This window comes from Melanerpes formicivorus, unplaced genomic scaffold, assembly GCF_026170545.1.
Source record: "Melanerpes formicivorus ecotype bairdi unplaced genomic scaffold, bMelFor1.0.p_v2 SCAF_25, whole genome shotgun sequence".
Lineage (NCBI taxonomy): Eukaryota > Metazoa > Chordata > Aves > Piciformes > Picidae > Melanerpes > Melanerpes formicivorus.
Window position 1 is genome coordinate 162,182 of NW_027142377.1, and position 138,037 is coordinate 300,218.

A 138,037-nucleotide genomic window follows, 5' to 3' on the forward strand; every position below is an offset into this window, starting at 1 on the left:
GCGGCTCAGTTCTGTGCGATGCAGGGGATGAGCCGAGTGGCTTTCCAGCTGTGGCAAGTGCATGGCTCTCCTGCTGGTGGGAGGCAGCAGCCTGGCACAGCAGCTGGCAGCCTCCTTCTCTCTGCTTGCCCAGCAGCTGGCAGCGCCGACTCGCCACAAGGCGGCAGTGTTGGTGAGGATTTTCCTTCAGTCTCTCCTGGAGAATGCTGGAGCTGTGAGGTTGAGGATAAGGGAAGAGTGATGACTCTCCTAAGCTCCTGGGAAACAGCCACCTGAAGGATGAGTCTTGTGGTAAGCCCAGTGCTTCAATCCGCCCTCCGGGGATCCACCTCTTTCCCTGGCTCCCACTCGGCTCCTCAGCACCACCCACAGCCCATCCCTCTGGCCCCTGTAAAGTGCCATTTTCCTGCTGTCGCCTTACGAAGGGGCTCTACCTGTGCCCTTCCCTTGGGCTGGCTTCGAGGAGCTGATTGCAGCCCAAGTCTTCAGTGCCTCCCCATCCTTTCCAGTATTTTTAGCTGATCCCAGGAGACTGCAAGCAAAACAAACACATGCAGCCATCCCCTCCGCTCGCCCGAACGCGCAGCTAAAAACTGCAGCCCGCTGTCGTGCGCCGTGGGAGAGGAGCTGGGACGACTCATCCCTTCCACACCCCTCGCGTTCTGCTGCGCCCCTGCCGTGTGGGAGGAGGAGAGAATCAGCCAGCGAGGGGAACGAGGACGGCCAGAAGCACACACAGCTCCCAGCAGCGCCCTCAGCTGCCGTGTTAGCATGGAGCAGCCTGGACACAGCCTGGCTCCTTCGTCGGGTTCCACCTCTGGGCTGTGCTGACAGCTGGCACAGTGGCTGAGTTCTTCAGAAGCCTTTGTAGGAGGAAGGTGCAGAAGAACTTTCTTGACTGAAAGGGTTCTCAGAGCTTGGCACAGGCTGCCCGGGGAGGTGGTTGAGTGCCCATCCCTGGAGGTGTTTGAAAGAGGCAGAGCTGTGGTGCTGAGGGCCAGGGCTTTGCCCCAGCCTTGACAGAGCTAGAGTATGGTTGGGCTGGGTGATCTGAAAGGGCTTTTCTAGCTGTCATGATGCTGTGACTGCACAAAGCATTCTGAGAGGCAGGGCAGGTGCTGTGAGGACTTCAGCTTCCACCATGGCTTGGGTGTGCCCAGGTTGCTTAGCAGGGCTGTCAGCTCCCTCTGGAGCAGCAGAAGCAGACAGCCCCTCTGTGCCTCCATCAGTCACTGTTTGTGGTCCTCCTTGGCAGCTCCTGCCAACTGCCAGTCAGGTACAGCCAGTTCCTGAGCTGGGGTGAGTGCCTTGGCCAAGGGTGGGGGGGCTTGAGCAGAGACCATGTCAGCCCCCCAGTGAGAACCACCCCAGAAGCCTGGAGAGGAGGGGGCTCAGAGGAGACCTTAGTGCTCTCTATAGCTATCTGAAGGGAGGCTGTAGACAGGCAGGGGCTGGTCTCTTTTTCCAGGCAACCAGCACCAGAACAAGAGGACACAGTCTCAAGCTGTACCAGGGGAGGTTTAGGCTGGGTGTTAGGAAGAAATTCTTCATAGAAAGAGTAATTGGCCATTGGAATGTGCTGCCTGGGGAGGTGGTGGAGTTGCCATCACTGGAGGTGTTCAGGAGGAGACTTGATAGGGTGCTTGGTTGCATGGGTTACTTGATTAGGTGGTGTTGTGTGATAGGTTGGACACGATGATCTTGAAGGTCTGGTCTATTCTATTCTATTCTACCTTTCAGTCAGTCTTGGCCAGTGCACCCCAGTCTTATGCTGGGGTGGCTTCCATGCTGTGGAAACCTGCCCTGGGTTTTGCTCTCCACAGCATGAATCCATTCACAGACCACACATGGCTGACCCAGGAGCTATTTTTCCCTTCAGGGGCTGCTGGTTAATAGAATAGAATAGAATAAACCAGGTTGGAAGAGACCTTCAAGATCATCACGTCCCAACAAATGTTTCAGGCCCTTCAGCATCTTCAGTCTCTGTTGGATACTTTCCAGTGTGTTTTGTGAGAAAAGTAGCAGGGTGAAAAGTAGAAACTGAAGGCAGATCCTGGCTTAGAAGTAAATCTGTGCTCTTTGGTGTTTGCCTCAGCAGCAATCTCCCAGAAGACATCTCAGCATGTTTCTCCTGCTGGTGAAGCAGAGCACTAGGAGTGGTGAACACCGGTCAGGCAGGTCTGAAAGCACATCATGGGCAATGGATCTGCCAGGTAGCAATAAGAAATGCTGCCACAGGATCCAGAGGGCACTCAAAGAGGTTGGTGTGCTGCAGTGGGCTCCAAAAGCCCTATCCCAGTAAGCATTCCTGCCCTGGCTCCAGCAGCAAGGGAGTTAAAGGGCACGGGACAGCAGGGCCCTGATCACTTCTCTCTGAGTGAATGCACAGAGCCTGTCTGAGGCTCTTTGGAACAGTCACCAGCAGGTGAAGTCATCTGAAGCCTCACCCAGCCACAGTTGACTCAGCCAGCTGCTGCAGGTGCACTTGGCAGGGCACAGGTACCTGCTGAAGCCAAGCACTGGTGGATGCTGCTTTGACATCGTGTCCACAGAGCTCAACAGGGCTTCTGTTACCTGCTGTTGTCAGGGGGCAGGAGTGAATTAGCAAGGACTGCTAATTATTTGGATCTTGAACTCTGATATGAATGGGAGGGGAAATGTCACCCTGGATGAGTAAAGAGGTGGTGCAGCAGCTGGTGAGGTGCCAAGGTCTGCAACTGCAAGGAGGTGATTTCAGTTTCTGTTCCTAGCTTCTTTGGTCTAGTAGCTGGTAGCAAGCAGGCACCAACAGGACTGGTGAACAGGCAGGAACTGACTCCTCATGCCTGGGAGGCTGTGGGGAGGCTGCCATCTGCTGTAACAGAGCAATGTGGAGAGGAACCTGACCTACAGCAGAGCACAGCAGCCACGATAAAGCTGTCAAGAGCTTAAAGCAGAAGCAAGTGAAGGCAGGTGGAGGTGGACTCTGCACCTAAAGGCCTTTGATTCTTTCCACACAAATCACTCTCAACTAGGTCAAGGGCTGGGTCCTCCACTTGGGCCACAACAACCCCAGGCTCGGGCAGAGTGGCTGGAAACTGCCCAGCAGAGAAAGACCTGAGGGTGTTGGTGGGCAGCTGGCTGGAGATGAGCCAGGGGGTGTCCAGGTGGGCAAGGAGGCCACCAGCAGCCTGGCCTGGATCAGCAATGGTGTGGGCAGCAGGAGCAGGGCAGGGATTGTCCTCCTGCACTCAGCACTGGGGAGGCCACACCTGCAGTGCTGGGCTCAGTTCTGGGCCCTCACTGCAAGAAGGATATTGAGGGGCTGGAGAGGGTCCAGAGAAGGTCAAGGAAGCTGGGGAAGGGTCTGGAGAACAGGGCTGGGGAGGAGGAGCTGGGGGTGTTCAGTGTGGAGAAGAGGAGGCTGAGCTCCCTGAGAGGAGGCTGTAGCCAGGACAAGAGCTCCTGCCCCCCTTCTGGTTTTGTGAGCAGTTGCCTGCATGGCTGTCAGGTGGCAGCCCTGCAAATGCCCCTTGCCTGCCCTCAGCCACCCTCAGATGCAAAGGCTGCACTGAGGAGTTTTCAGCACGTGGGGTGGGTGCTGTCTGCCTGTTTGTGTCCATCCCTGTACACCAAAACCCAGTGAAGTCAAGATAGAACCAGACTACTGCTGAGGTTGGAAGAGGCCTCTCAGATCTCCAGGACCAATCATTCACCCAGAGCTCACAGTCCCAGCACTGCTGCTCAGCCACTGCCACTGAACCACTTCCCTCAGCACCACATCCACACAGCTTTTAAACCCCTCCAGGGATGGGGACTCCACCACCTCCCTGGGCAGCCTGACAACTCTTGCTGGGAGGAGATTTTTCCTGACATCCAACCTGAACCTCCCCTGGCACAACCTGAGGCTGTTGCCTCTTGCCCTGTCATTTGTTGCATGTGAGAAGAGAGCAACCCCCACCTGGCTCCAGCCTTCTTTCAGGCAGCTGCAGAGGGTGATGAGGTCTCCCCTCAGCCTCCTCTTCTGAGGACTAAACACCACCAGTCCCCCCCCCCCAGCCATTCCTCATAGGACCTGTGTTCAAGGCCCTTCACCAGCTTAGCTGCTCTTCCCTGGACATGCTGCAGCACTTCAGTGCCCTCTGCTTCTGGGATACCAGGATGGATGCAAAGAGTGAGGTCTGGGAAAGAGCAGAATTGATTTTTAGCTGTGTTATGTTGCAGTGCTCAGGAGGTCTAACAACAAATATCTCTGGAGCAATGGTCAGATCAAGAGGATACCTACTCAAGGTGGAAGCAGACAGAAGCAGGCCAATATGAGAGGCAAATATTTGTCACCAGCACAAAGGTGTAGGTCATAATGGATAAAACATCCAGGATGTGATAGGCAGATAAAAAAGAAGTGAGAAAGAGAAGAACTTCTTCAGCAGCATCTCAAAGAGCAACAGGATTAGAATCATTGAGCCACAGAGTGGCTCAGGGTGGAAGGGACCTCAGAGCTCATCTACTCCAACCCCCTGCCATGGGCAGGGACACCTCTCAACCAGACTCAGCTGCTCAAGGCCTCATCCAACCTGACTTTGAACACCCTCAGGGAGGAAGCAGCCACAGCCTCCCTGGGCAGCCTGTGCCAGAGTCTCACCAGCCTCCTACTGAAGAACTTCTTCCTCAGCTCCAGTCTAACCCTGCTCTGCCTCAGCTCCAAACCATTCCCCCTTGGCCTGTCTCCAGACACCCTCAGCAAAAGTCCCTCTGCAGCCTTCCTGCAGGATCCCTTCAGCTATTGCAAGGCAGCTCTGAGGTCCCCCTGGAGCCTTCTCCTCTCCAGGCTGAACACCCCCAGCTCCCTCAGCCTGTGCTCACAGCAGAGCTGCTCCAGCCCTTGGATCATCTTTGTGGCCTCCTCTGGCCTCACTCCAGCAGCTCTGTGTCCTTCTTCTGCTGGGGACAGCAGAACTGGAGGCAGGATTGGAGGTGGGGGTCTCAGCAGAGTAAATTGTGGTACAAGCTGAGGAAAGGTTTTCTGTGAAGGGTTCTTCCAGCTGGCAGCACCAGGATCCTGCAGGCAAGCTTCTAAGACATTCTGTCACCCCTAAGAGAGGAAAGCAGATGTGACTGGAGTCAACCCAGCTCTGACACCAGCTGGCTGCTGGTTCTGCCCCTGAGCAGGGATCTCTGTTTCCTTACTTTTTATTGTCCCTTACACTCGTGTCTGGGCAAACATCAAGCTACTTTGTTCTTCTGTTTGTTTCCTACGTCACAAACCTCACTGCTTCCTGTTACTTTTCCAGGAAGGCTGCAGAGAAGCCTCCTGAAGCACAGTGAGTGCAGGGGAAAAAAAACCCAACAAACCCTGTCCTGTTTCTGTTCTTTTTCAGGAATGCAAATTGAACTCCATCAATCTGAGAAAGCAGCAGGAAAAAAGGTTTCCTGGCTGAAACCACCAGGGACTTCCTTGCCTCAGAGACTCCCTGCAGGAGTCTGTCCCACAGGGACAGGAATGAGGAGGTTTGGGGGTTTGGATGCCAGGGGCACTGTGGCACAGCCTGGCAGTGTGGAGTCACGCTGGCCTGCCAAGCCAACGTGGCCTGTGGCAATGGGTTGGAAGCAGAAGCTACAGCCAGCAGAGTTCCCCTGAAAGCCTACCAGGGGGGCAGGAGGTGTACTCAGAGCTGGAGAGACAACACAGCAAGGCAACTGCAGGGGGCTGAGGCACCACTGCCTGAGCTGACTCTGCTGGTAAAGCTGTGGCTGTTCTGATCTGCAGAGACCCAGCAGCACTGCTCAGGCTGCCCATATGCACCGCTGCGGGCCCTGGGAAAGCTTGCCACAGTCTGAACCAGCCTTTCTCCTCACAGGCACTAGAAATCACCCCCCCAGTAGCCTGCAATTCATGTTAGGGGGAGATCTCTGGGGCTGAGTGGTGGTGTTCCTGCTGCCCTGGGGTTTAGCCAAATGATGACACTCAAAAGCAAGCAGCAGGAGGTAACTGCGTGTCACAGATCCACAGAGCGGCTTGGCTTGGAAGGGACCTGCAAGATCATCCAGTTCCATCCCCCTGCCATGGACAGGGACACCTCCCACCAGCCCAGCTTGCTCAAGGCCTCATCCAACCTGGCCTGGAACACCCCCAGGGAGGAGGCAGCCACAGCCTCCCTGGGCAGCCTGTGCCAGTGTCTCCCCACCCTCACAGCCAAGAATTTCTTCCTTATCTTCAGTCTCACTCTGTCCTCTTCCAGCTCAAAGTCACTGCCTCTTGTCCTGTCACTGCAAGCTCTAGTAGTGTCACCCTTTCTTTCTGGCCCACAACTGTTCCACAGGGTTGGTTTACTCTTGCCAAGGGAACCAGAGGCCTTTTGTTGGTCACGCGGAATGCAGCAGAACAGCAGCAGCACTAAGAGAGAACCTCAGTGAAGCATAAGGTGGATGATCAAGCAACTAAGGTAGACCATCAAGCAAGGTGTTCACTTTCCCCATGGGAGCAGATGCCAGGACTCTCTTCAGGGCACCTGAAAAGCATTCAAGGTCATGGCTAAAAGGTCACTTTGAAGGTATGGCTTCCCTCCCCTGTGTCTGTGGCACAATGAGTGGTTGTGATCTGAATGTGCCTCTCTGGGGAAAGAGAAACCTGAGGTTTTCAGCCAGACCAGCTCCTCCTGGGCAAATGCCAGCCAGGAGCTCATTTCATGGTAAGCAAGCAATGGAAAACTGCTTTTTAAAGCTGCTCAGAGCAATCAACTGAGATTAACCTGGCAGGTGGACTCCCTGGTGAAGATGCTTCAAGATCTGCACCTTGCAGCTCCCTCAGCCTGTCCTCACGTCCCTCCTGTCTGTAGGGGGGGAGGCTTGCTTGCAGGCTGTCTTACACCAGGATGATCCCAGGTCCTCTTCTAGAAAGTCAGACTACTGAAAGCAAACCATGAAAGTGGTTTGGACAGACCCAACCTTTTTGTCTCACTTGCAAGTGCTTGCAGGAGTCATGGGGACACCCCCAGCCAGCTGGCAGCGAGGGCAAGGCAGCGAGGCAGAAGCGCCACCCTCACCCTATGGGACTGAGGGCGTTCATCTGAGGCAACAGTAAGGAACACAAAGCAGAACCATACCGGGGGCCAAGGCAGCCTCTGTCCTCCCACAGCCCCTCCACCTCCCTTGAACAAAGCCTGCAGACTCAGCCCCTCTGCCATCTGGGTCTGTGAGCAGCAACCAGCTTCACGTTCTGCTTGTGCTCTCTCGCTTTATTGTGTTGTAGGCATCACAAGACAGACAGCCTCCAGCTAATGTGAGCAAGGGGAGCATGTCTGCAGGCTGAGCATCTGAACACAGCTGAGGCTGCTGGGCACAGATTGCTGCCAGGTAGTGGCAAATGTGCTCTGAAAATATTGAGTAGCATTTAGAGGTTGCCAGAAAGGAAAATTCCCCTCGGAGCCCTAACAAGTATTTAACATGTTGTGTTTCATTTCTACCTGCTTTTTGCTGTGCCAGCTTCCAGCCAAAGCCAGTTTTGCTGTGCTGATACTGATTCCAGCACCTCAGAAAGCCAAGGGTGGTGTGCTGAAGCATGAGAAGATGCCTCTTCGTCTTCTAAAGCATGCCAAAACATAACTGGTGGCCGTGACTGTGGACACTGAGGCCAGCAGCTGTGAAGCAACAGCAATACCAAACCATTCTGCCCGTGGCTGCTGCCACGCTTCCTGCTGCTTGAACTGATCATATCCAGCTCTTGTAACAGCAGCACCAACACCCAGACCCCCATCTGGGCACGAGGCTGTTGCTTCCCAACGGGGCTGGAATCTCTGGCTCCTTGGAAAAGAGTCTTGCTCATAAAGGGGAGCGGAAGATGCTCACTGTGCCCTCAATCCATCGCACAAAGGCTGCAAGATGCGTGGGCTGAGCCTGGGGTTGTCATGAGGAAGGCTCCTAGAGTGACCTGCACCCTGGCCACACACTTCCATGGGGACTGTGGGTGAGTTTGGCTTTGCAGCATCAGGCCAGCCAGGGCCTTGCAGAGAGGGGAGGGAGAAGGAATTAGTTTCAAGATAGACATTTATGCTCAGGTCCTGCTTTGTTCTCCATGGCATTGCTCAGTATTTCACAGCCTGGAACCTGGGCACTGTCAGAACCATAGAACTGATTGGGTTGGAAAAGCCCTCCAAGAACATCCAGTCCAACCATCAGCTCAGCATCACCTGGGCACTAAACCACAGCCCCAGGTGCCACATCTACACCTTCCTCGAGCGCTTCCAGGGGTGGTGACTCTGGCACTAGCCCGGGCAGCCTGTGCCAATGCCATGGGTGCACCTAGATGCATGGTGGCCTCAGAAACTGCAAGGAAACAGTGACAACAGGGGAAATGCAGCCACAACTTTCCTTTGGCCTCTCAGGGTAAACACCAGTGGAGTCCTCCTCTCTGCAGTGACCTGAGGGCTGCTGAGCTAACGTCTGTGTGCTGGGTGTACTCCCCTGTGACCTGCTTTAGGTGGCCCTGCTCTAGCAGGGGTGTTGGACTACACTTGTGGGAGCATGAGCACTCCAGGATGGCTTTGCTCTGACTGTGGGGCACTTGGGACAGTCACAGCCCCAGCCAGTGGTGCTCTAGAGCTGTGGGTCACTTGTGGGGCCCTCTCAAACGATGGTGCCTCAGCCACCGGGCATTCATGGTGCCTCTCAAGTGCCAGCACCTTGGCCACGAGTAGCTCATGAGGCCTCCCACAGCCCGTGATGGCAGTGCTGACCCTGCGGGGCACAGGTGGTGCTTCAGCCGTGAGGCACAGCTGGGGTCTCTCACATAAAACAGAACAGAATAGAATGGAATAGAATAGAATAGACCAGGTTGGAAGAGACCTTCGAGATCATCGTGTCCAATCCATCATCCAGCACCACTTACTCAACTAAACCCTGGCACCAAGCACCCCATCCAGTCTCTTCCTAAACACCTCCAGGGATGGTGACTCCACCACCTCCCCGGGCAGCCCAGTACAATGGCCAATCTCTCTGAGAAGAACTTCTTCCTAACCTCCAGCCTAAACCTCCCCTGGTGCAGCTTGAGACTGCGTCCTCTTGTTCTGGTGCTGGTTGCCTGGGAGGAGAGACCAACCTCCGCCTGTCTACAGCCTCCATGGCAGCACCCTGGCTGTGGCTCATTCCTGGAGGCTCTCACAGCCCTGGCTGGCGGTGCTGTGGCCGGGAGGTCTCCCGCGGCCCCGGCTGGCGGTGCCGTGGCCGGGAGGGCACTCACAGAGCCTCTCAAGAGGCAGTTCCTCGCCGTGGCGCCCTGCGGATCTTCCCGCACCCCAGCCGCTCTGCCTGCCCGGCTGCGCCGCAGGCTCCTCACCCCTCCAGCCTGCCCGAGCCGGAAGAGCCAGGGCCGGAACCGCCCCGCTCAACGCAGGCAGGCAGGGCATCCCCTTCCGCCGGCCGCGGCACGGCGGGCTCCTCCTCCGGGCGGCTGGGAGAGGCGGTGCCGCCGTGCCCTGGCCCCTCCCGCCGCCGCCGCCGCCCGGGCCGCTTCCTGCGCTGCGCCGCGCCGCGCCGCGCCGCTCCCTGCGCGCCGCCCAGCACCGCCCTGCGCGGGGTCGGGCAGCGACGTGTCGCGGTGGAGGCGCCGCGCTAGGCCGCGCCGCCCGCCGCCGCCGCCGCCGCAGGTAGGCAGCGGGGAGCTCCGCGCCGCTTAGGCCGCCGGCGCAGCTGTCTGCCCGGGCTGGGAGGCTCTGGAGGAGAGCGGCCGGGAACGCTGCGTTTTCCCCGGGTGCCCTTTGTGTCCGCGGCCCGGTGCGGGGCCGGGGGGGTGAGGGCCCGCACTGTGTGGAAGAGAGGAGGGCGCGGGGGGGGGGGGGAAGGAGCAGCGGCTTCGAGGCGCAGGGGGCTGCCGCCCGGTTTTGCCCGTTTCCCCGCAAATTCACGGTTTGCATTTCCATGGTAACACGCCTCCCGCCCCCTCTCCGGGCGCTGTCTGGAATCGCCGTGCCTGCAAGCGGCGCCTGCGCCTGGCCGGAGGCGTTGGGCTGCCGCGGGAGGGTCCGTGTGAAGCCGGGCTCTCCCGGCCCGCCCCGGCCACGGCCATCGCTGCCCTCTCTCATGTGGGCGTCTCGCCTGCAGGTCACCGTCGCGCCGTCCCCAGGGCTCTCAAACCAGGCGGCTTTCCGTACGATGCGACAGGGAGAGATATGACGACGGCCTCCCGGAGATACCCTGGCGTGTTCTGTCTGAGGTAGGGCCGGCTCCTCGCCTGCTCTGCGGGCACAGCTTTCCTGTGCGGGGAAGGAACGTTTGGGAGAGGCTTTTTGGGAGGGTGGGGGGTGGCTCTCAGTACTGCTGGCACACGATGTGTGTGTTAGACTGGGGTGTGGGACCGTTAAGGATTTGTTTGTGGGGCTGTGAGGGCTGCTGGCTTGGTAGATGGTTCCCAAATCGTGTGCCCAGGCAAAGGTCATTTATTACCTTTCCTTGCCATAGTTTTTCCAACACGGTGTGTCCCGTGGAGAGGAACACCTGTGTGTGTCTGTACAAGATCAGCCTCCAGTGCCTTCAACGGCAACAAAAAGATTGCTTTCTCTCTCTGGCTGCCCAGCTCTGACCATCAGCATTTTACTGCTGTTGGTTTTCCTTCTCAGTTTGTCTTAGAGTACCTAAAACGCTCAGGGTTTGTGCTCCCCAATGTCTAAAGTACCTGTTTCAAACAATACTCTTGCCTGCCCTGTTGTGGGTTTGGGAGTCTTAAAGCACAGGTGGGGTATCGGCTTTGCTGTCTTACCTGTGCCCTGCATGAGAAGTCCCCGTGGGCTTTGTGCAGCTGTGGCCCTGTACAGCCACAGCTGCTGTGCAGCCCTGTGACAGAATGCTCCTGGTGACAAACCCATCTGCAGGATGTTGGTTAGTGCCGTTGCTGCAGTAGTTGCTACTCGAGCCCGAGAGGCAGCGTGACTCTTGCCCAAGCTGTGGGGCAGACAAAAGCTGTCGTTCCTCTGAGGCTCTTGGGACATCAGGTGGTGCTTCTGTCGGACTCTTGGGGAGGAGAACAATGCCTCAGGTGAACTAGTTGAAAGGAGACCTGTGGCTGTCCAAGCAAAAGCTGCTGTGCATCCTGTGGGCAGCTCCGTAACTGAGGTCCAAAGGCTGCCCACTGAGAAGCACCTCACTCTCTCCTATACCGTTCACCAGTAACAGAATCTGCCCTGGGTTTCCCTCTTGTCTTCCCTCCTTCCTCTGTAAGCAGGAGCCTGGTGTGTACCTTCCTGTTGACAGCACAAACTTCCTGGGAGAGGGAGATGTCCCTTCCCAAGGGTGAGCAGAAACCCTGTGTGCCTGAGAAGTGTCAGGAGCCACCAGAGGGGTTGGAGGAAGCAGACCACAGGCTAGGTCTGGCAGTTGGAGGGGGAAGCAGTTGGGAAATGGAATCCAGTGGGTATTGTTTCTGCTTTTGGGGCAGCAGCTTTGTGTGGAAGCTGCTTCTGCTTCCTGCCTCAGACTGCTGAGGGGATGAGGAGCTGCGAGCTTCTCAAGAAGAGGAGGGAAGGGCCATGAACATCTCAGCATCCTTCCAGCTGTGAGGCTCGGTTTTCTTCTGTTTCTTCTTCTTTTCTTTCTTTTTCCACTTTATTTTGTGTATGCCTCATCCTACTTTATGAATGCAGCCTCAACAGAGAAAGGAGAACTGTAAATGGGTGTTCTGCATCACTGTTTCTGGTGCCACAGATGCTTAAGTCCAAGGAGAGATTTACCAGCATGTCTGGGGTTTGTCTTCCCCATATTTATAACCTCTCTGCACCCATTTCACCTGAGTGCTAGGTTTTAGGTAAAGATCTGAGTGTTCCTTTCAAAAGGTTAAGGACTCCTAATGTCTTTCACTTTTGGTCAGAAATGGAGGATCTGTTTCCTGGTCAGAGGTGATGCTCATCTCAGCTGGACTATTTAAACTGTTCATCTGGGGTTGGAAGCAAGGAAGGATCCATGCTGGACATGGAGGTGCATGTGAGGTTGTTGGAGTCAGGGTAGCATCTCTGGTACCTTGCCATATGGCAGAGACTTCACATCAGTTTTACCCAGTACTGGAAGCCCTTCCTTGGAGTGTTTGGCATTGTGAATGTAGCAGCATCCCCCCTGGTTTTTGAGCACTTATGGAAGTATTTATTCTGCTTGTAAATGGGAGCTCTTTGAGGGATGAAAAGAAGGTGATGTCAGTGGAGCTGGTCTGTTTCATCTAGTCCTCTGCTGGGCAAGCGTTGGCCCCACAAGAACTCTCAGCAGGGGGTGGCCCCTGCGCTGCTCACCGAGGGGAAGCTCTGGCGGTGGTGTTTGCTGAGTGCTTGCCCTGCAGAGCGAGTCACCGAGTCACAGACTGCCTCCAAGGGCATCTTGTCCAATCCCCCTGCACTCAGTGGGGACAGCTCCAGCTAGAGCAGGCTGCACAGGGACACAGCCAGGCTGAGCTTGAATGTCTCCAGGGACAGGGCCTCAACCCCAGCCCTGGGCAGCCTGTGCCAGTGTCTCACCACTCTCACTGCAGAACTTCCTCCTGAGGTCCAGTCTAACTCTGTCCTTCTCCAGTTTCAAACCATTGCTCTTTGTCCTATCCCCACAGGCCCTTCTGAACAGTCCCTCCCCAGCCTTCCTGTTGGTCCCCTTCAGATACTGAAATGCAGCTCTGAGGTCTCCTTGGAGCCTTCTCCTTTCCAGGCTGAACAGCCTCTTTGAAGCCTCTATATTGACTGTTGGAGCCTCTATAGAGGTCTTTGAAGCCTCTATATTGACTGTTGGAGCCTCTATAGAGGTCTTTGAAGCCTCTATATTGACTGTTGGAGCCTCTATAGAGGTCTTTGAAGCCTCTATATTGACTGTTGGAGCCTCTGTAGAGGTCTTTGAAGCCTCTATATTGACTGTTGGAGCCTCTGTAGAGGTCTTTGAAGCCTCTATATTGACTGTTGGAGCCTCTGTAGAGGTCTTTGAAGCCTCTATATTGACTGTTGGAGCCTCTATAGAGGTCTTTGAAGCCTCTATATTGACTGTTGGAGCCTCTGTAGAGGTCTGTGGAGCCTCTATATTGACTGTTGGAGCCTCTGTAGAGCTCTATGGAGCCTCTATATTGACCATTGGAGCCTTTATATAGACCATGGTATCCTCTATAGAGGCCTATGCAGCCTCTATGGAGGCTGATGGAGCCTCTATATAGATTGGGGTTGCCTGTGTAGAGGCCTGTGGAGCCTCTGTAGAGCCCTTGGGCGTCTCTATGGAGGTCTAAGGCACCTCTTTATTGACCATTGGAGCCACTATAGAGGCCTATGCAGCCACTATATAGACAGTGGGAACCTCTGTAGAGGCCTATGGAGCCTCTACAGAAGCCTATGGCTCTGTAGAGCCTGTGGGAGCCTCTATAGAGCCTTATGGAGACTCTCTACACCCCTGGGAGCCTCTATACAGGCCAATGGAGCCTCTATATAGGCAGTGGGAGCCTCTCTAGAGGTCTCTTCCAGCCCAGAGCAGTCTGGGATTCAGTATTTGTCACTTCATCTGGAAGTGGTGACATGGAGTGTGACTTGTGGGTGGTTTCAGATGGTTTTCTCTTCCAGAGGATGTTGGCCAACCAGAACAGTACTTAAAAATGTTTTGATTTCACTCTGTTGTTGCCAGACAAACCATGAGGAGCAGCAGGGACTTTAGCATGCCACTTCTGTTCAGAGGGAAAGTTCTCCTTGTCTCACCTCTTGAGAAGTACCTGGTGGTGTCCAGCTGTGTCTCATTGCGGACCATGTGGATTTCTGAGAGGAGAACTTGCTCAGGGTTTGTGTACAGGCAGTGGAAGACCCTGGGCTCTGTCCCCTAGGCACTTAGTGACCCTTCTCAGCTGCTGCTATTTCAGAAGTCAAAATGGAGAGAAGCTTGTTTGAATGAGCTGGAGCCTGGAGCTGCTGGGCTCTGTGTGACCCTTGGAGTAGCACTGTCTTCTGAAGGTAATTGTGGGTGGGCTGTAGGTTTGTTTTCATTTGGGAGGGAGAGTGCAGAGAAAAGAGAAACTGGGCCTTTTGGAGTGCACAGATTGAGGCTCAGCTCAGGCACCTTGCAGGGGTTGTGCTGGCTTTGTGAAGTCCAGTTTGTGTTACTGATGACAGTCTGCAGACCTGGAACTTCCCTGTGCAAAATCATTAACTGATGGAAAGCTGTTACCTGAAGTAGGAAATAGAGAATGGGGTGGTGACAGTGAGAGGAAACTGCCCCAAAGTGAGGAAACAGGGTGGTTCTCACCTCTTCTGATAGCATGTTTGTAGAGAGACATGAATATGGAAACTGTTGGATGTGAAATATTAATCTCCCTGTGTCTTGGGCTGTAAGGACACAGCACATACAAACCCTCAAACTCCAGCCACCAAAGCTGTCCTCATGGCTGTGGGAGTTGACTTTTGAAAAAGGAAAGCTTTGTGTTTGACTTCAGTGCTGGAATCACAGAGTGGAGGGGTTGGAAAGGCTGGCCAGAAATCCTCCAGCCCAGCCTCCCTGCCAGAGCAGGATCAGCCAGGCAGTTCACACAGGAACACAGCCAGACTGGTCTTGGAGACTCCACAGCATCTCTGGGCAGCTTGCTCCAGCACCCTCTCACCCAAGAACTTTCTCCTCATGTTGAGGTGGAACCTCCTGGGTTCCACTTTGTGTCCACTGCCTCTTCTCCTATCACTGGGCACCTTCTTCTTGCCCCCCCACCGCTCAGATACTGACAGATGTTGATCAGATCCCCTCTCAGCCTTCTCCTCTCCAGACCAAACAGCCTCAGGGCTCTCAGCCTTTCCTCATGAGACAGATGTTCCAGGCCCTGTATCCTTGTAGCCTCTGTTGGACGCTCTCCAGTAACTGGGAAACCCAAGCTGGCCACAATCCAAAGGCCTTACAGTGAGAGAGTCGATTCCTGTTCATTTTGCATGCTGTGTCCCTGCAGCAGGTGGAACAGGTTGAAGGCACACTGCAAAGCCAGCTGTAATCCTCTCAGTATCTCTGTCCTCACTCTGGTACCTAAGCCTTAGAGGGTTTTTCATGGTCTGAGTTGAAGAGGCACTGCTAGGCAAAGTGGGAGCAACTCATGGTGGCTGGTGGAGAAAGCAGAGTCACTCTCCCCCAGTTACAGTTGTCTGTCATTTAAGCACTGATGCCCTGAAGTTCCCCAGTTGCATGCTCTCACTGCTGCACAGGTGCTCTTCAAAGCAGGGGGCTCAGGGGACTCCCCTTTGCCTCATTCATTTTGCAGAGCTCCTGCAGGGTAAGTTGAGTGCAAGTGAAATGCAGCTAAATGGAGTTAAAGTTGAGTGAGTTAAAGTAACCTGCACCACTTTGCTTCAGTGTCACTGTTCTGTGTGTGTTGAAATCAGCAAATGGTTCTCACAGAGTCACAGAACATTAGGGGTTGGAAGGCACCTCCAGAGATCACCCAGCCCAACCCCCCTGCCAGGGGCACCCAGGGCAGGGCACACAGGAACACAGCCAGGTGGGGTTGGAAAGGCTGCAGAGAAGGAGACTCCACAACCTCTCTGGGCAGTCTGCTCCAGGCCTCCAGCACCCTCACACTGACAAAGTTTTCCCTTCCCTTCCCTCCTGTGGCACCTGCCCTGCTCCAGCTTGCCCCCAGTGCCCCTTGTGCTGCCCTTGGATATCCCTGAGCAGAGCCTGGCTCCATCCTCCCCACACTGCCCTGCGCATCTTGATCACCAGCAGTGAGGGCAGCCCTCAGGCTCCTCTGCTCCAAGCCCCAGAGCTCCCTCAGCCTGGCCTCACAGGGAGGTGTTCCACTGCCTGCAGCAGCTCTGTGGCCCTGTGGTGGACTCTCTGCAGCAGTTTGCTGAGGTACTTGAACTGAAGGGCCCAGAACTGGACACAATATTCCAGATGTGGCCTCAGCAGGGCAGGAGGGGAGGGGGCAGGAGAGTAGAGGGATGGGAGAACCTCTCTCGGCCTACTCACTGTAGACCTTCTAATCCACCCCAGGATGCCTTTGGCCTTCTTGGCCACAAGGGCACTATGCTGGCTCATGGGCATCCTTCTATCCACCAGGATCCCTATGTCCTTTTCCCCAGAGCTGCTCTCCCAACAGATCAGCCTGAATGTTGTTGCCTACCTAAAAGTGCTGATTGGGAAGGCTGGTTCTAGTTTGGTTTGTCTGTGAAGTGCTTGGCTTCAATGTTGTTCTTGGAGTGAGGGCTTCAAGAAGAGGAGAGAGGCAAGTGAACATCAGGAGTGGTGCCCACTGGACAGATGTTTGGGTAGAATATGTGTTTGTTACTCCTTGTGGGCCCTGCCCTTAGCTTGGATGCATGCCCATGTCTGGACTCAGCTCTAAAGCTCTTCTGTAGGACACTTCCAGCCTCCTTTGGAGAGCTCTTGGCTTTTGCTGTAATTGATGTTCTGCTGTTAGAAGTTGACAGGGTGACTTACAGTCATCCTTCAGTGCCTGCTCCAGCCGCTGAAGTTCAAAGGCACTTCTCTCTTTGTGCTCCTTCTCGGGGTGGTCATTCAGGTGTCTCTTAGGGGCACCCTGCTGGGTGTGTTTCTTTCTCCTTGAAGGCCAAGAGGCCTTCCCTTAGGAGGGGCATTCTCTGAGCTGCCACCTTATGGAGATGTGTTAACGAGCTCAAACCTCTCATCACTCTGACTCAAGCAGGGCTTTGATGGAGGTGCAGCTTTGTGTAGAGCTGGATGTTGTGCAGCTCTGCTGTCACATTATCCAGGCTGTTCATTTGCAAGTGGGGAGCTTAAAATTCAGCTGAAGACTATGAGGACACTCCTCACTCTGGAGCTGTTTGAACTGGGGTTTAATTGTTTTCTCTCTGCCAATGACCTCTGGTTTCCTGGGCAGCCATGGAAGGTTGGGTTGTGGATCTTCCTGATGCAAAGGATGAAAGCTGAATGTGCCCTCCAGACCCTGATCTGTCTGCAGCCCCCTGGTTTCAATTCCTATACCCCATGTGTAGCTGTTGCTGGCTTGGGCTGCACTGTGAAGATAGGCTGTAGGCCTCCTTGGAAAGCAGAGTGCCCCTCATGGTGTGGGGTCCTGCTATTAAGGCAGCACCACAAAGCAAGGACATGGAATGCCCCACCTCATGTGTAGTGGGCTGGAGTTAAGCCTTCCTGGGCATGATCTCACAGGATCTTCTGTCCACCTTTTGAGTAGAGAGCAGTTGCAGGAAGCTTCTTGGAGGTGAGCATAGGCAGCTTTTTGTGAGCTCCCTCAGCTGTGGTTATGCCACAGTTTCCAGGCTTTCAGTCCTGCCCTAGAGCCATCATGCAGATGGGGTGGGTCTTCTGATGCTTGTCTCACTGCCACTAGCTGCTGGTCTGCAAAGCAGCTGTTTGAAGACTGAGGTCATGGCTGGACTTGATGATCTCAGAGGTCCTTTCTGGCCTGGATGATTCTATGATCATTTGTCTCCCTCTCTTTGCTCTGCCTGGGTTGTCATGGTTGCTGTGGAGTGCAGCCCCCAGGACAGCAGAAGCTGCCACAGGGGATCTGTTCCTGGCCATCGTGGAGGATAGTAGGTAGGAGGGCAGAGGGGGTGGAAGGCTCCACATTTGTCCACCCAATGTTCCTGACTCTGAGGAAGTTCTGGAGTGAAGGTGTGCACTGTGGCTGCAAGAGAGATGGCAACAGAAGGGAAGAAGTGCCTGGAAGGCTTTTTAAACACCCAGCTGTAATGGTGCTGGGTGCAGGAAGCTAGGCTCTGAGGTGACCTAATTGTGGCCTTCCAGTATCTGAAGGGGGCCTACAGGAAGGCTGGGGAAGGACTGCTCAGGATGTCAGGTAGTGATAGGACTAGGGGGAATGGAATGAAGCTTGAGGTAGGGAGATTCAGGCTGGATGTGAGGAGGAAGTTCTTCACCATGAGAGTGAAGCCCTGGAATGGGATGTCCAGGGAGGTGGTCGGGGCCCCATCCCTGGCGGTGTTTAAGCTCAGGCTGGATGAGGCTCTGTCCAGCCTGATCTAGTGTGGGGTGTCCCTGCCCATGGCAGGGGGGTTGGAACTAGATGATCCTTGTGGCCCCTTCCAGTCCTGTCTGATACTGATACTATCCCCTGATCCTGGAGCTGTGGGGGAAAGTGGGCTGGGAGGTTGTGCTCAGCCTCTGCTGTGGGGGTCTCAGATGAGCTGTGCCTTGCTGAGCTGTGCCAGGGAAGGGGCTGCAGTCGCAAACCCTGTTGTGTGGCTGCTGGGGTGGCAGTGCTGGGGTGGGATCTGTTAGCAGGCCCTGATTAAAGCCTGGCTGCTTGCTGTCTCTCGCAGGTTTTGCCCAGAGGTGTCTCTATGCAATGGCCTCACGCCACAGTTCCTCACCAGTGCCTCAGCCCAACGCCGGCGATGCTTTCTTCAAGAAGGAGCTGGAGGCCACCAAGTGCTTCCGCCCCACGCAGTCACTGCCCGACGTGTGCCCCAAGGAGCCCACAGGTGAGCCTGCTCTGCAGGAGGTGGGGCAGGGCAGCTGGCTGTGCTGACCTGGGCACAAGTGCTGGGCCAGGGGCTCTCCTGTGCTGGGGGTGGCGCGCTGAGCCCCTGCTGTCGCTGCTTCATAGCTGGCAGTGTCCCCTGGAGGCAGAGCAGGAATGCCAGTCTGCAGCCTGTGCTTTAGATGCTTGCAGTATAGGTGGGATCTTTCTTGTGTGATTCAACAGGGTAGTTGTGATGCAAGAAGAGGCCATGGTGTGTACTGTCAGAGCCTGTAACCGGCATGTCCAGCATGCTTGGACTCCTGTGCTACAGCCCAGTCCTCTTACAGTAGGTTGCAAGAGACCAAGACCTCTCTCCAGCACTGTCATGAGTCTCTAGGGCTATTGTAGTGAGTGAAATTGACTCCACTGGTGGCCACTCACCAGTGGTGTTCCCCAGGGCTCAGTGCTGGGGCCAGTTCTCTCTAATATCTTTATCCCTGATCTGGATGAGGGGATCCAGGCACCCTCAGTCTTTTTGCAGATGGCACTGAGCTGGGAGGCAGTGTGGAGCTGCTGCAGGGCAGGAAGGCTCTGCAGAGGGACCTGCACAGGCTGCATCCATGGGCTGAGGCCAGTGGGATGAGAAGGCCAAGGGTTGGATCCTGCATTTGGGGCACAACAACCCTGTGGGCGCTCCAGGCTTGGGGCAGAGTGGCTGCAAAGTGCCCAGCAGAGAAAGCCCTGGGGGTGTTGGTGGGCAGCTGGCTGGAGATGAGCCGGGGGGTGCCCAGGTGGGCAAGGAGGCCACCAGCGGCCTGGCCTGGATCAGCAATGGTGTGGCCAGCAGGACTCAGCACTGAGGAGGCCACATCTTGAGTGCTGGATTCAGTTTTGGGGCCCTCACTCCAAGAAGTACGTTGAGGGGCTGGAGCAGGTCCAGAGAAGGGCACAGAAGTTGGGGAAGGGCCTAGAGAGCAGGGCTGGTGGGGAGCAGCTGAGAGTACTGGGGTTGTTCAGCATGGGAAAGAGGAGGCTGAAGGGAGACCACCTCTGCAGGTTTTGATCCCACAATCAAGCTGTGGCACACAAAAGCTTAGTTTCTGAAAAGGAGTAGGTGGGGTGGGACCTTAAGAGTTGTGAAATCCAGTGCTGATGGATTTCAGCTGCCTTTGTGTTCAGGTTCAGATCAACACAAACCTGTTGGTGGTTGGGATTTTGCTCTCTGAAGTAGAAGCTAAATGCAGATGAGCTAAATACCCTCAATGCATGTGAGTACTCTGCTGTGCTCAATGCTTGCTTAGTCTGAGAGAAGCAATGGCAGTTACAAGTGTTGCAGGAGGGAGATATCCTTTCTGCAGAGGTAACTGATCTCATGTCCTGTGTCTTCTGCAGAGGTAACTGCTCTGCTGTGGGATTGTGAGATCATGGTTTGCTTAAGGGTGCTATTTCAGCAAGAATGCAACCCTCAGTGTCTCACCTCACCTCACCCATCTGTTTTGTCTTTTGTGCTGCAGGTGATCCCAGTAACCTATGCGACAGCCCATCTCTAGTTGTGGACCAGCACAGATGGACTATCTATCATTCCAAAGTCAATCTCCCAGCAGCACTAAATGACCCTAGGTTAGCAAAAAGGGAATCTGATTTCTTTACAAAAACATGGGGAGTGGACTTTGTGGACACTGAAGTCACGCCTTCATTCTACCTCCCACAGATCACCAAGGAACATTTTGCATTATACCAACAGGAGATCACTCCGGTAAGAGCCCAGGCTTGGAGCCACCCGCTGCTGGGGGCCAGGCAGAGACCTGAGCCCCTTCTCACTGCAGACTGGCCCTGCTAGGAGGTCATTAATTTGCTCTTCAGTGCTTGTTGCCTCTTCACAGGACTGCTGGCTAAGCTGTCAGCTCGTGGCTTGGACCACTACACTCTGTGCTGGGTTAGGAACTGGCTGGAGGGCTGAGCCCAGAGAGTGGTGGTGAATGGTGCCACATCCAGCTGGCAGCCAGGCACCAGTGGCATCCCCCAGGGATCAGTGCTGGGCCCTGTCCTCTTTAACATCTTCATTGATGATCTGGATGAGGGGGTTGAGTCAGTCATCAGCAAGTTTGCAGATGACCCCAAGTTAGGAGCAGATGTTGGTCAGTTAGAGGGCAGAAGGGCTCTGCAGAGGGACCTCGACTGACTGGACAGATGGGCAGAGTCCAATGGGATGGCATTCAACAAGTCCAAGTGCTGCACTTTGGCCACAACAACCCCATGCAGAGCTACAGGCTGGGGTCAGAGTGGCTGGAGAGCTCCCAAACAGAGAGGGACCTGGGGGTGCTGATTGACAGCTGCCTGAACATGAGCCAGCAGTGTGCCCAAGTGGCCAAGAGGGCCAATGGCATCCTGGCCTGCATTAGGAATGGTGTGGCCAGCAGGAGCAGGGAAGTCATTGTGCCCCTGTACTCTGCTTTGGTTAGGCTGCACCTTGAGTCCTGTGTCCAGGTCTGGGCCCCTCAGTTTAAGAAGGACATTGAGACACTTGAAGGTGTCCAGAGAAGGGCAACAAGGCTGGGGAGAGGCCTTGAACACAGCCCTGTGAGGAGAGGCTGAGGGAGCTGGGGTTGTTTAGCCTGGAGAAGAGAAGGCTCAGGGGAGACCTCATTGCGCTCTCCAACTACCTGAAAGGTGGTTGTAGCCAGGCAGGGGTTGGTCTCTTCTCCCAGGCAACCAGCACCAGAACAAGAGGACACAGTTTCAAGCTGCACCAGGGGAGGTTTAGACTCGAGGTGAGGAGAAAGTTCTTCACCGAGCGAGTCGTTCGTCATTGGAATGTGCTGCCCAGGGAGGTGGTGGAGTCACCATCCCTGGAGGTGTTCAAGAGGAGACTGGATGTGGCACTTGGTGCCATGGTCTAGTCATGACGTCTGTGTTGATAGGTTGGACTCGATGATCCTCGAGGTTTCTTCCAACCTTAGTTACACTGTGATACTGTGACTTTCCTGGTTTGTCACCTTTTGCAGCATGCAAAGTGCCAACTAAGTCCCCTTCAGGCAATTCCATACTGTTTTGTTTCCTTAATTGGTATTGTTGAATTTGGAACTCTGCACCAGGACTTAGAGTTCCTGTTGGTTCTCAGGATGAAGAGTCCCTTTTTTTTGTAAGGACTGTGTAATGGTTGGGCTTTACAGTTCAGACCATCAGATCCAGCCCAGAGCAGGATTATGTGCAGCAAGGACTGGAGAGATACTTTTGAAGACTCTCTGATTAAAATACTCTACATGAAGTTCCTAAACTCCAAACAGGCCTGGTGTCTTAATGGGGTCTTTTGTAACAGGAGTGTTTTAAGTGGCATCTAAGAACACCAGAGCCAGTAAGAGACTCTTAAAAATGCAGCTGCCAGGAAGTATGTGGTGGTCTGGGGAGATTCTGAGTGAAAGAACACAGAGAAGTCTGCCACTGTTTTCTCCTTCCTTGCTTTGCCACTTCCTCACGTGTTGTTGCTTGCACAAAAGGGGCTCCAGGAAGTGTTCCTTGTGTCCAACACAGAGCGTGTGGAAGGGGATTGGTCTGTAACTGAACTGCTGCCACTAGCTTAGGTGTTCAGCATTTCAAATGTTTGAGAGCCAATCTGTGCAAATCAGAGTGTAGGGCAATGACTGGAAGGGGCTGCTTTGCTGGGGTAGGAGCTGGCTGATGGCTGGGCCCAGAGAGTGCTGGGGAATGGAGTTAACTGCAGTTGGTGGCCACTCACCAGTGGTGTTCCCCAGAGCTCAGTGCTGGGGCCAGTTCTCTTTAGTGTCTCTATCCATGAGCTGTTTGAGGAGATCCAGGCACCCTCAGTCAGTTTGCAGGAGGCACTGAGCTGGGAGGGAGTGTGGAGCTGCTGGTGGGTAAGAAGGATCTGCAGAGAGACCTGCAGAGGCTGCATCCATGGGCTGAGGCCAGTGGGATGAGACTCAACAAGGCCAAGAGCTGGGTCCTGCATTTGGGGCACAACAAGCCCATGAAGAGTCCAGGCTTGGAGCAGAGAGAATTGTGTTGGATGTTAGGAAAAAGTTCTTTACTGTGGCAGTGGTTGAGCACTGGAACAGGTTGCCCAGAGAGGTGGTTGAGGTCGAGGTACTCAAGGTGAGGCTCAACAGGGCTCTGGGCAACCTGACTGCGGATGGGGTTGGGCTGGATGATCTTTGGAGGTCCCCTTCAACCCAGACCATTCTGTGATTCTATGAACCACAATCCATGGGCATGGTTTCAGCAAGGTCCTCAGGGACAGGGTGTGAAAGGGATTCCTGCTGTGGTCTGACTGAATTTAGCACTGAAAAGCCATTCACCCTGTGCTGATGCGATTCCTGGCTTTACAGCAAGTGGGGGTTTGCATTTGTGATTGCAGCTGCTCTGGGGTCATAGCTCAGTGTGCAGAGAAGTTATTACACCTCTGCAATAGATTTTGTTTTCTTTTTCTCTTGAGATGTAAAGAAACTGGGGGGTGGTGGTGGTGGGGGGAAGCCAGCACAGTGACTGCAGGGTGAACTTTCTGTCACCTTTCACCTGGACAAACAACATCTGAGCTCATAAGTGGAAACAGAAACCTATCACAAACTTGCCAGAAAACACTCTGAACATTCTGCTTCAAAAGGAAATAAAAAGATTAGTCCTTTTAATCCTTTTTCTTTCATCTGTTTTGTCTTTTCTAGAGAGAGAAGGTTCACGAGCGAGGCAAGGATGTTTGTGCTGCTAAAGACCCCTTGGACAGGACTCTGTTGCACACCCACGGTACAGTCATGAAGCAGGGATTTCTTTCTGTGTCAGGGACAGCACTCAGCAGGGAGTGCTGCCACCCACTGATGGGCTCCTTCCCTTGCTGGGGAGCTTCCTGTGCAGTAGGTGCTGCTGCTGGTGTCTCTCTAACAGCAGCTGAATCCCCCAGACCTAGCTGCCCAGGAGCATTTGTTGCCACGGCAGGCTAGAATGCTTGTGCTGCCTGCTCTTTCCTTGGCAGGTTTGTGGTTGTGGCAGCTCAGTTTGTCCTTGGCAGTGTTTTCTTCAGTTTCCTCTCAGTTAAGGAGCTGTTGCATCAAATTTCTGGCAGCTGCTGACTTTCCAGTGAGGAATGGCAGCACTGAGCCGTTCCTGTGTCTGTGTCGGGAAGGTCAAGGAAGGGTTGAGGTGGGAGGTGATGGGTCTAGTTCCCATTACCTGTGCAGGCAGGCTCATCTGTGAGAGGACAGTGTCCTGCTGAGTTGAGACTTCACCCAGGATGGAGATGGCACAACCTCTCTGAGCCAGCTGTGTCAGTGTTTGACCACCCTCACAGTCAATGTGCTTCCTTGTGTGTAGATGGACACCACCGAGAAGAGCTGCTCTGTCTTCTTTACACAGCAGAGACTTAAAAGCCATTGTTAAGCTCCCTCCTGAGCTTTTTCAGACTGAGCAGTCTCAGGTCTCCCAGCCTCTCCTCCTATGAAAGATGCCTTGGTCTCTTAATCATCTTTGTGGCCCTTCACTGGACATGCTCCAGGGTGTCTGGGTCTGTCTTGTACCGAGGCAGGACTGATTTCAAGTTCTTGTGTGAGCTGTTCAGCTAATGGGAAGCTGGACAAAGCAAGGCAAGAGGTAAAATGAAAAAGACCAGAAGCAGTCCTAACCTGGAGCACCCTTTTAACATTTAACTTCATTTATTTTCTGCAACATGTTTGCATAAAATATTTCCCAGTGGCTGGTTGCCATGAAGACACATCAGTGTCTGCAGGTAATGAAGCATTCAGTGCCTTGCTTACCTTGGTTGAGTTCTTCCTCCTTTTCCATGCCAGAGGAAATCCTTCTGCAGGGCTGCTCTGCTGTTGGTTTCATTCTGCAGCAGAGCTCTTCCTGAGGGAGTCTGTGGCACATGCTCAAAATCAAAGCTCATCTTGACTTGAGTTCTGCTAGGGGAAGTCCTTCTGCAGGGCTGCTCTGGTATTGGTTTCATTCTGCAGCAGCTCTTCCTGAGGGAGTCTGTGGCACATGCTCAAAATCAAAGCTCATCTTGACTGAGTTCTTCTTCCTTTTCCATGCCAGAGGAAGTCCTTCTGCAGGGCTGCTCTGCTGTTGGTTTCATTCTGCAGCAGCTCTTCCTGAGGGAGTCTGTGGCACATGCTCAAAATCAAAGCTCATCTTGACTGAGTTCTTCTTCCTTTTCCATGCCAGAGGAAGTCCTTCTGCAGGGCTGCTCTGCTGTTGGTTTCATTCTGCAGCAGAGCTCTTCCTGAGGGAGTCTGTGGCACATGCTCAAAGTCAAAGCTTCTCCAGGCTCAGCTTCAGCTGCTTGGAAAGGGTCTTTTAAAGCAAAGAGGAAATGACTTGTGTCACCCAAGGAACTGGGAGCTTGTGTGTTAGCTGGACAGTTTGTAGTGTAAGCACCCTTTGGGAAGCAGGAGCTCTTTGTCTTTTGTCATTTCTTTTGTTTGCCACCTGTCTTGCCCTCAGGGCTTGGCTTTTCATTCTGTAGAAGGCTGGAGGCTGAGGGGACAGCAGGGTGAGTCCTAGGCTGCTTTTTTAATTCCACTACAAATCAAGTAAGAAACAGATCAAGTGAGTGACTGACTCTGGATGACCCTGCTCTAGCAGCAGAGCTGGACTAGCTGATCTTCAGAGGCCCCTTCCAAGCCCTGCTGTTCTGGAGTTCTGTGAAGAACCCTCTTGGTGAGAGAAGTGGGGGAGCTGATGCTGCTGGAGCACTCCCATGCTTGCCAGGGATGAGCAGAACATCCCCTGAGCTCTGGCTTTGTTGCTTTTTAGTTCCTCACCTCTTCTGGCCTCCAGCCTGCCCCCACTCTCTGTAATGTATGCTAAGGCAATGAGCAGGGGAGGATGAGGAGGCTTTGTCTGAACCTCTGAAGTCTGAATTTGCCTTTTCTTCAAGTTCTGGTGCACTTGAACAACCATGCACCTCCTCTCCCAGCTCAGCTCCCTCACCATCTGTGGTGGTCAGGTCAGCTTGCTTCAGAGGAAGGGTTGCTTGGTCCTGTGTGCTCAGAGTGCTGGAGACTGTCCCGAGCATCTGTCCTTCAAGTGCTGTGCACCAGGTGCTGGTCTGGGCAGCTTCAGTCTGCACCAGTAAAGCTGGGGTGATGCTAGAGGGATCCTGTACTGGCCCTTGTCAATTGATGGCACAGCACATTTGGGGACAGGAAGTGCTGAGAGGGTTGCTAGGTATGACTGACATCTGCTCTGGCAAACAGCCAAGTGCAAGCATCTTGGATTACTCTTGGGCATGAGACCTAAAGGTCTCTTGGAGGCCTGTGACTGGTGGTGTTCCCCAGGGATCAATACTGGGTCCAGTCTGAGTGACATATTCATCAATGACCTGGATGAAGGAACAGTGTCTCTCAGCCACTTTCCTGGTGATACCAAACTGGAAGGGGTGGCTGACACCCCCTCAGACTGTGCTGTCATCCAGTGAGATCTGGACAGACTGGAGAGCTGGGCAGACTGCAAGGGAGGGCACCTATGAAGTGCACCAAGAGCAAATGGAGGATCCTGCACCTGGGAAGGAACAACCCCCTGCACCAGTACAAGAGAGGGGCTGACATCTGAGGAAAAGGACCTGGAAGTGCTGGTGTTGGACAGCAGGCTGACCATGAGCTAGCAGCGTGCCCTCATGGCCCAGAAGGCCAATAGCATCCTGGGGTACATTCAGAAGAGTGTTGCCAGCAGGTTGTTTGGGTCTCCCTCCCTCTCTACTCTGCCCTGCTGAGGGCTCATCTGGAATACTGCATCCAGTTCTGGGCTCCCCAGTTCAAGGAGTACAAGGAACTACTGGAGAGAGTCCAGCAGAGAGCCACTGAGCTGCTGAGGGAACTGAACATCACCTTGGGAGGAGAGGCTGAGAGCCCTGGGGCTGCTCAGCCTGGAGAGGAGCAGCCTGAGGGGGAGCTCAGCAATGCTGATCAATAGCTGAAGGGTGAGTGGCAGGAGGATGGAGCCAGACTCTTCTCAGTGGTGCCCAGGGACAGGACAAGGGGCAATGGACACAGACTGGAACCCAGGAGGTGCCACATGAGCAGAAGGAACAAATTCTTCCCTGTGAGGGTGGCAGAGCACTGGGACAGGCTGCCCAGAAGGGCTGTGGAGCCTCCATCTCTGGAGGCATTCCAGACCCACCTGGATGTGTTCCTGTGTGAGTTACTCTGGGTGACCCTGCTCTAGCAGGGGAGTTGGACTGGATGATCTCTAGAAGTCCCTTCTAACCCCTGCTGGTCTGTCCTTCTGATGCTAGAGTCCAAAGGACAGCACAGTGTGTCAGAGAGTCAGATCATCTCAAGTGGGAAGGGACTTCAGAAAGTCTGCAACTGCCATCTCAGAGCCAGTTCAGCTGTAAGGTCAGGCCAAGCTGTTCAGGGCTTCATCCTGTTGGGCCTTGAAAACCTCCAAGGCTGGAATGGTACCTCCTAGCCCTCCTGGGCAGCCTCTTCCACTGCTTGATTGTCCTTGTGGTCCAGTCAGAATGGTTCCATGGCTGAGCGCTGTTCCCTGCCCACCCCCTGTGAGGGACCTGGGCTCTGACAGTGTTCAAAGTGATTGCTGCCCCTTGTTTGCTCATCAGTGACTGCTTGTGTTCTGTTTTCATTGTAGATAAATCCAGGACAGATCTGGAACAAGTACCTAAGGTATGGCTCCTGGGCACTGTGAGCTTCTGTAAGGGTTTGCCATGGACAGGCTTAAATATTTCAGGCTGCTGTGTCCAAGCTGCTGAGGATCTTCAGTGCCCACAACCTAAAAAGACAAAGCACAATCTGTTGGTTTTTTACTTCCCTTTGTCTGTTTGTTTTGCTTTGTTACTGTTTGCCATGGTGCTGCAGAGCACAAATGGTATAATTTTCTTCATCCTGGACAGTTAAAACCTCAGAGCTGCCCAAAGCAGCCACTCTGTTTTAGGAGGAAGGGAAACAGGAGGAGGTTGATGGAAGCCTGAGTGTTGCATGGGGTACATTTTAGCACCGGGCTTAACTCCTTGGATCCTTGAGCAAACCCCTCCTGCTTGTAGGTCTGTGTTGTGGCAGGCTGCAAAAGGCACACCTTTAAATTCCATCTCAGCCTGAGGAGCTTTTTTTCTGGGTCCATGAGGAAGTCAGAGTATGGATATGGGTCAGCATCTCTGGGCCAGTCATGCAGCTGTCGCTGCAGTGTTCAACAGTCCAGGAAGCAGGAAGGTTTGGATGTGGTGCCTGCCATACACATTGAACATGTTAAAACTGCACTTCATAAGCACATGGCAAAGGCCCTGCTGCCTGCCTGGCCTGGGAGCTGAGGGCTGGCACTGGTTTTGCCAAGTGCAGATAAAGCCAGAGAGAGCTTTAGGTCTGTGCCTCTTGGAGAGGTGTAGTCATTGGAAGGTGTCACCGACTCCCTGTGACCAGCACCTTTGCTGCCTTCTGCTAAAGGAGATCAGCTCTGGGGCCAGGCAGCTCTTGCTGCACCTTGACAGCTGGATGAATCCTCAGTCTGGTCAAATCTCTGGCCCCAGAGCTGAGCAGGTCAGCAGCTGGGCACCCCTGCTGTCGAAGGGCGTTTGCTCTGGTCCTTTGGATGCCCCACCTGCAGTTCATTGCTCAGGCTGGTTTAGCTCCCTGGAGTGCTCTCTAACCTGGCCCTTTGTGCAGCTGTGTCTTTCCCCTTTTAGGAAGCTGAGGCTCTGTCAGATCATACAAGCCCTTCAGGTGTGAAGGGAGAGGGTTGTAAGGTCTGCAGCGAATTTGCTGGCCCGGCTAAAGGAGAACTGGGTTTTGCAAAGCCAGCCAACAAGGCCCCTGTTGGCTTCAGGAGATGGGAGGTGTGTTTAGGTGGGGAGGAAACTGCAGGGCTGAGAGAGGCACATTTATTCCTTTTGTTTTTCTGTTTCAGATTTTTATGAAACCAGATTTTGCCTTGGAAGATTCCTTAACATTTAATGCCGTTTTACCATGGTCTCATTTTAGTACTGCTGGTGGCAAAGGAAATCGTGATGCAGCTTCCTCCAGGTTACTCCAGGAAAAGGTAGAGCCTTGATCCCAGCTGGTGCTAGCCACTGCAGCTGGCAGCTGCTGCAAACCAACTCTTGCTGCTCTTCCCTGCTTGCTGTTGGCTTTGGTGTCTCTTGTGAGGCTGAAGGTGGTTGGTGAGCAGCGCAGGAAGCATCGTACTGCAAGAGAGCTTTCTCGTTTGCCCTGCTAAATGAATCCCTGCATCCAGTCAGGAGGGAAGAGCTTGGGAGTGGCATAATAGCAAATGCCAAAGCTTAGTGAAGCTAAGGGGAGGAGTGCAGAGATGTGGAACTGCTTCTTAGGGAAGAAGAGCAATTCATGAGAAAGGAAAGCCAGAGCTTCTTCACTGTTTGTTCGAGACTGTTGCTTTCTGACACCTCAGGGAAGCTCCAGATGCAAGGCAACCTGGTTTCTGTGCTAAAAGCAATACTAAGTCCTAGGTTTTTGCATGTAAGGAGCTTCCTCTTACCTCTGATTGTCTTGTCATCTGCAGTGATCCCTGTTTGCATGTCACCAGAGGGTTGGAGTGCGCTGGAGAGCACAAAACCAGGGCAAACAGAAGTCTTGCTCTTTGTGTTGCTCCTGTAGCAAACCCCATGCTGAAGCATTTGGATGGCCCCCATTTCCCACTAAGCACTTCCAGAAGATCTGCAGGGTTCTGGAGGCTGTTTCCTCTACTGTAATTTTCCCCTCCTGTTTAACCTCCTAAAGCTTCTGGGGGCAAGGGGAGAGTAGTGAGGTGTCTTAGGGAAATACTCAACGTGACATCCTCTGGGTAGTGCTTCCAGATGTCCAGGAGTCAGTCCTGCTGCTCTCCCACCAGCTCAGGAGGAGCTAACTTGGTCTTTCATTGGGTTGTCCTACACACTTAGAGTTGGAGTTTCTTGTGGCTGTCATTCTCTGACAATGACAAAGTGATGCCTGGCAGCTGCTTTAGACTCAACAGGCGTGCCTGGCAGCAGCAGGATGAACACTCACTATGGACAGGGAGTGAGTGAGACCTAGAGCCCTCCCTGATGCAGGGGAGGGAAAGGAAGGCTTTGACTAGCCAGGAGCCAAGACTTCTTTGGAGAGGTGGCACAAACACCAAGATGGCATAGAGCAGTTCAGGTCTCTCCAGAGCCACAGGCCTGGTAAATCACTGCACTGCTTCTTACTGCTGGTTTACTCTTTAAAGGCTCTGAGCCAGATGAGGTTTACACTTAGCACAAGTGAATAGGCACCCTTTGGCCACAGCTGCCCTAAGCTCCAGGCACCAGTTACCAGCAGGGTTTTGAAGCCCTGTCTTAAGCACACATCCTTAGGCTGTTGTTAGTGCTTTTGGACTGCTGCTGATCAGCTTGAACAATGTCCCCCTGACATCTTTCTCTTCCTTACTTCCTTCCATGTCTTGCCCTGCACTGGGACTGTAAGCTCTTTGAGGCAGGTACTATCATTTTTTTCTCTTTGTTCTACCTCACTTAGCATAGTGAAGGGACCTGGGGCACCTGGCTGGTGCAGTCACAGAAATAAATGGTGCTCATAACCCCTTCTCTGTTCCCTGTGTCTTTCTCAGCTTGTCCTGTGGGCTGGGTGTGTTTCAGCTGGTTGGTGGAGGATGGTTTTGCTGCAAGGTGTTAGAGAAAGAGAGGTTTGCACATGGTGGAAATCCCTGGTGTTAAAAACACACAGGATGGGAGTAACTGCAAGCAGGAAACATTCTCTAGCTGTGTTTCTTTCCACCTCTGGATGGGACTTGTGACATTCTGCATAAGGTTTGAGTGCTTGGCACCTCTTAGACACCAAGTCACCTGCATTCCAGTGAGCATCCTGAAGCCTCAGTCCCTGGAGTTGGCATGTTCAGCAGAAGGCAGAAGACAGCTTTTACAGCTCAAATCATCAGGCCTGGCCTGTGAGAGAAAGAATCTAGAATCCAGGTTCTGAATATGTGGGCATACTCTGGGAATGCCACAGCGCTGGCACATGTGAACTACACTTACCAGGAACTCCTGCTGGTTGGCAAAACCCAGCAACAGCAGCCAGAGCTATCCTGAGGAAGATGCTGCAGCCTTGGTGAACAGAGCCATTCCAAAGCCACCTTGCCTGCACACTGAGCAGCTTCCATGGCCTGGAGCACGTGTGTGTACTGGTCTTACTTGCAAGCCAGCCCCCAGAGCTGTCTCCTGGCTGCATTCTCACAGTGCCAGTGTGCCCCCATGTGATGCAGAAGCTTGGCTCTTTTAAAATGCCTTGCTTTGCTCCCTTGTAATCAGGAGCACCATCAAGGCAGTCTTCCCAAAGTGGTTTTGAGCTCCTTTAAGCAGTGGTCAGAGCACAGTGGGTAGTTGTTTGCTTGCTGAGCTGACAAAGGGGGTTCCTTTTTGTTGGCCAAATGTCCTTGTGGGACCATAGACAAATAAGGTGATGAACTTAGCAGCACTGCTGACTTTTGCCTCCTCCCTCCTCTCTCTAGCTGAGCCATTACCTGGACATAGTGGAAGTCAACATTGCCCAGCAGATCTCCCTGCGCTCAGAAGCATTCTTCCACGCAATGACCTCTCAGCATGAGCTGCAGGACTACCTCAGGAAAACCTCCCAGGCTGTAAAGCTACTGAGAGAGAAGATCTCCAAGATTGATCAAGTGATGTGCGAGGGTTCCCTGCGCGTGTTGAGGCTCTCGCTCACCAGGAATAACTGTGTCAAAGCCTACAACAAGCTGAAGCTGATGGCTACGGTGCACCAAACACAGCCCATGGTACAGCTGCTGCTCTCCACTTCTGAGTTTGTTGGAGCTTTGGACTTGATATCCACCACACAGGAGGTACTCCAGCAGGAGCTGCAAGGCATTCACAGCTTCCGGTGGGTAACCGCGGAGGAGGTGAAGGAAGTGCAGGCAGGGCTGCAGCGTGCTGAGCACAAGGGGTGGCAGAAGGGCTTGGGTTTGCCTTTGGGCATTCACAGGGTGTAGCACAGGAGGTACAAAATGCAAGCATGGCAGAAGCAGTGTGGCTGATGCATGTGCCAGAGAGAGCTGATGTTTGGTTAGGGCAGGAGGAACTTTGAGCAGATGCTTGGTGCTCCCGTCCTATTCACAGGTGTTTTAGGGGTGCAGAGGTCCACAGCTTGTGGTCCACAGCTGGGAGATCACAGAATTGTTTGGGCTGGAAAAGACCTCCAAGGTGATCCAGTCCAACTAACTAACACCACCATGGTCTCTAAACCAAGTGCCATGGGCACAGGTTTCTTGAACACCTCCAGGGATGGGGACTCCACCACCTCCCAGGGCAGCCTGTGCCAATCCCTGACCACTCCTGCAGCAAAGAAGTTTTTCCTCATATCCAGTCTAAACCTGTCTTGGGGTTGCTTGATGCCTTTTCCTCTCCTCTTCTCACTTGTTCCTATGGAGAAGAAACCAAACCCCACCTGGCTCCAGCCTTCTTTCAGGGAGTTGAAGAGAGCAATGAGGTCCCTCCTCAGCCTTCTCTTCTCCAGACAGAGTTTTTTTTGACTCGGATCCTTGAGCAATAATTTCAGAAACAAGCAGGCAATCCCTGGTCATCTTGAATTGTTTTAAAGGACAGAGTAATCTTCTTAGCTTGGATCCAGCCAGATTCATTCAGTTCAGCTCAGTGCTGCCCATGTGCCCTTCTGCAGGGGGTAGCTACCCTGTCCCTGTGCTTCCTCACACCCTGGTGCTGACTTGGCCCTACATGGGCTGTGAGGCCAGCTCCTGTGGACTTTGCACTGCATTTCCAAGGGGTCCAAAGACATTTTGACCCCTCTGTGCAAGCTAGACCAGCACTGAACTCAAGGCAGTGAGCTGTGCAGGCTCATCCTCCCCATTTAGGGGAGGGACCTTGAGAGGTTTGAGAAATGGGCCAGTGCCAACTGCATCAGGTTCAACGAGTCAAAGTGCAAGGTCCTACACTTTGGTTGGGCCAGCCCTAGGCACAAATATAAAGTGGGTACAGAGTGGGCTGAGAGTAGCCCTGAAGAGAAGGGCTTGAGGGTGTTGGGTGCTGAGCAGGACCCAGCAGTGCCCTCATACAGCCCAGCAGGCAGCTGTGTGCTGGGCTGCAGCCAGAGGAGTGTGGGCAGCAGGGCAAGAGAGGGGATTCTGCCCCTGGACTCTGCTCTGCACAGACCTCACCTCCAGTTCTGCCTCCAGGTCTGGTGTCCCCAGCAGAAGGACACAGCTGCTGGAGTGAGGCCAGAGGAGGCCACAAAGATGATCCAAGGGCTGGAGCAGCTCTGCTGTGAGCACAGGCTGAGGGAGCTGGGGGTGCTCATCCTGGAGAAGAGAAGGCTCTGGGAGGGCCTTAGAGCTGCTTTCCTGTCATGGTTTGAGCTGAAAACATCTCTGGCCTGAGGACAGAATTAATTTCCTCCACAGGAGTAGGTAAACAAACAGAAATTGGAGGTGAAATAGAAATACTGTTGACAAAAGTAAATCAAATAGGAAAGGTGCAAAGGCCAAAGGAGATCTGTTCATACTCAGAATCAGCCCTCACACTAGTCCTCAACCAGACAAACCTCCCCACCCCAGTGCTAGGGTCTCAGTAGGCCCAGAGGAGGCCAAACTGCTGCCCCCACCCCCAAGGCAGGCTTAGCAGGCCTCCCTGCCCCCCATGCCAGCTGGCACAGCAGGCACAGCTGGGCAGCAGCAAATAGCTGCAAGGCCACACTGCCCCCAGACCAGGAGCAGGGAGGAGGGAGAAAGACAAAATGGGCTGTGAAATCTGCTGATTTAGGGATGCAGGATTATGGGATGGAATAACAGATTCCAGTTTCCTGTGTCCACCCTCTGGGATGGATGGTTCTACGACTTTCCAGCCCCTTGGACTCTTTATCTTCTGGAGGACTTTTATCTGTATGGTAGGACTTTTGACAAGAGTGTCCATGGATAGGACAAGGGAAAATGGGTTTAAATTGAAGGAGGATGGGCTTAGGTTGGATCTTAGGAAGAAATTCTTCTCTATGAGGTTGGCAAGGCTCTGGAATGGATTGTCCAGAGAGGCTGTGGCTGCCTCCTCCCTGCAGGTGTTCAAGGCCAGGTTGGATGAGGCCTTGAGCAACCTGGGCTAGTGGGAGGTGTCCCTGCTCATGGCAGGGAGGTTGGATATTAGATGATCCCTGTGATCTCTTCCAGCCTGAGCCACTCTGTGATTCCATGATTTTGTGTCTGACAGCTCCTGTCAATCCTGACTGGCGCAGTGTCTGTTTCCAAGCAGCCCAGCCTGATGTTACAGGTATCTGCTGCTCCCAGCTGCCAGCAGAAGCTGGGAAGCCTGGAGTGTTTGACATCTCCAGAATTCCCACTTTCAATTTTCCTCTCCTGGAAGTTTCTCTGGCTGCACAACTTTTCAAGGCTGGTTGACATTTGTGATGTGAGGAACTCCCTGGTTGCTTGTGTGCGATGGGAGTCTGCCAAACGCGCTTCAGAATCCGCAGTAGGGGGGGAATAAAGCTTCCTCCTTAAGAGTGGCATAAGATTGGAGGGTTTTAAACCTCCTCTGTGTTCTCTGAAAGTCATCCTGCCATGAGAAGCTGCTAACTTGTGTCTCAGTCATGTGAGTTAAGTCATAGAATCAGCCAGGGTTGGGAGGGACCACAAGGATCATCTAGTTCCAGCCCCCCTGCCATGGGCAGGGACACCCCACACTAGATCAGGCTGGACAGAGCCTCGTCCAGCCTGGGCTTAAACACCTCCAGGGATGGGGCCTCAACCACCTCTGTGGCCACTTTAAAAGCTCCAGTGTTTGAAGTGCTGGGTTCTGCACATTGGCCACAACAACCCCATGCAGAGCTACAGGCTGGGGTCACAGTGGCTGGAGAGCAGCCAGATAGAGAGGGACCTGGGGGGACTGGTCGATGGTAGGCTGAACATGAGCCTGCAGTGTGCCCAGGCAGCCAAGAAGGCCAGTGGCATCCTGGCCTGGATCAGGAACAGTGTGGCCAGCAGGAGCAGGGAGGTCATTCTGCCCCTGTACACTGCACTGGTTAGGCCACACCTGGAGTCCTGTGTCCAGTTCTGGGCCCCTCAGTTTAGGAAGGAGGTTGACTTCCTGGAATGAGTCCAGAGAAGGGCAACAAAGGTGGTGAAGGGCTTGGAACACAGCCCTGTGAGGAGAGGCTGAGGGAGCTGGGGCTGCTTAGCCTGGAGAAGAGGAGACTCAGGGGAGACCTTCTTGCTCTCTACAACTACCTGAAGGGAGGTTGTAGACAGGCAGAGGTTGGTCTCTTCTCCCAGGCAGCCAGTACCAGAACAAGAGGACACAGTCTCAGGCTGTGCCAGGGGAGGTTTAGGCTGGAGGTTAGGAAGAAGTTCTACACAGAGAGAGTGATTGCCCATTGGAATGGGCTGCCTGGGGAGGTGGTGGAGTCACCATCACTGGAGGTGTTCAGGAGGAGACTTGATGGGGTGCTTGGTGCCATGGGTTAGTTGATTAGGTGGTGTTGGATTGGTTGATGGGTTGGACACGATGATCTTGAAGGTCTCTTCCAACCTGGTCTGGTCTATTCTATTCTATTCTGAAAGGCTGGTGGGCTGCTGAGCCAAGGAGCTGGACAGGTAAAAGCAGTGCTCCTCCTGTGTTCCTCCTTTTGATGCCTTTCCCCTGACAAGCACTGAGCCTTCTCAGTCACCTCATTGGGAAGAGAGGTGCTCAGCACCTTCCAAAACCAAAAGACAGAAAGCCCCCCTTGCAGTTTCACACACAGAACAGATTTTTTCACACACAGTATCAACCAGGTTGGAAGAGACCTCCAAGGTCATCAGGTCCAACTGATCACCCAACCCTATCAACTACACTATGGCACTAAGTGCCTCATCCAGGCTCTTCTTAAACACCTCCAGGGATGCTGACCCCACCACCTCCCTGGGCAGCACATTCCAATCTCTCTTGAGGTGAAGAACTTCTTACTAAGATCAAGCCTAAACCTCCCCTGGCACAGCTTGAGAGTGTGTCCTCTTGTTCTGGTGCTGCTTGCCTGGGGGAAGAGACCAATCCCCACATGGCTGCAACCTCCCTCCAGGTAGTTGTAGAGAGCAAGAAGGTCTCCCCTGAGCCTCCTCTTCTCCAGGCTAAGCAACCCCAGCTCCCTCAGCCTCTCCTCACTGGGCTGTGCTCAAGGCCCCTAATACCCAGCTTAAAGCTCACACCACTCACAGCCCATGGAGCTTCCAATCACAGGAATGTCCCATGAGGACCCCCAGAAGCTGCCCTGGGGGTGTCTGGGCTGGGAATTGGGAGCTGCCAGGGGAAAGCAAAGCATCTACCCCACATCAACATTCAGGTCTATCTCTTTGGTTGACGGGGGGGGGTGGTGGTGGTGCCTGGTTTGAGCTGCCGTGGGAAGGGTAAAATTGGAGCCCCATCTTGAGGCAGCCTTGATTGCCTGCTAATTACCTGCTGGGTGGTTATGCAGCTGTGCACTAATGACCGGTGCTCAGCTTGATTACCCGGCCCTCCTCTCTCCCTGGCTGTCTTCTCTCAGGCATCTTGGCTCCCAGCTTTGTGAACTGGAGAAGCTGATAGACAAAATGATGATTGCAGAGTTTGCCACTTACGCTCGCAACGATTTGAACAGACCCCTGGAAGAGGATTGCCACGTTCTGGAAGAGGTATGCCTGGTGCTGAAATCAACTGCTGCATGTGTTTGCATCTTTAACACACTTAATTAGCCCCCACTAATTCACTCAGCTTCCTAGCAGCAACAGTGTAATTTTATGCTGGTTCTCTTCTTGTCTGCCCTCTCCTCCTTTTTTTTCCCTTCCCTGTGTGCTGGATGAGATTAAATAATTGCACTGAAACTCGTGGAACTGCAATTACTTTGCCAAACCAATCAGTTTTCTTTTCTCTGATTAAATGCATTCCAAGTTCACTTGGTGGCCCTCCCCGTGCCAGTGGTAAAGAGCAGGGGCTCCCAGATCTGCTTGGCTGTAAAGCTTCAGTTGTGCAGTGGGAGCTGAGGGCTGCATGTTTCTCACTGGCTCCCTGTGTGTCTCTGTCAAGCATATGGCTGCCCTGAACACATGCTTCATTTGCTCTATGTATAGAGGTCTCTAGATGTGTATTCCTCTGAAGGTCACTAACATCTGAAGGTAGAACTGCTTTCTAGCCAGGTGAAGACTTCTCTGGATTTTACCTGTACTGTTCTTGCTAGACCCTCTTAACCATCTAGTCTTGTTTCATCCATGGCTGCGTGGAATGAGTAGCAAATACACAGCCACAAATCTAGGCTGGGTGCAGAGGGGGTTGACAGTAGCTCTGAAGAAAGAGTCTTGGGAGTGTTGGTTACTGAACAGCTCCCCAGGAGCCAGCAGTGCCCTCCTGCAGCCCAGCAGGCAGCTGTGTGCTGGGCTGCAGCCAGAGGAGTGTGGGCAGCAGGGCAAGAGAGGGGATTCTGCCCCTGGACTCTGCTCTGCTGAGACCTCACCTCCAATCCTGCCTTCAGTTCTGGTGTCCCCAGCAGAAGAAGGACACAGAGCTGCTGGAGTGAGGCCAGAAGAGGCCACAAAGATGATCCAAGGGCTGGAGCAGCTCTGCTGTGAGCACAGGCTGAGGGAGCTGGGGGTGTTCAGCCTGGAGAGGAGAAGGGGAACCTCAGAGCTGCCTTCCAGTAGCTGGAGGGATCCTGCAGGAAGGCTGCAGAGGGACTTTTGCTGAGGGTGTCTAGAGACAGGCCAAGGGGGAATGGTTTGAAGCTGAGGCAGAGCAGGGTCAGACTGGAGCTGAGGGAGAAGTTCTTCAGTATGATAGTGGTGAGACTCTGGAGCAGACTGCCCAGGGAAGCTGTGGCTGCCTCTTCCCTGGGGGTGTTGAAGGCCAGGTTGGATGAGGCCTTGAGCAGCTGAATCTAGTTGATAGGTGTCCCTGCCCTTGTCAGGAGGTTGGAGTAGATGATCTCTGAGGTCACTTCTGACCTGAGCCATTCTGTGGTTCTGTGATGACTCTCTGAGCAGCCCTTCTCAATAGCCTCATTTCTCCCCTGGAGTTTCTTCCACCTTTGTGTTGTAACCTCTCACTTGTGGCAGTGCAGTGGTGTTGAGTGTCATCCTGGCTCAGGGTAAGGAGCCTCAGTCACCTCCAGAAGTGACCCTGTTTTGAAGCACAAGAACAAATATGAAAGGGGCTGGGGAGAAGAGACTCAGCCAGTGCTGCCACAGGGGACTTTGTATAGCTAAGGCACAGGCTGAAGGCACTGGGCTGATGGATACATGAACGATTTGCTTGCCTTGCAATTCTTCAACAGCTTCATGTTCTCCCTTTGCTATTTGTCCTGTGGATTTTTATTCTCTTCTTTTTCCCCCTCTCTTGCCAGGAGAGACTGGTTTCACTGGTGTTTGGCCTTTTAAAGCAAAGAAAGCTAAATTTTTATGAAATCTATGGAGATGAAATGATTATTACTGCAAAGAACATCATTAAACAGGTAAGCCAAGTGCTTCCAGCTTATCTGACAGGCTTGTCTCAGCCTCCTTACAAATTGCTTTCTAAATAGCTAAGAACAGCTCTTTATGAGGGTGTTTTGGGGGTGCCTGATCTTTCATTGACAGCAGCTGAGCTTGCAGACACTGAGGAACAGACTAGAGTAGAATAGAATTAACCAGGTTGGAAAAGACCTTTGAGATCATCAAGTCCAACCTATCACCCAACACCATCTAATCAACTCACCCATGGCACCCAGTGCCTCATCCAGGCTCTTCTTAAACACCACCAGTGATGGTGACTCCACCACCTCTCCCTGGGCAGGTCTGTTTGCAGGAAAGACCTTCTGGAAAGAGTGTAGGTAGCATCAGTCCCAGCTTCCTCTGTTTGATCACCATTGTTCTGCTCCTCTGATTTTAGCTTTTAGTTTTCTGGGCTTTTTTTAATTAACACATGGCTTTCCCCACCAGTGTTACAGCTCAGCTATATTATGTTGAGAAAAAAACCCAAAAGACAAACCACCAAAAAACCCCAAACCACACCAAAAAGCAAGGGACAAACCTCCTCCTCACCCACGCTCATGTGGCTGTTTGCTGTGTAGGGTGCTGTGTCTGTCTTGACAGACCAGGCTGTTTGTAGATAGAGTCAGCTAAGGGCAACAAACCAGCACAGTTCAGCTGACTCCTCTAGGTCTAGCCTGGACAGTGCCACGGTGCCATTGTTTGCAAACACAGGCTGAGCTTTGAGCGTGGGCTTGGTGTGTTTAGTTTTACTGGGCTTGTTTGTGTGCTTGCATGTGTGAGGATATTGTGTGAAGAAGTGGTTTAATGCCCCCAAGGAGATGGGATAATTTCCAGAGCCACCTTCTGATTTGTATCTCAAAGGCTGGCAGATAGGCAGGAGGTGGTGCCATCAGATGGAGGCAGTCTCTCACAGAAAATGTCTGGTTGGAAGAGGCCTCCAAGCTCATCCAGTCCAGCTCTACACCCAGCACTGCAGGGTCACCACCAAACCATGTCCCTAAGCACAGCTCCACAGGCTGCTGGAGCACCCCCAGGGATGGTGACTGCAGCACTGCCCTGGGCAGACCATTCCAATGTCTGAGATCCCTTCCAGGGCAGAAATAGTTCCTGAGCTCCAGCCTGAGCCTGCCCTGGGGCAGCTTGGAACCATTGCCTCTGCTCCTGTCTCTTGCCACCAAGGAGCAGAGGCTGCCCCCTGCTCGCTCCAACCTCCCTTCAGGGAGCTGTAGAGAGCAATGAGGTCTCCCTCAGCCTCCTCTTCCCCAGCCTGAACACCCCCAGCTCCCTCAGCCCCTCCTCTAGCCCAGGGGCTTCAGGCCCTTCTCCAGCCTCACTGCCCCTGCTCTGGACAGGCTCCAGCCCCTCAGTGTCCTTCCTGCAGTGAGGGCCCAGAGCTGAACACAGCACTTGAGGTGTGGCCTCCCCAGTGCTGAGCACAGGGGGATGGTCACCTCCTGGCCCTGCTGCCCACCCTGGTTCTGATCCAAGCCAGGATGCCATTGGCTTTCTTGGCCCCCTGGGCACTGCTGGCTCATGCTCAGTGACTGCCAACCAACACCCCCAGGTCCCTCTCTGAGTTGCAGCTTTTCAACCACACATCCCCAAGCCTGTAGCTCCCCATGGAGTTGTGACCCAGGTGCAGGACCTGGCACTTGGCCTTGTTGAACTTCATCCAGTGAGCCTTGGCCCATGGCTCTGACTTGTCCAGGTCCTGCTGCAAAGCCTCCCCACCCTCTAGCAGATGGACACAGCCACCCAGCTTGGTGTCATCTGCAAATTTACTGAGGGTGCCTCAAGGCCCTAACCCAGACCACTGAGGAGGACAGGCCCCAGCACTGAGCCCTGGGGGACACCACTGGTGACTGGGTGCCAGCCAGACTTGACTCCATTCCTGCCAGCCAGACTTGACTCCATTCCTCACCACTCTCTGGGCCTGGCCATCAGCCAATTTTTTTATCTCCTCTCCTCACAGTCTGCTGCTGAGGGCTGTGCTGAGAACCCAGCTTGTAAACACTTGGATTTTGTTTTTTATTTATTAGAGTGAGGGTTTTTTGTTTGAAGCCAGAGTGGCTCTCTCAGCCCTCTTGCCGTTGCAGCCTCAGGGTTCTGTGGGTCTGGGTGTGCCAGGTGTGTGTTGATGTTGCTAGTGAAGATGATGGCAGCATTAGAAGGCAGGCATTGGTGTGTCTGGCTGTTCCACCACCACTCTTTGTAAGGGCCTGGTGTTGGTGCCAGGCCATTCTTACTTGGCCCCAGCACAATTAAGTGCAGTGAAGCTCCATCCCCTGAGCTGCAAGCGGTGGGATGCTGGGGTGGGTCATTGCCCTGCTTCCTGAAAGCTCAGCACAGGGAGTGACTGAACACAGCTTTGTGGTCAGGCTGTCCTGCTGTAAACCTGGAAGGACAAAGGCATGCAGGTGTGTGCAGCTGCTCTGCAGAAGGCTTAACCACAACCAGACAAAGCAGCAGTGGCTCCTAGCAGGGTGAAACTCCACTTGGAGGTGGACAGCCAGCCAGCAAGTACCACATATGCAAGGAGAGCAGCTGGAAGTGGGTCTGCCTTAAGAGTCAAAAGCACAGGGCTGTAAGTCTGTGCTTCCACACCTCCCTGCTGCTGCCCCTTCCAGGCTGGGTTAGCTCCCAAGTCCTGTGTCTGAACTGAGGAGGACATCAGCCAACGCTCCCAAATGCAGTCATTGTTCAAAGGGGACACCTGGCTTCTTTTCTTAAGTACCTGTCCTGAGAGGCAGGTTTTGGAGCATTGCTTCACATTCACCCTCAGAAAAGCAAGGCTGAGATGGAGCCAGTGAGCCCTCCAGAGCCTGGCACACAGCTGGGGATGCTTTCATCAGCTGTGTTTTGCAGAGAGATCTTCGGGAGGGTGAGTTGGAGGAGGGTTGCTGGGGTGGTTTTAGAGAAACAAGTTGTTACATGATACAAAGATGTCTCTTGCCTTTAATATTTTCCTTACTACCCTGGGGACTGTGGTGTATGTTATGGAGCTCAGCAGTGGTTAGAGAGAAGCTAAGATCCTGTGTTGTGTTGTTTTTCTTCCCCTCTGAACCTGACAGTGTGTGGTTGACACGGTGTCCCAGATAGAAGAAATCGACCCAGAGGTGGTTGTGAAGTAAGTACACAGCCAGGCTGGCTGTTGGCTGCTGCTTTTTGGTGGGGGGTGGGCAGAGAATGTGGATGGGGTTTAGCACCGGTAAGGTCACCATGCTAATTTGTGCTCCAGTTTCCCTATGCTTAAGAATTACTCTTCCACTTCACCTGAAGTCTCTGCTTCTGTCTGCCATGGGATGCATTCCCCTTCTCCTTCAGTCTCACCTTGCCCTAAGTGAAAATCACCTGTAAATACAGCCTCAAGTGTTGTGACTCTCACAGCCTAGTAGCTCTGAATGACTTGGAAGCATTCCCTGTTGTTGTCATCTGGGGTTTTGTGTCAGACGTGCCTCGGAGCAGCTGCGGGACATTTAAACCCGGTGACAGCGGCAGAGGCTCTCAGACTGCGAGCTGTGAGACAGCTGCATCAGCACCGGCTAGCTGCCGAGATCCTTGGAAGAGAAAAGAGGGCTCCCGGAGACAGACCGAGAGAGAGGGGGAGAGGCGACCCGACCCAACTGGGAGGGTCTTGCGAGGTTGCCTGAGGGCGTTCCCGGGGAAGCCGCGGGAGGTGTCAACCCAGAGCCACCGGCAGAGGCTCTCAGCCTGCGAGCTGCAGCCTCGGGAGGTGTCAACCCAGAGCCACCGGCAGAGGCTCTCAGCCTGCGAGCTGCAGCCTCGGGAGGTGTCAACCCAGAGCCACCGGCAGAGGCTCTCAGCCTGCGAGCTGCAGCCTCGGGAGGTGTCAACCCAGAGCCACCGGCAGAGGCTCTCAGCCTGCGAGCTGCAGCCTCGGGAGGTGTACACCCAGAGACACTGGCAGAGGCTCTCAGCCTGCGAGCTGCAGCCTCGGGAGGTGTCAACCCAGAGCCACCGGCAGAGGCTCTCAGCCTGCGAGCTGCAGCCTCGGGAGGTGTCAACCCAGAGCCACCGGCAGAGGCTCTCAGCCTGCGAGCTGCAGCCTCGGGAGGTGTACACCCAGAGACACTGGCAGAGGCTCTCAGCCTGCGAGCTGCAGCCTCAGGAGGTGTCAACCCAGAGCCACCGGCAGAGGCTCTCAGCCTGCGAGCTGCAGCCTTGGGAGGTGTCAACCCAGAGCCACCGGCAGAGGCTCTCAGCCTGCGAGCTGCAGGCAGCAGCCTCCTTGCTAGGTGCAGCCCAGGGAGTGGGGCGGGAGAGGGAGGGGCCTGGTCAGACAGCGGGGAGCGCCTGGCCCTTGGTGCAGGCAGGCTGGCAGGCACAGGGAGAGCGAATAGAGACTGAGTGTACCCCAGGGGCTCCTTTGACATTAGCTCAGTTGGAACCCAGCAGGTGGGGTGTGAGGTGTCCCAGGGGCTCCTTTTGAATCAGCTCAGTAGGTGGCAGGAGCAAGGGGTGTGGGCAGGACACAAGGTGCTTCAGTCTCACTGAAGGCATGATGCTGGCTACTCAGAGGAGGAAGACTCTGCTCTCTCCACCTACCAAAATGGATATTGGCATCCAGGCCACAGGCTGTGAGGAAGGCCACAGCCTTTCACAGGCAGCAGGGGGCGTCACTGGCTATGGGTGTGTGCGGTGTGAGCAGGTTTTTGACCTGCTCAGCTGGTTGGCACAGCTCCAGGATGAAGTGACAGAGCTCAGGGAAGAGGTGAGGAGGTTAAGAAGCATCAGGGGGAGTGAGAGGGGAAATTGATAACTTTTGCAAGCTGATCTTTACAAATACAGAACAGGGGTCAACTCTGAGTGGAGCAGAAGATTTGATACCCTCTCATCAGCAAGCCCCCAGCCCTCCTGCAGTAACTCACATGTGCAGGGTCAATGGGAACAGGTAGCTACCCGATGACACAAACACCACCCACAGTGCCCTTGCAGAACAGGTATGAGGCTCTGCAGGAGGAGCTGGTTGTGAGCAGGGTCGAGGGCTCACGAGGGTCAGAAGTGCCACCAAGGCCAACTTGCCTCAGGCCTGCCATAAAAACTGACCCTGAAAAGAAAAATGGAGAGGTTATGGTTGTAGGGCTGGAGCTGCTCTGCTATGGAGACAGACTGAGAGAGCTGGGATTGTTCAGTCTGGAGAGGAGAAGGCTCTGAGGAGACCTTATCTTCTGTTGTGCCTTCCAGTATCTCAAAGGGGCCTACAAGAAAGCTGGGGAGAGGCTTTTGAGGGTGTCAGGGAGTGATAGGACTGGGGGAAATGGAAAAAAAATAGAAATAGATTCAGATTGGATGTTAGGAAGAAGTTCTTACCCATGGGGGTGGTGAGACACTGGCACAGGTTGCCCAGGGAGGTGGTGGAAGCCTCATCCCTGGAGGTACTGAAGGCCAGGCTGGATGTGGCTGTGAGCAACCTGCTGTAGTGTGAGGTGTCCCTGCCCATGGCAGGGGGGTTGGAACTGGCTGATCCTTGAGGTCCCTTCCAACCCTGACAATTCTGTGGTTCTATGTCCACAGTTTCAGTGCCTCCCACATGAATGAACTGTCCAGAGAGGACAGCAGGCAACTTCAGCCCTAGAAATGGTCCAGCAGCAACCTCACAAAGCCTAGCAAGGCAAATGCCAAGTCCCTGTGTCTTGGAAAGGAGCAGCTCCTTACAAGAGGAGAGACAGGAGCTGGCTGGCTTCAGAGCAGCTTTGCAGATCAGGGTTCTGGGTGTCTGTGGTGGAGAATTGGTTGGTGGTGGCCCAGCAGTGTGACTTTATGCCTGCAGCCCAGACCACATTATAGCCCATAGGTCAGGTCAGTGAGTGGGTCAGGGGCTTAAGTGTGGCATGTAGGAAGAGCAGCTAAGGCAGCTGGGAGAGGGAAAAGCTCAGGGAAGAGCTCTTGGGAGGGTTACAGCAGAGCTGTAGACAGCCAGAGGTGTGTGGGGGAAGAACAAGAGGCAACAGGCACGAGACAGAAGGTGAGAAGTGCAGTTGGATCTTAGGGAAATGTGTTCCCTACAAGTATGGCTAAACACTAGAATAAAGGCCCAGAGAGGCTGTGGGATCCCAGTCTGGGAAGACAGTCAATCCTTGACTGGGCAGGGCCCAGAGCAACCCAGTCTAGGTGGATGTGCATTGAGCAGAGGTTGGCAAGGCACCTCCAGAGGTCTCAGCTTCAGAGGCCTCTGACGTCTGCTGGTTAGCTGTAGCTCTGTGATTCATTTGGCTCAGCAAAGGGTTACCCCAAGATGATAAACCCAGTCAGTGGCAGGATCTGTGTGGGATTCAGAGCCAGCTGAGAAGCAGCCTGGGCACGGGGTCATGTCTGAATGTGGGCATTTGGTCAGCACTCTCCAGCGCTGGCTCTCCTGCTCTTGAGGCCTGCCTGTGTCACTGGGCTTTACTCCTGTCCCAGCTCTGCCTCTCTGCCCTTTGCCACAACTGCATAGCAGAGGTGGACTCAAGTGAAGTGCAGGAAAATGGGCTTCATCACACAGATATTGTAACACCTGCAGAAGGTTTTCCTTTAGTTTCTTTGTTTGCCCACACGATCTGTGCATGACGTTACTGACTGACCCCTCTCTCCTGCTGAGAAAACCACTTCTGAGCACTGCTCTTTTTCAGGCTTGCAGACCAGATGAGGATGATGAATTTCCCTCAGTGGTTTGATTTGCTGAAGAACATTTTTTCCAAGTTTACCATTTTCCTCAAGAGAATAAAGGTAAGGCACTCACCCACCCAGGGCTGCACACGCTACAGGGTGAGAGAAAAGGCAGGGACTTGCCATCTGAAGCCTGAAGATGTTGGGTTTTGCTTGCAGAGCTCCAGCTTTGGATTGAAAGGAGGGTATGTTGAATGTGCAGGACAGAAATGATTAGTGCTAACAAAGAGAGGAGTGGGAAGGAGGTAACAACCCCTCTTGTTGCCTGCTGACATCCTTCCTGAGCCGCTAGGGATTAGGACAGAACTTCTGTGCGTGGTAGATTGCTGCAGATGAGGTTTCTTTCACCATTCTCTGGTGCTGGCTAGCAGGAGCCAGGTGGACCCATCTAATTGCACCACAGAAGATAAAGGCAGGATCCTCTAGTTCAATTGGGTGGGCATGAAGGAATCTCTTTGTGGCACAGGGCTGTGGTCTGCCCGTTGCAGTAACAGTTGTGTTTGATTCCAGGCAACCCTAAATACCATCCGTAGCGTGGTTTTCTTGGTTCTAGACAAGAACCAGAAAACCAGGGAGCTGGAGGACACCTTGCAGAAGAGCTCTGCTAAGGACAGCACAGTGGACTCAGAGGTGGCCTACCTGACCCACGAGGGGCTGTTCATCAGCGACGCCTTCGCTGCCGGGCCCCTGGCACCCGGCGAGGCTGCCGCGCAGAGAAACGGCTCCCCCAGCAGCGAGCCCTGCAGCAGCGACTCGGTCTCCGAGCCGGAGGGCACCACCGATTCCTCCTCCAGCAAGGAGCAGACCTCCTCCTCTGGCACCCCAGCGGGGGTGGAGATGATGTAAGTGCAGGCCCAGCCCGCCCCGGGCTGCAGCGTGCCAGGCACGGGGTGTGGGGTGCAGTACTGAGATTGCTGGGGAGGAGGTGAAGCAAGAGGTGCTCCACTCTCAGCCCTGGAGGTGACATCAGACTGCACTGTCCTGAGCTCACCTTTGTTGCATTTGTTTGCCTTGTTTTCACCTCTGTGTGTAGTGGTGGGGACTGAGTGTGGCACTTCTTAATAGGAAAGGGCTTCTTCTCCATCTGTGCTGCTGGGGAGCCAATTCTGTAGCGAGCAGGAGAGGTGCAGGCCTGGCCTACAGGGAAGACAGACTGCTTGTCATGCCTTTAGCAGGCAGAAGCATTTCTGCTCCCTGTCCATGCTCCTTGTCTCTATTGTTTTTTCTAGTTTCCAGGCTGGCTTCATGGAATACACCTTGATAATTGTAGAGCAAAGTCTGCTGTTCATGTTCAGCTGTTTGGCTTGCCTGGTTAAAGAAATCCATCTCAGTGCTTTGCTCTCATAGGCAGCGCTGCTCCGTGGTGCTCCAGGCTTGTCACCTTTGTGGCAACCTTTAATGCATCCCTCAGCTATAGCTAGAAATCAGAGGTACCTTTTGAAAGGACCCAGGCATAGCATGCATGGGACTTGGGCATGAGCCCCTTCCAAAGCCACCATGGCTGGATACAGAGTTCCAGGAGGCAAAACTGAAAAACCCTGCTGCAAGATAGAAGATAGCAAGTGCAGCAGGCTGCCCAGAGAAGTGGTGGAGTTTCCATCTCTGAAGGCATTCCACACCCACCTGACCCATTCCTAGATGACTGATTCTAGGTCACCCTGTTCTAGCAGGGGGCTTGGACTGGATGATCTACAGAGGTCCCTTCCAGCCCTCACCACTCTGTGATTCTGTGGCCTGCTTGCACCAGCTGCTTGGCACTCACAGGCATGGCCTGGAGGCCCTGGACTAGAGGAGGGGCTGAGGGAGCTGGGGGTGTTCAGGCTGGAGGAGGCTGAGGGAGACATCATTGCTCTCTACAGCTCCCTGAAGGGAGTTTGAAGCAAGGAGGGGGCAGCCTCTGCTCCTTGGTGGCAAGAGACAGGACTAGAGAAATGGTTCCAAGCTGCCCCAGGGCAGGCTCAGGCTGGAGCTCAGGAACTATTTCTGCTCTGGAAGGGATCTCAGCCGTTGGAATGGTCTGCCCAGGGCAGTGCTGCAGTCACCATCCCTGGGGGTGTTCCAGCAGCCTGTGGAGCTGTGCTTAGGGACATGGTTTGGTGGTGACCCTGCAGTGCTGGGTGTAGAGCTGGACTGGATGAGCTTGGAGGCCTCTTCCAACCAGATGTTTTCTGTGATTCTGTGAGTCCAAGGTTAGAGCAAGGAACAGGGCAAGAGAAGGGGGTTGGATCCATTCTGGTCTGCAGCACCTAGGCAGAAGTGCAGCAGCCAGCTGCAGCTCTCGAGCAGCACCCTTGCTTCCAAGGCTGGCTGCATCACTTCACTCTAAACCCAACTTGTTTCCTCACTCTTTTGGTGTTCTTTGCACATCTGCTCCGTGCCTGGAGCAGGCTGGTCAGATGGTATCATCACACTGTGTGACCCTAGGTGCTTTTTGGGGTGTCCTGGGTTTTCTCTCTCCTCTCAGTCGCTGCAGCAGCCACAGTGGAGAAGGAAGTTGTTCATCTCAGTAATGACACGAATGGCAGAGCACTGGCTTTGTAGCCTGAAGCCTAAAGAGCTGCTGGAATGGCAGCCTGCAGATTTAAGGTGGTGGGGAGCCCAGAGTATCTGCTTTAGGCCTTACACTTGCACTGGAAGAAAAATGCTGTGGTTGTTTTACCTGTTGTACACTCGGGATGCTCAAGTGGAGCAGGGGCTTAGCAGAAGTTAGTAATCTTTATTGTGTTAGTGATGGCTGTGTGGTAATAGCCACTAGAACATGGATTTAAAATGAAATAAAGATGTGCAGTTGTGCATGTCCTTGTTACAGGCACTGAATGACAGCAGCTTAGAGGATCCCATCTGTACCAAGTGACTTTGGTGATGAACTGTCTGCATTTGGTAGCTGCTGCGAGGTTCTTTCCTTCTTCAGCCCATGAGCAGAAATACTGGGGAGGGTTTAATAAACTGATGCTCAACCAACTGCTTCTGTCACTTGTAGGATCAGTGATGACATGAAGCTGACTGACCTGGAACTGGTCAGGCTGGCAAACAATATTCAAGAGCTACTTTATAATGCTTCTGATATCTGCCACGATCGTTCGGTCAAGTTCCTCATGGCAAGAGCAAAGGTAAGGAGCTTGGGTCACACTGCTGCCAATGCCTCCTCCTTAAGGAGGAATTTACCCCCAAGGCTGAAATCAAGTCACTGTGCCCGCTGCCACAGGTGCCAGAGGGGCACACAAGCCCTCATGCCATGGCAGTGTGGGCTTCTCCTGTGTTTCAGGGACTTTTCTTTGTCAATACTCTGACTTGCCGTCCCTGAAGCTCCCCGCAGAGAGTGCATCTGTGGCAACGTGGCTGCACACTCTGTGCTCTGCCTCCCCTGCTCTGTCTAGAATCACACAGTGTGCCCTTTAACATGCTGCTAGCCCTCAGCCCTGCCCCCTGGTTCCTGCTTTACACCTCTGAATGTTTGTGGTGGTTTTCTTTGCCTGCAGGACGGCTTCCTGGAGAAGCTGAATTCCAACGAGTTCGTTGCTCTGTCGCGGCTGATGGAAGGCTTCATCTTGGACACTGAGCAGGTCTGCGGCAGGAGGAGCATGTCCCTGAGAGGAGCACTCCAGAGCCAAGCCAACAGATTCGTGAACAGGTTCCATGAGGAGAGAAAGACAAAGCTAAGGTAGCTCTGAGCACAGGATTGCTGTTTTCTCACAGGACTCATCCTGCAAGTCACCTCTCAGGCACACACCACCTTTTGCTGCCCAGCACAGCAGTCAGCTGCTTGTGCTGAGGAGCAGAGGATGAACCAACTGCAGTGAAGCCAAATCAATGTTCAGTGGGTTCAGGCTTCTACAGTTTTCATCATTTCTTCACCCTGAGTTGTTCCAGAAGAGCTGTGATAGCAACAGAAAATGCCCAAGACTGAAGGGCAACAATTAAAACCCAAACCAATTAGAACAACGATTAAAACCCTTTAACCACTTGGGCAACAGCCTTCACAGGGACAGGCATCAGCTCCTTTGGCTCCCATCCATCCACAGCTCTTCATATCATGGAATTGCTTCAGTTGAGAAAGACCTCCAAGATCATCCAACCCAACCATGCTCTAACTCGGCCAAGGCTGGGGCTAAACCATGGCCCTCAGCACCACAGCTCTGCCTCTTCCAAACACCTCCAGGGATGGGCATTCAACCACCTCCCTGGGCAGCCTCTGCCAGCCTTTGAGAACCCTTTCAGGGAAGAAATTTCTTCTCATATCCAACCTAAACCTCCCCTGGGGCAACTTGAGGCCATTTCCTCTCCTCCTGTCTCTTGTTGCATGTGAGAAGAGCCCAACCCCCACCTGGCTCCAGCCTCCTCTCAGGGAGCTGTAGAGAGCAAGGAGGTCTCCCCTCAGCCTCCTCTTCTCCACACTAAACACCCCCAGCTCCCTCAGCTGCTCCTCCCCAGCCCTGTTCTCCAGACCCTTCCCCAGCTTCCTTGCCCTTCTCTGGACCCTCTTCAGCCCCTCAATGTCCTTCTTGCAGTGAGGGCCCCAAAACTGAACCCAGCACTCAAGGTGTGGTCTCCCCAGTGGTGAGTCCAAGGGCCAATCCCTGTTCTGGTCCTGCTGGCCACACCAGTGCTGGTTCAGACCAGCATTTGGGTCTTTCTTCAGTGGCAGTGATCTCATCAGGACCTGCGTTGCCTCTGCAGTCTTTTGTTCTCTGCCAGGCTGAATGAACAAACTGGGAGGTCACTAGGCCTGAGCTGCTCTTCTGTTTTGTGGCTGCCACTTGTTGGGCACCTCTTCCTCACGAAGATGAGCACAACAACGTTTTGGGGCACTGGCTGTCGTTGGATGAGCGTGGTTTTTATTGCAGGGGCGGCAGGCAGGAGCAGAGTCCGGAGAAGGCAGCTCATGTTCTGAGTCCTCCTCCCTTTTGTGTTTATCTCTAGCCTGCTCTTGGACAACGAGCGCTGGAAGCAAGCTGAAGTCCCTGCCGAGTTCCAGGACCTCGTGGATTCGGTGTCAGATGGCAGAATTTCTCTCCCTGACAAAAAGCCTGCAGGTGTGTGTCTTGTAACTCTACCATTGACTCCATTTCTCACCAGCCCATGCTGCTGCTGAGTGTTGCTGGATGCCCCTCCTGATCGCTGTCTGCTCCCTTTCTGGCAGCGTCAGGAAAAAGTTGAGGCCTCTTTTCTTTCTTCCTTCCTTTTATTTCCCCTCCCTGTTTCAGCATCAAAGCTTCTTGTGCTGACCTTTAAAGGTCATTGATTTACTTTTAAAGAAACCCATTTCAGTGCTAGCCCAGGCAGGGAGCTCCCTCTTTATCCCAGCATTCCCAGAGTGGAGTCTTTGCAGTCTTTGCACCAACGCAGCCCTTGCCCACAACACACCACTGAAGGGTGCACCTGTGCATGCTCAGCCCCACTCAGCTTGCCCCTTCCCACTGTTGTGTCTGCCAGATGCTCAAAGGAGAGGCAGCCTGCTCTGTGACACCTCGAGCATGTTCAGCTGTTTACCTTGCCACAGACACCTCACCTGACCCCAAACAAGTCACTGGCTTGCTCCTCGTGCCCCACTCCCCCCTGTTCACACTGGGCATGTGTAACATGTTCTTGTCTTGTGGAACTGCAGTGGTAAGTGTGTGTGAGCAGCTAGAGGAGGAGGAAAACATGCAGAAAGAGGAAGGAAAATGGCATCAGATGAGAAGGGAAAATGCAACAATTTCTTCATGGAGAACCCTGAGCCACTTCCCCCCTCCCCCAAGAAGACGCAGAGACCACATTAGGCAATAACCATGCCAGTTAGGGAGTGTGACACCAAAACAGGCATATTGAAACTCCCCCAGAAAACCTCTTGCAGCTTCCATCAAGAAGATAGCAAATTGGTGGCATCAATTGTAGCTGCATTAGGAAGAGCTTCTTCTGTGAAGCCTGAGGAAGAGGTGGTTTGAAGATGAAATAGTAATGTGCACAGCAAGTCACTTGAGAAGGTGTAGTGGAAAACCCAGTGACCCCTGGTGCTTTTCTTCTCTTCACAACCTGCTGTATTTGGAGTTTCTAAGTCTGTAATGACTGTGGGATGTTGGAGGATTTGTGAGCTAAGGTGCCAGCAGATAAGCAAGTAACTGTAGGGGCCATAAGAATTATGGTAGATGACCAGCTATGTAATCAACATTGTAAAAGAGAGCAGTGCTCCAAAGGTAAGTTTGGGGGGTGGGGGTGGGGTGTTGTTCAAGCCTTGGAAAGTGAGCACTAAATATGTAGAAACTGGCACTTTTTGATCCATGCTTTTAGTTCAACTCCTGCTTTCTCCTTCCTTGCTAAAATGCCTAGCTGCTGAAGAAAGAAAACCAGCTGAATTCCTCGTTGTTGAAGGACAGAAATACGCCACTGTTGGGTAAGATACGCTCTGCTTTTAGCAGGGGGCTTGCTTGGCAAGAACCTTTGGGCAGAACTCTGATGAATACTAACAGCTTCAGCAATCCTACTGGAGTGAAAAACTTCTAATACTGCGACAGGCCAGTTTCCCTTTGGTTCCCCGGAGCCGGGCAGCGCCGCCGGCCCTTCGGGTCCCGGGAGCTGGGCAGCGCTGCCGGCCCTTCGGGTCCCGGGAGCTGGGCAGCGCTGCCGGCCCTTTAGGTCCTGGGAGCTGGGCAGTGCCGGCGGCCCTTTGGGGTCCCGGGAGCTGGGCAGCGCTGCCGGCCCTTCAGTTTCCGGGGCTGCCGGCCCTTTAGGTCCTGGGAGCTGGGCAGTGCCGGCGGCCCTTTGGGGTCCCGGGAGCTGGGCAGCGCTGCCGGCCCTTTAGGTCCCGGGGCTGGGCAGTGCTGCCGGCCCTTTGGGGTCCCGGGACTGGGCAGTGCTGCCGGCCCTTTGGGGTCCCGGGGCTGGGCAGTGCTGCCGGCCCTTTGGGGTCCCGGGGCTGGGCAGCGTTGCCGGCCCTTTAGGTCCCGGGAGCCGGGCAGCGCTGCCGGCCCTTTAGGTCCCGGGAGCTGGGCGGCGCCGCTGGCCCTTCAGTTCCTGGGAGCTGGCCCTTGGCCCTCCCGGGGCTGGGGCAGCACTGCTGGCCCTTTGCCTTCCTGGGGCCGGGTCATGCCGGCCCTTTAGTTCCCATAGCTGTGCAGCACTGCAAGCCCTTCTGTAGCTGGATTTGCTTTATGCTCCTCTGAATGGCTGGGCTGAAGTTTGTGGTTTCATTTGCCTCTGAGGGGGTTTCCCAGTTGTTTCATGAAAACACAGCCTAAAGGCAGAGAGAGTGAACTCTTTGAAGGGTTAGAATATCTGTTCAGATCATTTGGTCGTGCCTTAGTTTTCCTGAACTGAAAGGATTGTGTCTGCTCTTTGTGGAGCCTTCTTCATTGCACCCAGCAGCATCCAAATCCTCCAGTGCCTGCTGAATTCAGCAGCCATTGCAAGTGTTGGGTGTCTTTGACTATGTGGTGCTGTTTCTTCACAGCTCCTTCTCTGGTGGTGACTCCATTCATTCCATCCTTTTCACTGGTGGTTGTAGCCTTCCTTCTGGGGATTTCAACACCTGCTCAAAGCCAACCCTAATTACACCCTAGCACAAAGAGCTCCAGAGCTCCATTTCCCCCCCTGCTAACCTCTCCATGGAGGCTTCCAGTTCCACAGCAGCTTTTTTGGAGATTGAGAAGTTGAACCAGTGAAGCTTAGGAAATTTTTCTCTCATAGATCCTTTTTCTAACAGCCATGCTGGTTTGTGGTGTTCCTCATAACCATCTCCATGTGCTGCTGCTTGGGTTTGACTTCAGATCTCCTGCTGGCTTCATTTAGGGCTGGCATCTCTAGCAGGAGGTAGCTTCCCCCCACCGTGGCCAGCCCAGGCTTGGGTTTTTTTTATGGTGGGTTTTTCAACATCTTGTGTGCACTGAGGTGACATCCTTGGCTGTTTGCTCTCTTGTAGGACAGTCCTGCTGTTGATAAGAATCATCCTGGAGTACTGCCAGTGTGTGGACAACATTCCTTCCATCACCACTGACATGCTCACCCGCCTGTCCGATCTGCTGAAGGTAGGGCTCCGAGTGTCAGCTCATCAGGGCTCTGGAGGACCTGGCTTCCCCTCTGTAGTGCTTCACATGCTTTCATAGGAGTTCTGGACATTGGCTAGAGGAGGCTGTCTTTATTACTGTGCCATTAGAGATGCCATCTGTAGTGTGAATGAGCTCTGGGAAGGCTGCTGTCCTTCCTCTTGTTCACCTGCAGTGCTGGAAATCCCATCGAGCTGTGTTTACCAGAGCTGCCTGTCCTTCAGGCTGGAGGTAGGGTTAATGCCACTGAAGAACAAGGCCCTTGGTCCCAGATGCTGCAGGGATGTAACTGCATTCAGGAGGGAAATGAGTGAAACCCTTGGATCTTACAAGTCAGTAGAAGCATGAAAAATTGCATGGGATGGAGCTTGTGCTGTGGAATGTGAAGGTGATGGAAGAGCAGGACCCTCCTCTCATTTGTTTCTCAGCAGAGAGGGGGAAGGCTGACAAAACACAGGTGTAGAGCAAGGTGATGGAAGGAAACAGAAACACAAGGAACACATTAATATGCCCTCCAGCTATCATGTACCTGATACACCAGATGTATAGATACAGGCTCCAGAGTCTTGACCCACAGGTGTCAGGGGTTGAGTTCTAAATGCAGAGCTGCCCTTGTGCACAGCTCTCAGAGGAAGGCTGGGCACAGTCTGACTTGCTGCTTTTATTTTCCATGCTGAGAGGAGCCTCACCCAAAGGTCTCACAGAGAAGCAGGAATCAGAGCCTGAACTGCAGTCACTGAGCAGCTGTTTTTAACAGCACTTCTTCTGCTTCCCTTTGCTGAAACACTGCCTTGAGTCAGAAAATCACAGAAGCACAGAATGGTAGGGGCTGGAAGGGACCTCCAGAGATCATCCAGTCCAACCCCCCTGCCAGGGCAGGGGCACCCAGGGCAGGGCACACAGGAACACAGCCAGGCTGGTCTTGAAAGCCTCCAGAGAAGGAGATTCCACAACTTCTCTGGGCAGCCTGCTCCAGGCCTCCAGCACCCTCACTGTAGAGAAGTTTCTCCTCATGTGGAGGTGGACAGGTTTTGAGGGTGGTGGTAAAAGTCCTTCTGTCTCACTGGTGAACAGTCTGTAGTAAGCACAGGAGACTCTGGAACTGGCCTTCATCACAGTATCATAGTATCAGTCAGGGTTGGAAGGGACCACAAGGATCATCTAGTTCCAACTCCCCTGCCATGGGCAGGGACACCCCACACTAGATCAGGCTGCCCAGAGCCTCATCCAGCCTGGGCTTAAACACCTCCAGGGACAGGGCCTCAACCACCTCCCTGGACAACACATTCCAGGGCTTCACCACTCTCATGGTGAACAACTTCCTCCTCACCTCCAGCCTCAATCTCCCCACCTCCAGCTTCATTCCATCCCCCCTAGTCCTATCACTACCTGACATCCTGAGAAGTCCTTCCCCAGCCTTCCTGTAGGCCCCCTTCAGATACTGGAAGGCCACAATTAGGTCACCTCAGAGCCTTCTCTTCTCCAGACTGAACAGCCCCAACTCCTTCAGTCTGTCCTCATAGGAGAGGTGCTCCAGCCCTCTGATCATCCTTGTGGCCCTTCTCTGGACACCTTCCAGCACCTCCAGATCCCTCTTGCAATAGGGGCTCCAGAACTGGAGGCAGTACTCCAGGTGGGGTCTCAGCAGAGCTGAGCAGAGGGGGAGGATCATCTCCCTTGCCCTGCTGGCCACACTTCTCCTGATGCAGCCCAGGATCTGATTGGCTTTCTGGGCTGCAAGTGCACACTGAGAGCTCCTGTTGAGCTTCTCCTCCCCCAGCACCCCCAAGTCTCTCTCCTCAGGGCTGCTTTCCAGCCAGTCCCTGCCCAGCCTGGATTTGTGCCTGGGATTGCCTCGACCCAGCTGCAGGACCCTGCCCTTGGTCTTGTTGAACTTCATGAGGTTGGCCTGTGCCCACCTCTCCAGCCTGTCCAGGTCCCTCTGGATGGCCTCCCTTCCCTCCAGCCTGTCTGCTGCACCACACAGCTTGGTGTCATCAGCAAACTTGCTGAGGGTGCACTCAATGCCACTGTCCATGGCACCCACAAGGATGTTGAACAAGCCTGGTCCCTGGACTGATCCCTGAGGGACTCTGCTTGTCCCTGGCCTCCACTGGGACATGGAGCCATTGACAGCCACTCTTTGGGTGCAGCCATCAAGCCAGTTCCTTATCCATCTAGTGGTCACCCATCAAACCCATGTGTCACCAGCCTGGAGACCAGGATGTGATGTGGGACAGTGTTGAAGGCTTTGCTCAGGCCCAGCCAAACGACATCAGCTGCTCTCCCCTCAGCTATTGATGTTGTCACCTGCTCAGAGAAGGCCACCAGGTTGGTCAGGCAGGATCTACCCTTGGTGAAGCCATGTTCCAAATCACCTCTTCACTATTCTTCTGAGCCAGTAGTGCCTGTCTAAGCCTCCCAAGCTCTCTTGCTGGTGCTTGGTGGGTAGGTGTGGGGGCTGGGGGTGCATCTTCACCACCTTTTTCCTTTCTCAACAGTATTTCAACTCCAGGAGCTGCCAGCTGGTGCTCGGAGCTGGTGCCCTGCAAGTTGTTGGTTTGAAAACAATCACTACAAAGAACCTAGGTATGGATTTCCCTCTGCAAAATGTCAGAGCTCCTGCTGCTGCCTGTTCAAAACCAACCCAAACACACCCAGACCTTCTGCACATTTGCAGTCAGCTCTCTGTGTGCTGCTGGGTGCCGTGGGTGAGCAGACCTTGCTGGCTGGCTGGGGGTTGTGAGATCTGTACAGATGCTGGTGAATCCTCTGGGCTAGAGAGGCACTGGAATCCATCCCATTCCTGTGCTGGCTCACTGTAATGGGAAGCTTCACTGTGTTAGGTGAAGGAACCATGCCATCAAACACATGGGCCAGCAGGTCTGCCATGAAGGTATTTTGAGGGCAGGAAAGGGCAGGGACTTTCTCAGTGGTGACTTTGATATGCTGGGAACTGCTCAGGGCAAAGCTCTTGCCACTGTAGGTAGGTGGGCAGAGAAATCCAGCCCAAGCCCTGGCTGCTGAGCTGTGCAGTCCTGCCTGTGCTGGGGTCCTGTGAGGCCACACAGACAGCTGCTGCTGGTCCAGACCACGTGTGGGTAGTGCATGGAGCCCTTCAGGGGGTGGTTCTGGATCCAGTTCAGTCTCCTGTGGCTGAGTGTCTTGGGGCAGTCAGGGGACATTGGACTCTCTGTGTGCTGAACCCAAACATTGGGTTGTGCTGCAGAGTTTCTCATTTGCTCCTCTGCTGCATTGCCAGCCCCAGGGTAACCTGCCTGGGGACAGCAAGGTGCCCAAGCTGCACAGCAGTCCTGCCTCCATCCCAGTGCCCCCTGAAACAAAGAGCCTTTGGCTGGTGAGTTGCTGCAGGTGTTGCAGCATGCAGTTCCCATGTTTCAAGCTGGCATTTCCCTGTGGATGGAGGATGGATTCCAGAGGCTTCCCCCTAAAGGACTGTGTGCTGGAACAGGCACAAGTGAGCAGAGAAAAGCTGGCTCAGGGTCTTTGCTCCAGAAGGTTTCCCCAGGCTGGTGACCACACTGGTACTGCTGTTGGCTCAGCTCCTGTTGGGCACAGGAGAAGCTCAGTCTTGGGAATCTTGCTGGCAGCACAGGCAGGAGCAGGCTCTGGGCCCCAGCAGGGCAGGGTGTTTACATACACCTCCTGCAGGAGAGATTCAGATGCCTTCAGAATGTGGCTGCTGAGGTGAGGCAGCTGCTCAGTCAGGTCTTTAGAGATCTTTCTGATGTCTGTGTGCATGCTCAGGGCAGACACTGGAAGCCTCTTGCAGAATCAGCCTCTTACCCTCCCCGTGCCCCAGCAGCTGGCTGGGGGCAGCCAGGTCCCAGCCTGGCACCTTGGCTGGCTGGGTGCCCCGGGGCACAGAGAGAGGCTTCCCTCCTCTGGGTTTAAAAGGCTATGTTAGAAGCAAGTAGCTCTTGCTGTGTAATAATGAAGCGATCTTTCTCTCCCCCTGGTGGCCTGGCCGCGCAGCCCTCTCCTCCCGTTGCCTGCAGCTAATCGTGCACTACATTCCTGTTATCAGGGCTCACTTTGAAGCTCGGCTGCAGCCCAAGCAGTTCAGCATGCTCAGGCATTTCGACCACATCACAAAGGTAACTCCTGGGCATCCCCTGGAAGAGCTTGCAGAGCTCTGCTTTGCAGCTGTGCTGTGAGGAGCAGGGGTGCCCTCAGCCAGTGAGTGAAACCTGCTTTCTTCTTCCCTTGCAGGATTATCATGACCACATAGCTGAGATCTCAGCAAAGCTGGTTGCCATCATGGACAGCTTGTTTGACAAACTATTGTCCAAGGTAATGGGTTATGGCAGGAAGGATGCACTCTGGAGGGCCCCTCCTCTACAGACCAGGGGTTTCATGTGGAGGCTGAAACTTGCCTCATCAGGACTTGTTGGGACTTCCCTGAACTGCATGAACACACAGCTATGTGCTGTGCTTGTGGATGTGTTTTGTCTTCACATAGTATCACAGTATCAGTCAGGGTTGGAAGGGACCACAAGGATCATCTAGTTCCAACCCCCCTGCCATGGGCAAGGACACCCCACACTAGATCAGGCTGGCCACAGCCTCATCCAGCCTGGGCTTAAACACCTCCAGGGACAGGGCCTCAACCACCTCCCTGGACAGCCCATTCCAGGGTTTCACCACTCTCATGGGGAAGAACTTCCTCCTCACCTCCAGCCTGAATCTCCCCACCTCCAGCTTCATTCCATTCTCCCTAGTCCTATCACTATCTGACATCTTGATCAGTCCCTCCCCAGCCTTTCTGTAGGCTCCCTTCAGATACTGGAAGGCCACAATTTGCCATGTGGCTATCATTTGCCTTCAGCCCCCAAGAGAAATGGCCTCAGTCCTGTGCACTCCTTCAGCAGTAAGACAAGTGCTTTGGCTGGTGCAGCTGCTCTGGTGCTCTCCCACCCCCAGCAGTGTTATCCACTCACACAGCTCTTGTCTGCAGTCAGGCTGAGCCAGGTCCTGTTCTCCTGCTCTTCCTAACAGCACCTCTTTCCAAGTGGGGTGCCTGCAATTTCCTGCAGCTGAGGAAACAGCAAAAGAACTGCTGAGGAGGAAGAGTTTGTGGAGGGGAAGGACCCAGTGGGCTGCAGGCCTGAGGTCCAGAGGTGTGTGCTGAGCAGCTGCTGTTAGCGTGCTGCCTGCTCCATGAAGTGCTCTTAGTGGGTTTAGGTTTTGGAACACTCATCAGTGCAGCAGGTTGCTCTTGGGCCAGCTCCACTTGCTCCTGACTCACCTCATGGTGGGATGCACTGACAGAGAGTGCCCCAAGATGGAGCCTGCTGGGCCCACAGACACAACAGACAAGTTACATCTTCAACCTAAACCTGCTCTGGTGAAACTTGAGGACATTTCTTCTCCTCTTACTTGTACCTAGGGAGAAGAGCCCAACCCCCACCTGGCTCCAGCCTCCCTTCAGGGAGTTGGAGAGAGCAATGAGGTCTCCCCTCAGCCTCCTCTTCTCCACACTAAACACCCCCAGCTCCCTCAGCTGCTCCTCCCCAGCCTTGTTCTCCAGACCCTTCCCCAGCTTCCTTGCCCTTCTCTGGACCCTCTCCAGCCCCTCAATGTTTTTCTTGCAGTGAGGGCCCCAGAACTGCAGCCAGCACTGCAGGTGTGGCCTCCCCAGTGCTGAGTGCAGGAGGACAATCCCTGTTCTGGTCCTGCTGGCCACAGCATTGCTGATCCAGGCCAAGTGTAGGACCCAACCCTTGGCCTTGTTGAATCTCTGAGGCCAACATCACACAGTCTAGAAACCTGCTGTGGAGGGGAGGAGCAGATGGCTCCTCCAGCAGGGTCAGTCACACAGGAACACATCCAGATGGGTCTGGAATGCCTCCAGAGATGGAGACTCCACAGCCTCTCTGGGCAGCCTGCCCCAGTGCTCTGCCACCCTCACAGGAGAGAGCTGCCTCTGCTGCTCCTGGGCAGCTGCTTTGATTTCAGAGTCCTTCTGAATTCACATTCCCAATCCAGAGTAGGGAGGTAAGACTTTTGCTCCCTGTGTAGTAAATCTCTTGCCACCTGTTGGTTGCCAGTGTCTGTCTTCTCAAGATCTCAGTCACTAGAAAGGGATGCCTTCTCCTTTGTTTCCCAAGGAACTCCTGCAGTGGATTTGTGGGGGCTGCAGCATGATAGGAGTCATGGAATCACAGAGTAGCAGGGGTGGGAAGGGCCCTCTGGAGATCTTCCAGTCCAACCCCCCTGCCAGAGCAGGGTCACTCAGAAGGGTATCCAGGTGGGTTTGGAATGTCTCCAGAGATGGAGGCTCCCCCACATCTCTGTGCAGCCTGCTCCAGTGCTCTGCCACCCTCACAGTAAAGAAGTTCCTCCTTGTGTTGAGATGGAACTTCCTGTGCTTGAGCTTGTGTCCATTACCTCTTGTCCTGTCACTGGGCATCACTGAACAAAGCCTGGCCCCATCCTCCTGACACCCACCCTGGGAGTGCTCACAGGCAGTGATGAGCTCCACCCTCACTCTTCTCTTCTCCAGGCTAAACAGCCCCAAGTCCCTCAGCCTCTCTTCATAAGGGGCTGCATCTGCCTGAGACCATGGCCAGCACCCCTGGGAGCTGGCAGTCATGCTGAGTGCCCCTTGGTTGATGATGTCGTTAGCAAGGCAGGCCTGCAGCTGGCTCCTGCAGACTCCCACACAGACTGGCTTAAAGGGGTGGAGGAAAGTAACTGCTTGTGGTTTTCCCTGCAGTATGAAGTGAAGGCTCCTGTTCCATCAGCCTGCTTCAGGAACATCTGCAAGCAAATGGCAAAGATGCACGAAGCCATCTACGATCTCCTGCCTGAAGAGCAAACCCAGGTGAAGGTTGTGTTTGAGATCCAAGTGACCCCTTCCTTGCAAAGGAACTGGGAACAGGAGACACTTCTGCTTGATCTGGGGGGGGGAAAGAGCTTTTGTAGAGCCTCTGTGAAACTCAGGCAGGGAAGGGGTCAGTAGCAGGCACCCAGCTCAGCCTGAGCTGCAGCAAGTGTTGGGGTGTGCAGGGACAGCACAGAGCTGAGTGATGCCAGCAGTTGGAGCTGTGTTTTGATGTCTGAAGAGGGGGATTATCAGAGTATCACAGTATCAGTCAGGGTTGGAAGGGACCACAAGGATCATCTAGTTCCAACCCCCCTGCCATGGGCAGGGACACCCCACACTAGATCAGCCTGGCCAGAGCCTCATCCAGCCTGGGCTTAAACACCTCCAGGGATGGGGCCCAACCACCTCCCTGGACAACCCATTCCAGGGCTTCACCACTCTCATGGGGAAGAACTTCCTCCTCACCTCCAGCCTGAATCTCCCCACCTCCAGCTTCATTCCATTCCCCCTAGTCCTATCACTACCTGAGATCCTGAGCAGTCCTTCCCCAGCCTTCCTGTAGGCCCCCTTCAGATACTGGAAGGCCACAATTAGGTCACCTCAGAGCCTTCTCTTCTCCAGACTGATTATGCACCTTCTGCACAAATGGCAGCACCTGGGGGCTTGAGTGCAGTTGTTGGAGGGAATGCTTCTGTAATGCTGCTCAAGCTTGGTGGCTTCTAGAGGTCCCTCAATGCATTATGCAGGCAGGTTGTGCCAGATGTGCCTGTGCAGTGAGTTGCTGCAGAGCTAAGGGCTCAGGCACAGAGCATCCTGATGCTGTGGTTTCTCCTTTGCACTCCACTGAATGAGCCCTTCAGGCTGCTCCTCAGGCTTTCTCTGGGGAGGATGGTGCTGAGTGGTGCCAGTACAGGGAGAAGATTTGTTATCTCCTGACCTTCATACTGGTTGCTGGATGCTTCAGACAACAGGGAGGAACAAGTCATGCTCCAAAGAACATGTCCTCCAAAGGCAAGGCAAAAGAGATAGCTGAGGCCTCCTGTCCTGGGGGCTAGAAAGTCTGCATGGCCAGAGAAATACAGAGGCAGAAGGCCTGGCAGGAGCCAGAGTTTCATCAGCTGGAAGGCCCAGCCTGAGAGTTCCTTATTCTGGTCCTGTGCTTCCTTCTAGATGTTGTTTTTACGAATCAACACAAGTTACAAACTTCACCTGAAGAGGCAGCTGGCCCACCTGAACGTGGTCAATGATGGAGGACCTCTGAATGGGTATGTCTGGGCACTCTTGGGGTTTTTACTGCTTCATTTTACAGCTTCACTGTTGGAGTGAGGCCAGAGGAGGCCACAAGGATGAGCCAAGGGCTGGAGCAGCTCTGATGTGAGCACAGGCTGAGGGAGCTGGGGGTGTTCAGCCTGGAGAGGAGAAGGCTCCAGGAGAAGGCTAAGGGCAGCTCCTTAGAGCTGCCTTGCAATAGCTGAAGGGATCCTGCAGGAAGGCTGCAGAGGGACTTTTGCTGAGGGTGTCTGGAGCCAGGCCAAGGGGGAATGGTTTGAGGCTGAGGTAGAGCAGGGTCAGACTGGAGCTGAGGGAGAAGTTCTTCAGTGTAAGGGCAGTGAGACTCTGGAAGAGCCTGCCTAGGGAGGCTGTGGCTGCCTCCTCCCTGGGGATGAAGAAGGCCAGGCTGGATGAGTCCTTGAGCAGCTGAGTCTGGCTGAGAGGTGTCCCTGCCCATGGCAGGGGGTTGGAGTGGATGATTTCTGAGGTCCCTGCCACCCTGAGCCGCTCTGATTCCATGGTTTCAGTAAGCAGGCTCTGCCTTCTGTGTTGCAGAATGCAGCCACCCTCTGTGCTTCCATGTGTGCCATTTGAAGCTTTCTGGCAGTAAAGGGCATGCCTTGAGCTTTCCACAGTGCCCAGGGGAGCAGCCTGTTGCAGCTTTCCCAGCTGGGGGGCTGACTGTGTCCTTCAGTGTGGCAGCAGGAGCCACAGTTCAGTTCCCAGGAACTGTGTGATTCATGGAGCAGGCTTGAAGCGTGGCTGGTGATTCATGCTGCTAGCAAAGCAAGAGGAGGGAGAAGACTCTGATTTCATCTGCACACTGGGCAGGCTGCTCTGGGGGTGGTTTGTACAGCAGAGCTAGATTTGCAGCAGAGATTGTGCTCACAGGGGTTTTCCTCTTTGCTGTCTTGGCCCAAGCCTCCAGCACCCAAACCCAGGCCAGGGGCAGCTTTCCTGAGAGGCTGGAGCTGGTTGTGCCTGGAGTCCCACACCTTGCAGGAACCTGTGCAGGCTCAGACCTGCTGTAAATTGTGGTGTCACCTGAAGGTGTGAGTTTGATAGTCATTCCTGATGGCCTGGAGGGGGGGTGTTTTGCAGTGGTGTGAGGGTGGCATTCAGCTGGCCTGCCCCTGTGCAAGAAAGCTGAAGAAGGGGGGCAGGAAGGTTGTAAATGTTCCAAGTGGCCCTGGAGTCAAGGAGAGTTTGGGTCCTGCCTGTTGGGCCTCGTGCAAGACTTCATCTGAAGTGGTTTTTCTGTGCTTGTGGTGGGCTCACAAGGTAACATCCAGCTGGCTGTGGCACTCACCAAGGTCCTCATTTTTAAGTCAGCAAACTTAAGGGGAGGAGTGGGGCTGCCATAGCCCCAGGTGCACCTGGAAGGGACCCCTGGAGAGCATCCAGTCCAACTGCTGGAGCAGGGTCACCCAGAGTAACAGAGTAACATGTCCAGGTGGGTCTGGAATGCCTCCAGAGATGGAGACTCCACAGCCTCTCTGAGCAGTCTGGCTCCAGCCTCCTGCCATTCATCCACACCTGTGTGTGTGCTCCCAGACACTCTGCTCTGCTCTATTCCTCCTGCTCTGCTCTATTCCTCCTGCTCTGCTCTATTCCTCCTGCTCTGCTCTATTCCTCCTGCTCTGCTCTATTCCTCCTGCTCTGCTCTATTCCTCCTGCTCTGCTCTATTCCTCCTGCTCTGCTCTATTCCTCCTGCTCTGCTCTATTCCTCCTGCTCTGCTCTATTCCTCCTGCTCTGCTCTATTCCTCCTGCTCTTTTGGGGCTTCTTAGTGCCTGTGGCCTTGGGTTCCCCAGCTAAGGAGAGACAGGGAACTACTGGAGAGAGCCCAAACAGTGGCTGCAGAGATGCTGGGGGAACTGGAAGATCCACCTTGTGAGGAGAGGCTGAGAGCCCTGGGGCTGCTTAGTCTGGAGATCTGAGGGGAATCTTATCACTGCTCATCAAGAGCTAAAGGGTGAGTGGCAGGAGGGCTGGAGGCAGACTCTTCTCAGTGGTGCCCAGGGACAGGACAAGGGGCAGTGGACACAAACAGGAATGCAGCAGCTTCATGTAAACAGAAGGCAAAAATTCTTCCCTGTGAGGGTGGCAGAGCACTGGGGCAGGCTGCCCAGAGAGGCTGTGGAGTCTCCATCTCTGGAGGCATTCCAGACCCACCTGGATGTGTTCCTGTGTGATCTGCTCTGGGTGACCCTGCTCTAGCAGGGGGTTGGACTCAATCTCCAGAGATCCCTTCCATATGCCTGCCAATTCTGGCAGCAGCACTGGAAATGCCAACTTGGCAGTGAAGCTCTGGAAGGGTCTGGCATTCTGTGAATGGTCTAAAAGGATCCCTTTCTGACAGGAGGATGGGGGCAGGTGCTCCTGGTGACATCCTGGTGGTGTGTCCCAGCACAATCACCCTCACTGCCAGAAGCACCTCCGGGCTGCTGCTGGCAGTGGCAGTGCCCTGAGTCCAATCCCTCCCAGTGACTTGAGGCCATGGCACTCTGGGAGAAGGGAAGCAGCCTTTGGCTGCTGTTGCAGCAGCCTCCACTGACCTAGTTTGTACCATGCACTCCAGAGCCTCGCTTCACCACGCTGTTTCTGTACTAACAGTGAAACCCCAGGCCTGTGAAACCTGCTAAGTGTTTTCCTATGAAAGCACAGCTCCCCTGCTTTGCCTCTTGCTGCTGGCCATGCTTCTGACATGTTCCACAGTCTAGGAGGGATTTGAACTGCAAACTCTCACAACGTTGGTGCTTTGCTGTGGAGCTGCTCTCACAGTCCCCTTCTGACATACAGGAGTTCATGGTGCAGTAGTTCATATTCTGAGCTGCAGCAGAGTCAGAGCTCTGGGAAAGCCTGAGGGTCCAGCAAGGAAGAGAAGTTCCTGCTGCCTCCTTCCTGCTGGCTCGTTTGAGCTGCTTGTTCCTGCTCCTCGCCCTGTACCTTGGCTTTACACCACTCAGTGGTGTGTGTGGGCACTGCTGCAGTAAATTCTGCACCAGGAGGCTGCTGGAACACTGCAGCAGGTTCCCCAGGGAGGTGGCTGGGGCTCCATCCCTGGAGATATTCAAGGTGAGGCTGGACAACCTGATCTAGTGGAGGATGTCCCTGCTGACTGCAGAGGGGGTTGGGCTGGATGAGCTTTGGAGGTCCCTTCCAGCCCAGCCCACTCTGTGCTTCTGTGAATCGCAGCCCTTAGAACAGGGCTGAGTTCTGAACTCGGCCTCCCCATACCAACCCCAGGCCTGGGGCTGGGTTACGCAGCCTGTGGCAGTGCAGCCGCTCCCGGTGGGAGCTGCTCATGGTGTCCTGTTTCACTGCAGGCTGGTGACCTCAGATGTTGCTTTTTACACTGGAAACCTTCAAGCTCTGAAAGGCCTTAACAACTTAGACCTAAACATGGCTGAAATCTGGGAGCAGAAGAGGTGATGATCCGCTGGGAGCGGCGGCTCGGCTCCGCCAACAGACACACTTTCTTCTGAGTGGCGCTGACGACTGTGAGGTGAATTCTGAAGTCCGAGACAGGCCTCTATTGATGGCTGGGGAAAGGAGGCTCAGAGGAAGCTGCTGGGGAGGGCTCCTCCTGCTGTCCTCGGGCAAGAAACAAGCGCTCAGCTGTCCGTGCAATGTTTGCTCCCTCCCTCCCTCTCCCTCTCTCCCCCTCTCTCTCTCTCTCTCTCTGGAAACAGACTCAGGTTTCTTTGGACCAAATCCAAAAGAACACATAGCTGTAACACAGCTGTAGTTGTCTAGGATGCTCTGTATATCTTTATATTAAAAAAAAAGATGCTTTGCATTTCTTCTAGTGCAATGAAACCTCCCCTGGTGTCCCACCTTATTTAATGCCGGTACGGGAGCCGAGAGCTTGTGGCTGGAACTCTGTAGCCAATGTGGTTTCCCCCCTCGCCCCTCCCCGAACTGATGCTGTTCTCAAAGTTTATTTTTTTACAGAACTTTATATAAATAAATGTCTTTTGATTGCTTGCATGTTAGGATTCAGCTTTGTTAGGGAGCAGGCCTCTCTTCCCCCTGGGGCTGCCTCGCAGCTGGGCTCGAAACTGCCGTCTGAAGACGGGATTAAAAAAGGCTGGCACGGGTTGCTGCGGCTCCTCAAGCCGTGGCCAAGGAGAGAGAGGGGGTAAGGAGAGGGAGTGGTGTAGGACTCCACTGAAGACAGAGAGCAGGACACCAAAAACCAGGGCAGGAAGAGTGTTGGAAGTTTTCAGGCTGCTTATCGAAAGGTTTGAACATAGATAGGTTCAATAAGGTTGGAAAAGACCTCAGAGATCATCAAGTCCAACCTATCACCCCACACCTCCTGACAACTCAACCATGGCTTCAAGTGCCACATCCAAGCCTTTTTTTGGACACCTCCAGGGACAGTGACTCCACCACCACCCTGGGCAGCACATTCCAATTAGTCTTTCTGTGAAGACCTTTCTCCTCCCCTCCAGCCTAAACTTCCCCTGGCACAGCTTGAGACTGTGTCCTCTTGTTCTGGTGCTGGCTGCCTGGGAGAAGAGACCAACCCCCACCTGGCTGCAACCTCCCTTCAGGAAGCTGTAGAGAGCAATAAGGTCTCCTCTGAGCCGCCTCTTCTCCAGGCTAAACCTTTCCCAGCTTGGAGCCCCGACAGGTTATGTGCTGTGGTTTTGTTTGCTTGAGGGAGTGCTTTATGTTTTCCCTTTCCCTCCCAGAAATGTTTGAGAAAATGTTTGAGAAGAAGACCTAGGTTGCAGCAAAGGAAGCTCTGAAATTAACTTAGTGAAGAGGGTTGGTTTTTTTTAATGCTGCCTTGCAAGACTGGCCCTTGGCAGGCTGCAGCACAAGTGCCTGTGTGGGTCACCTTCACCCACCCCCCCTCGCCCTGCTGCCTGCCTGTGGGGCCAGGCAGGTGTCGGTGTCAATAAAGCTCCCCCAGCACAGCTGTTCTTAAAGATCAACTTCTTTAATGATACAGACCAGTGGTATGGACTAAGCTTATAAAATAAAGTTGTCTGCATGTAAATACAATAGAACATTCAGAAATCAAAAGTGATGGGGGGGGGGGGGTAGGGGTGGGGGTGGGGTCAGGTCCTGTACAAGTTTAGAAATGACTGGGGGAGGAGATAAATTAACATAGACGGCTGTGACGGCGGGGACGTGGCGCCGGGCAACGTGGGGCAAAAGAAAGGGCAGCTGAAGGCTGAGGATCTGGAGAGGAGCTGCAGGCTGAGCTGGGGGGGTGTGAAAAAAGCAAACACCACACGTGGATAGGCAGGCGTTGGCCTCAAGTGCTCGGCTCTTTGGGTGAGGCTGGAACACTTCCCACTCCCACCACAGGGCCTGGCCCCGCTGCCCCGCCCCGAGCAGCAGGGCGGGAGGTGGGGCGGGGCCGGCTGTGAGCACACGGAGTACAGGGAGTAAGGGGGTGGCAGCCTGCTTAGCAGTAGTGAAACTTCTGTTTGTCAGCTGTGCCTGCACTCACAGGGCCTGCGAAGGGCCCGCGGGTCGCTCACCGTGTTGTGCCATGCGCGTCGCTTCACAGCTGCCTTCTGCAGTTACCAGCAACTCAAACACTACCTAGCGTCAGAGGCGAGCCTCTGCACTGCTCTTCACAGCAGCTCTGTCCAAGACAAACAGTATTGCACTTCAAGGGGACAGTAAGTAACTGAGTGACAGCATCTCTTCAAGGACCAAAGGCTTTACTTATGCACATCCACTGTGCCGTGTGTCTGCTTAAAGAGATCAGCAAGGAAATCAACTGGGAATTAATACTGCAGGGTACTGTGAAGGTGACAAAGCAGAGGCCCTCTCTGTACTCTCATTTCTAATGCTTAAAAGGTTCTGCTCTTGGGGGGGGGGCGCTGGTTCGGCACAGCAGCCAACGGACCCGGCCCTGCCCCTTGCCCTGACTCAGTGGTCCAGGATCCGAAGGTTGCCAGACACGATTTTGTTCTCCAGAACGGCTCCGGGGGGGATGTCGATCCTGTCGCCGTGATTGGCGATGATGATCACTGTTCCCTGAGGCACACAAAGGACAGGGCACGTTGGAAACGCCACACTGGCTGCTGCCTTGGCAGGAGCCAGAGCAGACACAGCCTCAGCCAGCACCAGCGCTACCTGCTGCAGTCCCACCAGGTGCAGCAGCAGCCAAACTACCCTGTTCCAGGGCCAAGGCGAGGTCCCGCTGGGCCAGGCCTGTTCCAGGGCCAAGGCGAGGTCCTGCTGGGCCTGGCCTGTTCCAGGGCCAAGGCGAGGTCCCGCTGGGCCTGGCCTGTTCCAGGGCCAAGGCAAGGTCCCGCTGGGCCTGGCCTGTTCCAGGGCCAAGGCGAGGTCCCGCTGGGCCTGGCCCGTTCCAGGGCCAAGGCGAGGTCCTGCCTCAGCTCCCCTGGGGACTCTACAGGGAAGCAGCTCTACTGCTACCATTTTGCACTCCTTCAGGAGTGGCTCTGCAATCCCTGGGCCCCTCAGCTTCTAGGAGAGCTTGCAGGTCTGGGTGGTGCCCTCAGGCAGTGCTGGGGCAGGCTGAGTTACCCCGGGGCAGGCAGGAGCAGCCTGCACACACTCACCTTTAGTGAGACGTTCTTCCCAAACGTGACATCCCCTGACACCGTGAGGTGATCCAGCTCCAGCATGTCTGGGATGCTTTCAAACCTCCGCAGGTAATCCTGAACCTTTTGGAGCAAGAGCAGAGACACTCTGAAAGCCACCTGTGGAGCTGCCTGAGGACTCCTCCTGGGGCCCTTTCTAGAACCCGCAGCTGGCAGACGCAGGAGCTGCTCCTTTGGAAGCAGGGCAGCATTGGCACTTCTGTCAGCAACAAGGGCAGCACCCCACTGCAGCTAGGTGGGCTCTGGAGAGCACACACACCCCCCAGGTCAGCCTCTGCTTCCTCAAGCAACTGGGCAAAGGAGCAGCCACCAGCAGCAGGAGGCTGTGCACACCTGAGGTGGGTTGCAGTTCTTCACAGAGAGCGAAAGGGCAGTGCCCAGCTGGGCAGGGGCAGCTAAAGGGAACCCTCACTTTGAACTCGTGCCTTGCTCTGCACCATGTTCACAGCCAAGAGACAACCCCAGGGTGTAAGTGGGGCCTTTACCTTGGTGAAAGAGCTTCCCAGCTTGACCAGAGGCACTGTGGGGAACTCGCGCTTCTCGCTCATGGTCAGGGACCCTGCGTTAAGGCTGTAGAGGTTGGACATCACCAGCAGGAGATCCGACGTGGTCTTGACGGGCAGGAAACGACTGCGGGGCACGTTGATCCCCAGGGAGTTCTCAAAGCTCTTGATAGCAGCACCCACTGCAGTCTCCAGCTGGATAACATTTAGGCCTCCATCCAGAGTCTGCAAGAGGAAGCTCGAGGTGAGCACAAGCAGCAGGGAACGGGAGCAAGCTGCTCAGGACTAGAGGCAAGCATCAGCCAGAGCTCTGCTGTTACAGGTTACTCTGCTAAGACAGAGTTAGCTCCCAGGAGCTCCTTTCTGAAGGCAGCAGTCACCCTCTGGTCACCTGGAAACAGCCAGATGGAGCCCACTTCCTCCCCCTGCCAGGTGGTTACCTTTGGGTTCACAATGATCTCCATGTCAATGGCATTCTTCTCCTGCAGCCTTTTAATTGCAGACAGGGCAATCCACAGGTTGTTGGTGTTGAAGATCTTGAACTTGGACACAGACTTGAACTCATCCACGTGTGCTTTGGGGACCTGAGCAATCTCCACCAGCCTCAGCTTGTTCTCGTACTGCGTCAGCGTCCCACCCTGCACGGGGCAAGGAAGGAGGTTCAAGCGCCGTGCAGAAGCTGCCAGGGGAAGTCTTCCCTCACCCCAAGTGCACTGTTGTGCTGGCATTCAACACTGAACCTCGGTGACAGCACCTTGTCTGTGTCAGCTGCCAGGTTACTAAGTATAGAGCATGGCCAAGTGCAGTCAGAGCTGCCACACAGATACGGCTCAGCATTCCAAGACACTTAATGCTCGCAGTGAAAGCTGCTGAGAACCTTTTGCAAGTGCTGCTGTTGTCACAGATCACCTTCAGCAGTGCTTCTGTGCTGCTGGACTACAGAGCAAACCTCAGCCAAAGGCACCACCTGCTCTGTACCTGTGCTGCTTCGTGGGGAAGCAGGTGGCACTTGAAGCAGCCTGGACTGCGTCCTGACAGCGCATGGCTGTGATCTGAGTGTGGCCAGCAGGACAAGGACAGGGATTGTCCTCCTGCACTCAGCACTGGGGAGGCCACACCTGGAGTGCTGGGCTGTTTTGGGACCCTCAGTGCAGGAAGGACACTGAGGGGCTGGAGGAGGCCCAGAGAAGGGCAAGGAAGCTGGGGAAGGGTCCGGAGAAGAGGGCTGGGGAGGAGCAGCTGAGGGAGCTGGGGGTGTTTAGTGTGGAGAAGAGGAGGCTGAGGGGAGACCTCATTGCTCTCTGCAGCTCCCTAAGAGGAGGCTGGAGCCAGGTGGGGCTTGGTCTCTTCTCCCTAGGAACAAGTGAGATGAGGGGAGGAAATGGCCTCAGAGGGCAGACTGAGAGCCACACCAAGCTGAGTGGTACAGTGCAGCTGGCTAAGTCATAGAGGCAGATTTCAGTCTGCAGAGGTACAACTGCTGTACCCCACCCCTCCCAGCTCTACTATAAACACCCCCAAACTTCTCCCCCCCCAAGAAATGACAGTTTGCAGAGGGTATGGGGGTTGTGACCTGCACCCTGCAGCAATCCCTTGTGCTTGCAGTAATCACTGCAGTCCAGGCTGCCCTTGCCTGCTGTTGCCCAGAACCCAGCTCAGATCTGTTCCGTGAACTTCACAAACTTGCTGATTTTGTGCATCCCAAATTAGCTCCCAGCTGATGTGTTAAAGGATGCCTAAAATAGCTACAGGAAGATGCATGTCTGAATCCATGCACACAGAAGAGGCAAGAGGCTGTGAGCAGCGTGCCAGGCACTCAGACAAGGCTCTGCCTTTACCTTCACATCTGCCCTGGTCTTGTTTGTGACTTCCATGACGAATTCGCAGCGCTTGCCGTTGGGTGGGTTCATCAGGTGGTTAAGGATGAAAAGGTCCACAGTGGCACCCAAGTTGTCTATGTTGGATACAAAAATATACTCCTTCCCCTCTGCAATGAGGTTGTCCAGCAGACCAGAGTTGTAGAAGCTGGCATAGATGTCTCCATGGCCTGGGGGATACCAGCACTCTGTGTTCTCTCCTGAGTAGGAAACATCCTTGGCTATGGGCAGCAGAGTTTCCTTGTTAATCCGAGGGTACCTGGGGAGACAAGGGGCTTTGCTGAGTCCTCACCAATGTCAGACTAGCACAAACAACAACAAAATGCAGTAGTCAAGCTGCAGCCAGGCAGACTTTAGCTGCCAGACAGAAAGGGACCTGGGGGTGCTGATTGACAGCCACCTAAACATGAGCCAGCAGTGTGCCCAGGTGGCCAAGAAGGCCAACAGCATCCTGGCCTGCATCAAGAGTAATGTGGCCAGCAGGAGCAGGGAAGTCATTGTGCCCTGTACTCTGCACTGGTTAGGCCACACCCTGAGTCCTGTGTCCAGTTCTGGGCCCCTCAGTTTAAGAAGGACACTGAGACACTTGAAGGTGTCCAGAGAAGGGCAACAAGGCTGGGGAGAGGCCTTGAGCACAGCCCTGTGAGGAGAGGCTGAGGGAGCTGGGGTTGTTTAGCCTGGAGAAGAGGAGGCTCAGGGGAGACCTCATTGCCCTCTACAACTACCTGAAGGGAGGTTGTGGCCAGGTTGTGGTCTCTTCTCCCAGGCAACCAGCACCAGAACAAGAGGACACAGTCTCAAGCTGTGCCAGGGGATGTTTAGGCTGGAGGTGAGGAGCAAGTTCTTCACCAACACAGTCATTCGTCATTGGAATGTGCTGCCCAGGGAGGTGGTGGAGTCACCGCCCCTGGAGGTGTTCAAGAGGGGATTGGATGTTGCACTTGGTGCCATGGTTTAGTCATGAGGTCTGTGGTGACAGGTTGGACTCGATGATCTTTGAGGTCTCTTCCAACCTTGGTGATTCTGTGACCTTTTTCCTTCAGCTCCTGAAGGAGAACTGTCCAGCTGGGACCTGGGAGGCCCAACTGTGTCCTGAGCTGCTGCTGAAGCTACAGAATGCAGCCACAGTGCTCAGCTCAAGTTGTGAACCAGCTCTCCTCTCAGGCAGGCTCAGAGCATGCCTCTGACCAGCAACCACTCAGAGCTTGCTCCTGACAAGGAAGCCAGCTTCTGTCCCCCTCCAGAGCCCATGTGCCCTGAAAACATACTGAGGACTGAGAGTGGCCAGCACCCAGCAGATCATGGTTCCTACATTCCTGAGGAGCCCACACACACAGTATCTGAAGGGGGCCTACAAGAAGGCTGGGGAGGGACTTCCCAGGATATTAGGTAGTGACAGGACTAGGGGGAAATGGAATGAAGCTGGAGGTGGGGAGATTCAGGCTGGATGTGAGGAGGAGGTTCTTCACCATGAGAGTGGTGAAGCCCTGGAATGGGTTGTCCAGGGAGGTGGTTGAGGCCCCATCCCTGGAGGTGTTTAAGCCCAGGCTGGATGAGGCTCTGGCCAGGCTGATCCAGTGTGAGGTGTCCCTGCCCATGGCAGGGGGGTTGGAACTAGATGATCCTTGTGGTCCCTTCCAACCCTGACTGATGCTATGGATCACCCTCAACTCTGCTGAACACCCTGACACTCCAGCCCTCCAAGGAGGCCTGAGAGACACTCAGCATCAAACCCTACACCATCTGGAGCATGCAGAGGTGCAAGCTGTTCACTCCTCCCCCCCTCCAGGAGGCAAGTTTTGCTGGTACCTGCTCTGATTGAAAGTGTAGATCTTGACGCGGCTGTGGCTGTACTTCTGCAGGATCTTCTTTGTGTCGTCGTCAGTGTTGAAAGAATTCATCAGAACCAGAGGAACATCGGTGTTGTAGGACTTGTTTAAATGCTGAGGAGGGAAAGAAAGTGTTCAAGTCAGCAGGTGTGCTTAGCTTCAGCTCCTGACACTGAGGTGTGGGGAGAAAGAAGTGAGATCAAACAGGCTGGAAGCATAAGAGACATGAGGCAGAGAGAGAGAAAGGGCAAGAAATCGGGTAGAGGAAAACAAACCCTTGGAAGTAGCAGGGATAAGGCCCACATTAATTAATGCAGCATTAATCTCTGCTGTCAGATCAGCACTGAGATGTACAAGTTGGAGAGCACAAGAAGCCTTTGAAATGTTAGGCCACAAAAGGCCAAGTCTGCCCCCAAACGATTGATGGCCGGCAGGGTGAGCGTTCAAAACCTCTGCACGCTAAGCGCTTTCTGGCACGCTGTGAGGTGCACAACAGCACCAAGAGTCCATCCTGAAATGTTCTTTGGGAGCCTCTAATCAACAGCAGCATTTGTGTGTGGACAGCACAGTAAAGGCAAAAGTAGAGCACACACTACTGCGCCACCAGAGAGTGCTCAGGAAGCAGAAACGCCTCTTCAGCGGGCCCACAGCCTTGTGTCTCAGGTTGCCCTGCTCTGCCACAGAGTGTCCGAGACCATTAACCTCTGGTGGCATCAGAGCCTGCCACCATGGACCCTTCTGAGGAGGCACAAAGGATTAGGGCTGCATTTTGTTGGGTATAAATGTAGCTCTGCTCCAGGAGGGTCTGTGGCATGGGAGAGGCACTCCAAACACACACCACCCCGAGGCAACAAAACCACCTGTGTGGAGCTCCAGCAACCACGGAGCAGGCAGATCCAATTCCCTGCTTTAACCACCATCCTAATGATCTGCTGCAAGAGGAAGATGCTGCATGAAAACCATCAGCTGAGATGTCCTCTCTCGAGGCTAACAGCTGCTGTTTTCTTTCACTGCTCTCTCCTCAGAGGGAAGTGCCAGCAATCACTTCCAGCAGGAGAGCTCTCATTTGGTGAGGAACTCAGAGCTGCTCTGAAGAGCTTTGTCCTAAGGCACATAAAGAAAAGGCTTTTAACAGCTGAACTTGGACTTGGCACCTGGTGGAGTCAGAAACAGAGCCAGGCCAGTTCTCCAGGGGGCTTGTTTGCATTTCTGGGCACAGGCAGCGCTGCCTGGGCCGGCGGCGCACACAGGCTCGCACTGTGCTGCGGGGCGGGCTGGGCAGCGCTCAGTCACTGGCTGCTCTGCCCCTTCCTGCCTGTTCCTTCCAAAGCAAGTCCCACTTCACTGCTAGCACCGTGGCCAGACCTTCTCTCCCTTCCTCTCCCTTCTGGCAAGGCTGCCCTGTGATGTCCCCTGGAAGGGCTGCCCAGGAGAGACCCCTCAGGAGTTACCTCGATCTGCTGCACGGTCAGGTCCAGGAAGGTGTTCTCGTTCCGCACCCCGATGAGGCTTTTGGGGCCCTTGCAGCCCATGCTTGTGCCCAGGCCACCATTGAGTTTGACAACCACCAGCTTGTTCAGGACAGAAGCAATGTTATCAGGCAGTCCTCTGGCCTTGATCTTCTCATAGGGCTGGATCTGGGAAAAGAAGCAGCCCAGCAGTCACACCCCTGGAACTGCCCTCCGCTCACAAGTGGCCCTTGGCCGGCGCTGCCCACACGTGTTATGGGACTGATGGCACAAGAGAGCCTTCACTGCTCTGACATCCCCACTGCTTACTGCAGCCACCCCTTTGCTTGGGAGCTTTCACAGCCTCTGTGGCACCAGGCACAGCCAGCTTCACACAGCTGAGAAGATCTCTGGCTGCTCTCCCAGCTCAGGGAACATGCCCTGAAGAAGAGGGTTAAGGACGAAGTCAAGCCAGGTGTGCTGCTTACCACAGCCCTCCCCTGGTCCTGCAGAAGGGGTCTCCTTGTGACCCCCAGCTCACTTCCCCAGTAAGATGGGGTCACAGTTTAGGGACCCAGGCACTCTCATGCAGGACAGAAAGTTTTCCTTCCCTGAGCAGCTTAAACTTGTAGCAGATTTTTCTGTTGTTCATACTTTGCTTTGAGGTTGCCAGGGGCAACTTCCTCGGCCAAAGGTGGCCTCTGACTCAGTCTAAGAACATTCCTACTCTAGCTCCCAGTCCAATACAACCATTCAGCACTCCCCCAAAGCCCAGAGTGGAAGGCAGTTCCTCATTCTTAGCCTGCTGTTCTCAGGCTGTGCCCACTCAGCTGAGACGCAGCCTTGCAAAGCCACCTCCTGCCTTGCTGACAGCTCTGTCCTGAGGTGCACAACCAGAGCTCAGGCTGCCTCTGGAGAGCAAACTCAGGCTTCTGGTGACAGCCTGCCTGGCACCAGGCACTGCCTGTCCCCTGACCCAAAGCACCCAAGTCAGAGAGACAAAGGTAACAGGGCAATGAGAAGCATGGTGCCAAGGCTGGTGAGGGGCAAAAATCAATCCCATGACCCTTCAGCTTGCCCTCCTGAAGGCAGGCCTTGTGTTCCAGTGCTGGGTGCATCTATTTTGGTGCTGCTAGGGGCTGAGTAGGACCCAGAGCTGACAGCCAACAACAAACACACACACAGAGAGCAGCTCTCAGAGCTCTGTTTGCTCTGGGCCAGGCAGGCTGGGGTTCAAAAGGAGCCATGGTTCCTGCTCGGCGCTGCGAGGACACGGAGCGGCCCTGACGCAAGCCCGGCATTCCAGGACACCACAGGCAGCTTGGAGCAGAACCTCACACCAGGGAAATCCTGCCCTGCACAGGATCTGGACAGCTCATGGCCTGTGTTTAGAGATTGCTGCCTGTGGAGTGCTGGTGCCTCAGGCAGCAAGCAGGAACAGGCACTGCCACTTCACAGAGCCTGCAGAGCCACAGAAGCCTGGAGGGTGGAAAAGCTCTTCAAGAGCATCCAGCTCAGCTGTTCTCAAACTGCCAAGGCTGGGGCTGAGCCATGGCCCTCAGCACCACAGCTCTGCCTCTCTCAAACACCTCCAGGGATGGGCATTCAACCACCTCCCTGGGCAGCCTCTGCCAGGCTTTAGGAACCCTTTCAGGGAGGATGTTTCTTCTCATCTCAAATCTCACCTACACACGTGGAAAGGTTGCTCCAGAGTTCCCAAAGCTGTTTGGGAGCAGAAGTGCACAAAGCCAAGAATCTTGCTGTGTTTGGGCAACAAACCAGCAGGGACCAACAGGACAAGACAGGTGATTCTGCTCCTCACCTGTGCTCTGCTGACACCCTACCTGCAGCACTGCCTACAGTTCTGGGACCCCCAGCAAAAGGAAGGCATGGAGCTGCTGAAGAGGGTCCAGAGGAGGCCACCAAGATGGCTGGAAAACCTCCCCCATGGGGACAGGCTGGGAGAGTTGGGGCTGTTCAGCCTGGAGAAGACGCCAAGGGAGACCTTAGAGCAGCCTTCCAATACCTGAAGGGGCTCTGGGAGAGCTGGGGAGGGACTTTGGACAAGGGCTGGGAGTGACAGGAGGAGGGACAATGGCTTTGAGCTGGGAGAGGGGAGACTGAGAGTGGAGAGGAGGAAGAAATTGAGAGAATTCTTGGGGAGACACTGGCACAGGTTGCCCAGGGAGGCTGTGGATGCCTCCTCCTCCCTGGGGGTGTTCAAAGCCTTGAGCAGCCTGGGCTGGTGGAAGGTGTCCCTGCCCATGGCACAGGTTGGATGTGGATGTTCCCTTCCAACCCAGCCCAGGCTGTGGTTCTGTGCAGGCAGCTCAGCCAACAGCTGCCCTGCTCCTGAGCAAGGGCACAGCGAACGCAGGCCCTCATGGACTGAAGGGGCTTCAGAATGCTCAGCCAGTGACTACCACCAGCAGGACCCACAGAGATTTACCACTTCCCACCCTCTCTGAGGTCACCTCCTGGGAGGCTGCAGATGGATTTCAAACACTGAGGTCTGAGGTTTGCATGGGTGGGATGCAGTCACACCCATGAGTGTTCCGACACCGTCTGAACAGCCAGAGGAAGGGTTCCAAGTCTCACCACGCTCCTCCTGCGTCACTCACAACACAGCTCTCCAAAAGGAGGAAAGTCTGCCATCCACTTCTGAGCCAGACTGCCTCCAGAAGCCAGAGCTGAAGTGCCAACTACCCTTCCACACCTTCGTCTTCGTGCCTGACACCAGCTTATGCCGAACGCTGAGAACAGGATCCCAACGAAGCAGAGGGTTCTGCTCAGGCCCTCCACTGAGGGCTCAGCTCAGCTGCAGCAGCTGCCACACAGAGCTGAACAGCCCCAAGAAATGGTTCAGTGTCTTCTGAAACTGTCCAGTGGCCGGGACCTGCTGGAGAGCTGGCAAGGAGAGACCTACTGAAATTCAACGAGGGCACAGGCAGAGCGCTGCGCCCGGGGCAGAACCACCCCGTGGGTCCCTAAGGCCTGGGGACACACCTGCTGGGGAGCAGCTCTGGGGAGAAGGAACTGGGAGTGCTGGCAGACAACTTGAGCCAGTCATGTGCCCTCAGGGCCAAGAAGGCCAATGGCAGCCTGGGGTGCAATGCTGTTCATAAGGAGAATGTGGGCAGCAGGTTGTGGGAGGTTCTCCTCCCCCTCTACACTGCCCTGCTGAGGTCTCACCTGGAGCACTGCCTCCAGTTCTGGGCTCCCCAGTTCAAGGACAAGGAACTGCTGGAGAGAGTCCAGCAGAGAGCCACTGAGCTGCTGAGGGCTCTGAACATCACCTTGTGAGGAGAGGCTGAGAGCCCTGGGGCTGCTTAGCCTGGAGAGGAGCAGCCTGAGGGGGAGCTCAGCAATGCTGATCAATAGCTGAGGGGTGAGGGTCAGGGGGCTGGAGCCAGACTCTTCTCAGTGGTGCCCAGGGACAGGGCAAGGGGCAGTGGACACAGACAGGAGAAGAGGAGGTTCCATGTGAACAGAAGGGAAAACTTCTTTCCTGTGAGGCAGAGCACTGGGGCAGGCTGCCCAGAGAGGCTGTGGAGTCTCCATCTCTGGAGGCATTCCAGACCCACCTGGATGTGTTCCTGTGAGTTACTCTGGGTGTCCCTGCTCTAGCAGGGGAGTTGGACTCAATCTCCAGAGATCCCTTCCATATCCCTGCCAATTCTGGCAGCAGCACTGGAAATGCCAACTTGGCAGTGGAGCTCTGGAAGGGTCTTTCATTCAGAGGATGCTTCGTGGCAAGAACTCAAATGCTGCAGAGGCCCTGCTGGATGCCAGTGCTAGCAGCTGCAGCCCAGTGTGGGCACTGCCATGCAGAAGCACCTCATCCCCTGGTGAGGTTACTAAGTGCTCCACAGGAATCAGAATCAGTTCTTGCTCCAGGGCTTGGGAACGTGGACCTTGTCACAAGGACATGCTGAGGGGAAAAAGCTTCAGCAGCAGAGCTGGGCAGGACTGGCATGGCCTGCAGGTTACTCACTTGAGACATGGCTCAGAAGTGTGCTTTGGGGTTCTTCTAGGATGACAGACCCAGCTGCTCTGGGGTCTGCAGGCAGTGCCACAGGAGTGGCTGCTGGGCACAGGCCATGGAGCAGTCTGACCAGCAGATCTCAGAAGGGTGCCCCTGCAGCAAGGGACCTGGCAAAAGCTGGTCAGAAATGAGCAGCAGGGCTGCCACTGTGGGCAGCCTGGAGCAGAGCACGGGCCCTGAGCCAGCATGGCCTTGAAGCACCAAGGAAATATTTACTCAGCACCAAGGGACAGCTGCAGGAACAGTGAACCCTTTAAAGCTGTGCTCAAAGCTAGGATCAGGCAGGCAGTTTGCTTCCTGAGCAGGACTGGGATGTTCTCTCTCTTGCTTCCCCACACAGCTCGTTGAGAGGACAACCGGCGCTGCAGGAAGCAGTCCCACCGCTGGGGGAAGGGACGGGCTCCTGCCCCCCTCACACCCTGCACCAGCCTTTGCACTGCTCTTCACAGCTTAACTTGAGCACTGCAGCTCTCAGAGGCAGGACCCTGCTGTGGTTTCCCATTCAGAGGAGCAGATGGCTGCACAGGCAGCACTGACACCCGAGGTCCAGCTTCTTCGCCTCCTCTCCTTGCTGCCCAGCACTCCCAGCCTGCTTTCTCCTCTGGAACTGGGCCAAAGAGGGCTCCAACTGCAGCACCTAGCAGCACTGCAAGCCTGGGACATGTGGAAGCAATGCTTCTGGAAGGGAACAGTAGTCCAAGGTTTACCAGGGGAGGGCAAAATGGGGTCAGTCCTCTGCTCTCTGCCTGGAGCTGAGGAGGTGTTGGCCCATGGGCATCAGCTGCTGCAGAGGAAGCAGGGGGCTCAGGGATGACATCTCCATGGCACAGAAAGACAGGGCAGTGTGGCAGAACTATCACTGCTGCTGCAGCTTCCTGCCTTGACTTGCCAGTGGGTGCTTCAGGAAAGGAAGGAGAACTACACTCAAAGAGCAAGTACAGGAGATGTTAGATGGACCATGGACAGCTGATGACAAATCCTGCTCCTCCATGGCACAGTGCCACAGTCACAGAACCCTTTTAGCTGGAGAATCCAGTCCAACCATCTCTACCTCTGCCTGGGCTGGGGCTGAGCCATGGCCCTCAGCACCACATCTCTGCCTCTCTCAAACACCTCCAGGGATGGGCATTCAACCACCTCCCTGGGCAGCCTCTGCCAGGCTTTGAGAATCCCTTCAGGCAAGAAGTTTCTTCTCATCTCCAACCTAAACCTTCCCTGGGGCAACTTGAGGCCATTTCCCCTCCTCCTGTCACTTCTACCTAGGGAGAAGAGGCCAACCCCCACCTGGCTCCAGCCTCCTTCCAGGGAGCTGTAGAGAGCAGTGAGGTCTCCCCTCAGCCTCCTCTTCTCCACACTAAACACCCCCAGGTCCCTCAGCTGCTCCTCTCCAGACCCTTCCCCAGCTTCCTTGCCCTTCTCTGGACCCTCTCCAGCCCCTCAATGTTTTTCTTGGAGTGAGGGCCCTAAAACTGAGCCCAGCACTGCAGGTGTGGCCTCCCCAGTGCTGAGTGCAGGAGGACAATCCCTGCCCTGCTCCTGCTGCCCACACCATTGCTGATCCAGGCCAGGCTGCTGGTGACCAGCCCAGGGCCCCAGCTGAATCAGGCAGGTTAGGTTTCACAGGAAGTATTTACTTTGACACCAGCAGGGCTGAAAAACCCAGGAGGGGCTTTGCCCACAGCAGCTGAAGCAGCAGGGCCAAAGTTAGCACATCAATGGCATGAGGAAAAAGCCCCAGAGCCAGCCACTTGTGTCACATTCCTGCCTTTGCCCGAGCTGCTGTAGCTCACAGGAGCTGCTAAACGAGCTCCACAACACAACCCACCTGTCACATGTCCCTCTCCAATCCCCCAGCAGAATGGATTGCTGGAAACAGTCCCCTCTGAGATGCACAACCTCCTCTGAGGGGCAGGAGGGAAATGGGAACATGGAGCCTACCTACTTCTCCTCTAACACAAGGTGGCACTGGCTCCAGAGAAGGTACCAAATGTTACCAGGCCATCTGTCCCACTTTGTTCCCCTGCTCCAACAACAGCTAACAGAGCATCACCAGAGAGCTTGACACATATGTGAAGCAGAACCTGATGTTCAGGAACGTGTACAACAGATGTCAGCAAAGAGTTACTTGTGCAGAGAATCACAGAACAGCTCAGGTTGGGAGGGACCTCAGAGCTCATCTACTCCAGCCCCCTGCCATGGGCAGGGACACCTCTCAGCTAGACTCAGCTGCTCAAGGACTCAACACCCCCTCCAACACCTCCAGGGAGAAGGCATCCAGGGCAGCCTATTCCAGGCTCTCACCACCCTCATACTGAAGAACTTCTTAGCTCCAGTCTAATCCTGCTCTCTCTCAGCTCCAAACCATTCCCCCTTGGCCTGTCTCTGGATATCCTCAGCAAAAGTCCCTCTGCAGCCTTCCTGCAGGATCCCTTCAGCTATTGCAAGGCAGCTCTGAGGTGCCCCTGGAGCCTTCTCCTCTCCAGGCTGAACACCCCCAGCTCCCCCAGCCTGTGCTCACAGCAGAGCTGCTCCAGCCCTTGGATCATCTTTGTGGCCTCCTCTGGCCTCACTCCAGCAGCTCTGTGTCCTTCTGCTGGGGACACCAGACCTGGAGGCAGGATTGGAGGTGGGGTCTCAGCAGAAGAATCCCCTCTCTTGCCCTGCTGGCCACACTCCTTGGGTTCAGTTAGAAGCCAAAGTGTTGTCCTGCATGGTTCCACAGAACATACCCATGCTCTGGGCAGCTACAAGCAGCAGTGATCACTTTTATGTTCCTTACAAGGCTGTCACTTCATGGCAACTTACAGAATCTTCTGGAGGTCTCTGGATCTTCCCCCAGTCCACAGATGGTCCCTTTTCTTGTAGGAATCTATGAAAGAGCTTCTTAAATCCTTCCAGGTCCTTTTTAGTATGCTGCAAAGAGGAAGAAATGCACTGGCAGTTAGTGCACACCCAGTCAGCCATGGAAGCACTCCTACAAACTTGATGCACAGGCTCCTCACCGAGGCAGTGTGGTCAGGCTGAAATGAAGGAAAGCTCACTTCCACTACAGCTCAAGGTACAGAACCCATTTGGCTACCCTAAAAGACAAGCCCCCAGTCAAAACCACAAGCATGAGAATGTGGCCCAGCCTGCAGGCTTCATCCTGCCCTTCTGACAGCTGTTAGAGGTCACACAGACCCTTGAACCGCTGCAGAGGGTGAAACACTTAACAGGAACTCCGCCACCCAGCTCACGCGGCGCTGACCGTCTCCTGCTGGCACTGTGGCCAGGCTACTGCTCCCTGCAGGACCACAGCACACCCTACAAACTCAGGATGGTTGCTGTTGTGGGGCTGGCCTCAGTTTGCTGCACCTGCCCTCCCGTGGCCTGCCCTGCACCCAGGGGCTGCTGCTCACCTCTAGCTCATTTGCGGCGGCGGTGGCCAGGATCTTATCGAGCTCTACTTTCATCGAATACTCCAGCTCCTGCCGAATGACTTCCTGGAACTGGGAGCTGCCAGCTTGAGACATTGCTTTGCTGAAATCTTCAAGGGAAAGAAAAACAAAACACCACATTGGTTAGAGGCAGAAGAAGTTAAAACCTGCTGCTTAGACAACAAACAGCCTTTGGTTTGCTGTTAGAAGTGAATCGGCTCTTAGCAGTCTAGCCTCGCGTGAGCACCCTGCTGGCACTCCAGGAGTGCAAAGCTTTTGTTCTTAAGCAACTTAAAAGAACAGACCCTAAATGGGGGCTGCAGAACAACAGCCCCTCTCTCAAAAACTCCTAGTCCCAAAAGAACACCTCAAAGCCACCTCAGGAAGCATCCAAAAACCCACAGCTCCATCGCTAAAGAGCCAAAGGGTCCAGATCCGCTGTAAGAGGGACACAGGTCTGCTGGAACCAGTCCAGAGGAGGCCACAAAGATGAGCCAAGGGCTGAAGCAGCTCTGCTGTGAGCACAGGCTGAGGGAGCTGGGGGTGTTCACAGTATCACAAAGGTTGGAAGAGACCTCGTTCAGCCTGGAGCAGAGAAGGCTCCAGGGGCACCTTAGAGCTGCCTTCCAGTAGCTGAAGGGATCCTGCAGGAAGGCTGCAGAGGGACTTCTGACAAGAGTGCCCACTGATAGGCCAAGGGGAAATGGATTGAAATTGGAGGAGAATAGGTTTAGATTGGATCTGAGGAAGAAGTTCTTCACTATGAGGGTGGCAAGCCTCTGGAATGGATTGTCCAGAGAGGTTATGGCTGCCTCCTCCCTGAAGATTTTCAAGGCCAGGCTGGATGAGGCCTTGAGCAACCTGGGCTGGTGTGAGGTGTCCCTGCCCATGGCAGGGGGGGGGTTGGATGAGATGATCTCTGAGGTCTCTTCCAGCCTGAGCCATTCTGTGATCAGGCACCAAGTGAGTGAAGGGTGCTGAAGGTGTGAAAACCCTTTTTCACTGACAGCTGCAAACCCTTTGCGGTAGGAGCCGGTGCAGTCCCCCTGTGCTCACACCGACACATGCTTTCATTATTGACACAGCACCACCCCGGGCTCCTCCCAGCAAACCTCCTCTAACTGTGTGTGAGTATTTTCAGCCTGCAGCATGCTCCTGGGTTGCTAAGGAACCTAGAAAGTTAGCCTGTCACCCTCGGCATTTGTTTTGCTTCTGAGAGCGATAACCTCCCGAGCCGTGCAGGAGTAAACACACAGACGCTCTGCGCGCTGAGGTGCCCTCCGCAGCCAGGCACAGGAGGCAGCAGAGAGCGCCTGCGGCCAGCCCGTTCTCAGCAGACAGCCCGAGTCCGCTCTCCGAAGACCTCAGCTGAGTCAATCCCTGCCAGCTCCCCTGGGTAATCACTTCTGTCGCACGCAGAGGGAGGCATCACCAAATATAGCCGGGTTTGTGAAACACCCCAAACGCTGGGGCAAAAAGAGAGAGGGGTGGGAGGAAACGTTGCAAGAGCACAGAGTGGGGCTGCCAGGGAAGGCTGCGAGGCAGGGACCTGTCCTTCAAGTTCACTTCTCTAGAGCGTGCACCAAAAGGCCGTTCCATGAGGACATCCAAGGCAGGCAGAAGTAGCTCATTTTGCCACAATGTTGCTTCTCTTCTGGGGTTTTTTTTTGAGGCAGAGTGCTCCCCAGCCTCAACAGCAGGATCTAATCCTTGCTTTGAAGCCCACAGAAGCCATTTTCCTGACTGCACTGTTTTGCAGGTAGGGGAAGAGAGAGAGGGGGGAAAAAAAGAAAGGCCAGAGAAGTGCTGCAGGGCTCAGTGCGTGGTGGTGAGACACGGGGGCAACAGCAGCCCAAGGTGAGCAGCTCAGTGAACAGCAGCCCCTTTTGTTCCTTCAATCCAAGGCTTCATTTAGTAGTGAAACCAGCTGAGAGCTGCAAGCCTGTCAGGCACAGCTGGCCAGGTCAAAGATGTAAACCCAGGGGGCAGCTCTGGGTTAGGAAGCACCTTCTCCTGCAGAGAAAACAAGGAGGTCTTTACCAGCTCCAACTGCTGTGAGCTCTCTCTGTTCACATGGTTGGGGCTGCTGCCTGCTGGAACAGGGTTTGGACTTCCAGAGAAAACAACTGCCAGGAGATAGTGTCACACTGGAAACCCTCCCTGCAAGATGTTGTAACGTGTGGCTTCTGTTGCAGCAACAACAGCAGCCATGGCTCACAGTTCATCAGCCTGGAAAACACTGACCCTCCCCAGATGAGGCAACACATCTGGGAAGTATCTGCAAACATCAGGAGTTCAACACAGACCATCCCCAGCGCTCTCAAACACGCTGAGGCTAAGGCAGGCAGAGCCTTCCCAGGCTGCCCTGTGAGCCAGGACTACCTTGTTTGCCCATGTTGGCCAAAACCTGCTGCCTACCCTGTAAAAGCATTTGAGGACTGAGCTACCTCACCAAAAGCCCAAATAAAAAAGGCATCACACAAGCAAGTGCCTAATAATGTCCTGCTTGGTTTTGGTGATCCTTTAGACCCTCCACAACTTCCTGAGCCCATACCAGACACGCTTGCTGACCAACGTGGTCACAGAGAAGCAAAGCAAACCTTGCTGCTTCAACCCACCACTGTGTCTGCTCTGCACCAAGCTAACAGACAGGAGGTCTTGGGAAGCTTTCAAAACCAAAGAAGGGACATTTCCTACCAAAACCCCAGCCACCAGCACATCAGCTGGAGAAGATCTGGATTCTCTCCTGGCCACTGAACCATGCCTGCAGGCACCGAAGCCAGTGTGCCAGGGCATGGCTGCTTGGTGAGAGTGCTATCATTATTAGGGCTATTAGCACCATGATTAGTAGTGGCACTTGGGGGCAAGAGAGGCAGGCCAAGGCTGGAGTCCATAAAAACACAGATTTGCCTGGCACAGGGGAAGTGTCTGTGCTGCATGGGGAGGAATTTGAATACTGTAACTAAGCAGCCAAAGGAATAACAGCTCCAAGCTTTCCTGCTTTTAAAGTGCCATTGCCAGGCAGAGGCTTTTAAGGATTTATCTTAAGAGATGTCCAGAAGGATTTGGCCTGGATGGGGACCCAGGGCACTCTCTAAAGGCTCATCAAAGCAAGAGCGCAGTGGCTGCCCCCGCTCCACACAAACACAGCACTCCTTGTTCCTCTACTGCTGTCCTGCTCTCCTGGGGAAGAAGCTGGTATTCAGCCACCTCAGCCTAGCAGCAGCAGAGAGACAACTGTAGTTAACTGGCTGCAGTTAATTTCAGCAGCCCAGGGTGAGGATTGATTCCCATTCTTACCCCTAGCAGCAATGAGGAAGTGGAGAGGCCAGTGGAGCTGTTTCCCACAGGCCAGCAATATTGCCTAAGGCTACCACAAAAAGCAGTTCTGGTGCCCTTGAAGATCAGCTGGGAGGTAGGGGTGAACCTGGATGACTGCAGGAAGAGATTTCCAAGGGTACATCATCAGGCCATCAGCTCACAAATCACTGTTAAAAAGGAATGCCTCTCCCAAGCTGTTTCACAACAGACTCCTCAGACTCCAGCCTGTGCCCACTCTTACGGGACCAGCCTTCTTGAACACTCATCTGAAGGAAGGAGAGGGCGGGACAAGGTAGCAGAAGCCTCTTGGGGGCCCAGCCCAGGCAACAAACGAGCACAGCACACCAGAGCTTCCAGACCCGGCAGGTGTCGCACAAAGGCTCACCCAGGCTATCTGATTCCAGTGCCCTCAGCAGCAAGAGCTTCCCAAGGAGCAGGGCAAGGACACTCCTGAAGCGAGCTCACCCTGCAGCCTGGCACATGGAGCTTCACTCAGACCCTCCTGCCCCCACTGTTATTTATAGCAGGCTTTTGTGCTCTGCTCTGGCTGCTACCTTGCCCCCTGCCCTCACAGCACCAACTACAGCATGCGGCAGGGTGCTGGCGCGTCTGCCAAACCTGGCTTGATGGCCAACAGATGAAATAAAGACCAGGTGGAGCTCACAAAAGGGAAGTCTTGGTAGACCATCAGAAATCAGGGATGGCTGTCCTCAGGAAAACTGAGCAGGAGCAGAGCAGTGGCCAGCCCTTACTTCGGGGCTCACACCCATTCCCTGCCTGCCCTCCCTCCTCTCACTCTGCATTAAACTGCACGGGGATGGATTAGTTTTAGTCATTCATTCACTCAGAAGAGAAACTCACTGCCTCGGTGCTTGGGCATTCAAGGACCCAGCAGCGGAGGGAGTGGTGGGACAAGTCAAGCAAGCAGTTGTGAAGAAGCCTGGGAAGCTTTGGTGCTGAAGGTTATGAATGCCATTAAGGTTTGCAACCTGAGGAAGCACAGCGAGAGTCCCGCAGCAGACATTCACTTAGTCTCCTTGGAGCTCCACTGCTGGGATTAATACAAAGCATGCTGGAGGTGGCCAGCCAAGTCCAAAGCAGCAGCTGAACTTTAAATTTAACGTGCTCTCTCCTTGAACTCCCAGCTGAGGGGACAGAGGGAATGCCTCCACTTCCACCAACTCCCCTGAAAGTTCAAGGTAATTTTTATCCCTGGCCAGGATAAAACAAAACCCTCTTTCACTACCCCAGCGATTAACATGCAGCTCCAATCAATATTACTGCCTTGGATTTTGAAGCTGAACACAGCCCCCCTGCCCTTGGGGATGTTGACCCTTCCCTGCTACCAGAGGCAAAATCCGTCAGCGGCACGTCGGACCGAAGCGCAAGGCGAAGCCAAAGCTCTGCAGCCTACCTCTCCGCTCAAGGATGGCCACAAGCCTGAGCTGCCTCACAAGCCTGCAGCCCAGGAAGCCCTTCTTGCCAGCTGCCTGCACCAAGAGGTGAGGTGCTAGGGTCAGACACAGCTGGGTTTCTCAGTCTAGCAGCTGACCCTCGGCGCTAAAAATACCACTGGCCACCGGCGGCGTTTGGCTGCCATTGGCCCAACACAGAGCTCTTCAATAGCAGAGACTCCGAGGAGGGCCAAAGCTTTGGTAACATTTAAGCACCTGGTTCTGATTTTTACACAGGCTTCTCCAAGCTTTCAGCTTCATCAGCAATACCACTTGGTGCAAAGATGGACACCTCCAGCCGCGGGCTGGGAGCGGCCAATACCCGCTTTAAAAGAACTCAGAAGGTGCTTCTGTATGTCAGAGCGAGAAGGGGCTGGTGGCAGCTCCAGGGCAAGGTGGCTGTCACCTTTAACCACTCCAGCTCTCCACGCTTGCCCCAGGAGGTCTGCAGCCAGCTGGTGCCTTCATGCAGCCGGTCCTGGGCACCGGCGAGCGACAGTCACTTGTCACAGCCCTCCAAGCCCCTCCGCTGCCTGCGACAGCCAAGTTCACACAGGGAGAGACCTCCTCATCCTCTTCCTTCAGGCAGCCTCACACTTGTTGACAGGCCTGCAGGGAATTGTGCTGAGGACATCTCCAGCCTGGATTTAATTAGCAAAAAAAAACCCACCCCAAAACCCCCCCAGACAACCAAAAACCCCCACTGCGAGGACCATCAGAAAAGGAGGGAAAGAGAACTGCCACAGCAATGCACCAAAATAATTCTTCTTCCCCCCAAACCCGACCTCCCCTGAGCCAGTTCCCCGTTTCGCAACAGAGGAATATGGAACTCTGACCACGTACACACAGCTCACACATGCGGGAGTCCGGGAGAGCCTGGGAGCCTGCTGGGATCCGCAAATCCCACCAAAACCGCCGCTGAAACCAATTCCAAGTGAGCAGCTTCGACCCGGGCGCTCTTCCTCCCCCAACTTTCAGAGCGCGCCTTAGCGGGGAGCGGAGATTTCCCTCGCCACGGTGCCCCCCGCAGCCCCCCGCCGCCAGCCGCGCAGCCTCCGGGGGCGCGGACCGAGCCGGGCACAGCCGGCGGAGGCCCCGCCGCCAGGTAACGGCCAAGGCTGTGGGGAAGCCCCAGTACAGCCCGGCTCCCGCTGCCACCGGCCGCTGCCCGAGCCCCGCCGGGCTGGGAACAACCCGGGGCGGGGAGGAGGACTGAAAACCCCCCAAGGGAGATGTGCCTGCGGAGCTGGAGAGTCCAAAGCCCCCCAGCGCAAGCACGGCAGCTTACCTGCGGCAAAGGACGACATTTCCGCTCTTTAATAAAACAAACACTTTGCTCTGACAAACGCAAAGGGAGCCGTCCGGGGGCTCTTCCCCGCGCCCCGAGGCGGAGCAGGGCAGGACAGGACGGGCTGCCTCTCCCCGCGCCCCTGCGGAGCCCGGCCGGCGGCTGCGGGCAAGCGGCGGAGAGAGACGGCCCCGGCCCCGGCCCCGCTGGCAGCAGCCCGCCCGCCCGCCGCGCTGGCCCCTCGAGCCGAGCGATGCCTCCCGGTCCGGCGGGCGGGAGGCAAAACCCCGAGGAATTTAAATTTCATCAATGAAAGAGGCGGACCCGCCGCTCCCCGGCTTTCACCACCCCCAACCCTCCCCTCCTCTCCCCTCCCTGGGGCTCCCCGCACGGCTCCTCCCCGCTCCCAGACGGGACAGGCCAAGGCCGGGCCGGGCCGGGCCAAACGCGGCCGCCTCCCCTGTTCCGTGTGCCCCACTCGGCTGTTAGGCCCGAGGGCGGGCCCGCCTCTCCCTCGGGCGGCGGGAGGGCAGCGAGGGGCCTCCCCGCCGCCCCGGGGAGGGGATGGCGGAGGCGGGAGGGAAGGACGGGGGCGGCGGTCCCGCCGTACCCACCTCGTCGCTGCCGGCACCGCGGGGGGCGGGGAGGGGCGGGGCGGTGGCGCCGACACCCGCGTGCAGCGCGCGCGCCCCCGCCCCCGCGCCCCCTCCCCCTCTCCCCCCCCCCCAGCGCCCCTCCGGCGGGGGCGGGGCTCCCGCCGCCTTCCCAGCGGGCCCCGCGCGCCGGCGGCGGAAGCGCGGAGCGGGCGCTTCCGGTTCAGTCCGCGGCCGGGATGGCGGCGCCGAGGGGGGGACCCAGGGAGGGGGCGGCGCAGCGCAGCGCGAGGCACCGGCGGGCGCTTCTTTCCCCAGGGGCTCGCTCGCTCCTCCGGGAAGCGGCAGCGCCCTGCTGGAGGGCTGCAGCCCCCTGGGCCTGGCCTGCGGGAGATAAACGGCGGTTGGTGTGTCGCGACATAGACTCGTGGAATGGAATGGAATGGGTTAGAAGGGACCTCTGAAGCTCGCCCAGGCCAGCCCCGCTGCAGTCAGCAGGGACATCTGCGGCTGGAGCAGGTTGCTCAGAGCCCCAGCCTAGCTGAGCGGGAGTGGTTGCAGGGCAGGGCTCCATGCACCCACAGCAGCGCCTGCAGATGCTGCCCCTGCAGACGCTGCCCCTGCAGACGCTGCCCCCCTGCAGACGCTGCCCCCCTGCAGACGCTGCCCCCCTGCAGACGCTGCCCCCCTGCAGACGCTGCCCCCCTGCAGACGCTGCCCCCCTGCAGACGCTGCCCCCCTGCAGACGCTGCCCCCCTGCAGACGCTGCCCCCCTGCAGACCAGTGTGTTGGCCCATGCCTGCTTCCAGCGGTGGTGTGGAACTGAGTGCTGCTGTGTTTCGGGGAGGCAGGGGTGCTGCTTCCCTCCCACCAGTTCTGTGTGTCTCAGGTATGTCTGCTTGCACACAAACACATCCACAGCAGCCCTTCTGCCTCCTGGCTGCAGGCACTGAGGCTCAGCTTGCTGAGTTCCCCCACAGAACCTGAGGGAAAACTGGCAACCCCCCAGGAGGTGGCTGAGGCCCCATCCCTGGAGACATTCAAGGTGAGGCTGGACAGGGCTCTGGGCAACCTGATCTAGTGGAGGATGTCCCTGCTGACTGCATGGGTTGGACTGGATGAGCTTTGGAAGTCCAACCCAGACCATTCTGTGCTTCTGAGATTCTATAAAGCCAGATTTTGAGGTGCCATTTGGATCTGCCTGTTATTGCAGCCTGGAGTACTGCATTAATTTTCCATCCTCATCCCCTTGAGCTGGGAGCATCCCAGAACTTTGCACTGCTGGACAGGTTCAGTGGCTCACTGCATGCTGTCTGCTCTGTACTTCAGAAGATGCTTTTCTTTAGCCCTGGATCACCAGCAGGGAAGTCCTGGAGTCACTCCTGGTGAATAAGGTCCTGATCCTTCTGATCTCCAGAAGGGAACTCCAGAGATCATCTAGTCTCTGGGGAGCCTGTTCCACTGCTCCAGCACCCTCACAGTAAAGAAGTTTTTCCTCATGTTCTAGTAAAACCTCCTTGTTCCAGTCTGTGTCCATTGCCCCTTGTCCTGTCACTGGGCACCACTGAAAGGAGCCCAGTCCCATCCCCCTGCCTTTAGCTACTGATCAGCATTGATAAAATCCCCTCTCAGGCTGTTCTTCTCCAGGTTAAATAGCCCCAGCTCCCTTAGGCTCTCATAAGAGAGATGTTCCAGTCCTCTAATCATCTTTGTAGCCTCCACTGAGCTCTCCCCAGCAGTTCCCTGTCTCTCTTGAACTGGGGAGCCCAGAACTGGATACAGTATCACAGTACAACTTAGGTTGGAAAAGACCTCGAGGATCATCGAGTCCAACCTATCAACACAGACCACAGCACTCCAGGGGTGGCCTCCCCAGTTACAAGAGCTTGCTGCTGCACTAAATGAAAGAGCAGCCCCACTCCTCTGTGTGTGCTGGTAGATTGATAGATTAATGGAATAGTTTGGGTCAGGAGGAACCTGGAAGATTATCCAGTCCCACCCCCCTGCCATGGGCAGGCACTCCTCCCACCAGCCCAGCTTGCTCAAGGCCTCATCCAACCTCCAGAGAGGAGGCATCCACAAACCCCCTGGGCAACCTGTTCCAGTGTCTCCCCACCCTCATTCTAAGGAATTTCTTCCTCATCTCCAGTCTCATTCTGCCTTCCTCAAAGCTTCAATCCATTTCCTCTTGTCCTGGCCTTGTTGAACCTCATGAGGCTGTCATGGGCTCACCTCTCCAGCCTGTCCAGGTCCCTCTGGATGGATCCCTTCCCTCCAGCCTGTCAGCAGCACCACACAGCTTGCTGTCATCTCAAACCTGCTGAGGGTGCACTCAATGCCACTGTCCATGTCACCAACAAAGATGTTCAACAGGACTGGTCCCAGTACTGATCCCTGAGGGACTCCACTTGTTCCTGGCCTCCACTTGGAGATGGACCCATGGACAGTCACCCTTTGGGTGCAGCCATCGATCCAGTTCTTTATCCACTGAATGAATCCATCCATGGAACCCATCCTGCACCAGCCTGGAGACCAGGCTGTGGTGTGGGACAGTGTCGAAGGCTTTGCTCAGGTCCAGGTAAATGACCTCAGTTGCTTGGCCTTCATCTATTAATGTTGTGACCTTGTCACAGAAGGCCACCAGCTCCTCCTGACTCCTTCAGCAGGCAGCATCTGGAGGATGGGCAGAGGAGGGGCTGTGCCACACAAGTCCCTGGCCTCATTTTAACCAAACTCAGTTCCTCAAGAGCTAGTTTAAAATGAGAGAGACAGGTTTTCCTCATAGGCTGCATGCAAGCTGAGGCACACAGCCTCCTGATGCTGCTGGTCTCCAAACCAGCAACCAGGCGTGTGCAGGAAGCACTGTGGCAGTAGCTGGCCATCTGCATCAACATTCTGCATTAAGTAGCCACAGAAATAGGAGGCCAAAATGGCCCAAATGAAAAAAGGCAGCTTTTGCTCACCCCATGCCTGCTGTCACTGTCCCACTTAGGTCAGTCAGTGTCTTCCAGCAGAAGAAGAACCATAAGAGGCTTAGTATGGAGGAGAAGGAGAAGGGGAAGGGGAAGGGGAAGGGGAAGGGGAAGGGGAAGGGGAAGGGGAAGGGGAAGGGGAAGGGGAAGGGGAAGGGGAAGGGGAAGGGGAAGGGGAAGGGGAAGGGGAAGGGGAAGGGGAAGGGGAAGGGGAAGGGGAAGGAGGAGGAGGAGAAGGAGGAGGAGGAGAAGGAGGAGAAGGAGGAGAAGGAGGAGGAGGAGAAGGAGGAGGAGGAGAAGGAGGAGGAGGAGAAGGAGGAGGAGGAGAAGGAGGAGGAGGAGAAGGAGGAGGAGGAGAAGGAGGAGGAGGAGAAGGAGGAGGAGGAGAAGGAGGAGAAGGAGGAGGAGAAGGAGGAGGAGGAGAAGGAGAAAGAGGAGAAGGAGAAGGAGAAGGGGAAGGAGAAGGAGAAGGGGAAGGAGAAGGAGAAGGAGAAGGAGGAAGAGAAGGAGGAAGAGAAGGAGGAAGAGAAGGAGGAGGAGAAGGAGGAGGAGAAGGAGGAGGAGAAGGAGGAGGAGAAGGAGGAGAAGGAGGAGAAGGAGAAGGAGGAGAAGGAGAAGGAGGAGAAGGAGAAGGAGGAGAAGGAGAAGGAGGAGAAGGAGGAGAAGGAGAAGAAGGAGAAGGAGGAGAAGGAGAAGAAGGAGAAGGAGAAGGAGGAGAAGGAGAAGGAGAAGGAGGAGAAGGAGGAGAAGGAGGAGAAGGAGAAGGAGAAGGAGGAGAAGGAGAAGGAGAAGGAGGAGAAGGAGAAGGAGGAGAAGGAGAAGAAGAAGGAGAAGGAGAAGGAGGAGAAGAAGAAGATGATGATGCAGATGCAGGCTGTACCGCATTGCAAACGCAAGAGTAAGTGGGAGAAGAGAGAAAAGGCACCAAAGCCAACCCCATGCCTGTTTTTTATGCCTCATAAATAAACTGCCTCAAAAATAAAATATGATTCCAGTAATTTCCTTTGGTTTCCTCTCCCCAGAGCCTGACATCAATGCAAGATGCTGCCAGAAGAGCCCTTCCCACCCTCCCTTTACTCCAGCCTTCCTCCCCATCCTGCATCCTCAGCCCTCAACACCAGAAGAATTTATGGTGTAGACATTTCATTCCAGGAGATGCTCCCAGGCATCCAGGAAAGCACACATGGGTCCCTAAGGACGTCTGTCTATCTCTTTTAAAGCAAACCTGTGTTGCTGTGACACTGGACATCAGCAGCTCTTCTCTGGGCTTTATGTTGCCCTAGGAGCCAGCTGCACTGGACATGTGCAGGTGGAGAAAATGACTGGCTGCCTAAATCTCTATTCCACATCAACTCATGGAATTGCATCCCCCAAGTTGTGCTTCTGATCATGGTTTTAAGAATCAGGGGTTTGGCAGGGGGAGACAGTGACTGGCTGGGAAGGTGGCAGAATGCCTCTCTCAGTCCTCTTTCACAGGCTCCCCCTAGGAAGAGCACTTAGTAAATCCTTTTAATTAAGCTTCTCTTCCTTGCTTGCGGAGGGACAAAAGGCTCTCAGCTGGAAGCCCTGCTGAAATGTTTGCTTCACAGCCATGGAGAAGCCACCCATCATTTATTCTGGCACCTGCATTGTTACATCTTGCCACCATCAACTCGTTTGGCTGGCAAAGGGGGAGTCCTGGGTATGTTTGGATGTGTCACAGCTGCTCAGGCGTTGCTGGTGGCAGCACAAATCATCTGGGAGCACCATCAACCACCAGCATTTCAAGCCTGGGTTGGAGGGGGTTAAAGTTTACCTGCAGCGCTGTTCTTCAAATGTGGGATGAGAAATCTTTTGGATGATCAGTTCATTGGATAGTCAACTATTGGATGAGCAATCTATCTGGTAATCAATCTCTGGGATGATCAATCCATGATAATTAGTCCATTGGATAATTGATCTATTGGATGATCAATCCATGGGATAATCAATCCATGGGATAATCAATCCATGGAATGATCCATCTATGGGATAATCAGGCCATTGGCTGATCCATCCATGGGGTAATCAATCCATGGGATGATCCATCCATTGGATAATCAGTCCATGGGATGATCAATCCATTAGATAATCAGTCTACTGGATGATCAATCCATGGGCTAATCAATCCATCCATTGGATAATCAGTCCATTGGATGATCCATCCATTGGATAATCAGTCCATGGGATGATCCATCTATGGGATAATCAGTCTACTGGATGATCAATCCATGGGCTAATCCATCCATCCATCCATTGGATAATCAGTCCATTGGATGATCCGTCCATTGGATGATCAGTCCATGGGATGATCCATCTATGGGATAATCAATCCATCGGATGATCAATCCATGGGATGATCAGTCCATTGGATAATCAGTCCATTGGATGATCTGTCCATGGGATGATCAATCCATTGGATAATCAATCCATGGGATGATCAATCCATTAGATAATCAGTCTATTGGATGATCAATCCATTGGATAATCAGTCCATTGGATGATCCATCCATGGGCTAATCAATCCATGGGATGATCCACCCATGGGCTAATCAGTCTGTTGATCAGTCTGTCGTTCACTGTGCCTTAGTCACCTTCAAGGAGCTGCTTACCAAGGCACCATCCATGGTCTTCCTGAGGGCAGGTGTGGTCTGGCTGGTGGGCTGAGCAATGGCTCTGGGACACTGCTGGAGAAGAGGACTGCAGAGGGGCCAGCAAGCAGCCTCATGCCACAGAGGGAGGCTCTTCTCCAGACCAAAGCCTTACAGCAGGTCTTCATCAAAAATGGCTGGGACTGAGCCATGGCTGGGACTGAGCCATGGCTGCACCTCCAAACATCTTGAGGAGGTACCTCTCCAGGGGAGGGGTTGGCCATTTCTTGATCAGAAGCAGTGGCTCCAAGGCTTGTGAGTCCTCCTTGTGGCTGTCTTGCCATGGGAGCCCTTGCCATGGGCTGCCTGCAGGCTGGGCAGGAAGGGAGACAATGAGGTCTGCAGCCTGTTTGCCAAGCAGCATCATGTCCTGGAAGGCTGGGGGAGGCTGGGAGGGCAGTGTGCAGTACTTGTGCCATGGCTCATTGGTGGCAGCAGCCGATGGTCCCGGGGCACTCGCGGTGGGGCTTTCCCACAGCACTGCTCGTGACCTGCTGCCCAAAGCAGCATCTGAGGGAGAGGCACCAAACCCCAGCCAGGCACACAGCAGGCTTCTGCTCCACTCTGCCTTCTCCTTGCTGGGGAAAGCCTGTCCCAGGCAGATCTTCCTCACCTGGCTTCACCTTCTACAAAGCATTGCAAGAGGCCTCACTATAGCCACCCCAGCTCCATCAGCTCCAATCAGCAGTGAGTGTCCATCAGCAAGTCCTTCTGAAGGTGTGTTGCAGGGGTACCTCTGCCCTGCTGAGGCCTCAGCTGCAGAGCCTTTCCCTTCCCTCCTGACCCCCAGCCCTCAGATATTGATAGACATTGATCAGATCCCCTCTCAGTCCTCTCTTCTCCAGACTAAACAGCCCCAGGGCTTTCAGCTTCCCCTCACCAGGCAGTGCTCCAGTCCTTTGTAGCCCTCCCTTGGGCTCTCTCCAGCAGATCCCTGTCCCTCCTGAACTGGGGAGCCCAGAACTGGATGCAATATTTCAGGTGGGGTCTCAGTAGGGCAGAGTAGAGGGGGAGGAAAACCTCCCTGGATCTGCTGGACACACTCCTCTGAATGTCCCCCAGGAGCCCCTTGGCCTTCTTGGCCCCCAGGGCACATTGCTGTCCCCTGCAGAATTTGCTGCCCACCAGCACTCCCAGGTCCTTCTCCACAGGGCTGCTCTCCAGCAGATCCCCTCCCAACCTGTCCTGCTGCAGTTTATTCTTCCTCCCCAGCTGCAGGACTCTGCACTGATCCTTGTTGAGCCTCAGTAGGTTCCTCTGTGCCCAGCTCTCAGTCTGCCCAAGTCTCTGCATGGCCTCACAGCCTTCAGGTGTCTCAGCCAAGCCTCCCAGTTTGGTATCACCAGCATACCTACTGAGTCTGTCTGTCCCCTCATCAATGCCATTGCTGAAGATGTTGAACAGGACAGGACCCAGCACTGATCCCTGGGGCACTCCACTGGTCCCAGCTCTCCAGCTGAACTTGGCAGCACTGAGCACCACTCTTTGGACTCTGTTGTGTAACAGTTCCTAACCCATGTCACTGCTTGCTCTCTGTCCTGAGCTTGCTCACAAGGATGTTATGGGAGACAGTGTCAAAAGCCTTACCAAGGTCAAGGTAGACTACAGTCCCTGGGCTGCCTGCATCTCCCCATTCAGTTATGACATTATAGGAGGCTCTCAGATTAGTCAAGCAGGATTTCCCCTTGCTAAATCCATGCTGACTGCTCCTGATCATCCTCTTCTCCTCCAAGTGCATAGAGATGACCTCCAGAATGAGCTGCTCCATCATTTTTTTTCCAGGGATGGAGGAGAGGCTCACTGGTCTGTAATTTCCTGCAACCTCTTTCTTGCCCTTTTGGAAGGCTGGAGTGACATTGGCTTCCCTCCAGCTTGTGTTGTCTTCTTTGTCAGCCACACAGGTTGGGCCCAGTGCTGGCCAGCCAGAGCTGAAATCCCTCTGTGTGGGCTACATGCAGAGTATGACCCAGATGGCCTGGCCTCTGGCATCTCTTGTTCATGCATCACCATGCTGGGCTTTAAGGTAGGGCTTGCCATCCTGCCTCTTCAGGAAGCTTGGGACTGAAAAAAAGGCAAACTAAAACCAAAGAGGCTTTTCTAGTTTAAAGGGAAACAGGCTGGAAAACATCAGGACCAGGGAGCAGAGTGGCCATGTAGGAGATTGAACTGGCAGGTGCTGCCCCTGCAGAAGCTGTGCCATCTGCTCAGGGCTGGTCCTGCCAAGCACGGAGCCAAGCATGGGCTCCACGGCTGGTGGCACCTCTGCCCAGCCCAGCCCAGCCCAGCCTAGGTACCAGCTTGTCCTCCTCACCCTCTGTCCCAGTGGCAATGCAAAAGTGGCTCTGCTCTGTTTGCACAGCATGGCCAAACCCTGCCTCTGGCCGCAGAGCCACTGGCGCCCTGCCTGGTTACCACCACTGGCTCCTTCCTTGCAGGTAGCTTGTCCCTTGCCAGCTCAGACCGTGTGGAACGCAGCAGGCTGCTGTGCTCTGCCAGCCTGTAAGGATCCACATGCCTAGGTCCTTCAGAGAGCTTGTCCCTGCGGCAGAGAGGTGCTAAGAGCCAGCACAGCAAAGCAAGAGCTCACTACAGCTGCCTGCAGGGCTGCTGGAGCACCCTCCCCCGTGCATCTGTTTGGCCAGTCCCTCTTCCAGGGGTGTCCCATGAGGACTGCAGTTCTTACAGCGGATCTGGGATGTATGGGAGGTGAGAGCATGCAGCCCCTGCAAGCCCCTGCAGCTCTGCATGCTCACAGTGTATCCCAGCATCACAGACACAGAGTGGCAGGGGTTGAAGGGACCCCTGGAGATCACCTTGTCCAACCGCCCTGCTGGAGCAGGGTCGCCCAGAGTCAGCCACACAGGCTGCTTTGCGTGGTGCTGCAGGACTGATGCTGTGATGTCTGCACTGCAGGGCTGAGCACAGCAACATCTTTGCTGCTGCAGACCTTTTCTCACCTGCTGTATGTAGAGCCCAGCAGCAGAGGAGCCTGCAGTGGGTGTTTAAAGACCCAAGGGACTAACACCTCAAGGCTTGTCCTGCCCCTTGTCAGCTTCTTGGGTGCTTCGCAGCATCCCCAGCCCCGGGTACTGGTTGTCACCCTGTGAGACAGGAGGCTTGGAGGTGTGGACACAAAGCCACAGAGCTGGGAACAGGACAGCTTGTCAGGGAATGAACCTTTTCTTCCCAGAGGCAGAAGCTGGCTGAGATCAGCTCACAGATTCAGCTGGAGACACAGAGTAACTTTTGCCTTTTTCAGAGGGCCAGAAGTTTGGAAGCTCCCATAAACTCTAATGATGCTTCTGCAAAACCATTAGCAGGAGCTGTTGAGAAGCAAATTATAGCCATTTATGGGGACTCAAGAAGTTCCAGCAGCTATTCACTCAACAAGAGCTGGCAAAGCAGCCCTTCAATCAAGTGCCAGAGCCCCCTTGGTCAACAACTTCCTTTCTCTTGCCAGGATTTCATTACATTTCATGTTTGCCTTCCCAAGCCACTTCTCCGTGGACCAGCCTGGAGCTGGATGAAGCCAGACAGGGAGCCAGGAGCCCCAGCTGGCACCAGGCACTACAGTTCCCTGGGGAAAACCATGACCCTGAGCAAAACCAGATCTCACCTGATGTGTCCCAAAAGCTGACGTTAACAGGAGGCCTCCAGAAAGCCTGAACCTTTAAGGCTGATTTGGAGCTGGTCTGAAGGGAGGTGGACATGGCTTCTGAACAGAGCAGATGGCTTTTGAATGCTGTTAATGAGACCCAGGGAGAGGGTAGGTTGCTGAGCTGCTTGGTTCTCCTCTTAACAAAGGAAGGCAAGATAGACAAGGTACATCTATCTCAGCCTTTCCCAGACAAGAGAGCAACCCCAGCGTGTCACCCTTCACCTTCAGGCTTTGTCTGCAGGGCTGAGTCATTACCACAGCTAATTAGAGCCTTCAAGCTGATTAGGAAGATTGCAATAAGTGGAGTTATAAAATCCCTGGGCCTGATACTCCTTAGCATAAAAGCCACTTTACCCTGACCCGGCCTTAAAACACCTGGGGATGTGTAAAGTGCTCTCAGAGCAATGGCAGCAGTCCATCAGCATTTGGAGGAGCCAGTGCTCATCACAGACCACCAGCATCTGAGGCTGATGGGACTGTCAAAGCCCCCTTCTGCCCCCAGGAGAGATGAAAGCATCTTTCTGGTCACAGAGAGGCAGGTCTCCCACAACAGCAGCAGCAGCAGCAGCAATCTATGCATCTGTACATTCAGACAGCTACCTGAAGATGCTGATATTGATCCGATAAAAGCAGAACAAGGTCTTGCCAAGTCCATTTGCAGGTGCCTCTGGGGGTACCTTAAGAGCTTACCAGGTCAGGAAAACTCCCTCCAGGTTGACTCTGCCAGCACTTCTGTGGCTGGACACCGCCTGAACTTCAGATACATTTTAAACTGGACACAAACCTGGAAAGAAGAGCTCGAGCTGGGGGTTGGACTGGATGACCTTTGGAGGTCCCTTTCAACCCAGACCGTTCTATGACTCTGTGACTTTTCCACAGAAGTGATGCAGAGAAAGGATAGGAAGCTTCCTCTGTTGGTCTCAGACCGCTCAGAGCCACAGAGGTGCCCAGACAACAGCTTTTGAACCACAAGCACCAGGGATGCACGATGGTCTGACAGCCTGGAGGTGGCCATTTGGGGACAAGGTGCCAGTGTTTGCCCCAAGCAGGCACCCTCCTTTAAAGAACTGCTCTGTCCCCACCCCCAGGGTCACAGAGCCACTGAAACATTTGGGTTGGAAAAGCCCTTTAAGCCCATCCAGCCCAACCATTCTCTAACTCTACCAAGGCTGGGGCTGAGCACCACAGCTCTGTGGCTTTGAAGCCCCTCCAGGGCTGTCCCAGATGCTGCCAGTGATGCATCCCAGGGCGGAAGGAGGCTGCAAAAGGAAGCCTTCTCTGCTGCAAAGGGAAGCCTTGCCTGTGGGCTGAGTGTCTAAAAATATGACAAGAGTCATCAGACCCATGGCCTGGGTCACCTGGTGTAAAATTACTGCCGTGGTGACATTTGGACCATGGCTTTGGACTCAGTGATCTTAAAGGTCTCCTCCAACCAAAACAATTCTGTGATTGCAAATAGATGCAGCTAAGGGTTTAGGTTTCCCTGTGAGTACAATAAGACAGGAGAAGGGTTTTGCTGGCTGGCATGCTCCATCCAACCTCAGCAGTTCCTTTTTTGCTGGCTGGCATGCTCCCTCTGACCCCAGCAGCTCCTTCAGCCTGTGGGGAGGCAGCTCCTGAGCTTGCACTCACAGGAGTGATGCCTCCACTCACCTTGGGCACCACCAGCAGTGGGGTGCATGTGGGAGATGATGCAGAGAAACCAAAATGCTACCCTCCCCCTCACTTCCAGGGCTGATCAGCCCTCTCCTGTGCAGAGGCTGCTCCAAGGTAACCTGTGATTCGTACAGGAACGTGAAAATCCAGCCAAACCAGTATGCCCAGCTGTGGTACTGGGGAGAACAGCTCAACCCCAGCTGGTGGAAACTGGGACTCCATCTCTTCCAGCCCAGGCACCCTGCCCTTCCCCAGCACAGGTGCTGTGGGCAAGGGGGAAACCACTGTGGTCACCTTTGCTTAGAGATCTTCAGAAGGCTTTTTCTCCTGCAAGGGGAGGTTTTGCTAAGGAACAGGGATGAGTAATGGGGGCCCCATACTCAAGTGGGAGAGTGGAGGGGTCTGGATCAGTGTGGATCTGGATTGCTGCCCTGGCTTGTTCAGGAGAAATGATGGGTTAAGGCATCCAGGTCTGGAGCCCTAAACACAGGGAGGACATGGACCTGATAGAGCAGGTCCAGGGGAGGGCCAGGAAAATGATCAGGAGGTGAAGCACCTCTGCTATGAGGACAGGCTGAGGGAGCTGGGGGTGTTCAGCCTGGAGATGAGAAGGCTCCAGAGGGACCTTAGAGCAGCCTGCCAGTACCTGACGGGGCTACAAGAAGGCTGCAGAGGGACTGTTTGCAAAAGCCTGCAGGGACAAGATGAGGGCAATGGCTTCAAACTAGAGGAGAGCAAATTTAGATTGGATGTGAGGAACAAGTTCTGCACCAGGAGGCTGCTGGAACACTGCAACAAGTTGCCCAGGGAGGTGGTTGAGGCTCTATCTCTGGAGCTATTCAAGGTGAGGCTGGCAGGGCTCGGAGCAACCTGATCTCTTGGAGGATGTCCCTGCTGAGTGCAGGGGAATTGGACTGGATGAGCTTTGGAGGTGCCTTCCAACCCAGACCATTCTGTGATTCTGTGAAGTAGGAAGAACTGAGAAGCAACCTGTTTCTGTCTGGGGAAGAGATGCTTGTGGGTAAATGGGGGTCTGCCTGTATGTACACAAACATTTCTGGTTTACAGAGAAATGGATGCAAGGCTCTGCAACTTCATGTCTAAACAAAGAGATGTTGAGACCCCTTCCTGTCCTGAAGCCTGGCTGTTGCCCTCACCTGTCCCAGGGTCTGATCCACAAGAGATGTTGTGCCAGGACACAGAAGGGCAGAATGGGGCAGAGGAATGGCCCAGCTGGAGCTCACAACACTTTGGGATCATGTCCTGATTGCAGAGGATATGAACAAAACCCCTCTGCAGACCTTCCTGCAGTCATGGCGGTGCTGTGCCACTTTCTACTCTCTCATTCTTCCCTCACTTGTCCCTCTAGGACCTCTCTGCAGACATTTCCCACTCTTAACCTGCATTTCCCCCAACCACTGTCTTCTGCTTTGATGTTTTTCCCCCCACTTTCCTCCTCCATTTTCCCCACACCCTTCTCAGCTGCAGCTCCTCTTCCCTCTATTTCCTCTGGACCAGCTTGGAGAAGGAGAGTCCTGAGCCCATCCTTTGTCACAGATGCCAGAGGAGCATTTTGGAGCATGAAGAGATCCAGAAGCACTTCCAGAGGTGCTATGAAGGCTGTTCCTAGCAAGCTGGGCCTCAGCTCAGGAGATCTGCTCGTCTGCTTTATGAGCAGTGGTGTGCTTGGCTCAGTGTGTGAGCTGTGGTCACCGTGTTTGCCACAGCTCCAGTCCTCTGGGAAGCACAATGGTTTTGGAAAGAGCAGAAGAGCCTCCCTCTTTCTCCTTGCATTGGCTGGATTACACCAGACAGTGGGCAGAAGCTACATCAGCCTCTGCAGCATGGCAGCTGCAAGGGCAGGAAAGCACCAGAGCTACAGAGCTGCCCTCTAAATTCAAATCCCCACACAGAGCCTGATTTGGGATCTCTTCTACAATAAAGACCCAGCTGCTTGTGCCTGATTCAGCTGCCCAGAAGCTCAGGAGGGTTTAGGTGGTTTGGGTCTATGCCCCCAACCAAAACTGGAGACATCTAACCACATGTGTGTGAGCAAGCAGAAAATGTGGGAAAACATTTAAAACACCAGGGCTGTGTCTGCCACTGTGGCAAATCCTGCACACCTGCTGAGCTGATGCCAGCTGCACAGGGTTTGGGTCACCTGGGACTTCATCCCAGCCTTTCAGAGCATCCCAGGTCACCATTTGGCAGGAGACCTTCCTCCCAGGCAATTTGGTCACAGCTGGGGGCAGTGAGAGCGTTTAAGAGTGTGGCTACAAGCTATGGCCATTTGCCACTTGGTCCCCAGTGCCAAGAAAATCTCTCAAATGCATGTTCCCAGCTTGGACAGGATGATCATGAAGCTGTGTCTAACAAAAGCCTGAAGAAAAAGGGCTACAGAAATATTGCAGCAGCTTCAAGTTCCCTAAGGGGAGGAGATGTGGCTTGCCAACTCCCTTGTCAAGATGATGTGTTTGCAGGAGGAACTGCTTCAACAGCCCAGTCTGGACCCAAAGTCCCAGAAGGCAAACGTCCAAGACCTTTACCCTGCATTCAGAGCCTGGGTTTACACCAGCAAATACCAACACACGCCTCAGAGGTGGCCAAGGATATTCCCAGGTGTGGGGTCTTGCTCACCTCTGTGGGTAAATCATTAGCACAGCCTCAACAGTTGTGGACAAGTCAGCCAGTCCTGCCCCAAACCGTTCCCCAGCTCCTCTTCTGGCTTTGTGATGAGCAAAGAGGCGGTGGAATGGGGCGGGCATCTTGCATGCAGAAAAGATCTGTGGTGCCTTTGGTGGGGGGCATGAAGTGCAGAGAGACCTGGCCAGGCCTGCCCACCAAGAGAGGAGTGTGCTTAAAAAGCACTCAGCTGCCAGTGCCAAGGTGGAGAAGCAGCAGAGTGAGGGGAAAAAAAGACATTGCTTTGTCTCTGGCTCACTTGGACATTAGTGTCTGATCCTGCAGCTACAGCAGCACCCGGAGAGAGCGACTGCGGAGGAGCCAGTGGGGAGCAAACCCTGCCCTAATAAACCCTGCATGTGGCAGGACTGCCCCTGGCAGCCAGGGGAAGGAGAGTAAAGCAGCACGTGAAAAATGCCCCTGGTTGCTAGGCAGGGGAAAGCTCCAGCAGAAACAGCACAGGGGAGGCAGCTCGGGGTGCACACGGGGAGCGCAGCCTCTGCGGGGCCATGGGGGACGGGAGAGCTAAACCTGGCTAAGGCACGGGGGGAACACAGGGCTGGGGAGGAGCAGCTGAGGGAACTGGGGGTGGTCAGTCTTTGGAAGAGGACCCTGAGGGCAGACCTCGTTGCCCTCTACAGACCTCGCTGGTCTCTTCTCACATGCAACGTGACAGGACAGGAGAAAAGAGCCTCAAGCTGCGCCAGAGGAGGTTCAGGCTGGACATTAGGAACAATCTCTTCCCAGCAAGGGCTCTCAGGCACTGGCCCAGGCTGCCCAGGGAGGTGGTGGAGTCCCCATCCCTGGAGGGGTTTAAAGGCTTCATGGGTGTGGTGCTGAGGGAGGTGGTTCAGAGGCAGTGGCTGAGCAGCAGTGGTGAGGCTGTGAGCTCTGGGTGAGGGCTTGGACTTCGTGATCTCAAAGGTCTTTTCCAACCTCAGCAGTTCTGTGGTTCTGTGATTCCAAGGGACATTAATGCCCTGTTATCAGCAAAAGCAGGCTGGTGAGGAGGGTGCTGGCTTGGGAGGAGTTTGGCAGCACTGTGAAGGTTTCCCATCTGTCCTGGGGGGGCTCTGGCTCACGGAAAGTCTCTGCCTGCTTTCGAGCCTGTAGGAAGGGGGTGGCTGGGGAGTCCTCCTGCACGGCCGTCCACGTCCTCCAGCTGCATCCAGCGCTCCCCTTTTGCTGTCCTGGAGCGGATCTTGGCTGTGTCCCCCGCGGCGTTTTGAGGCCAAGGTGGTGCCACGGTGATGGCTGAAAGGCACCGCGAAGAGCAGGGGCTGCTGAGAGGGCAGTTCTGTGCTGGGCAGGCTGCGGCCGGACCGCGGCGGGGAGGGGAAGCCGCAGGACAATCTCTGCACTGAGGGCGCCGCGCCCGGGGCGCTTCTGCTGGCTCTGCGGCGGGGGGGACAGGCAGGGCAGGGGGATGGAGCCCTCCTCACCCTGCTCACAACGGCTCCAGGGGCTCTGCTCTGCTTGTGCTCCGTTCAGGTGAGGAGAAGCAGCAAATCCTTTTTTTTTCCCCCTCAGAAGTACATCCTCGTGGGATTCAGCAACCTGCTGGGACTCGAGTGGAGCATTTTCAGTGGCTGCAAGTCATCCTCTGGTTAAATAATAAACACAGCAAGCAGACACTGGTGTGTTTTCCAGGCACAGGGGACGGGGTGCCTATTGCCATCAGTGCTGTTCTCCCTGTCCTCCTTTTTTAGCCAGTTGTCTGCTCCCCAAAAGCCTTACTGGGGGCAGACCCTAAATATGTGTCATTAATTCTGACCACATCTTGGTCTCTTGATATCCAGCAGTTGTTGGCAAGTGTTTGTGAAGTCTTGCTACAGAGAAATGAAAATTGTCTGGCCAATGCTATTCAGCTGAAGAGATTTGACTTCCTAACCCCCCCAAACAAGGGTGTAAGCAAGGAACTTGATTCATACGACCAACCATGGCTGAATCCCCGTCCATGGAGGTGTTTCAAAGAGGCAGAGATGTGGTGCTGAGGGACATTGTTTAACCCCAGCCTTGCTAGAGGTAGGCAGTGGTAGGATTTGATGATCTTAAAGGGCTTTTCCAACCAAATCAATGCTGTGATTCTGCTCTTGCAGGTTAGTTAGAGAGTGGTTGGACTCAATCTTGAAGGTCTTTTCCAACTGAAATGGTTCTATGACTCTACTCAGCCTGAATCAGAGGATGCATTGAGCTGGAAGGGACCCTTGAAGGTCATCTTGTCCAAGCCCCCTGCAGTAAGCAGGGAATCTTAGCCTCACAGAATTGCTTGGGTTGGAAAAGTCCTCTAAGATCATCCAGTCCAACCCTCAGCCCAGCACTACCAGGGCCACTAAACTATGTCCTCAAGTGTCATGGCCACAGGTTTCTGGAACACCTCCAGGGGTGGTGACTCCACCACCTCCTTGGACAGCCTGTTCCAATCCCTGAGCACTTTTTCAGCAAAGGCATTTTTCCTACTCTCCAGTGTAACCCTCCCCTGGCACAACTTCAGGCCATTTCCTCTCCTTCTGTCATCTAATACTAGGGAGAAGAGACCAACCCCCACCTGGCTCAAACCTCCTTTCAGAGAGCTGTAGAGAGATAATCTTCAAGTAGATCAGGTTGCTCAGGGCCCCATCAAGCATGACCTTGAATGTCTCCACCACACCTCTGGGCAACCTGTTCCAATATTTACTCCCCTTCCTCCTGCTCTCCAGTGAAGCTGTGTCCTCTTGTAGAAGTGAATCCTTTTGTGGTTAATTCTGTCTGTAGGCATTTCCCATCTGAGCATTGGATCACAGAACCACAGAATGGGTTGGGTTGGAAGGACCCTCCAAAGCTCATCCAGTCCAACCTCCTCTGCAGTCAGCAGGGACATCCTCCACTAGATCAGGTTGCCCAGAGCCCTGTCCAGCCTCACCTTGAACATCTCCAGGGATGGGGCCTTAAACATCTCCCTGGGCAACTTGTTGCAGTGTTCCAGCAGCCTTCTGGTGCAGAACTTGTTCCTCACATCCAATCTCAATCTGCTCTGCTCTTATTTAAAACCATTGCCCCTGGTCCTGTCCCTGCAGCCCTTTGCAAACAGTTCCTCTGCAGCCTTCTTGTAGCCCCCTTCAGGTACTGGCAGGCTGCTGTAAGCTCTCCCTGGAGCCTTCTCATCTCCAGGCTGAACATTCCCAGCTCCCTCAGCCTGTCCTCGTAGCACAGCTGCTCCAGCCCCCTGATCATTCTCATGGCCCTCTTCTGGACCTGCTCCATCTCATAGGGCAAGTTAGGACAAGTGTAGGAGTTGGGCTTATAGGACAAATGAAGAAATCATTCCAGCTGAGAACCTCAGGCTGGCAATCCTACCCACAGAAGAACAAATAATCATTCAGCTCTGTGAAAAGGTGTCTGAATTCAAGACAAATTCCGAGACAAAAGCCACCCAACAACACCCACAAAGAAAACACAAGGAGAAGAGCTCCAGGAGCTTGATGGGGGTCTCAAACATCTCCCTGGGCAACCTGTTGCAGTGTTCCAGCACCCTCCTGGTGCAGAACTTGTTCCTCACATCCAGTCTAAACCTGCTCTGCTCTGGTTGGAAGCCATTGTCCCAGGTCCTACATGACAGAAGGCATGGGGAAACGCTGGGCACCAAGCAGAGCTGATGTTTCCAGACGTAGTTTCCAGCCTCTGAATTGCACCCTTCCTACCAAAGGCTCTGCCAGGAAGCTTCCCTGTTCCATACAATATTATTTCCAAGACTGGCTTGCCAATTCTGGCTTTAATGAGAACCACTGAGAGATCCACCATTTCCATGGGAAATTAGGGGGCTGGGCAAGCCCAGCTTTGGAAGTAGGCACAGAAGACTGCAAAGGCCACGAATCAGAATCTGTTCTGCTAGGGAGCACCCCCAGCACCGTGCTGTGCTGCTGAGGAGCAGCAGCTCCTGCAGAGGCAGAGGCATCCTTCCTGCTGTCCTGGGGCTTGGTTCAGTGACAGCACTTGTGTTGGCTGTGCAGAGACAGGACTTGGCCTTTCTCTGCCATCACATGTGCAACACTGTTAACATGATGAATGTGGTGACAGAAAACCCAGCTGGAGCATGACTGGGCTTTAATTTTCCTGGTGGAGCTCAGCAAACCTCTCACCACGAGGCTCCACGGGACTTGGCCATTAATCTGTACAGAATGTACCAAGCCCCCAGGGTGACATTTCAAACCCCCAGTAGAGGAGGGACAGTCGTCAGGGCTGTGATTAAAATAGATGCTTGTGTGTTGGTGTGGCTTTTGCTCAGCTTCCAGGAGGTGCAGCGAGCAGCCCTGCCACCTCCCCCCAAATAAGATGTGCCCCCAGAGGGCTGCACACAGAACCATTTGGGTTGGAAAAGCCCTTTAGGATCATCCAGTCCAACCACTCTCCAACTCTGCCAAGGCTGGGGCTAAACCACAGCCCTTAGTATATCCCACTGGGTGCTGTCAGCCCCCAACCTGTCCTGGCCATTGCGTGGCCATCACTTCACAGGGTCCAGCAGCCCTGGCAGTGAAGCCAGCCCCAGCTATAAATAGGCAGGAGCCAGCAGGGCTGAGCCCATGTAAGCAGCTCTGCTGCAACACCTGCTAATCGCTGCCTCCTGGGTGAGGTGGGCACCAAAGCTGCCCTGCCAGGGTGGGCTTCCAGCACTGAAGCTGCAAGAGGAAACACTTGCTGACAGAGCAGAAGGGGTAAAGGGGAGCAGCTGTGGAATAGACCTTAGAAGATGTTCATCTGCTGGCAGAGGCAAGGCAGAAAAAGCAGAAGCCTTGTGGTGCAAAATGAGGCCATGAAACCATTTGGTGACTTTCACCATCTCCTTGAACAAGCCCTACAGGAAACTGCAGCACCTCAGGGGGAGCTGGCAACACAGCCTTACATCCCCTAAATGCAACCACCTGTGCCACACACCATGGAATGGCCTGCTCCTGGGTACTGGAGCTGATTGCCAGTTTTCTCTGGACATGCCTCTGCACTGAGCCTGACTTTGGTAGCCTCCCAACAGGGCTGTGATGCCCACCATGACCCAGACCTCCTGTGCCACACACCATGGAATGGCCTGCTCCTGGGTACTGGAGCTGATTGCCAGTTTTCTCTGGACATGCCTCTGCACTGAGCCTGACTTTGGTAGTCTCCCAACAGGGCTGTGATGCCCACCATGACCCAGACCTCCTGAACCTGTCGTTGTCCAAGGGTCTCAAATGATTTCTGTGTTTGGTTGGGGTGGGTTTTTTTTAGCATCATAGAGCCCAGCTGATTCAAGAGCTTCCTTGGAGAAGCAACAAGCTGTTAAAAATACTCTTCCCCCTTCTAACAAAATGTCTTCCACCTGTCATCCTCTCCTCAAAAGCCTCCGAAGTCAGGCCCAGTGTTCCTGGGCAGGCTGCTGGCAGAGGTGCCTCGGGGGCACTTCTCCTCTTGAAGGTGAGAGCTGATGGGAGCTGGGTGAATGCCAGTGCTGGAAAGCAAGCCCGGCTCAGCCCCACTTGATCCTCCTGTCCCAGATGGCCACGGGTGACCACATCTCCCTGGCAGCCCTGCAGAATGAAAGGCCAGATGAAATAGATACAGAGCAGCTTAAATCATGCTTTAGAAATACCAGGAGTGGGAAGGAGGAGTCGGGTTTCTGCTCTTTGTAACCTGAAAGAGCCCTGATTTTGCTTCGAGTCCAGCTGGATATCAACTGGGGCTTGGCTGAAAAAGCAAGACTTGCTTTTAAAATGCTTTTATTGCTGACAGCTCAGTTCACCTGCTCAAAAGGACTTTGACAAGTTTAAGGTTTTGACCTGGGTATCAGTGTGTACACACTGCAAGGAGAGGACCTGCGCCGGAGCTCTGGCTCCTGACGCCACATGCGCCCTGAGGCCTGGCAAACTCCAGGTGATTAAATATTAACATTTATTGCAGTCCATCCACGTTGTTCCACATCCAGGGCAAGCTACTTCTCCCAGGAATGCAGTGGCTATGGGGAGCTGAGCAATGTGGGAGCTCAGCCGTTCTGCTCGGGACTGATGGTGAATAAAGCCTTTGGTTTGGTTGGGGCTGTCCTGGGTAGGGTGAATAGCTCCATAAATCACAGAGCAGCACCCAGGCCATCCCTCCAGCCCAGATTTATCTCTTTGAGATTGATTTGGATGCTGGTTTTAACGACAGTTCTTCATCTCTGTCTGCTTGGGAAAAGCTGTTGCATGCCTTTGAATGAAACTCTCCAGGGAGACAGACCCAAACCATTCTTCTCCCCTTCCCTGGCAGCGTTTATTATCTGCTTCCCCAAAGCAGCACTCAGGGCTTTGTGCAGAGCAACAAACATCTCTGAGCACTTGTGAAATTCTCTTCTTAAATGAAGCAAATTTGGGGTCAAGTCTTGCAACACAGAGGCATCACAGAATCACAGACTGGTGGGGGGTTAGAAATGCCCTCCGGAGATCATCTAGTCCAATCCCCCACCCATGCTAGAGCCAGGTCACCTAGGCCAGTTTGCACAGGAACACTTTCAGGCAGGTTTTGAAAGTATCCAGAGAAAGGAGACTCCACAACCTCTCTGGGCAGCCTGCTCCAGGGCTCTGCCACCCTCCAAGTGAAGAATTTCCCCCCTTAAGTTCCCACTAAACCTCCTGTGCTCCAGTTTGTGTCCATTGGCCTTGATCCTGTCACTGGACACTGCTGAAAAGAGCCCAGCCCCATCCTCATGACCTCCACCCTATAGCTATTGATCAGCATTGAGAAGGTTCCCCCCTCAAGGTGGTCTTCTCCAGGCTAAACAGTCATAGGTCTCAGCCTCTCACTGCCAGAGAGACGTTCCAGTCCTCCCAGCATCCTCTTAGCCTTCTGTTGTCCCCAGGAGAGAGGGCTGCACTGGCACCACCCGGTGCTGATGACACCACGTGCAACCAGAGCTGAGAACTTTGCTCTGCTGAACACTGGTGATTGTTCCAAGAGCTCCAGTGCAGCGGTGCTCATACAGCCACACAGCGGGGATCATAAACCAGGGCAGCCTGCGGTGCATCAAGAGTGTGGCCAGCAGGTGGAAGGAGGTTCTGCTCCCTCTGCTCTGCCCTGCTGAGGTCTCATCTGGAGTATTGTGTCCAGTTCTGGGCTCCCAGGTTCAAGGAGGGCAGGACACTGCTTGAGAGGGGACAGCAGAGGGCTGTGAAGATGCTGAGAGGACTGGAACATCTCTCTCATGAAGAAAGGCTGAGGGACTTGGGGCTGTTTAGCCTGGAGAGGAGGAGAGTGAGGGTGGATCTCATCACTGCTTGTAAGCACTCCAAGGGTGACAGGAGAAGAATTAATGGGCACAAACCTGAGCACAGGAAGTTCCATCTAAACATGAGGAGGAACTTCTTTACTTTGAGGGTGGCAGAGCACTGGAGCAGGCTGCACAGAGAGGTTGTGGAGTCTCCTTCTCTGGAGTCATTCCAAACCCACTTGGATACCATTCTATGCAACCTGCTGTGGGTGACCCTGCTCTAGCAGGGGGGCTGAACTGGATGATCTCCTGAGGTGCCTTCCACCCTACACCTGCAGCTGGGATAGAACTGTTGAGGTTGGAAGAAACCTTTGAGGTCATCGAGCCTAACTACACTTATGGAGCTCACAGTCCCATGCCTACTGCTAAGCTGCCACCACTAGACCACCTCCCTCAGCACCACATCCATGGATCTCTTAAATCCCTCCAGGGCTGGTGACTCCACCACCTCCCTGAGCAGCCTGGGCCAGTGCCTGAGGACCCTTGATGGGAAGAGATTGTTCCTAATATCCAACTTAAACCTCCCCTGGCACAACCTGAGGCTCTTTCCTCTTGTCCTGTCACTTGTGTGTGAGAAGAGACCAACCCCTCACCTGGCTCCAACCTCATTTGAAGGAGTTGTAGAGGGTGATGAGATCTCCCCTTGGCCTTCTCTTCTGAAGACTAAGCCCAGTTCCCTCAGCTGCTCCTCATAAGTTACTTCAGATCTTCCACAAAAGAACATTAGCAGGAGAAATGGGGAGGCCTTTCCACACTGCTGAGAAAAGGCAGATCCAGCTGAGATCATAGAATCAATCAGGTTGGAAGAGACCTCAAAGATCATCAAGTCCAACCTGTCACCACAGACCTCATGACAACTAAACCATGGCACCAAGTGCGATGGCTGCAGCCTTTCTCTTTCACAGATTCACAGGTTGCAAGAGGCTGGAAGGGACCCTCAAAGGTCACCTGGTCCACCTCCCCTTGCTGTCTGAAACTGTTCAAACGATGGTGGCCTGGCAAATATCACAACCCTTAGAGCACCCAGCTGCCCAGCAGGATGTGAGTCAGGAGAAAAGGCGAGGCACGTCCTGGTGGCTCCGAGTCACTCAGGTGTTGGAGGAGAGTGGCAGAAATCCATGTGGGAGCAGCACAACCAGACCAATTTTCTGCAGCCTGGACTCTTGCCTCTCCTTGCATTGTTTTTACTGCAGGTGAAGGTCCTTGGAGAAGGAGCCAGCTGGCAGCTGCTTGCCTTCAGTGCCGCTGTACACCTGGATCACATGGAACTGTGGAGGCTGGAAGAGACCTCTGAGATCACCAAGTCCAACCACTCACCCAGAGTTCACAGTCCCAGCACTGCTGCTTAGCCACCCAACCACCTCCCTCAGCACCACATCCAGGTCTTTTGAACCCCTCCAGGGATGGGGACTCCACCCTTGGCAGCCTGGGCCAGTGCCTGAAAGTGGCCATTAGATACAGCTGGCTGACTACTGAAAGGGAAGAACTCTCTGTCCTCTGCCCCTCCACACCCTCACCTGCAGCTGGCCTGCATCCCTGCTAGCATCTGAAAGACATCCCACTGCAGGAATGTCTGGGAGGGGACAAGGATGGGAGCATTCTCCATCACAGAGGGGCCCTGCAGACACCACATGCTCCCAGATGAACCAAAAGAGTTGGCTCAAGTGGCGAATTGAAGGAAGGGTTGTCAGGAATTCCCTCCCAACACTGAGATCAGGAAGGGTTGCCAGGAATTGCCTCCCAACACTGAGACCAAGCAGAGTTGTCAGGAATTCCCTCCCAAAACTGAGATCAGGAAGGGTTGCCAGGAATTGCCTCCCAACACTGAGATCACAAAGGGTTGTCAGGAATTCCCTCCCAGCACTGAGATCAGGAAGGACTGGGACCTGTGCTGCTTAATATTTGTATCACTGCTAGAGGCAGCAGGGTGGAGGCACCTTCAGCAGTGTGCAGATGGCACCAAGCTGAGTGGTGCTGTTGGTATGCCAGAGGGACAGGAGGGCATCCAGAGGGTCCTGAGCAGGCTGGAGAGGTGGTGCCCAGGGGAACCTCATGAAGTTCAACAAGAGCAAGGGCAGGGTCCTGCACCTGGGCTGGATCAATCCTCACTGTCAGTCCAGGCTGGGGGAGGAGGGGATAGAAAACAGCCCTGGGGAAAAGGACTTGGTGGTGCTGGTGGGGGAGAAGCTGGACAGGAGCAGTGTGAGCCTGCAGCACAGAAGGCAAATCACATCCTGGGCTGTATCCAAAGCACTGTGGCCAGAGCTGGAGAGAAGGAATCTTGCCCCTCTGCTCTGCTCTGGGGAGACCTCACCTGTAGGGCTGTGTCCAGCTCTGGAGCCTTCAACACAGGAAGGACATGGACCTGATGGACAGGGTCCAAAGGAGGGCCAGGGAAATAATCAGGGGGTGGAGCAGCTCTGCTATGAGCACAGGCTGAGGGAGCTGAGGGTGTTCAGCCTGGAGAAGAGAAGGCTCCAGAGAGACCTTAGAGCAGCCTGCCAGTACCTGAAGGGGCTACAAGGGAGCTGCAGAGGGACTATTTGCAAAGGCCTGCAGGGACAGGATGAGGGAGAATGGCTTCAAACTAGAGCAGAGCAGGTTGAGATTCTGTACCAGGAGGCTGCTGGAACACTGCAACAGGTTGCCCAGGGAGGTGGTTGAGGCCTCATCCCTGGAGATATTCAAGGTGAGGCTGGACAGGGCTCTGGGCAACCTGACCTAGTGGAGAATGTCCCTGCTGAGTGCAGGGGTTGGGCTGGATGAGCTTTAGAGATCCTTCCAACCAAGACCATTCTGTGATTCTGTGGTTAGAGGAAAAGAAAACAGAATGAGGTTGAGTCAGTACCAGAGCAGGTTGCTCACTAAAGCTGTCCATTGTCTGTCCTTCATTTCAAGACCTGACAGCACAAAGCCCACTGGGCACCTGCATATAGCCTCAGATGCTCCCAGCTGACCTGGCTCCAGTGGTGCTGAGAGGAGCATCCTCTTTCATGGAATTTTTGGGCATCTTTCTAAGCTGTGCCCCAGCTCAGCCCCCAGGGTCATTCCCAGGCACAGGCTCTGCTGCTGCCACTGCCTTGGCTCTTGAATTCTGCCCTCTGTGATTTCCTCCTCAGCCTTTCCTCGGTTGCTGGCTTTTGCCCAAGCTTCCTCATGGCAGTGACAGCAGAGTTGCCTGAGCAACGTTCTCCCTCTGTCCCTGCTCCCACGCTGTGGCTCCAGCAGGGCAAGACAACCCCCACCCCCCCAGCCCCACCAGCTGCCATCTGTGCCCTGCCTTGCTCCCTGTGGGCCTCCTTTGCCTTGCCAACACCCAAGCAAACACGGCCGAGGTGCCACACAGCACAGAGGCTTCTCCTGCCACGTGCTGGCAGCTTCCTCCTCACAGCTTTGCTGCAGCCTGCTCTCATGCCAGCTCCCCTCAGAGCTGTGCTGGCGGTGGTGGTGCTCCTGCTCACCCCACAGCTGCCCCAGCACCAGGCCAGCTCATCAGGTGGGTACCATCCACCTGGCATCTTCCCAAGCTGACTCTGTCTCCATCCTACTTCCACCTCCCACTGGCACCTTCCGTCTCGTCTCCCCAGCTGCTTGCTGCTTACCACAGAGTTAATCATAGAACCACAGCACTGTGGAGCTTGGAAGAGACCTTGGAGATCACCAAGTCCAAGCCCTCACCCAGAGCTCACAACCTCACCACTGCTGCTCAGATACCACCACTGAACCACCTCCCTCAGCACCACATCCACCAGATCTTTTAAACCCCTTCCCCACCTCCCTGGGCAGCCCATGCCAGTGCCTTAGAACCCTTGCTGGGAAGAAATGTCTCCTAACATCCAACCTGGATCTCCCTTGGAAATCTATCCTTCCTTCTCTCTATTTCTGCTCCTTCTCCCAGGCTTTTGTGACTGTCCCTCAGACCAGCCTGGCTCTCCTCACATTCCACTCATTTCCACTTACCAGCTTCTCCTCAGCTGAGGTGACTTCCTTGTCCTCCTGGCTGTCTTCCTGCCAGTGTCACATGTTTCCTTTTTGTGTCATCTCCCTTTGGGGTTCAGTCACTGGTTCTGTGAGCTTCAGGCTACTGTTTCATTTGAATAACCTGCTCATTTTCAGATCCTAGAATGGCTTAAGTTGGAAGGGACCTCAGAGATCATCTACTCCAACCTCTCTGCCATGGGCAGGGACACCTCCCACCAGCCCAGCTTGCTCAAGGCTTCATCCAACCTGGCCGTGAACACCTCCATGGAGGAGGCAGCCACAGCCTCCCTGGGCAGCCTGTGCCAGTGTCTCCCCACCCTCACTCTAAAGAATTTCTTTCTAATCTCCCATCTAAATCTGCCCACTTCCAGCTTCAACCCATCCCCTCTCACCCTATCACTCCCAGCCCTTGTCAAAAGTCCCTCCCCAGCTCTCCTGTAGCTCACTTCAGGTACTGTAAGGCTGCTCTAAGGTCTCCCTGGAGCCTTCTCTTCTCCATCCTGTCCCCACAGGGGAGGTTCTCCATCCCTCTGAGCACCTCTGTGGCCTCCTCTGGACCCTCTCCAGCAGCTCCAGCTCCCTGTGGAGGCAGTGCTGCAGGTGGGGTCTCAGCAGAGCAGAGCAGACTGCTCTTGAGCCGCTCCTCACCCATCTGGCTTTGTGTTTGATCTTAGAGGGCTTTCCCAGTCTCTGCAGTTCTGTGACAAGCTTTCACACCTGGGGGACAGAAGAAGTTTGTTAGATCAGGGCCCCCACTCAAAGCTCCTGGCACTGGAAAAGGTCCAAGGCTGAGCAGCTCAGGGAGAACTCTTCCATCCTTTCCCTCTGGCAAACTCATCACAAGGGAAATCCTCGAAGGCTGAACTTCAGCAGGCCACAGCTTATGCTATGAAATCAAACCTGAGTCTTCCACCAACACCTGGCTTGATCAACCCCCTGCCCTGCTCTCCATTTATTCAAACTCATTTCTCCTGTCTGACTGGCTGAGAGCAGGAGAGCAGTTTCTGCTGCCTGGTGAGATTCACGCTGGTGATCATGGTTCCTGACCAGCTTCCTTCATGCTGCTTTCAAACACTGGGTTAACCTGTGCTGGACTCCAAACCACAGCTTCTGTAGAGGAAAAAATACAGGAGAACCCTTTTTGTTGTGCAGCACACACACTAAGGTTATCCTCAGCCCATTCTAGGGTGAAAAAAGAAGGATCAGAGCTTTAATCTGCAGTAAAGAGAAGATGATGGCACAGGACACAAAGAGAAAAGGATGCCAAGAGCACAAATGAGGGATCTCATTAGAGGTAAGTTATCTGGACAGGACAGTGTCTGCCTACTGGAGAAGCAAAATGTATCTTAAGATGAAGCTCCTGAAGCAAGCAGGGGCAGATGTACTGATGAGAACCAGTAGGTGCTATCAATAGCTTGTAATGGACTGACAATGAGGGCCAGAAGCAGCATTGATTTCATGCCTGGCCCTGCTTTTAGCTGAGTCCATAACCCAGGCCCAGCCAAAATCAATAGCAAAAGTGGTTAGGAAACCACAGGGCAGCTTTGATCAGGTTGCTTCTCCATGGCTTTGATTTTTCAGTTTGAGGTCACCCAAACTGTGTTTCTTGACCTCTCTTTTCAGTTCCACCTGCTGAACAAGAGTATCCAGGAGTCCCTTTGTGCTGGGACACCCCAAGGTTTACATTCCCAGAGTGCTGGGAAGTGCTGCCAAGGTAAGCTCTGAGTCATCCCTTCTGACCTGTCTTCCTGCTCTTCTGTGTGCCCCAGGATGTGTGTGGCTGGCTGGCTGGCTGCTGGGCAGTCACTGCGCTCTCTTTCCTTCCTGCTCCCGGGGGCCTTGCAATGGGTAGAGGAGCACCACATGGAAGCACCGTGAGTCAGGCACCCATTTGTTTGCCCAGGTATCACTCCCAGTGCCAAGACAAACATTACCCCCTGGCAGGTGTGGGCCTCATCACCTCCTTTGTGGATGTGTAGCAGGAACCAGGCTGCTTGTGACGTGAAGAAAGGCTGCGGTGTCTGCAGGGAGGGTCTGGAAGGGGACAGCCCTTCCCCTTCTTGATGAAGGATGCTCTCATGAAGAAAGGCTGAAGGACTTGGGGCTGGTTAGCCTTGCAGAGGAGTGAGGGGGAATCTTCTCAATGCTTTGGTGGGTGTCAGGAGGATGGCACCAGTCTTTTTCAGCAGTGCCCAGTGGCAGGACAAGAGGTGGCAAACACAAATTTGAGCACAGGAAGTTCCATCTAAACATGAGGAGAAAGTTCTTCACTTTGAGGGGGGCAGAGCATTAGAACAGGCTGCCCAGAGAGGTGGTGGAGCCTCCTTCTCTGGAGTCATTCCAAGCCCACCTGGGTGCTGCTCTGTGCACCCTGCTTGGGGTCACCCTGCCTTAGCAGTGCAGTAGGACTAGGTGATCTCCAGAGGTCCCTTCCAGCCCCCCACCAGTCTGTGTGGGTCTGTGATCTGAGGATTTGATGATTGGTGGTTTTGATGAAGACACACAGCATGGTCAGCTTTGCAGATAGTATTTCCTCACTTATTTTCACACACCACACCCCCACACCCTGCCCCTGAATTCAAGTAGATGGCTTCTTTGCCTCAGGAGGGGCAAATGTCAGCTCTCAGAGTTTAGCAGTGGCATTAGCGGCTTGAAACAAGGCAGCCTGGGATTTCAAGAGGAGCTGCAGTAACCTTCTGGCCACAGGGTACCTCTGTCCTCCCTCCAGCCAGCAGCTGCCCTGCATTCACCATCCATCTCCCTGAATCCACTGAACATGGTGTCCATGATTCCCACACTGAAAGCCAAGCCAAGAGGTGATTCCCCACTCATTCTATGGCCAAGGTCATTACCCTGCTTAAAGCACCAAGGGCTTTCAGTGCAGGTCACTTGGAGCCATGCCTCAAAGCAGCTACCCTGTAGGTTTGGAGAGACTCTACAGTAGAGATTTTACAGTCAGGTTCTTCCTTCTGCAGATGTAGCTAAGCTGGGAGGGAAATCAAGCAGGTACTGAAGAGCACCAACATCAGCCACAGCCTGTGCTACACTTTAGAGCAGCAGCCCCCTTCAGCTGTTAGCAGCAAGGGTGAGAAGCCTGACAGTGCAGTGTTAGAGGTGTAAATGTAAGGGCTCAAAGCCACCTTGATTTCCCTCTAGTCACCAAAAGGAAATGAATTCATTGGGGGTTTCTTCCATCATCAAATGTTTCTCTGTGACACAAAAGGTTTGGTTTGTTTCCATGCTCAGGTGAAAAGGAAAAGACAGGAAAGGTTCATTTCATGCCACAGTGGTGGTTTTGGTTGTGTTGAGAGAAGGGCAGTGAATCTGGGGAAGGGTCTGGAGAACAGGGCTGGAGAGGAGCAGCTGAGGGAGCTGGGGGTGTTCAGTGTGGAGAAAAGGAGGCTGAGGGAAGACCTCCTTGCTCTCTACAGCTTCCTGAGAAGAGGCTGGAGCTAGGTGGGGGTTGGGCTCTGCTCCCTAGTATCAGGTGATAGGAGGAGAGGAAATGGCCTCAAGTTGCACCAGAGGAGGTTTGGGTTGCAGATGAGGAACAATGTCTTTGCTGCAAGAGTGGTCAGGGATTGGCACAGGCTGCCCAGGGAGGTGGTGGAGTCCCCATCCCTGGAGGTGTTCCAGAAACCTGTGGCCATGGCGCCTGGGGCCACGGTTTAGTGCTCATGGTGATGTTGGGTCTGTGATTGAACTCAGTGTTCCTGGGGGGGCTTTTCCAGCTGAAACAATTCTGTGAGTCCATCAAGCAGCTCCCTGAATAGCTCTTCACAAAGAGCTATTGCTTCTCTTGGCCTCTGCTTGAGAGGATCGCAATATTTCGGGACACAAAGGGAACTTCTAACCTGCCCTTGCAGAAATAATGATGCAGCAGCAGGGGGCAATGCCCTCAAGATCCCTTTGCTGTGAGCTCCATGAGCAGTCCAACAGTCTTACACCAACCTTTTGTTCTGTGGATCAAAAGACCAGGAACGAGGATGGAAACCCCTGGCGCTCAGAGGATGCTCGGTTGTGAGGCTACTATGTGGTGGAGGAGCATCACATCTCTGAACCACCTCTGCCTCCAGCAGGGAGGCACTGTGAGACAGCTGGGCAAGGGGACTTCTGGTGCCATGGTTTAGTTGATTAGATGGTGTTGGATGATGGGTTGGACACAATGATCTTGAAGGTCTCTTCCTCTCCTCTCCTCTCCTCTCCTCTCCTCTCCTCTCCTCTCCTCTCCTCTCCTCTCCTCTCCTCTCCTCTCCTCTCCTCTCCTCTCCTCTCCTCTCCTCTCCTCTCCTCTCCTCTCCTCTCCTCTCCTCTCCTCTCCTCTCCTCTCCTCTCCTCTCCTCTCCTCTCCTCTCCTCTCCTCTCCTCTCCTCTCCTCTCCTCTCCTCTCCTCTCCTCTCCTCTCCTCTCCTCTCCTCTCCTCTCCTCTCCTCTCCTCTCCTCTCCTCTCCTCTCCTCTCCTCTCCTCTCCTCTCCTCTCCTCTCCTCTCCTCTCCTCTCCTCTCCTCTCCTCTCCTCTCCTCTCCTCTCCTCTCCTCTCCTCTCCTCTCCTCTCCTCTCCTCTCCTCTCCTCTCCTCTCCCTCCATCACCTGAGGGAGACTAGGGAAGACTGGGACTTCCCTCCTGGTCAAAGAGGAGCACTGTTTCTGCCCTAAGGGTTAAAAAAGACCGTTCACCATTTGACAAGAGAACAAGAAGCAGAAAGAAGGGTGAGATACCCAGAGGCAGCTCTTCCTGTGCAGCACTGCAGCCTTGTGCTTTCCCCTGTGGTTGCCCAGGGCCCTGCAGCTGCCCTGTGGGGACACCTCGTGGTTCAAGTTTGGCTGCTGGTGGCTGGCACCTTTTCAATGCACTCCAGCCTGTGCTTCATCTGGACCTGTAGGTCCCTGGCTCATCCCTCTTTCCCTTCTGGACAACGGGAGTTATGTTTCCCCTTTCCCAGTCAGTGGGGACCTCCCTGGACTGCCAGGACTTTTGGAGTATGATGGAGAGTGGTTTAGCAACCTCCTCCCCAGCTCCCTCAGCACCCCTGGGTGTATCCCATCGGGTCCCATGGACTTGAACACTATCAGGTTCTTCAGGTGGTCCTGAACCTGATCTTCACTCACCATGGGCAGTTCCTTCTTCCAGTCCCTACCATTATCTTCCATTGTTCTGGGAGTGTGGTTGGAGCCCTTGCCAGTGAAGCCTGAGGTAAAGAAGTCATTGGGAACCTCAGCCTTCTCCATGTCACTTGTCACCAGCTCACCTGTTCCCTTTCGGAGGGGGCCCACACCTTCCCTAGGCTTCTTCTTACCTATATTAATATACCCACAGACATTTATAGACATGTTCCCCTTGCTCTGCCTGGCTAGATTGAATTCTAGCTGAGCTTTAGCTTTTCTAACCAAGTCTCTTGCTGCTCAGGCAGCTTCCTTATAAGCCCCCATTCCAGCTGCCCTTTCTTCCACTCCTTGTAGAGTTTCTTTATGTGTGCCAGCATGCCCAGGAGCTCCTTGCTCATCCAGGCAGGTCTCCTAGCATTCTTTCCTGCTATCCTTCTTGTGAGTAGACTTTGCTTCTGGGCACAGAGAAGGTGATCCTTGAACACTGACCAGCTGCCCTGGGCCCCTCTTCCTTCTAGGGCTTTGTCCCATGATACTTTGGCCAGCAGGTCCCTGAAGTGATCAAAGTCTGCATGCCTAAAATCCAGGGTTGCAAGCTTGGGATATGTCCTCCTAGTTGCTCTGAGGATCTTAAATTCATGGTCACTGGAGCCAAGGTTATCCCTGAGCCTCACACTGGTGACCAGCCCTTCCCTATTGGTGAGAGCAAGGTCCAGCATAGCTCTCTACAGCTCCCTGAAGGGAGGTTGGAGCAAGGAGGGGGCAGCCTCTGCTCCTTGGTGGCAAGAGACAGGAGCAGAGGCAATGGTTCCAAGCTGCCCCAGGGCAGGCTCAGGCTGGAGCTCAGGAACTATTTCTGCACTGGAAGGGTTCTCAGACATTGGAATGGTCTGCCCAGGGCAGTGCTGCAGTCACCATCCCTGGGGGTGTTCCAGCAGCCTGTGGAGCTGTGCTTAGGGACATGGTTTGGAGGTGACCCTGCAGGGCTGGGTGGAGGGTTGGATGGGGTGAGCTTGGAGGGCTCTGCCTTGTTTCCCTCAGCTGCTCCTCATCATGTCCATCCAACAGCAGGGGACAACTAAACCAGGTCCCTCAGCACCACATCTACACAGCTTTCAAACTCCTACAGGGATGGGAACTCCACAACTTTCCTGGGCAGCTGGTTCCAGTTTTGGACAACCCTTCCCTGTGAAGAAAGGGGAGAATGGACAACCCTTCCCTGTGAAGAATGGACAACCCTTCCCTGTGAAGAAGGGGGAGAATGGACAACCCTTCTCTGTGAAGAAGGGGGAGAATGGACAACCCTCCCCTGTGAAGAAGGGGGAGAATGGACAACCCTTCCCTGTGAAGAAAGGGGAGAATGGACAACCCTTCCCTGTGAAGAAGGGGGATAAGATCCTGAAGGTGCAAAGCTTAGTCCATCAGTCTGTCTTAGACACTGTGGGAGTGCACCCACTACCCCTTCTTGCCCTGCAAAGACAGGGTGGGGGAAACAATGAAGCTGGGATGAGGGGAGCCAGAGGAGAGAGACCTCCCAGGCCTGTGGGGTGGTGGATTTCACATGGGCCCTTCCCCCAAGCCAGGCAGAGACCCTGTGCAGGGGTACATCTGGGCATGTTTTGGGCACATTTGGGCATGCTTAAGCAGAGCACTGATGGTTGTCAGTTCTAGCCTTGGGTGAGAATTCCAACAAACATTAGGCTGGCTGTATTAGAAGAGGTGAGCTGCAGAGCACAAGGCTCTTTGCCCTTGGGGTTTTGCCTCCCCCCACCCCAGCCCCAAACGTGTGGGTTATAAGCAGCAGCAGCAGTGTCAGGAGGATTTTCTGATAAGAAGAGACACCAGAGGAATTCCCACAATCAGCCAGCAGCACTGTGAGTACCCTGAAACATTCCTAAAGTCTCTGGGGAATTCCTCCCTTCTAGAAGTTAGTGGGGGGAGGGCAACTTACTGCTCTGGGATCTCTCTTTCCCAAGCACTGTTCTCAGACCATTTGTAACCACTGCTATGCTCTGCAGGTATTCTCAACAGAATACAGAACCTCTGTGACCCTCAGTGGGTTTTGTGGGAGGCAGAGCCACGTTAATAAGTCATTTATACGGCTACCAGTTCCCTGCCTTACTCCTCTTTACTGGTAACAGGCACTCCCTGTGGTGGGAGAGCCCAGCAATGACAACACCCAGGGGCTGAGCATCAGACACCTGGCCCACCTCAGGCACCTTGCCATACACATGAGGCAGCCTGGGGCATGCAGGGTGTGTGTCTGTGTGACTATTTTAGTACCAACTTCTTTTATATCTTTAATAAAACCTATGAGATATCAATTTTCTGTTTGATTAGGGTGTGCTCAGAACCAGAGCACACCTCCCACACTGGCTACAGTTTTGGGTCACTTGCCACAAGACGGACACCAAGGCTCTGGAGCAGGTCTGAAGAAGAGTCAGAAAGCTGGTGGAAGGGCCTTGAACACAGGTCCTGTGAGGAGCAGCTGAGGGAACTGGGGTGGCTTGGTCTTCAGAAGGGTAGGCTGAGGGCAGACCTCATTGCCTGAAAGGAGGTTGGAGCCAGGTGGGGGTTGGCCATTTCTCACGTGCTGGAGCCTGCTGCCAGGCAGAAACTGGAGCAGCTCAGTGAGAGGCAGCTGTGCTTGGGAGACCACACAGCAGGTTCCCTTGCTTTGCCCCTCCATGGGAAAAGGGGAGCTAGGGATGGCAGCTTGGAGAAGTCTTCTTGGATGTGGCAAGACAGCAGAGGTGGGGACTGGTTCTGATCTGCAGAGGGACAGGGCCCTCCTCATGGCACAGCACACAGCAGTGCTGGGGATGTGTCCATGTGCACTGTGCTGCACAGAGAGGGGGAAACACAACTAGAAACAAGCACACCATGGCTCCTGGCTGCCAGCAGGCAAGGTGACAAGTCCGGGCCCTCACAGCCAAGGGCAGCCTGGGACGCACTAAGAGTGTGGCCAGCAGGTTGAGGGAGGTTCTCCTGCCCCTCTACTCTGCCCTGCTGTATTAAAAGAGGTGAGCTGCAGAGCACAAGGCTGCAGATCTACAGATCATTGTGTCCAGTTCTGGGCTCTCCAGGCAAGGGGGACAAGGAGCTACTGTAGAGAGTCCAGCAGAGAGCCACTGAGCTGCTGAGGACACTGAACATCACCTTGTGAGGAGAGGCTGAGAGCCCTGGGGCTGCTTAGCCTGGAGAAGAGCAGCCTGGGGGGGAGCTCAGCAATGCTGATCAACAGCTAAAGGGTGAGGGTCAGGAGAATGGAGCCAGACTCTTCTCAGTGGTGCCCAGGGACAGGAGAAGGAGCAGTGGACACAAACTGGAATGCAGGAGCTTTATAAGGCAAAAATTCTTCCCTGTGAGGGTGGCAGAGCACTGGGACAGGCTGCCCAGAGAGGTTGTGGAGTCTCCATCTCTGGAGGCATTCCAGACCCACCTGGACATGTTCCTGTGTGACTGACTCTGGGTGACCCTGCTCTAGCAGGAGCTTGGGCTCAACCTTCAGGGGTCCCTTCCAGCCCCCTCAGAGCAGAGCTGCTCCAGCCCCCTTGTGGCCTCCTCTGCACTCTCTCCAACAGCTCTGTGTCCTTCTTCCTGGGGACACCAGACCTGGAGGCAGGATTGGAGGTGGGGTCTCAGCAGAGCAGAGCACAGGGCTTCTCGATGTGATTTTCTCAAGTTTCCTCCCATTGTTGTGGTGCTTCTGGAGGTGTGACACTGCCACCAGCAGGACTGAGCCAAGCCCAGGTGTGGTTTTCAGGCAGGGCTGTGTGCTCTGCACTCAGCCTGAGCTGCAGCCAGCTCCTGGGAGCTCCCTGGCACAGACAGCGTTTCCCAGTCAGCTGCCGCAGGGCAGTCACTGCAGTTGATTCCTTCGGTCCCTGGGCCGATGCTGAAATGAGATTTCACAGACTTTGGGTGGGACACCAGAAGGAAGGCAGCACCCTGGCAGCTTCCCTTCCATCCCTGATTGTGGCAGCTCCCAAATTGCCACGAAAGACAGACAGAGGGAATGCCCTTATCCTGTCACCAGGGGGTTTACAGGAATGAGAACAAGAGTGGAAAGACTGTGGGGGGTGGGGGGTGTGTGCTTCTTGTCTATTGCTGAGGCTGCACTGCTGCCACTGCACTTCACAGCTGCAGCTTAGCCTTAAGAACAAACCTACTGACCTTTGCTGGCTTAGATTCCAGTTGAAAAGCCCTCAGAGAAACCATGCAGTTACCCCTGCAATTCAGTCTTCCTCAAGACAGTTCCCCTTCTTCCATCTTCATTTTAAAGATAACCACACAAAACAGAGAAAGGAGCTGGCTCTAGGTAAGACAGACCCAAAGTTCACTTTACTACCAGGCTTACTACCAACATTTATGTTGGAAGAGGGCAGACAGCACCTGAGCACTGACTGTGTACCAGAAAAACTTCCCATAACTGGCAGAGGGAACATAGCTGCACAGGGAAGTACTGAAGGTGCTGAGGAAACAGATGGCACTGAGCTGGGAGGCAGTGTGGAGCTGCTGGAGGGCAGGAAGGCTCTGCAGAGGGACCTGCACAGGCTGCATCCATGGGCTGAGGCCAATGGGATGAGATCCAACAAGGCCAAGGGCTTGGTCCTGCACTTGGGCCACAGCAACCCCAGGAAGGCTGCAGGCTTGGGGCAGAGTGGCTGGAAAGTGCCCAGCAGAGAAAGTCCTGGGGGTGTTGGTGGGCAGCTGGCTGGAGATGAGCCAGGGGGTGCCCAGGTGGGCAAGGAGGCCACCAGCAGCCTGGACTGGATCAGCACTGGTGTGGGCAGCAGGAGCAGGGCAGGGATTGTCCTCCTGCACTCAGTACTGGGGAGGCCACACCTGCAGTGCTGGGCTCAGATCTGGGCCCTCACTGCAAGAAGGACACTGAAGGGCTGGAGAGGGTCCAGAAAAGGGCAAGGAAGCTGGGGAAGGGAATGGAGAAGAGGGCTGGGGAGGAGTAGCTAAGGGAGCTGGGGGTGTTTAGCCTGGAGAAGAGGAGGCTGGAGCCAGGTAGGGGCTGGTCTCTTCTAGCTTGCAATGAGTGACAGAAGGAGAAGAAATGGCCTGAAATTGTGCCCCAGGGGAGGTTTAGGTTGGAGATTAGAAGAAACTTGTTGACTGAAAGGGTTCTCAAAGTGTGGCAGAGGCTGCCCAGGGAGGTGGTTGAATGCCCATCCCTGGAGGTGTTTGAGAGAGGCAGAGCTGTGGTGCTGAGGGCCATGGTTCAGCCCCAGCCTTGGCAGAGATAGAGAATGGCTGGGCTGGAGGATCTTACAGGGCTTTTCTAACCTAAACCATTCTGTCATTCTGTATTTGATCCTTCCAGAAGCTGTGTTTGCAGCCTGTACTAGGAAAATTGCAAAGCAAACACATTACCCTTGGGTGGTCTTAGCCAAGTGAGTCTTTCTCCCCTGGGCAAAGAAAGATTTTGGAGCTACACTGAAAAGAGTCTTGAGCTTCTGCACTGCAGCAGTAGTAGTGGAGGACAAACCTGCCTGTAGGCTTTTGCATCTGGTGTTGACATCAAGCAGTTTTGCCTGGGAGAGACAGGTGGAAATGCCAGCAATGAAACCTCTTAAAGCTGCCTTCCCCCCTCAGCTTCTTAAAACAGGCCCTTGGGGTTTAGACCCTGCTAGCTCTGCAGACAACACATGCAAATGAAGCACCACACACTGCTCTTAGCCACCAAGTGATTAAGCCTCTTTTAATGTTTCTATTGACAAACAATGTAAGCATAACCAGAGTGAACAGTATGGACCTGAGTCACTGAGCTCCTGGCTGGAGAAGACCTATTGGCATTCTGATTGCATCCACAGTTGAGCCAGAGAATGCTGAAGTGATCACAGACTAGAAGGGGTTTCAGCAGTGCCTCAGATTGTGCGTTAGGAGCCAAGGCAAACAATTATCCTGTACCATACAACAGAAAGCAGCTAGCATTGGACAAAGTTTGGTCAACAAACTAGTTTTACTTCTAGCATAACCCTTGTGCTAAGAACTCAACAGGCACAACAGTACCAGTAAGCAATGAACTTGAAAATGCAGGATGGCCACAGACAGCTGACTTGGGGCAGCAGCAGCAGACTCAGAGGCGGCTTTTGGACTCTGGCGCTCCCAAGTGATTGGCTATCTCCTCCTCATCTAGTCATGCACTGGAGAGGAACTCCACAGCAGTCTCCTTCTCTTCAGTCAGCTCCTTTGCAGTCAGATCCATCTTCTCACGAGAAAAATCATTAATGGGCAGACCCTCCACAAACTTCCAGCTCTTGTCCTGTGGAAGCCAAACCAGAAGCCCTTCACGTGAGCACAGTCTGCGTTCCCCGGGCGTGAAGCAAACTGCGCGGCGTGAGGAACATAGTTCATGGCCTCAAAGAACCCACCAGGGCTAAGTTAATCATACAACCATAGAGCTGATTAGGGTGGAAGAGACCTCTGAGATCAAGTCCAACCACTCACCCAGAGCTCACAGTCCTACCACTGCTGCCGAGCCAGTGCCACTGAACCATGTCCTTCAGCGCCACATCCAGGCAGCTTTTAAGTCCCTCCAGGGATGGTGACCTCCCTGGGCAAGAGGATCCATGCTGGATCAGGGAAAAGCAAACCAGCTGTCCCTGAGCACATGGCTGGAACAGAGAGGGGCAGGCACAGCCATGCCCAGCTGCAGGAGGAAGAGAACCACTGCAGGACTCTGCCTGGAGGCTGTGGGATCCCAGCTTTAGCACAGCCTGGGGTGCTCCACACAGCAGCTGCCACGGGGAAAGCTAACTCTGGGTCCAGATCAAGCATGCAACCAACAGGAATGGCCCTGACTGAAAGGCTGCTCACAGCCCCTGCAGCCCCACCTGGAGAGCTCAGGTGCTAAGGGGCTGCTGGGCCAGCTCAGCTGGGACTGCTTACCTTGATCACCACAGGGAAGGAGTAGAGCAGGTCCTCAGGAACACCGTAGGAATTGCCGTCCGAAATGACTCCCATGGAAACAAACTCCCCCTGGCAGACAGGTGAGGAAAGGATCAGGACCTCTGCTCCTGCCAGGAGCAGGCCAAACTTCCATTTTCATCTCCAGTGACACACTTGACTGCAGAAAAACATTCCTGCCCCTCCCCACAGCCCTGGCCCCAGGCCAAGGCCGCTGGCATCGAGCAGACAGTGAGTGAAGAGCAAGAGCTTACCGCGGGAGTGCCAAACCAGATGTCCCTGACGTGATCACAGATAGCTTTGGCAGCTGACATGGCACTGGACAGCTTCCGAGCCTTGATCACAGCTGCTCCACGCTGCTGAACAGTCTGCAATACACAACACCACCCCAGACTGTCAAGCAGCAGCACCTTGGCTTGCCTTGCATGCTGCTAGCCCTGGCTGAGGACAGTCCACCTCGCAAAGCCTGCAGCTCAGCACTCCAGACACAGCTGCCACAGCAGGCCACCCACCAACACCAGCTGCAAGGTTTGCCCAGGCAAGAGACAATGCAGCACTTCTGAGCCTGCCTTGTGTCTTAGGACCTGCTCTACAGACAGCAGCCCCTGACTTCCTCCACAGCAATCAGGTGGCTCAAGCTTTTACTGCCAGGAGAATTCAGGTCTGTCACTAGGAATGGGTGTCCCAGACAGCACTGGGAACCAGTGGGGTTTGTTGGTGAACTCCTTGCTGGTATGCATCTCTGCAGGCATTCCAAACCTGCCTGCACATGCTTCTGGGTGACTGACTGGGTGACCGACTGGGTGACCCTGCTCTAGTGGGGAGGTTGGACTAGATGACTACCTGAAGGGAGGTTGTAGCCAGGTGGGGGTTGGTCTCTTCTCCCGGGCAGCCAGCACCAGAACAAGAGGACACAGCCTCAAGCTGTGCCAGGGGAGGTTTAGGTTGGATGTTAAGAAGTTCTTCACAGAAAGAGAGATTGGCCATTGTGCTGCCCAGGGAGGTGATGGAGTCACCATCACTGGAAGTGTTTAGGAAGAGACAGGATGGGGCACTTGGTGCCATGGTTTAGTTGATCAGATGGTGTTGGATGATAGGTTGGACTTGATGATCTCAAAGGTCTTTTCCAACCTGGTTAATTCTACTCTACTCTACTCTATTCTAATGATCTTCAGAGGTCCCTTCCAACCCCTACCATGCTGTGGTTGTGTGTGTGATTCTGGTGCCAGTCCTACAATATTTAACACAGAAACTGAATTCCTGAAGATTTACATGAAGTTTAAATGGAGTCTCCATCTCTAGAGGCATTCCAAACCCACCTGGGAATGTCCTCTGTGATTTACCCTGGGTGATCCTGCACTAGCAGGACTTGATGATCCCCAGAGGTTCCTTTCCACCCCTCATCAGTGTGTGCTTCTGTGACTCTCTCAAGATACCTCCCTAGCAGCAAGTTTATGTGCAGAACTTTTCTACTTCAGAACTGCACTTTTTGGCAGTAGAGCAGTTTCTCAAACCTTGCACTTTTTGTTCTGAGTTTTGGGAAGGCTGCATGTCAACCAGCTCTAGGCTAGAGAGATGAATTATGAAATCTCCCCTTAGGCAAAGCATTTTAGTACAGACCAGCACTGCAATGTACCTACAAGGTTTTCAAGCACAACAACTGACACAGACAAGCTATCTGCAGGTGACTTCCCAGCACTGCTGCACTTCTCAGCTTTAGGTAGGCCACACCTGGAGTGCTGGCTGCAGTTTTGGGGCCCTCACTCAAAGAAGGACATTGAGGGGCTGGAGCAGGTCCAGAGAAGGGCAAGGAAGCTGGGGAAGGGTCTGGAGAACAGGGCTGGGGAGGAGCAGCTGAGGGAGCTGGGGGTGTTTAGTCTGGAGGAGGCTGAGAGGAGACCTCATTGTTCTCTACAGCTCCCTGGAGGCTGGAGCCAGGTGGAAGTTGGTTTCTTCTCCCTTGGAATAAGTGACAGGAGGAGAGGAAATGGACTCAAGTTGGTGCAGAGGAGGTTCAGGTTGGACATCAGAAGAAACTTCTTGACTGAAAGGGCTCTCAAAGCCTGGCACAGGCTGCCCAGGGAGGTGGTTGAATGCCCACCCCTGGAGGTGTTTGAAAGAGGCAGAGCTGCGGTGCTGAGGGTCATGGCTTAGCCCCAGCCTTGGCAGAGATAGAGAATGGTTGGACTAGATGATCCTGAAGGGCTTTTCCTACCAAAATGATTCCCTGATTCTGTGTCTCACTCCAGGCAAGGCAGAGCTGCCTCACTAAGGCAGTCAACCACAGTTCATGATTTCATAGGAGATTAGGAAAAGCAGAAGCACAGAATGACCACTTCAAAGAAACAAACAAGCTCTTACCAGGATAAAGTCTCCCTTCAGCCAGCTGTCATCTTTTATAGCTTCATAAACTCCAACTTCCTTTCCTTTCAGGTTTACCTTTGCATGGTTAACATCTGGGTACTGAGTGGAGGAGTGGTTGCCCCAAATGATGACGTTCTTCACATCATTAGCAGTCACACCAAGCTTCATAGCAATCTAATTGGAAATTAAGGATGCCCACTCTATTAACTTCAGCTTCTCAATTCACAGCATTGCTGTGCTCATGCTCAGTGGAAGGGAACCTGCTTGGAATGGTGCCTGTTTTACCTGAGATTTGGCTCTGTTGTGATCCAAACGAGTTAAGCAGCTGAAGTTCTCCTTTGGTATCGAGGGGGCTGACTTTGATGCAATCAGGCAGTTGGTATTTGCTGGATTCCCCACTACCACAACCTGGAAACAAGAAAGAGGATGTGGAAAGGTGAAGAAGATGAAAGATGAAGAAGCTCTTTCTGCAGGACAACTCCCTCCAGTGAAATACAGGCCTTTGCTTGCAAAGAAGCTAGCAAAGAGTTCAACTTCCTACACCTCCTGGGTGTCTTCACAAGACTCTTTTGTCTGCACTGAGTCTTCTGAAAACTGCACAGAAGAATCTTTTCTAGCCAGGTATTTTCTTGACTCTGACATTCACACCTGGCAGGGAACAAGACTCCTGGGCACATCTGCACACTGGCCCACAGTCTGGCTTCAACTCTCATGATAACAGATACAGGGAAAGCAAGATCCATACACAAGAGTGAGCCCACACTGAATCCACCATCACCTTTAAACACTCTCTAGACTGGCTGCCACTGCAGAATAGAATAGAATAGAATAGAATAGAATAGAATAGAATAGAATAGAATAGAATAGAATAGAATAGAATAGAATAGAATAGAATAGAATAGACAAGGTTGGAAGAGACCTTCAAGATCATCGTGTCCAACCCATCAACCAATCCAACCCACCTGAACAACTAACCCATGGCACCAAGCACCCTACCAAGTCTCCTCCTAAACACCTCCAGTGATGGTGACTCCACCACCTCCCCAGGCAGCCCATTCCAATGGGCAATCACTCTCTCTGTATAGAACTTCTTCCTAACACTCAGCCTAAACCTCCCCTGGTGCAGCCTGAGACTGTGTCCTCTTGTTCTGGTGCTGGCTGCCTGGGAGAAGAGACCAACCTCTGCCTGTCTACAACCTCCCTTCAGGTAGTTGTAGAGAGCAATAAGGTCTCCCCTGAGTCTCCTCTTCTCCAGGCTAAGCAACCCCAGCTCCCTCACCCTCTCCTCACAGGGCTGTGTTCCAAACCCCTCACCAACTTTGTTGCCCTTCTCTGGACTCGTTCCAGCAAGTCAACCTCCTTCCTAAACTGAGGGGCCCAGAACTGGACACAGTACTCCAGGTGTGCCCTAACCAGTGCAGTGTACAGTGGCAGAATGACCTCCCTGCTCCTGCTGGCCACACTCTTCCTGATGCAGGCCAGGATGCCATTGGCCCTCCTGGCTGCCTGGGCACACTGCAGGCTCATGTTCAGCCTACCATCAACCAGCACCCCCAGGTCCCTTTTTGCCTGGCTGCTCTCAGCCACTCTGACCCCAGCCTGTAGCACTGCATGGGGTTGCAAGAGCAGTTCACTTCTCTCACTGCTCAAAGGCAGGCAGAAGTGAAATGCTGCCTGAAACTTAGAACAATTTATTACTACTGAAAGCTGATTTTTATTCATCCTTCATCTGTTAATGTGCCTCCAATGATTAATGTCTCAAACACAGGAGCTAATCTGCCACCCTCCCTCTGAAAGGGAGCCGAGCCCCTTTTCCATCCCTCTGCAACAGTTACATTGATGGTTTGCATTCCAGCTGTCCAGAGACACAAACAAGGCTTTAGAAGCAGTAGGAAATTCATCAGCAGAGGAAGCAGGCATTAAAAACTCTGTTACAAAGCACAGCTGGGAGTCTGGGGCTGAGATTAGGAGCAGTAGGAGAGCAGCCACATGATCCCATTAACTGCTGAAGGAACCTGAGAGGCAACAATTAAAAGCTTCCAAGGACCGAGAGGCAAACAACCCAAGCGGAGCCCATTCTGTCCTGCGGCTGCAACTCAAGGTCAGTGCCAAAGCAAAGGGCCATCCTGATCAAGCCTCAGATGGGTGTGAAGCAGGCAGCTGCATGCAGAGCATTTAATTTTCCCAAAGAAGAGAGAGAATAGGCAGCAGACTGCTTTTCTAGTTCTTTTAAATACTTTCCCCCCCCCCCCTTTCTTTTTTGTGCTCTCAGAATCAGTGGTAACCAGCTCGGAGCATGTGTGGACCAGGGATCAGTGCTGGGCCCCATCCTCTTTAACATCTTCATTGATGATCTGGATGAGGGGGTCGAGTCAGTCATCAGCAAGTTTGCAGATGACCCCAAGTTAGGAGCAGATGTTGGTCAGTTAGAGGGCAGAAGGGCTCTGCAGAGGGACCTCGACTGACTGGACAGATGGGCAGAGTCCAATGGGATGGCATTTAACAAGTCCAAGTGCTGTACTTTGGCCACAACAACCCCATGCAGCTACAGGCTGGGGTCAGAGTGGCTGGAGAGCTCCCAAACAGAGAAGGACCTGGGGGTGCTGATTGACAGCCACCTAAACATGAGCCAGCAGTGCGCCCAGGTGGCCAAGAAGGCCAATGGCATCCTGGCCTGCATTAGGAATAGTGTGGCCAGCAGTAGCAGGGAAGTCATTGTGCCCCTGTACTCTGCATTGGTTAGGCCACACCTTGAGTACTGTGTCCAGCTCTGGGCCCCTCAGTTTAAGAAGGACATTGAGAGACTTGAATGTGTCCAGAGAAGGGCAACAAGGCTGGGGAGAGGCCTTGAGCACAGCCCTGTGAGGAGAGGCTGAGGGAGCTGGGATTGTTTAGCCTGGAGAAGAGGAGGCTCAGGGGAGACCTCATTGCCCTCTACAACTACCTGAAAGGTGGTTGTAGCCAGGAAGGGGTTGGTCTCTTCTCCCAGGCAACCAGCACCAGGACAAGGGGACACAGTCTCAGGCTGTGCCAGGGGAGGCTTAGACTTGAGGTGAGGAGAAAGTTCTTCACCAAGCGAGTCATTCATCATGTGCTGCCCAGGGAGGTGGTATAGTCACCGTGCCTGGAGGGGTTCAAGAGGGGACTGGATGTGGCACTTGGTGCCATGGTCTAGTCATTAGGTCTGTGTTGATAGGTTGGACTTGATGGTCCTCGAGGTCTCTTCCAACCTTAGTGATACTGTGACCAGAGGCACAGATCAGCAGACTTACCTTTCTCACCAGACAAGCTCAGGACTAAACCATCACCCTGGCTAAGACCCTACCTCACCTACCCTTGACTGGGCTGTATTTTCCAGGGCTTAGGGACAGCAATGCCTGCCCTCAAGAGGCTCCTGCTTGCCCAACAGCACTCTGCAGCCTATTTCCACCTCTACACAGCTCAGAGAGTCAAGGTCTATACTCACCTTGACAGTCTTCTTGGCATACTTGTCCAAGGCTGCACCCTGAGACTTGAAAATTTTCACATTGGCTTTGAGCAAATCCTTCCTCTCCATGCCCTCCCTCCTGGGCATGGAGCCAACCAGAATTGCTACGTCAAGGTCTTTGAATGCCACTTCCTCCTTGTCTGTTGGAATGACCTCTAAAAGAAACCCAAAGGAAATGAAGGAGAAAGAAAATTATCTCCAGAAGAGACATACTGGTGGCAAAGTGGTAAAGGGAACATTTTCTGTGGTCCATAAATAGGATAGATCCTGATCTGATCCCAACACCACCACCATCACTTTTGCCCTGCACAAACACAAATATGGCCATTTGGCCTCAACTCCACAGACCAGAAACAGGCTGTTGAGAAAGGGTTTATCCACAAACAAAGGAGAGATCTGTGTCACAGGGTACTTTTTGTGTGTCTCTTGCCAGCTACCTGAGCAGGTTACTCACCCAGGCAGACTGTGCTTCCCTTTCAGACACTGATTCGTAGTGGCAAGGATCAATGCTACAGAAACTTCTACTTGGAAGTTTTCAAGTTGCCCCAGGGCAGGATTAGGTTGCACATGAGAAGAACCTTCTTACCTGAAAGGGTTCTCAAAGCCTGGCAGAGGCTGCCCAGGGAGGTGGTTGAATGCCCATCCCTCGAGGTGTTTGAGAGAGGTGGAGCTGTGGTGCTGAGGGCCATGGCTCAACCCCAGCCTTGGCAGAGTTAGAGAATGGTTGCCTGGGTGCTCTGAAAAGGCTTTTCCAACCCAAATGATTCTGTGATTGCTCTCTTTTTAACAATGCAACCTAGAGAAACTTTGATTTGTACAAGAGCTGGCAGCTCCCCATATCTGAAGTACTGCAACAGCTACAGTAGCATCCACTGACTGCCCTTCTGCTCAGAACTCGCCTTGTTCACCTGACTGGATGAGTGACTTTTCACTGGGTGTCTGAGGCAGAAGGCATTTCTGGAGCCTAGAGTCTGTGTTGTGTGGTATGTCCATCTGCTAGAGGGTAGGGAGGCTTTGCAGCAAGGTCTGGACAAGTCAGACCCATGGTCCAAGGCTCACTGGATGAAGTTCAACAAGGCCAAGGGCCAGGTCCTGCACCTGGGTCACAACAACTCCATGGGGAGCTACAGGCTTGGGGATGCGTGGCTGCAAAGCTGCAACTCAGAGAGGGACCTGGGGGTGCTGGTTGGCAGTCACTGAGCATGAGCCAGCAGTGCCCAGGGGGCCAAGAAAGCCAATGGCATCCTGGCTTGGATCAGAAGCAGGGTGGGCAGCAGGGACAGGAGGTGACCATCCCCCTGTGCTCAGCACTGGGGAGGCCACACCTCGAGTGCTGTGTTCAGCTGTGGGCCCTCACTGCAGGAAGGACATTGAGGGGCTGGAGCCTGTCCAGAGCAGGGCAGCCAGGCTGGAGAAGGGCCTGGAGCCCCTGGGCTAGATGAGGGGCTGAGGGAGCTGGGGGTGTTCAGGCTGGAGGAGGCTGAGGGGAGACCTCATTGCTCTCTACAGGTCCCTGAAGGGATGCTGGAGTGAGGAAGGGGCAGCCTGTGCTCCTTGGTGGCAAGAGACAGGAGCAGAGGCAATGGTTCCAAGCTGCCCCAGGGCAGGCTCAGGCTGGAGCTCAGGAACTATTTCTGCACTGGGAGGGATCTCAGCCATTGGAATGGTCTGCCCAGGGCAGTGCTGCAGTCACCATCCCTGGGGGTGTTCCAGCAGCCTGTGGAGCTGTGCTTAGGGACATGGTTTAGTGTTGACCCTGCAGTGTTGGGTGGAGGGTTGGACTGGATGAGCCTGGAGCTCTCTTCCAAGCAGATGCTTTCTGTGATTCCCACAAACCCCATCTGATGACATTCTTCCTAGCTTGCAGCCCAACTGAAACGATCTTAACAAAAAATAAGCCCAAGAAAGGATCATCTAGTTTGGGGTTTGGGGTTTTTTTTTTTGCTTAACTTCCTGCCAGCTACAGAGACCCTGGTATCAGTGAAGCAGCTGTAGCAGAACACCTCTAGGAATAAGAACAATGTCTTTGGTCACCTCTCAGCAGTGGAAGAGCACAGTCCTGCAGCTCCATCACCACCCCTTCCAGCACCGTCATCATGGGGGTGATGTCCAGCAGCACCAGAACAAGAGGCTGTAAAGAGAGCAACCATTCAGTGTGAGTTGCAAACCATCTCTGTGGAACATGAATTTATTATCTGCTGGAAATTGCTTGTGCAAGGCTTCAGATCTAATTACACAAGGCAGAAGCCTCCACATGACCAGCATCTGGAAACCAGTGTAACAGAGCAGGGCATGATGCTCCTGACCTAGAGAACAAATTACTTCTGTATTGCTAAACCACTCTGAGACTGCAGCAAAACAAGTCTCAGGGACTGCACTTCTGACATCAGCTTATTCACTACTCACTCATTCTTCCTCTGCAAGAAAGTGACCTGCTCAGTTGATGAGGGCAAGCATGTGGGTGGTGTTTGGACTGTATTAAAGCCTCTGACAGTATTTTCCACAGCATCCTCCTGCAGAACCTGGCTGCTCACACCTTGGCTGGGGGGAGGCTTCCCTGGGTGAAACCCTGGATGAATGGCTGGGCCCAGAGGGTGCTGGGGAATGGAATTAGTTCCAGTTGGTGGCCACTCACCAGTGGTATTCCCCAGAGCTCAGTGCTGGGGCCAGTTCTCTTTAATATCTCTACCCATGATCTGTTTGAGGGGACCCAGGCACCATCAGTCAGTTTACAGATGGCACTGAGCTGGGAAGGAGTGTGGAGGTGCTAGAGCCTAGGAAGGCTCTGCAGAGGCATCTACACAGGCTGCATCCATGGGCTGAGGCCAATGGGATGAGATCCAACAAGGCCAAGGGCTGGGTCCTCCACTTGGGGCACAATAACCCCAGGAAGGTTCCAGCCTCAGGACAGAATGGCTGGAGAGTACCCAGCAGAGAAATCCCTGGGGGTGTTGGTGGGCAGCTGGCTGGAGATGGCCCAGGGTGTGCCCAGCTGGACAAGGAGGCCACCAGCAGCCTGGCCTGCATCAGCAATGGTGTGGCCAGCAGCAGAGCAGGGATTGTCCCCCAGGTCAGGTGAGAAGATGAGGGAACTGGAGTTGTCTGGAGAAGAGCAGGCTGAGGTGGGACCTTCTGGCTCTTTGCAACTCCCTGAAAGGAGGATGAAGTCAGGTAGGGGTTGGTCTCTTCTCCCCAGTATCAAATGGTAGAATGAGAGGAAATGGCCTGAAATTGTCCCAGGGGAGCATTAGGTTGGGTATTAGCAAAAGCTTCTTCCTTGCAAGAGTGGTCAGGGATTGGAACAGGCTGCCCAGGGAGGTGGTGGAATTCCCATCCCTGGAGGGGTTTCAAAGAGGCAGGGATGTGATGCTGTTAGAGTTAGAGACTGGATGATCTCAAAGGCCTTTTCCAAGCCAGACACTGGTGGTGCCTATGCAGCAGGGCAGTGGCAGCCCAGCAGAGGAGGTACCTGGTCCTTGCCGAAGACATCTCCCTTGGCAATGCTGTAGAGCAGCGAGTAGGCGATCTGCCCAGCGGCTCCAGTCACCAGCACTCGGATGGCTTCACCCTGCAGGGAAAGCATGGAGACTTACCCACAGCTGCAGAGCACAGGCTCCTCCACCTCAGCCTGCTGGACACCAACAGTTACTGTAGGATTATTTAACCCAGATAAAAGCCTGGGCCTGGCTGGGGCTCAGGGCCAGCTCCTGGGGTCATATGTCTGTTCTGCCATAACACACACCAGCCACTGCCCCACTTGCTTTTACCAAAGCAGATCTGCTTTTACCTAAACAGACCACACTTGCAAAAATATCCCCCAGAACTGCTCCTGGAGAAGCTTCCAAGCTACCAGGCATGGCAGCCTGTTGGAAAAACTTTGTACTCCTGTTAGCAGTGCTGTCCCTTCAGCACAAAGTGTCACCCATCACAGGTTACCTGTCCACATTCCAACCTCACAAGAGAGGTTCTGGGAGCTGCAACACTTCACTTCTCACCTCCTTTCCATATTGAGGGCTCTTTCCATTCAACATTTTGTGTGCCTGCTTGCAACCAAAGCCCTCTGGAATGGCAAGGAATCCAGTGGACTGAGCACTACTGCCTCACTCAGCTGGTCTGCAGCAATGTGGAACAAATCCACAGTCAAAAGCTGAGTGCTGGCCAGATACAGACACCAAGCTCCATAACACAACCACCCACTGTCAATTTGACCCAAATCTCCAGCAGACTGGGACTGACCACCTGTTGCAGGAGAAAAGGAGGGTGAAAAGAGCTTACACTGGGAGCAGTAGGCCATTTTATTAAGCAGCAGCAGGGCTTGGGGGATTCCAGAGGTTGTTTAATGTTGAAAACATGCCACAGGACATTCACAACCCCATGCTGTGGAGGCATGGGGTTGGCATCTCCCTTGTTCCCTGGAGAAACTAGGGCTGGGGCAGCAACAGGCAGGCTCTGAGCAGCCTGCAGGAATCCAGTGCCCAGCTTTTCCTAAATAATTAAAAGCTGCTCATTTGAATTATGGATGAAGCACCTTCCACGTTCACTGATGGCTGCAGTGATTTAATTGCTTACTGGGCTGCATGATGCAGTTACCACAGCAAAGGCAAGCTGCTTACTACTGCTGGAGCACTGAGTCCAGTGTGGGGACCTTGAGTCTGAGAGGGATGCTGGGAAACCAGAGGGGCCAGGCAGACACAGCTCGGCTGCAGCCTGGAGCTCACATCCTGCAAGAGGAGGCTGAGGGAGCTGCACACAGCCTGGAAGGGCAGAGGACAAGGGGTGACCTAACAGCAGCCTGCTAGCATTTGGAGGGAGGTTACAAAAGCAGTGCTGCCAACCAGCTCTCACTAGTGGCAGCTGGCAGAGCACAGGGCAGCAGCTACAAATGAAGAGAACAATTCCCAGGAAGGGTGGCACAGCTGCACTGGAACAGGGCACCCAGAGGGGCTGTGCAGCCTTCAGCCTAGATGGGCAGAATCCAACGGCATGAGATTGAACACATCCAAGTGCCGGGTTCTGCACATTGGCCACAACAGCCCCATGCAGAGCTACAGGCTGGGGTCAGAGTGGCTGGGGAGCAGCCAGGCAGAGAGGGACCTGGGGGTGCTGGTCGATGGTAGGCTGAACATGAGCCTGCAGTGTGCCCAGGCAGCCAAGAGGGCCAATGGCATCCTGGCCTGCATCAGGAACAGTGTGGCCAGCAGGAGCAGGGAGGTCATTCTGCCCCTGTACACTGCACTGGTTAGGCTGCACCTTGAGTCCTGTGTCCAGTTCTGGGCCCCTCAGTTTAGGAAGGAGGTTGACTTGCTGGAACGAGTCCAGAGAAGAGCAACAAAGTTGGTGAGGGGTTAGGAACACAGCCCTGTGAGGAGAGGCTGAGGGAGCTGGGGCTGCTCAGCCTGGAGGAGACTCAGGGGTGACCTTATCACTCTCTACAACTACCTGAGGGGAGGTTGTAGACAGGTGGATGATGGTCTCTTCTCCCAGGCAGCCAGTACCAGAACAAGAGGACACAGTCTCAGGCTGCGCCAGGGGAGGTTCAGGTTGGATGTTAGGAAGAAGTTCTATACAGAGAGAGTGATTGCCCATTGGAATGGGCTGCCCGGGGAGGTGGTGGAGTCGCCGTCATTGAAGGTGTTCAGAAGGAGACTTGACGGGGTGCTTGGTGCCATGGGTTAGCTGTTTGGGTGGGTTGGATTGGTTGATGGGTTGGACACAATGATCTTGAAGGTCTCTTCCAACCTGGTTTGGTTTATTCTAAAGGTTTTTTCAAGACTCAGATTAAAATAACCCAAACATCTATGACCTGATGTAGCAGTGGCCAAAGCCCTATTATCAGGCTGGGCTGGACAAGCTCCAGACTCAGAGCAAGACAGAGGTCTGGCTGGATAACCTCCAGCAATCTTTTCCACCCAACGCTCCTGTCATTGATATTTATAGGGATTTGAGTGTATTGCCTCTGCAAGAGGTGACCAGCCATGCACAGCTGCATCAAGCCACCACTAGATACCTATAAAAATGAAGCCACCTAGTCCATTTTACTACCTACTCAATAAAATGAGGGAAAAAGTGATGCAGTTAAACTGTTGAACTCACAAACTGAGACCTCAACATGACTTGGCCTTTATTGAGGAAAGATTCTTTAAGCACTTGGTTAGATGGCCAATGATGATGGTGTTGAACTGCATAATTAAAGACACTGAAGTGCTGGAGAGGGTCCAGAGAAGGGCAGAGGAGCTGAGGGAACTGAGGGTATTTAGTCTGGAGGAGGCTGAGGGGAGACCTCATTGGTCTCTACAGCTCCCTGAAAGGAGGCTGGAGCCAGGTCGGGGGTTGGACTCTTCTCCCTAGGAACAAGTGAGAGCAGGAGAGGAAATGGCTTCAAGTTGGCACAGGGCAGGTTCAGGTTGGACATTAGAAAAAACTCCTTGACTGAAAGGGTTCTTAAAGCCTGGCAGAGGCTGCCCAGGGAGGTGGTTGAATGCCCATCCCTGGAGGTGTTTGGAAGAGGCAGAGCTGTGGTGCTGAAGGCTATGGTTCAGCCCCAGCCTTGGCAGAGTTAGAGAATGGTTGGGCTGGGTGAGCTTGAAGGGCTTTTCCAACCCAATCCTGTCTCATCCTCCCCACCTTATCAGATCTCAGTGAGGAGAGGAAAGGAAAGCAGAGAGCTGCCTTCTGCCATTTCAGACCTCAGAACTTGTTTGGGTACTCTGAGGAGGGAAGCTCTCCTCTAGCTATATACCACAATGTCTGAAAGATGATGGGCAGCACTGACAAAGGTTTTAAAGTCAACCTCTCAGCAGGTTCTTAAGGAGACTTTGCACTCTAAGTAACTGGAACAATGAGAGCTCTTGTGGGGCAGTTAATCATATTAGCTTGGAAAAGAAGTACTGGAAAATTACTGTGCTGCAAAACCTTGGCCTGGCCAAATTCTTTACCAGCAGCATATCAAAAGTGGCCCTGTGGAAGCATGCTGCTCCAGAACTCAGACAGCAGCAGAACACATTGCTTGTAACTGACATGGTGCCTGAAATCAACTGAGAATTGATCTCTGAAGTTCCAGTGGATGAAACAAAGACGCTACAAAGTTAGTTAGGCTCTTCCTCCTCTGCAACCTGTGAGCCAGGCTAAAACAGTGCCACGAGGTCAAGGAGAACCTTTTTACCTTTATATGGCAACCTGGTTTAAACATTAAAAATGTCCATCTATTCACCAGCCTAACAGGAGAGGGAGGGAAGATAACAAGGCAAGAGGTAGGGCTATTTTAGCATTGTTTGTAAGAACCATCCTTCAGTGATGACTCAGCTCCAAGCTCCCAAAAATATATATTTGCTTACTACCATTCTTCCTGTTTTCCTCCCATTTCAGCCTGGAAGAGGGAAGATACAACAAGCTAAAATAAGTTGAGGAGTTCTGCCTACTTGTTTGTTTTCTCCACGCCTTCAGTCCTCTGGCTTCACAGAGGAGCTTTCCCCGACAGCCCCTGGCCCTGCACCAGCTGTGCACTGTGACATTTGGATGCTTTCTCTTGATTCCAGAAGCTGGATTAACAAGCCCAAGATGCCACACTCCTCACACAACATAGTTAACTCTCCCTGGAAACCTCCTGTCAGGCCTAAGAATTGACATTACTGAGCATCTGAGTGGACTCCTGAGGTGGTGGGGTCAGAGCAGCGCTTACCTCCTCAGCGGCAGCTGCAGCCTCTGCACTCAGCATCCCTAGCTTGGCCCCTGCACTGGCCTTTGATAAGAGCACTTTCTCTCTGTGCTAGCTGCAAGGGTGACCTTTACTCACTCTCAGGTATACCAGAACTGGAGGATAAATCAACTCAGATCTCGTTGAACTAAATGGTTTCAAAGCCTTTCCCACTTCACACCCTCCAGAGGTACAGCTAAAAAGAGAGCATGAAAGATAATGAAGCCCAAAGCAAACAGTGCATCTCCAGACACCCAGCAAATGGGTAGGTTTGCCCCCCCCCCCATAAATTACCACAGATAAGTAAAACTTCCAGTATCAAACCAGGGAGGAAATGGAGGGTTTAATGCCTTTGCTTTAAGAACACAGTGCCTAAATCATCTCTGCCATCGCCGCTGGTATTAGCAGACAAAGCCTTAGAGCCACACATGAAAGCAGCACTGCACTGAAAAACTGATGCAGGAGATTAATTCAATAACTCACAAGCTCTCAAATGCAGGAATGAGAGTCAGTGTCCTGTCTGCACAAGTGATGGCCTTGGCATGAATAACTGCAGGTGTAGAAGATGACCATAAAGGTTACTGCTGATGAGATGTTTGTGAACGATCAAGCCAACGCTACCCCTGAA

The 138,037-nt window shown here is 54.1% G+C and overlaps 3 protein-coding genes across 6 annotated transcripts in view; 1 reads left to right on the forward strand and 2 right to left on the reverse strand.

Annotated features, from left to right (window-relative positions):
• Positions 1-9,537: 9,537 nt before the first annotated feature.
• Positions 9,538-64,591, forward strand: VPS54 (VPS54 subunit of GARP complex). 2 transcript variants are annotated; one of them, XM_068153003.1, is made up of 25 exons: positions 9,538-9,620; positions 10,075-10,186; positions 18,231-18,392; positions 19,888-19,993; positions 20,085-20,129; positions 23,053-23,131; positions 26,972-27,006; positions 28,315-28,372; positions 30,812-31,197; positions 35,836-35,962; positions 37,663-37,770; positions 40,861-40,916; positions 44,422-44,518; positions 44,969-45,300; positions 47,439-47,568; positions 47,938-48,119; positions 49,379-49,491; positions 50,765-50,828; positions 52,353-52,458; positions 54,978-55,065; positions 56,473-56,594; positions 56,710-56,790; positions 59,216-59,323; positions 60,497-60,591; positions 63,928-64,591. In XM_068153003.1, exons 3-25 carry the CDS (start codon positions 18,257-18,259, stop codon positions 64,031-64,033), a joined length of 2,760 nt encoding a protein of 919 aa, XP_068009104.1. In that variant the 5' UTR covers positions 9,538-9,620; positions 10,075-10,186; positions 18,231-18,256; the 3' UTR covers positions 64,034-64,591. The 2 variants fall into 2 exon arrangements, with proteins under 2 accessions (XP_068009104.1, XP_068009103.1); XM_068153002.1 differs by having other exon boundaries at positions 19,888-20,129; positions 28,241-28,372.
• A 940-nt stretch (positions 64,592-65,531) lies between these two features.
• UGP2 (UDP-glucose pyrophosphorylase 2) lies at positions 65,532-87,085 on the reverse strand. 3 transcript variants are annotated; one of them, XM_068153006.1, is made up of 10 exons: positions 86,993-87,085; positions 80,298-80,425; positions 79,705-79,812; positions 72,858-73,043; positions 71,387-71,520; positions 69,539-69,836; positions 68,141-68,338; positions 67,683-67,925; positions 67,156-67,260; positions 65,532-66,607 (listed from the first exon to the last, which is right to left on the reverse strand). In XM_068153006.1, exons 2-10 carry the CDS (start codon positions 80,409-80,411, stop codon positions 66,500-66,502), a joined length of 1,494 nt encoding a protein of 497 aa, XP_068009107.1. In that variant the 5' UTR covers positions 80,412-80,425; positions 86,993-87,085; the 3' UTR covers positions 65,532-66,499. The 3 variants fall into 3 exon arrangements, with proteins under 3 accessions (XP_068009107.1, XP_068009105.1, XP_068009106.1); XM_068153004.1 differs by lacking the exon at positions 86,993-87,085 and adding an exon at positions 86,379-86,708; XM_068153005.1 differs by lacking the exon at positions 86,993-87,085 and adding an exon at positions 85,051-85,069.
• A 35,546-nt stretch (positions 87,086-122,631) lies between these two features.
• The window catches only part of MDH1 (malate dehydrogenase 1), a 16,990-nt gene continuing 1,584 nt past the window's right edge, over positions 122,632-138,037 (reverse strand). Inside the window, exons 2-9 of the mRNA XM_068153000.1 lie at positions 133,186-133,284; positions 131,751-131,847; positions 129,696-129,871; positions 126,515-126,637; positions 126,227-126,403; positions 124,120-124,233; positions 123,848-123,937; positions 122,632-123,221 (exon numbers count right to left, since the gene is read on the reverse strand). Of these exons, the coding sequence (XP_068009101.1) occupies positions 123,096-123,221; positions 123,848-123,937; positions 124,120-124,233; positions 126,227-126,403; positions 126,515-126,637; positions 129,696-129,871; positions 131,751-131,847; positions 133,186-133,284 (1,002 nt within the window). The 3' untranslated portion in view covers positions 122,632-123,095. The remainder of the gene's footprint in view (positions 123,222-123,847; positions 123,938-124,119; positions 124,234-126,226; positions 126,404-126,514; positions 126,638-129,695; positions 129,872-131,750; positions 131,848-133,185; positions 133,285-138,037) is intronic.

What these genes read in the sequence shown, in the direction of transcription:
- VPS54 (XM_068153002.1), top strand. Translation starts at nt 18,257, where the DNA reads ATGGCCTCACGCCACAGTTCCTCACCAGTGCCTCAGCCCAACGCCGGC. An exon ending in CAGAAATACGCCACTGTTGG is followed by an intron (nt 50,829 to 52,352) that starts GTAAGATACGCT and finishes GCTCTCTTGTAG; the next exon opens with GACAGTCCTGCTGTTGATAA. An exon ending in AATCACTACAAAGAACCTAG is followed by an intron (nt 55,066 to 56,472) that starts GTATGGATTTCC and finishes CTGGCCGCGCAG; the next exon opens with CCCTCTCCTCCCGTTGCCTG.
- UGP2 (XM_068153004.1), bottom strand. An exon ending in AGAGACCTCCAGAAGATTCT is followed by an intron (nt 73,044 to 79,704) that starts GTAAGTTGCCAT and finishes TTCTTTTCCCAG; the next exon opens with ATCCAGCCCTATGAGAAGAT. An exon ending in AGACCAGGGCAGATGTGAAG is followed by an intron (nt 68,339 to 69,538) that starts GTAAAGGCAGAG and finishes TGCCCCGTGCAG; the next exon opens with GGTGGGACGCTGACGCAGTA.